The 144179-nt window shown below is 44.9% G+C and overlaps 1 protein-coding gene and 1 long non-coding RNA gene across 2 annotated transcripts; one reads left to right on the forward strand and one right to left on the reverse strand.

Annotated features, from left to right (window-relative positions):
• Positions 1-459: 459 nt before the first annotated feature.
• Positions 460-53490, forward strand: LOC119462328 (uncharacterized). Its single transcript, XM_037723672.1, has 2 exons — positions 460-1869; positions 53422-53490. The coding sequence occupies exons 1-2, from the start codon at positions 460-462 to the stop codon at positions 53488-53490; spliced, it is 1479 nt and encodes a 492-aa protein (XP_037579600.1).
• Positions 53491-97488: 43998 nt separating this feature from the next.
• LOC125939758 (uncharacterized) lies at positions 97489-100611 on the reverse strand. Its single transcript, XR_007463128.1, has 3 exons — positions 100424-100611; positions 98085-98126; positions 97489-97626 (listed from the first exon to the last, which is right to left on the reverse strand). It is a non-coding gene; the product is annotated as an uncharacterized LOC125939758 (long non-coding RNA).
• Positions 100612-144179: the final 43568 nt, after the last annotated feature.

Below are 144179 nucleotides of genomic sequence, written 5' to 3' on the forward strand. Positions count from 1 at the left end.
TGCGTAAGTTGAGGGAAGACTTCGAATTGATTCGGAAAGCACAGAACGGTCATGGCAGCACGTCACCCGCACCCGCACTAAAACCAGTGCTAGGTCAGGCAAAGCGTAAAGCGCCCCCTCCCGAGTCAACTGAAGCTGCGGCGTAGCTGATGGGGGAGGCGCCCGCGTCCGCTTCCACCCCCGCCGCGACCATCGCGAAGGAATCGCTTGCGGAAGTCCTCGATCGATTAGCGGAGGCGATTAGGACACAGTCCGGAGCTATCGAGCAACAATCCGAGACCATCAAGAAACAGTCTGAGGCCATTGCTACCCTCAACCGCAGAATGGGGATAATGGAGGCTAAAGTAGCTGACGTAACCAGACTGAAGGTGGTCGGTAAGATTTAGAAAACACAGCAGAATTCCGAAGCGTTGGGCAAGTGCACCGCGCTCAAGGGGATTCTAAATTAATAAAGTCAAAATGGCGGACAACACAGACAGATTATCTGTGTGGCAATGGAACTGCGCCAGCTTCCAGAGGCGAAAGGCCGCGCTACAGCAGTTTGTGAAAGCACAAGCGGACAAACCGCACGTCCTGCTCCTACAGGAGACCCTTTGTGAGGAGGCGACCTTCTCGGGTTACCGCGTTGTCTCGACGAGAGGAGACCATAGGAGAGGGGTAATTACGATGGTTAAGAAGGCAATTTCTTTCCAGGAGCACGAGATCACAATAGGCAGAGCTGATGTCAGCACTAGATTGGAGGCGCAGCTGGTTGAGATAATCCCTAGTGGCAGGATCAAACAGAGCATATTCGTCCTCAATGTGTACAGCCCTCCGACAGATCAGAGGCAAAGTTTTCGCGGACTCCTAGGCAGAGCAGTCACCATAGCGGGTGACAGCCCTCTGATAGTGGCAGGAGACTTCAATGCCCCCCACATGGCCTGGGGGTATGATATACAAACGGCGAAGGGAGTGAACTTAGTCAGCACAGCAGAAGACTGCGCGTTGACCCTAGTGGCGGACCCCCGCTTTCCGACGAGGATAGGCACCTCGGTCTCGAGGGACACGATGCCAGATTTGGCCTTTGTTAGAAACATTGACGCAGCCTGGACTAACTTGCAGGAAAATCTAGGGAGCGACCATCACATTGTAGCGTTAACAATCAGGATCAGAGCGGCCCCACTTAGGATATCAAAGTACGTTGATTGGGATCTCTTCAGAAAGATATGGGACGAGGATGAGTCGGAGTACAGTGCACTGGAAGATCTACTTGCGCAGCTCAAGAGAGACGTTGAAAGGGCCACCAAGGAAATATCCACGGACCTCGAGACCCCCAGGATGGACGCGCGCTTGGCGCATCTCCTGGGGGCCAAGAGGTCTGTGCTGGAGAGGTGGAAAACGCAAAGGCTAAACCGCAGGCTGAGAAAGAAGATCGCGGAGCTTAATCGCAGCTTAGAGGCACACTGTCTGGAGCTCAACAGACAACAATGGAACGAAGCCTGCTCCGCAGCAGACGGGCGAATGCGCACGGGGGGAAAATGGAACCTACTTAAGCACCTGCTCGATGATAAACAGACCAAGGGTAACCAGAGGCTCGCCGTAGATCGGCTAGTGCATAAGCAAAAAGAGGGGGGTCATTCTGATGCGTCTCTTCTCCGAGATCTGGCACGGAAGTATCTTCCGATAGGGAAGGAGGAATTACAGGAATGCCCTCAATACGTGGGGAAGGACACACCAAAGCTGGATGATCCGTTTTCGGAGGCAGATATCAGGGAGGTCCTCCACAATCTCAATGGCAGGTCGGCCCCTGGGCCGGATGGCATAACCAACCGGGTCTTGAGGAACCTAGACGACCGGTCCATTAGCACCATTGCGAAGGAAATCAACAAGGTATGGGAGGAAGGTAATGTTCCGGACTCGTGGAAGCAGGCGACGGTGGTACTGATTCCTAAGCCTGGAAAGCCCCCAAGCCTGGACAACCTCCGACCCATTTCGCTCACGTCATGTTTAGGTAAAGTTGCCGAGCACGTTATACACAACAGGATCTCACAACACATAGAGCGCGAGGGTTTGTTCCCGTACAATATAGTAGGGTTTAGACCATCACTTTCTACGCAAGACGTCATGCTACTGCTTAAAAGACAGGTTATTGACAACAGGACTAGAGACGTCAGGGGAATTCTCGCACTAGATTTGACCAAAGCCTTCGACACCGTGTCGCACGACTTCATCTTAAATGAGATTTCGGCATTGAACTTGGGCGGTAGATTTTTCGCGTTTGTGGAGTCCTTCCTGAGGGGCAGGACGGCGGTCGTCAAAGTGGGGCAGACCAAATCAGAACCATTCGCGCTAGAAAACAGAGGCGCACCACAAGGGGCGGTGATCTCGCCCCTCCTGTTTAACATTGCAATGCACGGGCTCTCGAAGCGGCTGGCCGCCGTGCCAAATGTGGGACACGCGCTGTACGCCGATGACATTACGATCTGGTGCCCGGGAGGCTCGGAGGTGGCTGTGGAACAGGCGCTCCAGGAGGCCTTGGTTGTGACCGAGTCCTTTCTGGAGGGCACGGGTCAGACCTCATGTTATACAGACCAGCAAGGCAGGGGGTTCGGGGGCTCGTGCCGCTCGAGCTGATCCCCATAGATGTGTACACGCGGGACGGCCAGAAGATCCCCAGGGTGAATTCGATCAGAATTCTAGGATTGTTGCTCGATGCCAGGGGCTGTAATGCCAAAACCATTGCGCATCTGACCGCCAAAACCGAGAATATCCTCAGATTAATCATGAGAGTCTCCAATAAGAAGGGGGGCCTAGGCGAGGACAACCTACTTAGGGCGCATCACGCTTTTCTTATGAGCCACATCAACTATGTGGTTTCGGCCCTGCAGTGGACTAAGACTGAAAGGGACAAGCTTGATACGTTGATGCGGAAAAGCGTCAAGAAGGTACTGGGTATTCCGGTCACGGCGAGCACAGACAGGCTAATGCAGCTCGGCGTTCATAACACCACCCTCGAACTAATAGAGGCGCAACAAGCGGCGCAGATCACGAGGCTTTCGGGCTCCAGCGCGGGTAGGCGCCTCTTGGATGCGGCGGGCTTGCGGCCGCGTTACAGTCACAGTGAGACGGTTTAGCTGGACGAGAGCTCCAGAGGGACCTACATCGTCGGTCCCTTCCCTAGAAACGTTCATCCACAGCATAATGCGGGCAGGCGAGCAGCTCGTGCCAGGACGATTTTAAAGACAACGGTCGGCCTGGAAACCTTCGTGGACGCAGCTCAATATGGGTGCTCCGGTAAATTCGTGGTCACGGCGGTCAGCGAGAAGGGCGAGCTCCTATCGGCGGCCTCGGTAGGCGCTGTCACGGCCGACGTGGCAGCGCAGGTGGCGGTAGCACTGGCGATGCAGGATTTTAAAAGGCCGTATATCTACACTGACTCACGCGCGGCCGTCAGGGCTTTCGCTTCGGGAATGGTTGCGAGACAGGCGGAGGCACTTCTGAAGAGCAAGTCAAGAACTTATTCTGACCCCGTGCATTACATTACGTGGTTCCCCGCTCACATGGGTGACAACGTGCTGCCGGGCCGTCCGAACCCCAATGAGATTGCTCACCGCCGTGCGCGAGAATTCACGCGCCGCGACGGCGGTGAGGCTTCATTGGATCCGGAGGAGCTCGGCCACAGCGACCCCTTATTAACATTTCATGAAATCGTCTCCTACTATAAAGAGGAACGCAGGCGCTTCCCGCCTCCACACCCAAATCTATGTAGAGCTCAATCGATCACGCTTAGGATGCTTCAGACGAGGTCATATCCCTCGCGAGGTTTCCTAAGCAGGATTAATACAGAAATTGACCCACAGTGCCCGGATTGTGGGGAGGAGTTTAGCACTCTAGCACATATGCTCTGGCAGTGTCCTGCGTTACGGGATACGTCACTCACCAGCGAACAGGACTGGGACGAGGCCATCACAAGCACGGAACTCAAGCTCCAGTCCATGGCCGTCCAGAGGGCCCGTGAAAGAGCGGAGAGGCTTGGCCTCCCGATTCCGACATGGGAGCAGCCAGCGGCGAGCCGGGTGCCCCAGCGGGTCTCCGCCAGCTAGTCCCTCAGGACCTCAATAAAAGTTCATTGTCTGTCTGTCTGTCATTATATCATTGTCGTCATGATGCCGTCGTTTGTATACGTCTTTGCGATTTCATCACTATCATTGCTTCTTCATCATTCCATAGTCACGGCGTCGTCGTCATGCCTCCATGCGAAAGAGTGACAATGGCAAGCGACTGTTAGCAAAGTGGGGCGTTATCGCAGTCGCAGTATGTAGCGCATAGCCAAATCAACGAAGGTCTCAGAATTACCGCTACAAATGTTAAATAAACGGTACATCATGATTACGGCCTGCGGCTACATTGCTCGATCGCTATTCGCATAACCATCGACAGTCATCGGCATCGTTCTTTTTTCATCATTTTTAGCCGGCTCAGCGGGTTTTCCTGAACGGCTCTGCGGCGTAAGGGAAACTTCTGTTGCAGTTTTAATAAAGCGGGTCGTTGGATGGACGGCTCCATGTAGTCCTTCTAGGCCACTTTTATTGAAAGTAGCACTGGGTGTTTTCCCTTGTGCGCCCGTGCTATCTTAGACAAGAATATGGAAATGGTGTGCAATGAGCTCCAGTCGCAATGAGCTGCATAAAAATAATATTACGGCTCACGAACGCCTCTCTGGCGCGTTTTTCCCTTGTCTTTGAGTATTAGTCAAATATTTTCACAACAGTGAAAATTAAGGCGCACGGAGGAATTTCGTGAATTTGTAGTTAGTGAAGAGGAAAGAAAAAAATTGTTCATTGAGGACATCACTGGTACTGTCGCGTACTCGCTCAAATAATTTGGTGAGCTAATTTCTTATCTTTTTGGGTGGCCTCCGAGAAGCGGATACTTGTCCGCCATTTGTCTCCTCTGATGGCCATTATCCTACAACATAAGCTTTCTACCCAAGCAAAGTGGTTATGTAGACCTGTAGGCATAATGTCATGACACTGAGATAGCGCAGTTAGAAGATAGGGTTTGGCAAGTTGAAAATGATGGGGTTTTGGCATTGTCTCATTTTGCACTTCCCTAGCATATACTGCAAAAAAATCTGTATCAGAGTGTTTTTTTATGCAACTTGGGCTTTCATGCCATGTTAAAGGTTGTCACCACAAGATGAGTGTTTGCTTTTGTTCATTATTACTGGTACTTACACATAATGCAATTCTTGCCCTTTTTCCATGTGCCCCTGTCAGTCCTTATTTGTTTCGCCTTCCTATGGTGTGTTTAGAATGTATTGATGATAGCAAGTTTGCTTTATGAGTTCCCCATTTCATTCACCCTGAATAAAATTGCCTTTTAGTCTATCATGGCTTAGCAGAACAACGGCGCTACATCGTTGATGCATTTGACTGAAATGCCTAGGAACGGCTTCTGCACACTTAATAATGAGGGCAGTTCTTGTATCAGCCTGAGTATATCTGACACGATCAGTACTACGTTCGTGAAGAAGTTTAATGTGCGCTAAAAAGCGGTCCTTATAATAAATTAATTTGTTAGCGTGCATACGAAAAAAAATTAGAAAGCCAATTTCAAAGGCCTCAGAAGACGGCAACGCTCTTCCAAACTTAATTTCGACAAAAAGGACTGGCACGATTGGAAAGATTGAATGTATACGTTGACAGAGGGCACAAAAGGAAACATAAGAAAGCGATAACATTTCAGTTTTCGTTCCCCCAAATAATATTCCGCGCTTTACTTCAGTGCGAGCAATATAGCTGCAGCTTCGTTCTCTAGCGTTTACTTGAGTCCCGGAAAGCGGAATTTCTCTGCGCCATCTGTGTGCCTGTAATCTAGTCGCAGGACGGCGACAGTTACTACTCAGGAAAAGAACGCAGTAAAAGCTATCTAGACATTCCGCTCGTCGTGAAACTGGATTCCGGTGCGTAATTGCCTGCTCCTTTTGTACGGTCATACAATGCGCAGCCTTTCTCATCAGATAAATTCTTATGTGTTTTCGTTTCTACCCAGAATGCCATAGTAAGCAAGCAGTACCCTATGTGGAAACGATTCCTCGTGCTCGGCCGATGAATTACGCCCTCCGGAGATGAGCCACGTGGCACGGTGCTTTCTAGGTATGAGGCTTTCGGTTTTCCCAACCTCGGGACTGTCGACGATAAAGGAAATGAGTTTGTACAGTGCAATGCTGTCCTTGTTTACGTCATCCGGTGTGCGTTTGACTAAGCGAATTGGAAGCGTCTGATTTCTACGTATGTGTGTGCATGTGCATCTGTGGCAGCGAAGAGAAAGTCACTGCCATCGATTTCAGTCGGGAAAACAGACATTATCAATAGCATTGCAACGAATGGACGAACAGCCGTTGTACATGCAGGTGCTACTTGAAGATCGACCTCATCGCTTGCCGGCCCACAAAGCTGTGAAGGCACTTTTGTCTTTCTTGAGGACGACTAGCCTATGCGAACGCTTTTGAGTTGCTCCGGTCCCCCGTGTGCCTGCGCGAGTTCACCGCGTCTTTCCCCCTCCTCTCTCTATCTCATCTTTCTATTCACTCTTTCCCGTCCCCCAGAGTAGGGTAGCTAACCAGACGCATTGCTGGTTACCATCCCGGCCTTCTCTCTTTCTCTCTTCCTCCTTCTCCTATGCATGTGTATTTATTCGTCTGTGATGTCACGTAGGTGAATCTTTTGTTTACAATTGACTGACACAATTATAATCCAATAGACGTTTACGTTGACGAATACATAGTCTAGACTTATACGATGTTTTCAGCGTGTACGGAGTTCAGTATGGCCTGAGAAAACGTTCCTTCAATTTTTTTTTCTACCTACAAGCATAGCCTGCAACCATAGCCTCCATAGCCTGCATAGCAGGGAACGACGCAGGTGCTTTGTTAAATGAGCGTAACACCTATCAGAGGCTTGAGTAGATTCTTTAAGAATACGCATAGCTTCAGCTGGTACACATAGTAAACGCAACCAAGTAGTCGGAACTTGGCTTCCTGGAAATTTTACACCCACCCGTTCTTTATCGGAGAGGGAGGAGAAGCTCCATTCTCTAAAGGAACAAGGCACGAGAGTCTCCTATAGAACGGTTCCAGCTAGCCCCCGTCCACTTCCTCAATAATTATCACGTGACGCGCAACTCCTTGTTTAAATGACGAAATCTGCTGCAGCATTTACAAAGAACTCATACTTGGGGAAAGCGCAAAGCAAAAAAAAAAAACGACCAAAGGAAACTTGAACGCGCTTTCTTCAGTCGTCTTTGTCCCTTAGCTCTTTTCCAAACTCTGAATCGCAATACGTCACCGTGCGAACCACAATTCAGGTACCGTCAGTAAAACATGACGCACATGGTATACGGGCGCCTGTCCTACCATGAAGGATCTCGTGTGGAATGGCCCCTGTCTGGAGGCTATACGAGGGCACTCAAGTGGTGCTGATGTGTCGTAGTACGAAGAATGGTTTTCTCCATCTCTCCGCAAGCCAACGCTACTCTGGTGCTGCAGCGGCTGCGGCATTTCGTGGGTGTTGCAGGAATCCTCACAACGATATCATTTTAGCATATTTTATTGCGATAGCAATTATATGGACACGCCAAGCGCATTTTTGCCGTCGCCGTCGCCATCGTCGTCGTCGTCGCCGCCGTGAGGTTCCGTATAAAGTCCAACGGCGATAAAATCGTCGCCGCGCGCCGTGTGTACGAGTGCCAGCTTGCGAGGGTGAGCCGGAAACCGCAGCCTTATTTCGCGCACGCGAGAAAGGCGGCCGGAAGCGCGCGCGGTCTTCGCGCGCGAAGCACGGGGAGGAGGCGATGGAGGCGGTGGGGGAAGGGGGGTTGGGAGGATGGCGTTCTGCTTTTGCGGCTGCTTCCATGGAGGAAGAAAAATACTAGCAGAGAGCATCACGTGATCCCGCTAGCCTCCGCAAGCCAACCTCCTCTGAAGCCGCCCCTCCCTCTCTCAGGGGCCCCTTGCGCGGTGCTTTTTGGGTAGAAATAGGCCCACAAGGTTGCCGGAGCATTCGTGATTGTTTGGTACGTGGTAACTTTTAGTGGCACCTGCCGTCACAGGCTTGGAGGTCCGTATGCGGGTGATGCTTTTCTGCTACTGCGCGCGTCGTTCTTCGCTTCAAATGCGATGCCATGAAACGTAGAGCAAGACTAGGGCACCTGACTCACGAAGAAAGAAAATTTTCAAGGCGGCACTTGCGCTTACCACCGCGGTTAGTGGAGTTGCCAGCGCTCGCGGCTCGAAACCAGCCCAAACGCCCGAGTGTGGTCTATTTTCCCACGTACTCCTTAAGTTTCGTAAAATCAGCCATTGTGCACCTTAAGCTGTCGGGCGTATTATCTTGCAAATTTTTATCCTGCTGTCTTACACCTAGGAAGAAACGAGATGTTTTGAGGGGCACTTTTTTGTCGTATTTTCGCTTAATAAAAGGCTCGGGTGTGCGGGTTTTATTTTCAGAGAAATAAATAGCATTATCCTGCATTCTAAACGCCGAAGTCGTCACCGTTTGATTTGCTGTAGTCAAAGGTAGGCCAGCACACTGTTTAGCTGGGTGCTGAACAGAACAATCCTTTAAGCATAATTTGCATCCAGATGATTTAAGCTACAGCATTCAGCAAGACAACAAACTAGTACTTGCACAATTTAGAATAACGTATCGCATTTTCCCTCTATAAAAGTTTGACATCTGCATACAACTCTCTCGAACAATGTAAGCAATTTACAAAGTCACTCAAAAAACAAATGCCTTGACATAAAACCTGGTGGGACAGCCGATGCTGATGGATAAAGGAATTAATTGTGTGGGCCATCATGAACATAATTCACCCACGAGGAAACTTGTGTAGCAATTCTTCCTGTACTGCGAGCCGCAGGCACCCAAGCTCACACACCCTGCCTGGGTCAGCAGAGTAACCATGATCCTGTAAAATTGCTTCCGTGAGTGGTAAACTGGGTGCAGGGCTTCGCTGAGGGGCAGTGCAGTTAATTACATCGATGGAGCATGGTTTTTCAGAGGAGCGTACAAAGATAATTTCGATGCGTCCAATAGAAAGCAATTTCCGCCATCAATGTCCTTGACCTTATTGCGAACTTAGTTCGCAATAAGGTCAAAAATGGTAAAGTACCACCATTCGGCGTCAGATTCACCATCGGATTATTTAACACTCGACGTTGGATTGTAATTTGCATGTACAAGAAAACCTAATTCTGCTACGAGGAAACTCAAACACAAACCACTTTTCCAGCATTTCTACCAGATCTGCGCACGTCGGGGCCATAGCAAATAATTAATAAAGGAATCAAAAAAGGTGCTAGAGCCTTCACATTTATGTTGCCCCTGGAAAAACGTCTTTCCAGCAATGCATGTCAGTTTAAAATTGAAGCCGACTTTTAGGGGATCGGTGTAAGCTTGGTCTTTGTAAGCGGGCGTTCCCACGTTCAGTGTTGCAGTAAATGAAGCCTACTTGCCGTATGCGAACGATGCGATGCGAGCGGGTCCCGATAACGCTATCGCGTTCTACTCTTAAGGGCGAAGCTTAAACGTTCTCCTTTTTTTTGGCAGGTTTAGAGCGCACCCAGCCAACAAGAAATAAGTGTGCAAAGTCTCATTAAACATCTTATAGAAACATTGATATGCTTGTTGGCGTCAGAAAAAAAATCACCGTTGATTACGATATTCTCGAATGCGAAATTCGAGTGCAGCCCTACACGTGTTTGTATTTCGCGATATATTGGCCGGCGCGGACAATCTGTCTCTAGCGGCACGTTGCAAATGGAGCGAGGTGTCTCGCGACTCCCTCGCTAATTGGCAGATCGCGAGAGGCAGCGCGTGCGTGACGCCTGGGCGCGATTCACAGCACCCGACGCACACAGACTTCAGCTAATGCAAAGCTTTGTTGCCATATATGCTATTGTTGGATACGCTCGCCGCATATCATCGGTGAACAGACGACGGCGCTCTACTCTGGCGCCATCTGGTAGCGCTCGTCGGCCGTCTTGTGAGGCACTACGCCTTTCTTCTCACGCTTTCGCCATACCCTCCTCCTCCGCTTTCCTCGTCGCGCTCTCTTCGCCATCTCCGTCTTTCATCGCCCGCTGCGCTCCGCGTTCGCTCTTTCATTCTTGCTGTGCTCGTTCGCTCGGTTACGCCGAGGGACAACGGTAATGCCAACGCTCAACGCAGGAAAGGGCGCCTAAGAGCTGCACTCTCAAGAAATTTGAAAAATGGTTTCTGATAAATTATTAAAAAGAAATGAAACACCTTCAGCGCTCACAATACACATCCGAGAAAGCTCAAGTTCACCATATTCGTACCAAATGGAAGTGGTAGCTTCCGTTTGCAACAATATGAAGTTAGAGGTGTCACCATACTAATAACATACTAATAATTTGTTTAGTATGAAATGTGCTATAAATGTTCTAAATTAAGTCTATTACCTCAGGTGAAGTTCATTTGTTGTTGGAACTTTCTTTTTCATAGTTCGATCTGTGCGGACCCTATTGCAAGAACAATAATGCGAGAAATAGGATACGTGTTTGAGTACACATATTGCTCCTAATTCATAAGAAGACACAGGCTGTGTGAACACGTAATGATTAAACGATAGCACTCTGGATTATCCTACACATTTATAGAAAATAACGGTGGTCATTAGCGAACATGCATTGCCTCACTGTAGACGTGGCTGTCCACGACAGCGAAACAAATTTTTGCTCACTCCTGTGTATCCATGCCCTCCGTCAAATTACACTTATTCCTCGAATTTCACTTATTCAGTTTTCTTTTCTCTTCAATTTAAACCTCTTATTTTCGTGCCTTCAATAACCATGAAGTAGTGGCGTCATGGTAAACTAACTTACGAAAAACGATTTAGTATAAAAATACATTAAAAGGACTGCTTCCAAACAACGTCGACAGAGTACATTTTATAATTCCTTTAGAGCTTCGTGTACATTTCCGTTCGCTGCACTTATTTTACCACTGTGAAACAAGGGTAGCAAGTGACTTTTGACTGCAAGACCGAGTAATTGAGACGTACCGCTGGTGAAACTGCTCGGCAAAAACAAGTGGGAAGCACATTCTCCTAGCGACGTTATTAGTGGCATACCACATAGAAGACGGAAAAGGAGGAAAACGGCTGCAAGTGGCTTACACAAGTGGAAGCTCTGACAGTATACCAAATTGCTTCCCATATGTTTTACATCCTCCTTCTCTCGTCATCGTCACCCATCATGCGCCTCTTTCTCCCCTCTTTCTTTCCCTCTTCCCCTTCCCCTAACGCCGAGTAGCTGGCTAGAGGAATATACCTCCGGCCCACCTCTCTGCATTTCGTATCATTAAACATCTCCCTCTCCCTCTCTCTCTGGCAGTAAAGCGTAACACTCCGTAAGGCGGCAGTAAGAACACGAAATGAAGAGCGGTATTGAAGGCTGTGGATGCGCCAGTTACATAGCCTCTTCCTCCTGGGATCATTCGTTCAAGAGAGACTACTTCTCTCTCGAACTGCATTCAACGTCTTCGACCTGTAATCGGATTTTTTTACTTTTGCAATGTGTTTTGCGCCAGTTAATTTTTTGCCATTTCATTCACTTCTGCTTGCTTTTCATATACAGTATTGGAATGGGGGTCCCAGAAAACGAAGAAATATAATAAATCGACTAGGCAGAATCGGTGGTCATATATATAGGAAGCCAACAAACAGACACCAAGGTCAACATACGGGAAATCACTTGAACTTGCCAATTGAATTAAAGAAATTACAATGTATGCAAAAACAACTGGCCGCAGGTGGAAAACGAACCCTCGTCTTCGCATTACGCGTGCGATTCTTTCGCGGTTGAGCTACCGCGGCGCCGTTTTCCCATCCACTTTCTGTGGTATTTAAGTTTCACTGCTAGAACTAACCCCTGGAGTGTCAGCCAGTGCCACCACTCACAAACCTTGGTGGCGGATGTGGGACATCCTTTCTGCTGCAGGCGTCACATGCACGTGAGCTTTTTGGGTGAAAGCAACTGGTCAATAAACCACAATATATATATATATATACATATATATCTGGCATCCGATGGGGCCTATTCGATCTGTTAGCAAAAGCGGTAATAAAATACGATTACTAGAAGCAATACATAAAGCGCAAAAGTAAAAAAACTGTACACTGTATTTAAATATATAGGTCCACGCCGACAAGAATGCAAAGCTACTGTACAAAACTTCGAGCTCACGTAGCATGCAATGTTCTTTTTTTTTCAAAGTTATTTATTCTACCCTTTTCTATCTGTATTTTTCTCTGTCGTTATTTCGTGGCGTTCATTCTATTTGTGTCTAATTATTATTCTCCTGCACCTATCATAGTCTTGCAGGAAGCAAATTGATATGTGCTTTGGTACACGTCATTTTCACTGCAATAACCAGGTCTAGACATTGGGGTTGTCTATGACAAATTATACCACCGGAATAACCAATCAAGAAAAAATTATATAGCCAGCACCTACTATAACACCAGATCTCAAGAGGGAGGAAAAATTTTAGCTCCAGACGTTGTAGTTGCGTGTGCTGCTGGCGGACGAATGGCAGTACATGGAATAAAAACGGGATCCGCATTGGTACCTCTCAATTTCGGTTCTTGCTTTGCTTTCTAGGTAGTGGCTGTCTGCGCATTTCTTGCACTTGTCTGGTGGTATACGCAATACTAGCAACAATTATTCTCGGCTTCTGGCCCGCCATAAAAATACCTTTACAGGATTGCTTTTCCTTTGCTTACTCCCTGTCACAGTCCATTACGGTGCTGGCGCATGAAGATGTTTCGCTTTTAAAATCAATAAAAAGACTCGCTTGAATCTTAAATACCGGCCTCTTGTCGAAAGTGCTTGTTCCGTGTCGGTCTTCCTTTCTTTCTTCATTTTGCTCTCGCCATTTTTATGTGGCATCTTTGTTTTCCTCTCCAGGGAATCTACTCTAACACCGTTCTGAGTTAACTTATCCTCAGCGCGCAAGTCAATCACCGAACGCTGCTGCGCAACTTTTTCTTTTCGCTTCCTTTCCTTTTTCTACATTCTTTCTTCTTTCTTTCTTTTCTGGGATTAGCTTTTGAGTCTCTCTTTCTGCCCGCACTTGGATTTAGTTCTTATATTGTAAGAAGGATGAGGGGAACGATTGTGCCCTTCCTAGCCACCACTGTCGCGCAATTTTTGTCAGCTGCGCATTATGTGACCATGGGGTAAGTTAAGTAAGCGCATTTATTCTTGTCCGCTTCCCATGGAAGCCTGTTCTTAATTGTGGGCACGCCTCCAAGGGGCAGGTCATTCTACCCGGAGTTCCTTTCACGGTGAAGTAATTAGCCCAGCTTTCGACATTCCGAAGGTTGGAGTCTTTCTGGCTTTTTCAAATGTTTCTAATCCACCATGGCAGGCGCAAGAAAATGCGCTGAAATACCTCTGAAAGCAAAATCCACTCGGAAAGAAAAAATGGTGTGCAGGCAAAGCGTCGAAGCGACTACCAAGCAGCGAACAGATTAAGGATCGCAGTAATTGCTCCTACGTTTGGCGGTTGTCCAGACTTCCCGTTTCGTGCTACTAACAAAGAAATTGTGTTCTGCTTAATCTTTTTTTCTATCTCTTAATTCGCAGATATTATAGGCTATGGCTACACGAACTGCAGTAAAGTAAGTTTAGCCATAAAAACTTGGGGGAAAAACCGTTAAACGAAGTTTGTCCACCGAAACGCGTAGAATGAAAAACATTGGACAAATATCGATCTATTTAGCTGCTTGTCGTTGCTATGAAACGCTGCTAGGTGCGGCATATGGGTACGTATAATCAAACCCACGGCAAACGAACAAATTTGCAATAAAGGTGCCTCTCATTCTTTTTATGCTATAATCATCTTGTTTCAAAACATCTGTTTATTCACCCACGATATTTCCTGAATTCACATGCTGCTCCCTTTATTGCTTCTAAGTTTGTGTCTTTTTTCCTGCGTACATTTTGTCTTTCTCACTTTTAATTTAGAGCAATACTTGACCTCACCAACCTGTGATTACAGTGATTTATCCTCCTTAACACTTCTGCATCCTGCGGTATGCTTGGTCGGCACAGAATACAAAATCTATTTCATTTCCTGTTGCTCCGTTAGGGCTTTTCCATGTCCGTCTATTGTTATTGTGCTTCCAAAAAATTAGGTATTTGCAATCAATCTCGTTGCGCTAACTCCACCGACATATCACCTCTACAATTCCTAGAATCTATGAGATAGTTCCCGGGTATGTTTTTTTTCTATTTTCGCGATGAAATTGCCCATGACAACAGTGTTCACATGTTTTCACTTTTCTCACAGTCAATTCAACGCCCTCTTATGACTGTTCTGCTTTATCATGATTGCATGTTCCACCGTTTAATGTATACGTAGCATACTACGTAGTACGTTTAATGTATACCTTGTATTTACGTTTACTACGAAAGCTGGTACACTTTTATTAATGCTGTAAAATTCCGCAAAGTTAGTTTTTATGTACTAATCTATTAGAAACTGCAACTTCCATTTGATGACATACTAATGGTCTCTACAGCAGATTACGTGGCCAATAGTAAGCACTGCATATGTCTCCCTAATTCTCCTAGCCTCACTAAACCTCATTAGCCTCACTCGTTAGAGCTCACGCGTTGAATGTTGTCAGGTTTCGTCTCCCGCGGCGGCCTGTTCAAGTGTATAAATTCTAAGCACTCTTTGTTATGTCGCAAGTTTGACCTACACTTTAGTCAAGTAATCCGCAGCCACTAAGAACTGGTTATCAGGGATAATTGCAAGATTTATAAGAGAGCCATTGAGCCAAATAGCGCAACTGATATACCACATTCTGTTCTGGCTCGGGATTGTCTTTTTAAAGCGACCCGCCGTGGTTGCTCAGTGGCTATGGTGTTAGGCTGCTGAGCACGAGGTCGCGGGATCGAATCCCGGCCACGGCGGCCGCATTTCGATGGGGGCGAAATGCGAAAACACCCGTGTACTTAGATTTAGGTGCACGTTAAAGAACCCCAGGTGGTCCAAATCTCCGGAGTCACCCACTACAGCGTGCCTCATAATCAGAACTGGTTTTGGCACGTAAAACCATATAATTTAATTTTTAATTTTTCTTTTTAAAGCTCAGTAGACGTTCCTAGTTTGCTTGTACCGGGAATTGTCTAGGCCTACTGGCTCTCCGTGTGTTTTAGTTTGTTTGTTTTTTTTTCATTACCGAGTTTCGGACCTGCCTCTAATCTTAAATATGTATTGGTCTGGACGGGAATTCAAATTAGGGACCTTGAATATAGGAACCCACTGTTTTACCTGCGCTTCATGCCACCGCTTTTTCATAATTTATTTGTGGCAAAATTTTCTTTAACCTTCATTTGATGGTATTATCCCCGCTTATTCCTGCATCAGCAACAGGCGCTGGTGGCGTCGAGCTGTGCATTCTTTATATGTATTTATAATTTATTATAATATCTCTCTCAGAATGTTTACTCTTTATTTCTCAATGAATTTGAATGAAAATCACGGTAACTCAACTCCTCAAGTTGTCAGACACAACCAGTGTAACCGTGTTAACTAAGCGCCCCGTAATATTCTGAGCACCTCACTATCGCGACAACTCTTGTGGCAAAGCCAAAGATCAAAGAACTCACATCATCGCCTAACAAAATTCTGGCAAAACGCCCTCTAAAATTTTATAAGTTTCAGTGTCAGCAGCACATTATTTCCCTTACCTTTGCCAAACACTCCTAGAGCCAGAACTATCTATTCTTAGATCGTATTAGAAGCACAGAACACTGTTCCGTCTGCGGACGTGATGCTTACGAGACGGCAAAGCACTTTTATTAGGCCCTATCTATCCCATACTAGTGCCTTAATAAGGCCAGGCAGGAACCATTTTAGATGGGTACTTTAAAGTGCCGCTCCATGACAGTTCAAATACTGCAGTGGGCGCCACGATACACGCAATTTATGACAATGTGGACAACAGCCCATATCACTTTCCTCGAAAGCCCAAGTAAGTCTGCTTCCCTCCACCGAGTGACTGTCTCAGGCGCCTGGGACGAACCATATCTGGCCACTTACATTGAACCTGCAATATTACGACTGACCATGCATTGATCCTCTGAACAGAGGCTCACTTCAGTCGCTCACCAGCGAAGCGGAAATGTGTGGTCCCGGTGTTTATCACTCAGTTAATCCTGACGGTTAATTAAAGTCTTTGTCAATTATTGGTATGATCTGTCGGTCAACCCTTGGTACTTCATCAACCGAAGTATGCACGGAAGAAGACATCAGGCGGGGAGGCTCCTTGGCAGGTTGTGTGCGCGGAAGCGCAGGCCAGTCTTCCGCGGCGTTAGATTTCTCAGTCTCAGTCCTCTTCGTGCTTGTATGCTTACTTGCACTCGAAGGTAGTGGGTTGGGTACGTTCTGCGTATGTTCCGCACCCCGTCTTGTGCGCTTGCGTCGACGATTACGCCGGCGTCGTACAGTCTCAGCAGCTTCTCTGTGGGATGAGCTGTCTCTGACCATTTGCGTAAGCACGGCAATTTCTCTCCGGATTTGCGGGCAGTCTTTGGATGAGGCATCGTGGGAGCCAACTCACTATCGCGACAACTCTTGTGGCAAAGCCAAAGATCAAACAACTCACATCATCGCCTAACAAAATTCCTGTAAAACGCCCTCTAAAATTTTATAAGTTTCAGTGTCAGCAGCACATTATTTCCCTTACCTTTGCCAAACACATATGACAATGGAAGTGCTGAAAGCACACATCAGGCACATTGCCCGCGCCCCTTTCCATCACCTCGCCACGCTGCCGAAAGACTGACCCAATGCCTCCTTTTGCCAGGTGATATTGACGTACCGTGACTGCCTCCCTCAAAATTATACGCCTGCCGAGAGGCTGCTATCACCTCCTTGGTGTTTGGCTCGCCCACAAGTTCGACTCTCGGTACCAGGGATTCACACGAAAACAGGACTCTCGTCCCCAGCTCTCAAGCAGCTATCTCTACTCATGCTGCACGAGACATACAAGGACCACCTTCACATTTACACTGATGGCTCGACAACTCTTGACGGATCTACAGGAGCTGTGATCTTCCCCGAAAAAGCCGTGACCTATGAGTTTAAAACTTCTCACCGGACAACGTCGACTGCTGTGGCGCTTGCTGCACTTCGCAGCGCCCTTCATATGCTTCATGAAGATTTACCACGAAAATGGAGTATATTTACTGATTCGAGGGCAGCCCTGCAGTGTCTGCTATCCGCTCTACGTCGTGGACCACACGACCAACTTGTGCTTGAAATAAGGCTGATATATCACCAACTAGTAGAAAAAGGACATGACATTACTTTTCAGTGGCTCCCAGGCCACTGCGGCATCATGGGCAACGAACAGGCCGATGAAGCTGCTAGGAGGGCTCACGAAAATGCTGTGAAGGAACCCATTCCACTTTCAAGAGCCGATGCAGCAGCAACGCTTCGTATACTCGCGCGTGATGTCATTCGATCCATGTGGAACACGCCAGATTTCCGGTATACTCGACTGCACCGCTTGGACCCATGCATCCGACTACATATTCCATCTGAACTTTCCCGAATCGAGACAACTGCTCTCTGCCGACTGTGGCTTGGAGTATCTTTTACGAATGTGTTTGCTTGCCACATCGGAATGGCTGACAGTGCTACCTGTAATAGTTGCGACAGCGAGGAAACAATCGAACATATCTTGTGTCATTGTCCCCGCTACAGCTCCCAGAGACAGACGCTCGTGACGACGCTGGCGCGCCTCGACGACCGGCCGCTTTCTGAGCAGACGATCTTACAGTGCCGGCTGACACGGTCTTCACACCAGAAGGCGATGAGCGCACTGCTGAGGCTCCTCCGGACAAGCGACCTGCTTGAACGACTGTGACACTCCTGAGTTCCTTTGTGTGTGTGCGTGTGTTTGTGTTTTCTTTTTCTGATCACCCTCTCTTTCTATGTGTGTGCATTTTTCTTTATATTTCTGTCTCCCCTTACCCCTTCCCCAGTGCAGGGTAGCAAACTGGATACCTACCTTCCGGTTAACCTCCCTGCCTTTCCCATCTCATTTATCTCTCTCTCTCTCTCTCTCTCTTTTTGTCAATTATTGGTTACCTCTATCTCTAACTCCGCCTCATGAGCCGCTGGATCGGCCCAATATTGCCGCTTGCCCTCCGAATTGCGGGCCCGATCTTCTGCCGAGGCGTTGTGTCTCGTACCCACATATCCTGTGCGGGTATGCGACGCACGTGGTTTCTTTCTTTCCGTCTTGTTCCCTTCTTTCTTTTTTTCTTTCTTTCTTTCTTTCTGTCTTCCTTGTCCCAGGCTCATACCCGCATATCCAATGCGGGTATGCACCACGTGTGATCTTATGGTTAATCGTGACGTAACTGACGACCATGTAATTTTATTAATGTCATAACCTATCACTGCATACATTCGTACCCTTCTATGCCAATTATGGTATATGCCAAGTGAACGAGACGCGGGGTTTCGATAGGTTTTCGATAGGTTTATTTCTGCCTGTGTTCTCTGTGATCGGACCCCGAGTGTTTTGCCTAGGCATATACAGCTCCACTGTACTAAGTCTTATCGGCCGTATAAACATTGGATAACTAGCTAAATTAAGAAGCATGGTGTCAAGCGCACACCGGAGAACATGAACACATCACGCTCGATGACCCCGACAACCGGCTATCAGAACGCCGGCGTCTGCAAGAGCGGCCACAGCAGCGAGAGAATCGCTCTTCATGCTGCCTCTCGCTTATTTATTTATTATTTATTTATTAGTTACCTGCGTCGCCCCGTAGGGCATTACAATAGGGAGGTTACAGACTTAACTAAATACATGAACAAATAATTACAATGCGTGGAACAAAGCATCATTTTCTGTGATGTATAAAATGCGCGATGGCAAACTGTTCCAATTTCGAACAGTTCTAACAAAAAAAGAATAACGGAAAACGTCACCCCTACAAGAAAATTCCCTGACCTTCAAACAGTAGTCCAGTCACTTAGATATGTAATGTGGTGCCTGGATATATTGTTCGCGGTTTATGCGTGTTTTAGAATAATAAATATCGTGGAAAAATTTTAATCTGATATGCCTTCTAAGATCCTTCAGCTCTTGTCTTTTAAGTTTATGTTTGCTTTCTGTCATGCTAAGCTGCCGACTATAGTTACCAAGAAAAAATCTAACTGCCCTATTCTAGATTTTTTTCTAATTTATTTATAAGCTCAGATGTCTGTGGGTCCCAAAAAACACATCCATATTCAAGTATTGAATGTACATGACTGAAATACGGCTGCGTTTTTAAGTTACTGGGTAAATGACTAAAATTACGCCGCATGAATCCCAAAACTGATGCTGCCTTATTTCCAATATAGTTAACATGCTTGTTCCATCGTAAATCTGAAGTAAAAAAGACGTCTAGATATTTAAATTCATTGCTTGTGTTTGGAGTAAAATCATGAATTCTATAGATATACGGATGATTAGCTCGTTTTCTTGTGAAGGTGACGTGAACAGTCTTATTTATATTTAATGACATATCCCAACGCACACACCAGTCTGCTATAGTATTTAAGTCAATTTGCAAGAATTGTGAATCGAAAATGGAATCTACGACTCTATAAACAACACAATCATCGGCAAACATTCTGAATGAAGACTGTATACCAATTGAAATATCATTATTATACAACAAAAACAATAGTGGCCCCAGCACCGAGCATTGGGGAACTGCCGACGTAACTGATGCATATTGTGAAGATATACCGTTCAGAACAACAGCCTGTTTCTGTAATGACAAATATTAAGTAATCCACGCTATTATTTGACCATCCAAGTTATAAGCTTTTAATTTTGAGATTAGGAGACTGTGTGCGACTACATCAAATGCTTTACGGAAATCTAAGAAAACGCAGTCCACAACTTGTTGCTTATCAATTGCCGAGGCTAAATTGTGTATAAACTCTATTAACTGTGTATTGCAAGATAAACCACGCCTGAAACCATGTTGGCTGGGGCTTAAGAGATTATGTTTAGTAAAATGGGCCATAACGTACGCAACTGTATATTACGTGCTCCATAATTTTGCAGGTTATACTAGTTAAGGAAACGGGCCTGTAGTACTGAACGGAGTTTCGCACACCACTCTTATGTATGGGCACGACTCGCGCTAATTTCCAATCATCAGGCATGTCTATTTCACTGAGGGACTTCTGGAACAATAGGGTGAAATAAAAGCATAACACGTCCGCACAATTCCTTATGATAGCGGCAGGAATGTCATCAGGGCCGCATGCCTTAGCCTGGTTCACATCTTTTAATAATTTACGGATACCATCGACACAAAAGGTGACTTTTGGCATGCGGTCTATTTCAACAGGTAATTCAAAACAGACAGTACATGAGCTAGACGGCCAAAACACAGATGAAAAATAACGGCTAAAAAATTCAACTTTAGACTCATTATCATGAATAATTGTTTCATCATTTTTTAAAGCAGGTATCGATCTGTTGTCCCTGTCATTACGCTTCACATACCTCCAAAAGTCTTTGGTGTCCCTGACAAGTCTTTCACCTAGATTAAAAAATACAAGTCCTTAGCGATGTCAGACTTTTGTCTAAATTCAATTTTTATTGCTTTCAGCAAGGCCAAACGCTCTGGCGAATTAGACGCCTTGTATCTTTGATAAGTTCGTCACTGTCGTCGAACAAGGGCACGTAACTCTGCGTTAAACCAGGGTTTGTCTCGAGCTCGACTACTTGATATAACTCGTGATGGGACAAAAGCTTCACGTAGTTCAAACATTTTCACTTTGAAAGTATTCCACTGTTGTTCGATATCTAGATCATCTGCGAGTGCATCAAAAGTTGGAAAGAATGATTCGAAAGCAGCGCTAATCGCCTCGTAGTTGGCCCTGCTGTAGGCATAAATCGTTCGACTAGGTGTTTTTGCAACCTTCACATACAGAACTGATAAATCTGCTAGAACAACGTTGTGATCGCTCAAACTTGGCAACACCCGTACATTGTACACAGCATCAGGTACAGTCAACCACAAAAGTTTGCGGACCACGCGAGCGCGTGGCCAAGAGCCTCTTCGCGACACTTCCGCTACGTCACCAGCGATCGACAGCAGCGCTACGTTGAAGACGCATCCCTCCTTAAATCTATGGCCTGTCTATTTTCGCACTGTGCGCAAATATTTTCTACCTATCTCTTTCAACGTGACGCGCTCTTTGTTAGCCAGGGCTACTTGCTTATATTTTGAGAGCAGAATATCAGTACAAGTAATCAGACAGCGTATTCTTCGGCTGTTATCAGTTATATTTTCGCGTAGCCACGCTGTTTTTTTTTTTCGTGAGTGCGTGAGTGAGCGGTGAGGCAGCCATGGGACACAGATGCTTAGTCAGTAGGCAGAAATTTTCCGTTCCTCCCCCATCGCTAAGTGACAGTAGCGGCCGGGATTTGATCGCCTGCGCCCAGGTTTTGCTGCGCAAAGCCCGAACCACCGCGCTGCTATAGTGGTTACATTTAGAAAAATAAGAAATAATCGGGTGCGATGACTCTTTTTATGACCCTTTGCGACACGGCGTCCTCGTTTGGGGACTCGAATTTCGGAGGCGCGTCCCCCGCCACGTGTTTCTTCAAATAACCTAAAACTCAGTGTGCACATTCGTGTCCGCTTCCTGATGGGACAACTAGCGGTCAGTTAACTTCATTGTCCTGCGTATTGCTGCAGATGATCACTTTGCTGGAGACACTACCATGTTAGACAATCGTTCGACGTGCCGCGTTCCAAGACCAACGTCAAGAGTATTTTTTTTTCTCCGGTCGACACGAATACAACCGAAAAAGCAAGTGTGCATGCGTTTCGGGCCTAATAGTTGATTCTTTTTATGCAAGCATTGAAGCTGACGGATTTCAGAATAATTAGATAATGAGTTATACGGTAATTATTTTTTTTTACTGAAACTCGCACAAAACAGCACATTGCTTCGTCTTCTTTCTTGGACTGTAATAGTGAGCGTCTTGAAATGATGCCATGCGCATTTGACGCATTTGCAGACAGTGCATCATAATTCGTGTCTGAAGGGGATGAATTTATTCACAAGACATTTACAGAAGTGTCATGAAACATAGGTCTCTCAATGATCTAGTAGGAAGTGAAATGTCCGCCGTTTTCTAGCACCTTATTCATGCGTGTGGGCATCGACTCGTACAAAGATTCAGTAATCTCCGGTCGACCGCGCAGGCTTTCCCATTCTTGTGCGATCGCTTGCCACAGCGTATCGGCCGTGCGGCCGCGGTTGGCTCGTGTGGACAGCCGTTTCTTTAACATGCCCCAGACATTTTCTATGGGATTCAAGTCGGCGCCACATGGAGGCCACTCAAGCTGGCAAACAGCATGTTCTTCTAGCAATGACTGGACGATACGTGCTTTATGGATCGGGCTGCGGTCGTGTTGAAAAAAATAGCAGCCGTCGCTGAAGGGACCGTCCAGCGCATACGGAACGAGGTGTCTAGTGATGACGTCGCAGTACCGTGACGCAGTGAAGGGCCCTTCCAGACGCACAAGGGGACCAAGGCCATCTTTGCTGATTGCTCCCCACACGCTCACGGAACACCGTCCACTGAATAGAACACTCTGTGTGTAATTAGGCAGATATCTGCAAGAAATAGCATACAATTGGGTTCCAGCGGCGCGTCTAAAAATGTTGTGATTCCTCTTGCGTATTAACTTTATAATGCTGTTATAGAGTTGCAATAGAAAACGTGCAAACATCATTAGATAGTACTCAAAGACCCACTGGCAGCTTTTAATTAGCTTCAGAGTAAGTAGTACTATGAAACAATCGTTAATGTTTTCAACATAATACCACTACAGAAAAATCTCGTAATGTCCAAAAGCTCATTTTACGTGAAACATGTTGTGATGCAGAATTAGCTTCGTGAATTAACTGCCAATACACTGTAAACACACCTGCAGTTTAGTGGACGCCAAACCCGCTTCCGTTGGTCCCAGCGCGTGGAAAAAGTTGACTCGTCGCTAAAGATGACATCGCCCCATTTCTCTGTTGTCCAATCTTTCATTGCTGTAGCGAACATGAGTCGTTCTTGTAGCTGGCTGTCTGAGAGGCAGGGCTTCTGTGCTGCTACGAAAGACTGCAGGCCAAGCTCACTCAGCCTTCTTCTTACAGTCTCAGACGATACCGTGAGCGAGAGCGCTTCTCGGATATCCTCTGCACTTTGAAAAGGATCAGCCACGATGGCGGCCGTAATCAGGCGGTCCTCTTCCTCAGTCATGGCCCTTGGACGCCCACTGCGCTCCATATCTGTGAATCTGTCATCGTCGCGGAAAGCTTGAATAATCCTATTTACGGCAGTCCGGCTCCTGTTGGTTCGGCGGCAGATTTCGCGCTGAGGTATTCCCTCTATAAATAAACGCACAATGTGCCTTTTTTCGTCAAGTGGAACACGCAGCGGCATCTTTCCAAATAGGCAATCACCACGTGGCCTGAAGCAAGTCTACTACGTTTTCAGCGACTGATGCGAAGATGCGCCTATGTGTGAAAGAAAGTTTTATATGCATCCGCTTTTTCTTTATTTTTGATGACAGTGAAACACCTCCCTACCCTTTCTCTCAAGACGCAGAAGCAGCAACACTCATTGGACCAAGATGCTGCCAACCAAAGTGCGCCAGTAAACGTCGCGTAAAAAAATCGTCGCAGCGCTTCGTGAAACTTATCTACCCACTGGCACACCAGTCGACAAAGGTTGCAGTGATTGCTCCGATACTGCTATCAAGCCAGATATGTGGCGGTCTTATCGCAGACAGCGCTCTGCGTCAACACAACGAACTAACAATGTCATGCACGGGAATAAAAAATTAACAGGCAGGCGAGTACCAAGAGGGCTCATATCCGGGAGAGCGCCCCTGTCGCCGCTAGGTGGCGTACCGCTAGGTGGCGCGGATAGGCAGTCTGGCACGCGCTCGCGTGGTCCGCAAATTTTTGTGGTTGACTGTACGTTACAGAGCAAGAGGTCGAGAACGTGACCTGTTCCGTCAGTGCGCGATGGCTCGTGCACATACTGATAGAAAGTGTTCTGATCTACAATATCAAAGAAAATTGACTATAGGCTCCCTCGAGCAGTATCCCTTGGTTCCCCAGCTGACCAGCCAATATCCGGAAGGTTAAAGTCCCCCCCTAGGACAAGGCATTCCTTGTTAATAGATTCGAGAAAATTGGATAAATGAACTAGTGGTTCTACACAAGGACCAGGAGGCCTATTAAATGACCCAAGAACAATTGTTTTCCCATTCATCAGCCTTACTTTACAAAAAATCGATTCAGTTTCATTATCGGGAAATTTCATTTGGACGCTCGGGATACTATTATGGACAAGAATAAACACCGCTCCGCCACGTGCACCGCGGTCTCGACGAAACCACTCGTGCGTGTCAGGGAATACTTCAGTGCTTGCGATAGTCGGGTCAAGCCAAGATTCTGTTCCCAAAACAATGGTCGGTTGGGTGGTACGAAGAAAAAAGTGAAAATCATCAACTTTGTTTTTTACACTGCAGCAGTTGACTAACAGAAGGCTGACGGGGCACATCACAGCACTAACAGTACTTTGTCATTGCTCCCGTACAACGCCGACTTTACTGTCCCATTGAAAGCGCCTGCTCCCCAAGTGAAACGTATCAAACTTCAGAACTGGTTTCAAGCCTCCTTCGCTGTTTTGTTTGGCATACGCCCATAATTTCTTTCGCTTGTCACGGACAGTATGGGAAAAGTCTTCAGATATAGCATCGTTCGATATCCTGCCTTTGCATATCGATGCATTTGATACGATGCCTTTGCAAGCACGGCTTGGCGGTCTTTGAAGGAGTTGAAGCGAACAATGATGGGCCGATTTTTTCCTTCACAGAATTTACCCAGCCTGTGTGCACGTTCAATAGCTAACGAAGATAATCCAAGCTTCGCAGTGCCCTGACTTATGATGAGTTCCTCAGACTGGGCTGCCGTCTCATTGGCATTATGTTCCGCTAGGCCATAAAAAAACAAATTATTGTGCCTCTCACGATTTTCCAAGTCATCCAATTTTTTAATCATGCCTGCCAATGCATCATGATCTTGTTGCTGCTGATCTTCAATGTTAGCCAAGGTTATTTCCATTCTGTCAATCTTTTCTAGCTTAGTTTCTACGGGGAGTAAGCGGCGAGAACAAAGCGCACACGAAGACCGCTCGCGCGCAGACCTTTCTATTATCTGCAGATTACTTTCAATATAGCGCCCGCGCGGCCGGTGCAAAATTAAAACCTCCCTCGCCTCCTGTTGCTTATTAGTACACGATGGAACACGGCACGCTTCCTCTTCACATTCTTCACTTGGGCACGCTAGATCAAGCCACCATCCTTATCCGCTCACCGTTAAACGCCTTAGGGCCTATTTACGCTCGATCCGCATGCCGCACCGCCCGCCTGCCGCACGCGTGCGGTCATGCTAAATACTACATATGTCGCCCACTGGGGCACGAACACACAGTGTAAACCGAAATTTGGGCACAATATTTCGAAATGTGCATGCGGCAAGCGGGCGGGGCGGAGGGCGGCTCGAGCGTAAACCAGACTTAAACACGAACCTACAGCATACGGCGAGCTGCCGCAACCTTACCGTACTTGGACTTTCTACGGTACACCACGGCGATGGCGACGACGATGGTGAAAATTTGAATCGAGCACTCATGCAATTACTATCGTAATAGCAGAAAATGAAGGCCGAACATCCATTTCTTAGTTCGCGCTAATACCTTAACGCTGGGGCGTCAATCTGAAGTAATACATTTTAAGGTATTTCTTTGCTCTTAAGGCAATGTGGCGCTGTAAATGTTCCTAAAGCTTACTAAGTTTCATCTTTCACTGCGTTAAAACAACAAGGTGTCTTTAGAATAGAAGAAAAGATTCACTACGCCCAGTCAAGATTCATACGTTTCGGCGAGCTAGTGCCGAAACGTGATTCATTGATTTTATTTGTTCTTCACATTTACACGTTGTGAAAGGGCCAAAGAGAGAAACCGTTACGTGCAAGGCTCAAATAATTTTTGGTCCCAATTTTGGCACCCGCAGTAAAGCGGTGTCACCCCAGGCTTTCTGCCTTATAAAGCGTTCTCGAACAGTAACGGGGACTTTGAGTTAGCCTTCTTTCGATACTTGACGCACTTTACGGGCGCTATCTATCTATATATCTCCCTATCTATATATCTATTTTTGTGCCTAACCATTTTCCCGCCTACCTATCTCACTGGATAGTCAGTGGTCGAATCGCTAACGCATCGGGCGGCTGTGCTTAGGTAACAGGGTTTGAAACCAACCATCGGATTAATTTGGCTCACTGAGTACGCACCAGTAGGGTTTCTTAAACGAAGCTCTCTCACGCTGACATGGGTGGCGGTAGACGCAGGATTGGCTTGGTACCACTGTTCGATGAGATTATTTTACGCCAACTTCGAGTATTTAGTATGTGGTTGTGTGCCCCTCGGTTTATGCTGGTCTTCAGTGAACCTCTTTGATGCCAACTTCGGTCACTGCGTACGTGCCAGTAGGTGTGTGTGCCTCTCTTCAATGAACGGCTTCGACGGCAAATTGAGTAACCATAAGCATGTGCTACTGGGAATATGCCCTTCTACAATGACAAGAAAGTTCCCTTAAATTTCTCTGATGTTGAGCGGAATCGAACACACGTCACCAGAGTTCCTCAAGGACAGCAATCCTAGGCATCATCAGGCTGCGCTATAAATCCACTGGGCATTTGCCGCTTTTCTATGAACGCATTTCACGCCAACGCTTTTGTGTGTTGCGCAATGAATGAACTTGCTATATGGCGCTCTTCAATGAACGCCTCGCCAAGTTGGGTAACTGAGTATAACTGAGTTGGGTAACTCTAAGCGTTCTCGGGCAGCGGTGCTCTACGACCCTTGTCTCGGAGGCCATGCGGGTATTTCTCGGCAGTTCCGCTAGATGGCGCAACGTGTCCAGAAAGAAACGTAAGAGAGAAGTCCGGTTGCTGCGTGACGCGTTTGTCACCGTTCGCACACAGCGGCGCGCCATGGATTTCGGACGCCTCCGGCAGGCTGATTCGTGCACTGGAATTCATTGATTCTGAAAGACCTAGAAAACGGGCTGTGTTTTCAGACTCAAAACCGGCATTACAGTGCATACAGTCAGTTCCCCGACGCGGCTGTCATGAGCAGTTGACATACGAAACCGTGAAACTTCATCAGCTGCAACAAAAAGGCCACGAGGTTGTCTTTCCAATGGGTACCTGGTCATTTTGGAATCAGTGGCAATGATTCCGCAGATCACGCTGCTCGCACATCGCACCAAGAAGAGATCAGCGTTCCAATTCCACTTTCGAAGACAGACGCCGCAAGGCAGCTTCGACAACTGGCACGCTGTCTCTCACTGACAGAGTGGAACTCGCCAAACTTACGACTTACACGACTACATCAATTAAACCCCTCACTGCAACTCCGACCTCCATTCGGACTTCCTCGACGTGAAGCTTCGCTTCTCTGTCACCTTTGGTTAGGAGTTGCCTTCACAAAGGCATACTGTACATTAATTGGAGTGACGGACAGTGCAGCATGCGAGGTCTGCGGCACCGACGAAACTATCGACCACCTGCTGTGCCACTGTCCACGATATGCCCCAGAAAGACAAGAGCTTGCTAACGCACAAAAAAAAACTGGGTGATCGGTCGCTTTCCGTGCAGGTGCTGCTGGAACACCGCCCCCATCGCTCGTTGGCCCATAAAGCGGTGAAGGCACGTTTGTGCTTCTTGAGGACGACGATCATGTGCCAACGTCTCTATTAGTGCAATAACACACGCGTCAGCGAACTAACTGCTAATTCTCCTTCTTTCCTTCCCTCCTCTCTCTCTCCCTGTCATCTTTGTGTTCCCCTTTGCCATTCCACAGGTGTAGGGTAGCCAACCGGACGTTATTCTGGTTAACCTCCCTGCCTTCTGCCTTTCTCTTTCCTCCTCCTCCTCCGGCAGGCTTCGCGGCGGTGAGTGTTCTCGAGTGTTCATGGCGCCGACTGCTCTTAGGGAAGTGCGAAAGAGCATTCGAGCTGCAGTAAATGCCGCATACATAACTCGTTTCGAGGGTGGCAAGACGTTGTGTCACGATATCGATTGCATGCTGACACATTACCATCCACAGTCTTCGTCAGATAGGTTCTGTCGAAATTTGTTTTGTTTTTTTATTTCAGATCGATTTATAGAGTTTTAGCGTCCTTATAACGCTTGGAAGCCACCTTAGGCGGTTGTCTTCCACGCACTCCCGTAAAGCCAGTTCACTTTCAAAGCACCCATGAGAGAGGCCAGAATCAGAGGTAGTCATTGTTTTATCTGACGGTTCACTGTTTATGAGCAATAGATAAGGCGCGTGCTACGTGTTATCGGTAAAACAACTTCATGCTTCCATTCTACGTAGAGCCCACGATCTTCTAAACGATTCCGCGCTTGCCCAGGGAAAAAAATATTACGGTGACAAGCATAATACCTGTTCAACTTTAAAATTTTATGCACAGGGCAGGGCTTATTTGAGACTGTACTTTGTGACCACTAGTGCTAGATAGAGCACTGTACTATGTGACTACTAGTGAGTATCACAACATTTTCTTAGCAGTTTGGAAAGAAACGCAGGTAAAACATATTACGGAAACGTATAGATTTTTCATCCCGTTGTGTTTATCAGAAACTTTGAAGGTACTATTTCATTTTATTTACCGAACCTTGCTTAGATGTTGAAACTCGATGATCAGAATTCCCCCGGTTAAAACGAATAACACGATGCGCAAATATTCGACGCACATTCATATCACGTTCTTTAAAATGCAGTACTTATAAAAAAATTAAAAGGCCAATATATAGTTTGTATGCAGGAACGAAATAACCGCCGACCTCTGGTTTCATACAAACCAAATTACACAACTGCACATCTTGCCGTAGGCAGTTGTTTGTGCATTTGCATTTGTACGGCAGGGGACTTGCGCCGAAGTGTATTAGCTTCTTGATAAATACTGCACTCGTAAAGCACAGGTTTCTTTCGTGCGGACACTGACCCCTCGTAGCGACTACCATGGGACCTATTCCTGTCACACGACAAGTACACAGCGCTCACGCATACCCCTTGCAGACAGCTAAGAAACTAAACATGTAAAATTCGCGCATTACGCGTGCTGTAGTAAACAACACTTTTGCAGCACGCCGTTGGAAAATGCAAGCCAGGTTATGGCAGCAATAATTCAATGGGTCGTTCATCGCCCAAACGAGGAGGTAGTTGTTTCAAAGTCAATTGATAGCAGCTCCGGGACATTAAACCCGACGTAAAACAGTCTGCGTGGCCGCATCATGTAGCATCCTTCCAGCCATAAACTGCCGCGTCGCGACAGTTTTAAAACTTGACTCACGTCTCTTCCTGCCTCAAGTTCCCTCATCGTAGCCATTAGGTGTTCTTCCCCTTTAGACATCTCGCTGACATGCCACTCCTAATGGCGCAATCTACTCGGGAAAACAAAAACACATGCTTTTTATGTAGTCACACTGTGTAGAAGATGGTAACATTCAGTGTACGCTCTAAGGCATTGTTCATGTAATCTTTCATTGCGGAACGTTTGAGTAAAATATATTGTGGCCTGGTCCACATGGCAGGACAAGACTGCAGCACCAGGAAAAATGAAAAGCACTCGCAGAAGTTGGCCAATTAGGCCCAAGAAAGTAACGTGACCTTTGCATTGGCATGAAAAGATAAAAATCAACTAACTAAAACATACGTAGAAATGGCAAACAATAGATGTTCCTATATATAATGTATACTTTCTTGGGAAGTATATCGCGTTGAGCCTTGCGTTGGGGCTCGCTGAAATGCACATAGGTATTCTTGGGCACGCATCCACTTCCCATCTGTCTTTTTTATTAATTAAACCAGCTTTTAGAAGTGCTTTCGCACTCATGTTTGTGTTTTGGTTGCGTGTCTTGCAAACATTTGCAGCCCTGAATCCCAAAAATTATAATTGTGAAGAAAATGACACGAAATTGACCACATGACAACACTTGCTTAATAAACTAAAAGCGGTTCAAAATCTGAGAACACGATTCTTCACGTCTTTGGCTGACTTCAAGTACCCATCGCACTGTATCACAAATGGTTTACAATAGAGGTGCAAATGAAGTCTCGAAACAAGGGGAACTTTTTGAACGCAAAGGGAATGCGGTAGTCTGAGACATGAACGGGCTGCTTGTACGTCAAAGCAAGGGAGCACTACGCTGCATCTATTTTTGCAGGAATGTTTAAAACTTGGTCGTCAAATATCTCACACAATGTCCCGATTTGAACGTTTTCTGCCGCAGAAAGCTCGGCTGATAACTTCACTACTTCGTGAGATTGTGTCCTTGAGAGTTCATTGAATGGTACAATTCTGTTACTTTCTTCGCCACTTCAAGCAAGCCACAGTTTAGAACATGCCGTTTCGCTCGTAGTCGCTACGGCAACTTCATGCGTAACTTCGGGCTCTCAATGGAGGTATTTCTTCATCACTTCCACGTATGAAGACCGTAGAATGTTTGGCCAAGTCTATCAAGCAGTCGACATCGCTCTTGATTTGGAAATCACTGTATGGTCCTTTCTACTACATTATTAGCTTGTTCTCGTCCGTTGTATGAATAATCAGCACTTTGTCTCCAGCTTTCAACATTTGTTATCAGCACACGGACAAGTATGAAATGACTCGGAATGTTTCATTTGTAGAATAATTGAAACGATGAGAAACTGAAACTCGCTTGTGGCACTTGCTGATAGGTGAACAACAAGCGCGGTAAGTGGCGGTTTCACATATGCGGCTGCTTTAGGCACATTTTCTTGGTCATGAACTTCAATGTCCCGTTGTATATGTCCAAGACCCCATTCGCAATTGCATGGTAAAGCGTCGTTCTTAGGAACTTGACAAACAAGAGACGACCAACTTTTTCCACGAGTTGCGATGTGAAGCTCTTTCCTCGACCAATGATTACATCTCTTTGAATACCAACATGGGAAACAATCTCTGCAAGTAATTCCACAACATGTGCGGTGTCGATCGCAGGCAAGGATTGAGTTGCAAAGTCGACCATTGTCAGTAGGTAGCGATTTTTCTTCTCATACCTCGGTTAAATGGAACCGGCTATGTCAACCGCCACAGGTCCAAACAGAGTGTGAATGACACGCATTCGGCCAAGAGGAGCCATCCAAACGGGTCCTTTACGATTCGTACCTGACAGCGATTTTATAAATCGCTTAACATCGCCATGAAAATCTAGTCTGTAAACTTATTCCAAAATAACTTAGGTTGTTCCCCGAGTACCATGATGACCTCTCATTATGCTCTTGTGTTCCACTTGTAAAATATATATTCGGAATGACTTCGGTACCACAACTTCCTTGTGCTTTCCTCCAGACCCACGGTAATACATGCCTTGGTCACTAACAATGGAATGAATGTGGTTTTTCGCGGACATAAACTTATTCTCTTCTTTAGGAGAATACGTCTTAAACAGTGTTGCCATTTGTGGCCTGCAGTTTTGACATTTTTTTTCCATTAAGCGACTGGCGACGGTTTAGCGACATTCCTGAGTCAGTTGTAACATTTCAGTGACTTCGAAGTTAGGAAATCAGCTTCCAAGTAGCCTTCTGGAACTTAATTTATTATTTAAAAGCTACATTTAAGCACACAAATTTCCTTTAGGCGCGCAGGCTCTGTACCCTTGGTGCAGTAACGGGTGCCTTCACTATTCTAGTCATTTCATTGCGTTTGTGATTCAAGGTCTAGTAGTAATACAGACTTCACTTTGTGTTCAGAAAATTTCTTGCTTTTTATTCTTTAAAAGGCGCCTTCGAATGAATCCCAGCACTGTAGGCTCGGCAGCATAACCAAATTCATTCGGTTGGCGCATGTTCGCTAGCGTAGCAGCAAATTAACATACGAGAACCTACTGCAATAACTTATATTCCGATCTATGTCATAATAAGTGAATAAGATCGACTGCGCAAAAGAGTGAAGATATCGGGGCGGCTGAGTTCGTTCACGTGAATCTGAAGCATCGATTCCGATTCTCACGACCCTTCCGGAGAAATCAATATCTCACGGCGGCTTTCAGGTTATGGCAGAATCACAGTATTGCAATTGTTCAAATTCGCGTAAAGGTCACCACTATGTTAACATGTGTCCAAGCACGTTCCGAGGAATTTAATTCTGATATCACAACTGTCCAAAATTAAAAATTAAATAAAAGGGAAAACGTGCACCATGTGTCTTCTTGTGCTAGAAAAACTCAAATTACTTCTTTTATAAATCGTGCAGTATGTGCGATCTTGCAATTCGAAGGTTTCATTTCAGAATTAAAAAAGAAGTCGCAGTTCCGCCCGAAAGTCGAAACATCGATTGCGATAACAAATTAGTAGATAGCTCTACAAAGTAGACATGTTAGCTTTATCGACCGTATAAACTTGCAAACATTCGCTTACTTACTAAATCAACAAGTGCAGTGTCACGTGCGCACAGATAAACATGAACCCATCTCGCTCGATGACCGCGGAATCTCGCTGTCAAAACGCTGCATTCGGGAAGCGCGGCAGCAGCAGTGAGCGAATTGACCTTCGTGCTGTGTCTCGCTTCAACGCGAACTAAACGTCGAAAGCATAGCGCATACGAAGCTACCGGCACTGATCGTACTCTGTCCACATGGCAGATGGCTTTAAAGAGATGCGGCCCACGCGGGCGTGCACTTTGCCCTCGTTGGAGATCGCTGTCAGGATACGGCGCGCACGTGGCCGCGCCATAAGCAGCAACCGCCGGTGTAGAACCCCTCTCCCTCGCCTCCTCCCGTGCCTCGCACGCGGCAGAAGACGGCGCGCTTCCGCCCTGCCTTTCTCCATCGCGCACGAGATTGAGCCGCGATCGTTCGCATACCATCGCAAGCTTTCACTCTCACATACAGCGTACGGTGCGCGGCGACAATATTATCTTGTTCTGACTTAATACATCATGGTGACGGTGGCGGCATAAATGCGCTTGAAGCGTTCATATTTGCTATCGCCATAAAACTAATAGCGACACAAGGTATTGCCACCACTGAAACGAGTTAAGTATGAGACTTGTACTGCAGTGGGACTTCTCTTTCGCGCGTCCTTAAGAACCATCGGCGCCATATAGCTGCGCAGCCACGAAGCTTGCGCATTGCATCCGAAATGTATGGTACGCCGGTGCGTGCCCTCGCTTGCCCCGCACCCAGTGCCACATACACAATGACCCAAGATGGCAAGAGGTTACTTGAAGAGCGGCACACACCCAGTGAATTCAAGATGCAGCTCGCTAAAGCGTTGGCGTAAAATGCATGCATTCAAAAGTGCCACAAAACCACAGAATTTTTGTCGCAGCCTGATGAAGCGTCGCATTTGCACCATTGAGGAACTCTTGTGACGGTGGTTCAATTCGGCTCAGCATCGGAGAAAATTAGGTGTTCTTTTTTGGCATTATAGAGCGCCTCACACCAACTGGCACATACCCAGTGATTCAAGTTGGCATCAAAGAGGTTCATTGAAGGGTAGATGAGACCGTGTGGCAGATACCCGCTGCTCCAACTTGGAGACAAAGCGCTTGATTGGACAGTGGCATATACTTAGTTTGGCTTCGACAGTGACCCATGCCGGCTTGAAAGAGGTTCGTTGAGGAAGGAGATGGTGTTTCTTGCTGTAGGCGGACCTAGCCTTGCAAAAGTTACCGGCAATTTCGCCGCCTGAACGCCACTTATATGTATGCTGCGGCAGACGGTTTCAAACACTTCTCAGTACAGCTAACAGCACCTGTTAGTTGTTTGCTGTTTCCCTCCAAGTAACATAAGTTTCTAATCAGGACATTGTCGCTCACGAAACAGAAAAGTCAGCCTTTTAGACAGCACTTTGAGGCAATCAAAAGCTCGTACCATTCGTTGATACTTACTTAACATTGCAAGAATCTATGCGATGACATGGCAGAGAGATTAACACAGATTTTAGTGAACCATCGGGCTTCAATCTCGCAACATCGTTGTTGCCAAACTGGATGAAGACTAAACAGCGCGAAACGCGACAATGAACAATTTTTAATAAAGGAATGAAAGGGCAGTTGTTCACCATTAAATTGTCTTTTTATGTAGTCTTTGACGCAACTTAAGGCGAGCTCTAATTGATACAAGTGAATATTCATTTAAATCTACAATACAAAAGACACACATATGCCTCAGAATACAATATCCGCATCATATCTCCTACTCGTGAGAGTACGGTCTCGCACCAATCTTCATTTGAGTTTCTGCAGGCGTTCAGGAGAGTGAAAGATCTAAAATGGGTGCTCCGAAACTATAAGGTACAGTAAAGTCATTCGGGCAAGAAAGAGAAGAAGGGAGGGGGTGCATAGATACAATTAGACAACAATCATCGCAGCTTTGAGAATATTAGGACCTTCAAAAGCTCAACAAGAAAAGCGAGAGAAATATCTCGGGCGTGAAGGCTGTCGCTACATGGGAGAAAACAAAATTCTGGGAAGTGAAGCTTCAGTGAGAAATCTCGCAAGAACAGGATCCTAGCCCGCTTTCGGAGTGCTTTGGCGTTAGGGTTCTTCCGAGAAAATCCTTCGCCAATTTGGGTGAAATGCGTCCCACGCTGGCACTAAACTTGATTATCGCCAAGCATTCTCGAGACGGTGAGAATTTCCTGTCAGCTTGAACGCGCCCGAAATTGGATGACCTCGATATTTGTTTCAAGATGTGGTCCAATTTCCAGCCCTTTTTCTGGAAACTTTCTTCTTTTTTTTCTTTTCCATTGTTTCCAAGCCCGAATCCTCGTCAAAATAACACGCGTATGTTTCATTTTTGTATTCTTTTTCCGATTAGTCGTTCCGCGGAAGCCTCTATCTAGATCTTCGATGCGGGAGATCAAGGAGGAGTCTGAAGATGGTCGACAATTTCTTCCAACGAAGGTGTTTTTCTACGGCTGTCAATTTCCAGGGTAGAAGTTGATGGCCATGTGCCGTTCACGTTCTGTTTCCGGCGAACCACTTTCATTTTCCCTGTCGCAGAGTGAACACAGCAACAACGGAAAAGATTTGGTGCGGCTACAAGCAACCCACTCACTGGTTTCATTATATCGGCGCTTGCTCTCTTCATAGCAAATAAATATTTAAAACATGACCAACTTGGCTACAAGCGATTAGGCGTTCGTGCAAGCTTCATTATTATCATTAATACCTAACTCATACTTGTCTGCCACGTGTCCGCGCACTCGTAATGTTTATCTCCTCATCCATTTCTTTATACTGCAAAGGCAAGGCAACGTCTCAGCCCAACCTGTAAGTGCGAAAAAGGTTGGTAACGTCACCATTAACAAATGCAGTTGGACCTCCCCATAGCCTGCAGATACTGGGGACTTCTGAGAGAGCCAACCTCGGATTCGAATGGACTCTCTCATTTTACTTTGGAAATTTTCATGTCTTCTAGGAGTCGCTTTGCTACTCATGTAAATGTAACTCCTTTCGAGAAAGAAATAAAAAAAAGGATTGTAGTGAACTAACGCAATACAGCAGTGAACACTCAAAATGTGTCGTCCATGTTACACGTGCTGTCTTCGGCTACATAGGCGTAACCATTTCATGGTATATTACGGTTACAGAACGGGCGCCAAGGAAGGGAAAACACGGCCGAGGATAGCAGAAAAATAGGTGGTGTGATGAAATTAGTAAATTCGCAAGTATGTCCGGAGCGAACTGACGCAAGGCGAGGCTAATTGGAGATTGCTGGCAGAGGCCTTAGTGCTGCGGTGGACAGAAATAGGGTCAAAAAGAGACTACTGAAATGACGTATTTATGGAATACGCTACTAATAGGAAGGTATTATGTCGGCATTAAAATATTATATTTCTCATGCACTTGTGATGCGGAACGTTTGCAGTGCAATCGAGTAATGTACTCATCATGTTTCGAAGCCATCAAACTGTGCAAGAAAATTGATTCCCAATGGCACTCGGTTAGTAAACGCGTGTTCTAGCCGGCAATTTTCGGAGGCTTTTTATACGCTTTTTTTTAACCATGTGTAGCAATACAACACAGCAGCCGGCCCTAAATCTTTCTTGTTTGTTGTTGTTTCAGAACTGTTCTGTTTGCCAAATTTCCCTTACGCTGATATAACCATTTTTTATATCTTTTGTTGTGTTTGTTTACGCCAATCTGTGAAAACGAAGTCGTGATATTGCTTTTGTACGCAAATGCATTTGCAAGAATATACCTCAGTATATATTCTGCCACAGCAGGAACGACATTGTTTACAAGCACTGGCAGCGACTACGTGTTTTGACAAACATATCCGTAGTGATCCAATGCACGAGAACAGTGCCGCACATTAACGGAATACGCGAACTAAAATCCACGATACGAGGCTACTGGCACGTGGAGCCCACCATTGGCGGCTCTCTTTACTGCAAACGTCCATCCCTAATCGGATTTAAAAGCGTATGTTTACTGCAAACTGTCCTCTAGCACAACCCTAACCTTAATGTACGGTTTCACATTAACAAATTTCATGGCTGTTTTGTTCGCATCTACTTTGTCTCGTATTCCCTGCAGATTAAAATATGAAAACGTACGTTTACTCGTGATCAAAAGTATATGAGCGAGCGCTCCTGCGAAAAAAAAAAGAAACTAATTACTTCACCATTCAAAAAACACGCAAACCAAAACTGACGCAGGAATCCTCGCTTGCCGCACACTCAGCGGCCCATATTCAATGACTCAAGTTGGTGAGAGGTTCATGGAAAAGCTGCACGTACCCTCTGCATTTATGGCGCAGCTCGCTAAAGCGTTATCCGGAAAGGCGCTCTTCGAATAGCGACACATACTCGTACACGTGTGCCGCAGCCTCCTAATGCGTGGCGCAGCTGACCTTTGAGGAACCGTGGTCAGAGAAATTTCATCGGACAAAAGTAAGGCATATATCTTGTCATTGTGGAGCGAAACATTCCCAGTGGCTAAAGTTGTCATCAAAGAGGTTCAATGAAAACCAGCGTAGAACGAGTGACGTCAAAGAGTTTCTTGAGACAGCGGTACCGTCCCAGTTCCGCATCTTACAGTGGCAAATGGAGGCGTGAAAGAGGTTCGTTAAAGAGCGACCCCTGTGTTGGTCCGATTTTCCGTTTCGAATCCTGTTACCTCAGCCCAGCAGACCATTCGGCCACGGACGACCCGGTTGCCCAGGTGGGCAGAAAAACGGTTATATAGAAACATAGATAGATGGACACATAAATACATAGACCCCATAAAGTGCGTGAAGTGCCATAAGAGTGAAAAACTTCATTGAACTGTCAGCCACACGTGACCGTGAAGGGCCTTAGCGATCTCCCATGCCCCTTTGTCGCTGTTAGACCAAATTACTTGTTTCCGAGAGCTCTGCCGTATACGGGAAATCCTCATGTGGCAGGGCACTTAGAGCCTGACATCCTGTATATATATGAATGGCATCCTGACATCTTCTATACTTTAGTCCAGCAATGGTGGTCATCGGAAAACCATATAAAAATTTTCTTAGTTACATTTTAAAAAGTATTCATGCTAGAAAGGCAGCAATCCCACATGCTTTCTTAATTTTTATTTATTTGTTTAGCACTTACTGCTGTCCGAAGGCAAAGCAGGAGGGGCAAAACATATTCATAGTGAACGAAATTGAACAAGTTTTACAACAAAAATAGTAAGCGTTACTATTCAAAGACAAGTATAGACAAATAAACATGATTAAAAATACCCTAGGGGACAAACATTGCACACATTTGTAAAATCACTTTTGTGCGCACAAACAAAAAGCAAACACAAGTTAGTTCATGAAATGTCAAAATATGAACAAGGTTATGGCGATATCAAGAATGAATATTACATGAAATGATACATGTGCTTTTCGAAGTCACGAAGGCCACGTTCTTACCAAAAAAAACATTTGATGGCAGTGCGTTCCATTCGCTAATGGTTCGCGAAAAAAAACGAATGTTTGAAAAAGCTAGTGCGGGCGAAGTATGGTGTCAGGTCGCGAATGTAACTATGTCTGGTCTGTCCGGAAAAAGTGGGAGACAGATATTTACCAGGATCTATATTAAACTGCCGAGTAAGGAGTAAGAATAGAAACTTGAGCTTAGCGATAGCTCTGCGCTATTCCAAAAGTGGGATGTCGTTACTAGCCATCAGCGATGAAGGCGAATAAGGATTGTGATAGGCGCTATAGATAAATCTCACTGGGCTCCTTTGACCCACTTCTAGCTTATAAATATGCTTTTTTAAAGACGGGTCCCAGGTGACGCATGGATACTCTATATGGGGTCGAATAAAAGTGTTGTACGCAAAAATCTTTATCTGGGATGGCGTGTTCTTTAGTTTGTGTCTGAAAAATTCGAGTTTTCTAGAAGCAGACGAACAAACATCGTCAATATGGCTGCCCCATGACAGTCAATTGGTAATCTTGACTTCTAAGTATTTATAATTGTCGACTTCGATCAAGGGAATTTTATTGCACGTAAACGTATATGTGAACGGAGAATTCTATTTGAGATTAGCATAAAGACTGATTTGCTAATGTTTAATTCTATTGATCAGGTGTTACACCAGTCAGAGAGAGAATAGGTTGTTCTCCAAACATTCTTGGTTCTTTCCACTTTGATTTGGCTTGCAAAGAATGCAGTCATCTGCAAAAAAGGTCTAAGTTTATGGAGGAGGTGTCTCCTGATCAAGCGATGTCATTGATGAAGATAAGAAACAAGGCAGGGCCCAGGACACTACCCTGGGGAACTCCCAAGGTTACAGGCAGAACTTCGAAGCCTTAACCTTCGACCTGGACACACTGTTTCCAGTTGGTGAGGTAGGAGCCGATCCAATTAATTAGATTATTGGGTAGACAAATGCTAGAAAGCTTTATCAGTAGTTTACCATGACCGACACATTCGAAGGCTTTACTAAAATCTAAGAACATAGCAGGAAGATAAATTTGCCTTCCTGTATCAATGACTATTGTGAAGTCATGAATAGTGGTGACGAGTTGGGTGATAGTCGACAGGCCTTTCCTAAAACCATGCTGGAAGGGAGTCAAAATTTTGTTTTCTTCTAGAAAAGACATTATCTAATGCGTAATTATATGCTCTACAAGTTTACAGGTACAGGAAGTTATCGATATAGGCCGGTAGTTTTTAACATTCGGGCTATCGCCTTTCTGGAGGACCGGAATAATGCGCGACGTACGCCAGTCATTAGGAAGAATTGAATCATTTAACGAAAGATGAAAATTATGGGTGAAGGCGTGTGCAATAGCTTCAGCGTCCCGTTGCAGAAATGCGTTAGGTATACCGTCTGGACCTACAGAAGATTTAGTCTTAATATTCAGTAACAAAGAAAAGACACCCTCGACAGTTGTGAAATCGGCAGATACGGTTGGAAGAGAATTATTACTCGTGTCTGTATGGTGGTCCTGAGTGAAAACAGAGTGAAAATAGGAATTGAACTGGTTTGCTATTTCGGTTCCATCATTGACAGTATGGTCGTCCACTGATATATCGGTCAGTTTTTCGTGCGTGTCGCTCAAGTACCTCCAGCATCTATCAGGGTTATTTTTTAAGAACTCAAGGAGTGACTGGTTGAGGTATCTTATCTTGGCTTCGATTAGCCGAGCCGCAAGCTGGCTCTTCGTTGAAATAAATCTACTGTGGGTTTTTTTTTTCTAGGTTGCGGCGCAAACTTATTATGCCTCTAGTAACCCATGGGTTATTTCTGTTCCTCCTAACACGTTTCCTCGGCACAAACTTATTCAGTAATGCATGGCAGTTTTTACTTCATTCCAAAAGGTCGACACATTATCAGGAAGATTATCACATAAAAGCCACAGATGTTCCAAAATGGCCTGGTCGCAAGCTTTTGAATAATCCTTAACAATGTGTCTGGTTCCCTGTCTGTGCACTTTTTTTCATGAATACGGAAGAATAAAAACACTGCTTTATGATCGAAGATGCCATCTTCAACGGAGACTGTGTAACTATATAAAATAGAATTTAAAAAGACTAGGTCGAGTGTAGAACGCGCGTTGCCAACCTCTCTGGTGTACTCGGCAACAATCAGTACAAGACCACTCGTCAAAGCAGTGTCAGCAAGCGGGTTCAGGGTTACGTCAGAGCCAGAATCGAGAACGCACAAGTCAACACGGGGCAAGTTAAAATCGCCTGCAAGAGCCTACCGATCACTTTTGAACAGGTACATGTGATCATGTAACTTAGTCAGATATTGGTGCGTTGATAAAGGTGATCTGTAGACGGCACACACGGTGAAAAAATGGCCCCGGCAGCCTCTTTTAAGAAATAAGCTTTCGTGGTCATGAATTTGTTCTAGGAGCAGAGCGCTAATGCCATATTTAAGAACGATTGCTAGACCACCTCGTCGGGTAGGCCGGTCACATTTGAAGATTTGGTATGTTGGAGGCCTTAGAACTGAATCATTTATACCTTCGTGAAGCCACTTTCCTGTAATTACTGTGATGTGAGGGTCGTAAGTGAGTAGGAGGTATTCGAGCTTGTTTTTTATTAGACAAACTTTGCGCGTTTACTTTAGGCACTCACAATTCTTTGGAAGCAGTTTGCCGAGAGCGTTCTGCTGACTGTAGCTTGCGGATGAAGGGCTACACGTGCATTTTTTGCATCATCCCGGAAAAATGTTTGCCAACAATTTTGATCTTGTCGTGGATAAGAGTGACCCGTTTCTTGAAGTTGCGTTCGGTTTTTACACTTTCCAAAGGTAGGCGGCGCTTGCGCAGGGGCATTGAGTGTAATCATTTTGTACAAAAATATTGGAGCCCTTCAGTTTACTTGAATTTCGTAAGACCTCTTGTTTCTCTTGGTAATCTTGAAAGTAGGCCATGACAGGTCTACGGCTACCATGGCGGCCAAGACGGTGAATTCGGGCAATAAACTTGCATTTCACGTCCAATTTTTTTTCGAATATGTAGTTTACAACAACAGTTCGATGAGAGTTGTCACTTTCATTTGTGTTTTCAAGAACACCATGCACGAAATTGTTGGCCCGACGACTACGGTCTTCAAGATCAGTTAACATGGAGCTCTGTCACGTCAGCACAGATTTGAAATAAGCTGCTGTAGATTCAAGAACTGCAATTTGCCCTAGTTTAACTTATAGGTTCCTGTACTTTGTCTTCCATTGCCTGAAATCATAAGTCCATATCGCGCATAATTTGTTTGTTCATTGGCTTTAATTGCAGTATTTCGGCTTTCATATCAGCTTGTCCCTGAAGAACACTGTGCAGCAAATCAGCGTTCGTGGGACCTGGGTTTGTCTCAATGTCACCGCCAAATAACATTTTACACACATAATAGCAGTCTTATAACAAGTGCTTGGGCACGGAACAACTACTCACATGACTTCATCACCAGGTGTTATGCTGGAAACGGGATAGCTAACCTGTACAGCCAAGAACTTCGTGGTTAGCGACATGGTCGCCCTCGTTTCGCCGTGCCCACTGTCGAAGTGCTGCAGGGGATGTTGCATAGTCTCGGTCACTGATATCACGGACATGCGCAACTGTACATGCGTCGGAGAGTCCATACTGACGGTCGGCATCGGCGTTCACGCATGCAGATCTGCCTAGGGAAAGTATTTGATGTCAACCAGCTGCAGGCACGTGTTGTCCTTGCTTGGTGATCCATCCATTATCAGCAGCGAAACCTGTACAACCAAGAACTTCGTGGTTAGCGACATGGTCGTGCTCGTCTCGACGTTCCCTTCTGTGGAATTACGGTATTCTCTGACCGAGCACATTACAAGATTCGAGGTACCTGGTTTTGTTTAACTATTCTGTGGTGGGTCTTACTGCAGCGCTAATTCAACTGTCACCTGCCATTGTCTTCAGCGTTCATCCAATTAGCGTACTTTTCTACACACCCCACCACACGGCAATGGGAAGCAGCGCTGTCCAGCTCCGTCTCGATGGACCAGCTCAACCTGGTCACCCGAGCGAGAAGGGCAGCTAAGGCCGCTGGATTCCTGGACTGAGGGGACCACCCACTGCAAAGCGGAGCAGCTACCTACGCTCGCGCGCTCTTTTGATGAAAGTTTATTCTTTCTCTCTCCCCAAGTTTGCTTTTCTATTTCTGACACCTCGTGGGGGCTTCCTTGCCTTTTGAACTTAGCTTTTTTATCCACTTGGCAAGTGATTGTGCTGACGCTGTCCATCTACAGCACCTTCTTATTTTGTTCTTAAAAACATTATAAAAATAATTACTCGAGCGAATTTTCCTTGAAAGAAATAGGTACACAGTGTTAACACGCTCTCAAAGTGAAGAGGTGCGTAAAAGTTATCTTCAAAAAGCTGAAAAAAGTATGTCCGCGATAAAAATTCGCATCTAATGCAACATGACGCACAGCGCAACGTGCGTCCGCTCACGATCAGATAAAGGCATACCCTATTTCTTTATCTTGCATTCCGAAGCATTGCGCCAATAAGTTTGCAAGTACGGGTGGGTCCACTGGAGTTTGGTCACCGTTATTCGCAGTTGCATGTCAGCGCGACGAGCTGTCCTTGTGGCGACACAACAATGTGCCCCTTTCTCGCAGGCTTTGTGACCGAACGAAATAACGGTGCAGAAGCTCAATGGAATAGGTTGTATGGGAACGGCGTGCAACATTTGGGGAAAAAACACAGGCGCCGAGCTTTACTTTCCTTCTTGAGTTCTGTTCCTGTTCTGGCATGTGTAGTTGTTAGGCTTGCAGATCTGCTGCTTCCGTGGTTTTGTTTGCTTTATTCCGCATATTGTGAAGCCAGTCCCTCCACCATTTCATTTGTAAGTCTTTGGAGGCCTTACGTAGCCTCACCGAATCCATGCCCAAAGTATATAGACAAAATACCGGTGAGACCCTATAATGTAATAGAGACGGCTACCGAACAGACCAAAATACAGCATCATACAGAGAGCAAGCGGCTAGTATCAGTTCTGTGTCTAGCAGTGTGACCAGATGTCTTTTTTTTTTGTCTATGATTGCGCTTGCACTGTGCATTAGTCAAGAACAGATATCAGTTTGGATAAGGCCGAGCCTTACTGGGCGCTTTATGAAATTACGGCTTTCTCTTACCGAGCACATTCCAAGGTCCGAGCTATCGGGTTTTTCTTAACTATTTTGTGCTGTCTCGCAGCAGCGCGAGTTCAACTGTCTGCTGCCATTGTCTTCAGCGTTCATTCAGTTTGCATACTTCTCTTCCGCAAGTTCGTTTTCTATTCCTAACACCTCGTTGGGGCTTCTTTGCCTTTCGAGCTTAGCCCTTTTATTTGTGCTGTAAGTGGTTGGGCTGACCCTATCTACCTACAGCAACATTCCACGCAGCAGAATTACCCCCCCCCCCCCGCCGGCGCTGCAGAGGAAGGTAACTGGCACCAAAAAAAGTATAAAAACAGGCGCTAATTATTGCACATTTCCATACTTTTTTTATTATTCTGTAACAGCAGTAACAACCTGTTTCTCTATTGAGTTCTGCCAATTCCAAGATGAAGTTTTGTCTGAAACAATGTTGAAAGCAGCAACTATTAGGATCAACGCTTTCAATTGGTTTATTTTTTTTGCCCATGTGTAAGCTCCATCTGAATAATCAGCAGACGGAGAAAGCTGTTTTAATCTGCGCAGCAAGAAAGCCTACCCTCCGCTGTGGCTTAGAGGCTATAACATTTTTCAACGAAACGCCAGGTCATAGATTCGGTGACTGCCCATGGCGGCTGTCTTCACATGGAAAGGTAGTATGAAAAGCGCCCATTGTGAAACGTTGCAAAGGCAATAAGCCGCAGATGGGGAAATTGAATCCGTGGTCCATCTTTAGATCATCTAAGCCGCTGTACGGTTCGCGACGTAAAACACTATCCGTAAATCAATAAGGTAGCAATCAATTCAGTTGAGCCACGCTTAGCCATAGGCATAGTATATACAAGGACCTGTTTTTTTTTCTTCAGAAGCCTTTTACAAACTATTTCCGCTTACTGCTTCTTTCTTATTGCTCAATAATGTAAAGCTATCAGTCTTCTTAGTCTACGTTCTTAACGCAGTCCTTGCTCTGCGGTAATCTGGGTATTAAGCATGAAATGTTTTAGCTCCCGTTGTCGATGACCTTCAAGTGACCTTGAGCTACAGCGTTGCATGTAGACTCTTGAGCCAAAAGCCAGAGCTGTTATTTAGGCACTCAAACGTGATCATCCGAGCACTGAAACGAGAACAGCCGGGCACCGTTGCAAGAACAAAGCGAGATCATCCGGGAAACCAGTCAAATGTTAAGCAAATGCGGTCTCTGGCCCCCGATCTTTGTACAGGACCACATTACATACGCTAGTTACTACCCAAACAAGCTACAAAAAGCTACTGCCTCACTTACCAAGATTTCCTTGCTGCTCTTGCCTTATCAATTCGCGAAAAACACCGCTACTTCTCCCCAGGTCTGCCTTATGGATTTGCAATGTCTATTGAGGATGTTGTTTATTTTTACAGAAAATATTTTCTTCTGCGCAACAAAGGACAATGCAGTAGCATTCTCATTCCCAGTGCACTCTGTTATACATTTCGCCCTTTTGTTCAGACCTTAGCTTTTATGTCACGTTCTTGCCACAATTTTCGGCGGAGCCTTTCCTAACCTGATCACAAGGCGGCCCTATAGCATTTCCATTAGTGATGTTTATGTTTAGTTGTACTGCAGCCGTCTTTTGTTGAGCCAGGCTCGCCGCACGGACAAAGCCCAAACCCGATTACTGAACCCATTCGGCAATAGCGCGCAAACACAAAACATTGTCACATACCAATGCCCTTGCTGCGCTGCAAATAAGGCCATCTGCAACTGTTCCCGTTTCGGCAAACGACGTCAGACACTTTAGTGTGTCTTAAGTAGACTGCGTCATTGGTCTTTTACCAAAGAAGAGGTCCTGGTAGCCTGTCTTTACAGGATCATAAGCCGAAAGAGCCACATGAGCTCTTATACAGTGTAAGTATGAATGCGACAGATTTGAGGGCCCGATTGCGGATGCTCAACGCCTCGTATAGTGAGTGTGATTGATCGTCCCTCCTCTCTCTATCCCTCCTCCGTCCCCTCCTCTCGTGTTGGGTACCAAACTGGACAAAGTCTAATTGACTTTGTCTCTTTCTCACAAATAAAGCAAGTACTCTTACGTTTGTGCACGTCTATGGTATTCCATTCGAGTCTCACGATGTGCAGTCTCCGACATATCCGTCCTGTATACTTCATAAAAAACGTTATTGGTGAACTCGCTTCGTATACCCTATAATTCCACTGCCTGCGCTTTATTCACCGAGAGCAGGCAAGTGTTAGAAAAGAATTTGAGTCCATCCTTCTTCACATTGCAAACGTACTCTGAGAACAAAAATAGGTCAATATTATGCTATCTGTCATGCACCAAGATTTTAAAATATGCAAATTCCACGTAGCTGGACAGCACCAAGGTAATGTTGTTTGCCGTCGCTTGCAGATACTCGGATTATCTTTTTTTCATTCCGCCTAATTAGACAATTAGTCTTATTTCAATAATCAACTTCTCAAGTATCTTCGCGGATCTTTGTGATTGTGCGACTGTTTCTGTTTCTTCCGGCTACAGAGCTCAAGAGCTCAACACCGCAGCACGGGATCCTGAAGTGGCATGATTGAGCGATTCATTGCTTTCCATTTCTTTTTTATTACCATCAGTGTTTTCTTTGTTCTTTTCTTTTTTTTTTTCGCGTCCGCGACTTCTGTCATTCTTCTTTTTTCAATTTTTTTGCGTGTTCACCCAAGTTTTGTCGTCTAGCCGACTAGAGCCCTTATTCTTTGTACTTTGCATTGAATGCTTTTTTGTGAAGCTTTTCTTCGACTTCGAATTGAAACGCTGGTGGCTATTGTCCCCGCCGTTTCGTCACCGTGGTTCTTTCGGTTGACGCACAGGCTTGGAAACTCAGTCCTACAATGAACAGAAAGCAAGGAAGAAAGGCCATCATTGTGCCTCGTATGTGGAATTGCTGCGAATCTCTATGGAGAGAATGGGTCAAGCGGTCAACGCACGATGGCGTCGGGCTCTCACTACAGTACACATGCGTAGCATGTTTCTGGTGCTATGAGATGAGTTTCTCTCAACTGCAGCAACACTGCTCTCGGTGAACGGTCGTATTTTCTTTCTTTTGAGGTCAGAGACCAGGCGTTATTATATCGAGTGTGGTGGTGAGCGAACTTTCTTGTACGCGAACTCCGCTTTGCACCGATGTCTGGACGCCACTGATATTCTTATGAAACAGTGGGAGTAATGGTTGCAGAAGTGCCCTGAATTGCATTGAGACAGAATGGCTGAATCTCTGGGACGCAAGTGCGAGCTGTTCTTAAATTTCATTGTTATTGCATAGCATTGTAAACATATTAGAGAAACTATCAGGCGTCCTTTGTTTACAAAAAGAAACGCGTTGTCGCCTTTATTAAGCTTGAATCATTGTGCACCTTTACCATTATAGGGAGAGTGCTACAATAAAGTCGTCTATCTGCTGGTTTCACCGTCACTCATCAGCGTACGCACTCATTCGCGCAGAATTGCACTTACTAACACGTTCACATTACAGCGTATACATATAACATTGACCAGACCTCTGAATACAATGTCGACAGAGAGAGAGAGAGAAAGGTCAGGGTGATTACCCAGACTGAAATCTCCCCTGCTCCGAGGTTTGGGAAAAGGAGGTTATAAAGAAGGAAGAGAGAGATGATCACAAAAAAAAACATGGCCGTAAAAGAAAAAAATTACAGCCCTTGCCCTGTCGACAAAATGGGGGTAAGCGAAGCTTGGGTGGCCAGACAACGCTGCCGCAGGCGTTCCGCTTCGTTTGCCCTAAACTCAGGGTCGGCGGCTCTTCGCTGACGTTTGGCCTCGACATCGCGCTCAAGCAACTCGGTGTCCGCGGCTCTTCGCTGACGTTTCGCCGGGGCTTCGCATGCCCTCACTCTAGAATCGGACGACCAAGCTTCTCTTACCCCCATTTTCTCTGCAGGGGAAGGGCTGGTGATTTTCTCTTTTTGGGTACCACGTGTGACAAGGGTAGTTCAAGGGCGCTTTGCAGGTCCCCGAGCCCACAGGGGTATGCGGCATTGAGCTTGGACCCTGTCTGCAATATCACAAGGATCGGTCCACTTTTTAGCATCACACCACCGCCACCACCGCCGACACTTGTGAGCTTATATAGGTTCGCTTAAAAGCAGAGTTTGGGGCTTCCCGGGCACTCCCAGTTGCACGAAACTATGGCTGAGCATTGGCCATAATTTCAGGCTGAAAATTTTAAGGTAATTTGAAGCTATGAAAAAAATTTCGTCCCTTGAAGTGAAAGGCTCAACTACGCTCTACTTGCTCGCATGCTGCAATAAAATTACATAATAATAGAAAAAGGTGGACTTTAGAAACAAAACCATCGAGTCATTATTTATCCTTCAAGTCACGAATATTTGTTTTAATTCTGATTGCACTCAAGCGGCAACACAATGATCCGCGTACCCGTGCAAAAGACAGGTGGGCATTACCTTACGAACGCGTGAACTACTTGACACTGACGTGTCAAATTCCTTCACTTTTGGGTATGTACAAAGTGAAAAATAGTGACGTCACTGCCTTCACCGGGAGACAAATGCGGCAGCATTTCTTGAACATGAATAAGAGGTAATTTCATTTTCATTGTGTTCAGGTAAAAGAAAACAGCTTGGTTTATTTAGAACCTGTGTACGTGTGTAGTATTGTGAAGATTGTAAACTCTACTCTCCAATCCGCATTCTATATTTTATATTTCATATTTCAATTTTCGTTTCATATTTCTTTTATGAACAGGCAACAGCCATAATTTTATCTCCTTCGTGCTCAGGAAAAGAAAGCATCTTGTTGTTTTATTTAGAACGTGTGTGCCTATTGATTATTTGGTGTTCTTCCAGTATTACAAAGATTGTGTGCACTACTGTGCCAATTCTGTTTCACATTTTACGACTTTGATGTAGCTGATGCCTATTGTGTGGGTATTTATATGTAAATTGTGTGATTGTCAGCAACTTTACGCGCGTTTTACATAATTAAAAGCTGCTGCGCTTCATTACTGGGCCTTCAAGCACACTAAATCTGTTTTATGTAGTTTCTCGCCTCGAGGACTCGCAACTGATGTTGGAAAATAAACATATACTGCTCTGTTCTATCTACTTGGAAGGGGACAATAAAAGTTGAAAGCATGACAGACTGACTAGTGGAAAGAAATTTCAATAAATTACGCGAGTTCCTGACACATTTTATCTTATTTTGCTTGGGTTGAAATTGATATGGTTACTGCACCGTCAAAATGTTATTCATAGTCATCGTTGAAATTATTCATTCGCGCGTATTCTTCGTACAAACGTGAAAAACGCTTTTTTTTAAATCTGCGACTATGATATTTTATGTCGAGGTGTGTATAAATGGCACTAGCAGTTATTCAAAAATAGGTAGCTGGTTAGTAGGACCAGACCCTCCAGAGTTTGTCACTCAGATTTACAATTGTCAATTGCAGCCATGATGCTTTCCTTGGTGTACACAGCAATCAGAAAATTGTAGCAGACAAGGACGCAGTCAACGAGACCTGAAAAGGCTGACAAACGACTGACTTCCAGTGATAATAATTCTTGCATTCCGAACTATTCGGCATCTGCGCTTTCATGTCGAGTTTTCGCCAAATCAGTCCCGCCGGGCCTCACGACGGGATAGAGTACTGTTTGCTGCGAAAAATTAGTTGGTACGCTTAGTACCCTGACCAGCGGGAGAAAAAAACGGCCTCTACCAAATGCTTTATTCTTCGCGCGAACCGAGCAATCCTACTCGGCGAACGAGTCTTGCTGCAAATTTCCTGATCCAAGCCCGATGTGTGACATTTGTCGACTCGTTAACTGCCCAGAATAGCAGCCAATATTACGCGGGCCCATTGCAAGCTCGTAAAACTGCCTGCCCGGGGCGCCGTCTCGCTCCGTCGCCTGTGCTGCGGTGCCCGCCCTTCAATAAGGCTGCTTAATTCTCTCGCGAGGCCCGCAGCTATGGTAACTGAGTTAGGCTTCACTGCATGAAACGAATGTCATTTGCCAGCAGTTCTCCGCCCCTTGAGGAATGTCAATTACGCACACCATTGCAGGCGATATCAAGCGACGCAGCACGAAGTTGGCAACACTGACGCTACACGGAACGCTATTGAAACCACTGGGCTTCCTCTGCATGTGACTGTACTGGCAGTCTTATTCAGGAATTTGATGAGGGCCCTAATTGCCAGTGCTGGAACACTCTGGCCGAAGGCTTAAAACATCTACGATGAAAGAAAAAGAGGATGATGTCATTGGCAGAATGATATCGACACTATACGTAAATGCATATACGCTTCCTCTACATACGCTTATTAATGCCTTATTTATTAGAAAGAAAATGAAACAGAAATGCCGCTGATGTTAACCAGAAAAATGTCTGGTTGGCTAAGCTAAGCAGATGGAAGGGACAAGGGGAATATAAAGACGGGAGAGAGAGGAATACGTGAATGCGTATGTGGTTCTGCAGTAAGTTACAATGGATGAACTCGGTGTGTACTTTTGTTACTGAAAGGCAGTTGTATTGCTTTTGTTGAGCTCCATGCAACATCCCCAATACAAAGAAAACACTGAGGTGTGGTTACTGAATCGAAAAGTTTCCGCTGCTTTATTTGTATTCAAGAATTCACTATTCGTATAGTTGTCAAATATTTGTTTCTCTTGGATATCAAAGAGAGGTGAAAAATGTTATTGGGGAATCTGGAGGTAGAGAAACGATAGATATGCGGACTATTTCAAATGATTCCGCTGTAAGATAGCTGCGGTTTTTGAGTGAGCGCACAGGGCAGATACCTTACTCAATATTGTACAGTGCTATATTTACAGTGCGAATGGTAACTTTGAGTCATCCCATACACGATTTTCTTGCGATATAGTATTTGGCCAGTTTCACCATGTTTGCATTCCTTTAAAACAATTTGTGGTACTTTAGTGTCAACCTTTCCTTCTTCACCAAACGCAACATTGCACGTTGACCTCGTAAATGTTGTTCCTTTGTTTCATTACTGAAGTGCCATGGTGCCTCGCCGAACTTGAAACCAGTTGTGTATTATTTACGAGCTCCTCCGTTGTCCAAACGTCTTTTCAAGAACGGCATTACTTGCATGTGTTAATGTATATATATCTGATCGCTATTTATTTTTATTTCTTACCAAGTGGACTTCGTGCAAACTTCACGTTCCCCTTGCTGCATTAAAAATGAAAAAAAAAAGAAATATTCCTTATTCTGTGCTCGCGTATTTTTTTTCTCGGATATTCGTATGCGACTCTATTCGAAAATTTCCCTATTGGAACATCCCCAGGAATCATAAACACATCATACAGCAAACGAAATGAACATGGATACTGTCTGCGGTTATATTCTAAGTATATAACCGCACTTCTCACTTGCAAAAGAAAACAAGAACAAAACATAAGAATAATTTTTACTGCTGGTGCTGCGGAAACACAAGTGGCTTTTGAATGGGGCGTAAATCACAGCTTCATGCTCAGATTGGCAGTCAGTTGCAAAGCAAGAAAATGAAAACCTACAACCGAGGCCAAGTCAGAAAATAGTCAGAGCAACGTTCGGCTCAGTATTGCGTGGTTGTTTCGAAAGCTTGCGAGTGACAAATGCGTGTGCAGTGACACGAGTGCAATTTTGATGTAATTTAGGAAGAAGAAGTGGCATTGAGACTGCGCACGGAGCAAGAATTTATTTTTTGCTTTTCAATGGTTCAGCCGAAATATTCACTTCAAAAAGACAGGGAGCTGTCTTTTTGAAAAAAAAAAACGTGCTGAAGATGCATGATGACCTCAAAAGGCCAGCGTGGAGGCATTGCGACTTAGAATCAAATAATGCGTTGGAGGCACATTTCTGGAGGGACATGGGAGCAATGCTTCATCAAAAGGGAGGCAAGTTTTTCAGCAGCAAGAAGACAAAATGAAGAAGGGAACAGAAAAAAAATGTAGGGGAGCAGTGAAAGCGTAGCTTCCGGAGCTCGAACTTAAATCTCAAAGTTAAAACTTCGAGTAACATATTTTTTTTCTCGCGAGTTTTTCTTTTCGGTGAATTTTTTGTTGCGATCGTAGCTCCCAGAGACCTACTGTTTTTTAGCGTTTTGTGTTTGAACAGCTCGGTGTAAATCGATGCCTATGGAATGGCGAGAATGTGGTGAAGGCGGGCACATATTGGTCCGTGCATGGAAGAATGTAAGGCAGGAAGAGACCTTGTGTAGTACAGCTAGTGTCGATTCTATATAACTTTACGCTGTCATTGCTGTAATTGCGCTACTCGTGGTGTCAGCGAATGCAGTTTTTATGGGCAGCAGCCATGTGCTTTTATTACACGGTGTTGCTTGGCTTCCGCGCGCACGTGTATATCTGAAGCGAAATTGGTGTACAGCCAAACCCACACACGCACGTGTGCCTGTGCATTTGTGTGCTTTTGATGAAGAATTTTTGCTGGGAACTCCGCTAGGGGCGCCGACGAATGTACGCGCACTCACATGGAGCTCCGCAATTTTCCGTGTTTTCGGCAAGTTTATCCCGTGTGCGGCGAAAGTTTTACAGCGGAGCTGTTAAAGTCGACCTTGGGCTTTGCCCAGTGATGTTCCCAGCATAGCCAGTCGGGAGATGGGCACGTGTACAGCGAGAGGGAAAGCTCTCGAGAGGGAAGAGAGTGTGGCGAGGGGGGAGGAATGAGGGGAGAGGAGGATCGGCGGCACAGGTTGCAGGGTGGAGTTGAGTGGGAGCGGAGCCAATGCACAGCCACACAGAGCGCCCGCGGTATGATGTTAGTTTTGACGTCAGAACGCCCTAGTAACATGCGCGCTCTCACACCGGCGGGCCTCTTTCTCGCCCTGGAATTTCTAAGCGTACCGCAATAGTGAAGCCGACCGCTAGAACTCCCGAACAAGAAGATGCTCGATTGGAACGCCGCAGAGAAGCGGCTCGTGAGCGTGCTGGAAAATGGATAGCTGATCCCGATCAACGGCAAGGGAAGTTGAAGCCAATCGTCGCCGAACTTTGCTGAGGCTTCCCCTCAGCTCCATTGGTCATTGGTGTTTGCGATAGCAAAACCACGCATAAGCTTTTAAAAGTGGAGCTGTTTAAGCTCCCGGTTGCGCCGCGTAGTGCGAACAAAAGCAGCTCCTGGTGATGACATCTCCGCGCGTTGCCTAGCAACCACCTCGCGGAGTGGCGTGTGCTTCGCCTCCTCTCCGTGCCGTGCACATGTTGCCTTGACATGGGACGTTGGGGAGAGGGAAGGAGAGCATGCGCGCGAGAGAGAAAGAGAAAATGTGAGCGAGAGAGAGAGATATAGAAATTGTAGCAGCACCAACAAGGCAACGCGCAGAGCTGTTGCCGGCGCCGTCCACGTTTCCCCGCGTTTGCGCCGAACGCGCGTGGTGTCCGTGACTGCAGCAGGCGCCTCTAGCGGCGGCTCGGCCGGTTTTGACCAGCCACGCCCCGGCAAGTGTGGAGGCGCAACTTGGCCGTGATGTCACAGAGAAGATGAAGCTCGGAGCCACTGCGCCGGCGGCAGAACTCTCGTTGACTCTGGGGCGAGTACATGTGGCCTTGACATGGGACGACCAAAGGAGATCTCGACACCCGAAGAAGAAGCCGCTTATCTTAAAGCACGTCGTACGGCGAAGCGAGAATCTGGGCGTTGGCGGCGAGCCGAATCGGAATTCCGTGCGTAGCAAAACTTAGCATTTGCTTGCAAAACTTAGCCAAGCCTAGTAAAACCTGAAAGAAGCTAGGTCGATCACCAGCTGCGCTGTTTACTCCAACCTTGCATCACTAGTGCAAGCTGCCAACACTTTTTTTTTACTGTAACCTGATCCGCGAACATCTCCGGCATCTTTGGATACCAATCTTGCGTATGAGAACCGATAATTCTGTCTTTTGCGGGCCTGGACGTGCCCGCCCACATCCTAAGCCTAACGTCGAGTAGGCAGCTGCGGCGGAGCCTGCGCTTGGTTGGTGCACGAGTGGAGGATGGCCACCTTTTCCCGTGCGGCTGCTCGAGGAGCTCTCCTCTCCTCGCCCCGCTGAAGAATCCCACCGCGACGCCGATGGCATGGACTGCTGAGAGACAGACGTGCACGATCTCACGATTTCGCAGGGCCAGAGTGCCATGGCGCCGACACCACCCAGCAACGGCAGCTGGATGGGGATTGGCAGACAGTGCTGACATTATGCCAACAAAAGGCTTAGACGCGAGAACGCAAGACGACGACGGTGGATCCTCACGGAGCCCCTAACCAAACAACATACTCATGGGTGGGGGGGGGGGGGGGGGGAGCACCCTCGAAGAAAGTCAAAGTATCGCAGACTTCCGCCTCTACCCAGACTTGAAGGTCATAGTGAGGTCACACCAGGGCCTTCCCATCAAAATTTTGACGAGGCCTACGCTCACCGACGCTGTGATAGCGGCATGTGGTGGTTTGATCAACGGTGTGCAGCTTTTGCTCCGCATTAAGCCTGGCTCGAACATTTTTGTAGGCTCCACATTGCACCACGAGGTTGCAGAGAAAGTCAGTCGCATTGCGAGTCTCACGCTGAACGGACGGCCACTCGCGGTCAACGCCTATGAAGTGACTGGCTAGGGGGCCATCCGAGGCGTGACATATGGACTCATACCACACACCCTCTCCCAAGAGATCAAGGCATATCTCAGGGTGCGTACCCAAGGAGTTGAAGTTCCACAGGCACGCATGCTCGGTGACATCAAAACAGCGGTAATCACCTTTTACGGCGGACTCGTAACACGCTGCGTCTACTACCGTGGCGGCGAACTCGCTTGCTACCCCTACAAGAATAACAGGCAAATGTGCAAAATGTGCTACCACATCGGCCAAATATCTGACGTGTGCCCTCAGCCACACACTCCAGTCTCCCGAACCTGTGGCATTCGGAACTCCGTGCCCAGTTACGACTGCGCCCCCAAGCTCACGGGACATCGCAGTTTCAAGAAGAAGCTCAGACCTTTGCGACACACTAATCACAAAACTTCAAACGGCCACATCTCACGCCAAACACGAGGGAATACTACGATGCGACAGAGAAGCGCCTGCGACGGTTGAGCTCAGACAAAGAAGATTTTGAACAGGACTAGCCTAGCCTGCAACTTGTTTCCAACGGGATCCGTTCCTGACGCCAGTCGACATCGCGATCTAGGACAAGATCCCGGGCAGGATCCCGGTCTAGGTCCCGGTCCACGTCCCCGTTAGGTCCTGGTCCCGAACAATATCTTCTTGCAAACTCCAACAATCCTCCCTTTCCCACTCCTGCAAAACCCACAAGCCATGGCTTCAGGTCGCTCGACATCAGCCGAGCCAAGAGAAGGTAAGCTGGGCACGAGTCGTGTCTCCCCCTGCTCCTATCACTAATAACCGAGAATGCCAACGAATTCTAGCAGAAAACAAGCACTGTCATAGAGAGTCAGGCTGAAATAAAGAAAGTTGGCTTCCGTCAAGGCTCCCCACAAAGCAACCCCTAAGAAGTCGTCGCAACAATCAGGCGGCAACACTTCCTCCCAAAACACCACGCCTTCAGGGCCTATTGAATACCCCTCCCACAAATAATGCAGCAGCTCCAAGGCATGCAGGCTTTCCAGCAGCAAATATATTCAGAATTTCAGAGTCTGAAAACTTATTGTGACGAGGATAAATATAGGCAAACACAAAAGAGAAAGTGTATTCACGGAATATATACAGATCGAAGCCGAGATGGCGGAACAACAACCACACAAGCGCTTATTCCGTCGTCGTCTTCGTCCACTTGCTGGCGCCTTCGCCAATGTACGGAAATGGCTTCGAACATGTGACCGCCCGCCGGTGGGAGCGCCGTCTCGGCGCTTAGGAAAGGGAAGGGTCGTTGTCGGAGAAGTCGGGATTCAGACGAGTGACACGAACGATATCACTAGGAGGTACGAGCGACGACGAGCTACCATCCACCGGAGCGATCTCGTAGGTGACTTCACTGAGCTGGCGGAGAAACTTGCAGGGTACAGATTAGCGAGACAGAAGCTTCGAAGACAGGCCCACGTGCCGGAACGGCGTTCAAAGAAAAACCAAAGAGCCTGGAGAGAAGTGAACGCTGGTGGTGGCGGTCATAGCGGGCCTTTCGGGATATCTACAAGGCAGAGACACGATCGCGTGCAATCTGGCGAGTGGTGTGAGCCCTAGCCGCGGCATCACGGGCGTACTCTGTAGGAGCGTCAGCACCTGATGGCAGGAGAGTCTCAAAGGGCAGCGTTTGGTGGTGGCCAAGCAACAGGTAGAACGGAGAAAAGCCGGGGTTTCGTGGTGGGACGAGTTGCAAGCGAATGTCACATATTGCAAAGTGATGTTCCAGTCATGATGATCAATGGAAACGTGCATCGAGAGCATCGTGGTCAGCGTGTGATTAAGACTCTCGGTAAGTCCATTTGTTTGCGGATGTTAGTGCTGTGGTGAGCTTGTGACGCGTGGAACATGAACGAAGGATGTCGTCAACGACTTTTGAAACAACAAATGAACGACCGCGATCGGTCAGCAGTTGTCGGGGCGCGCCGTGGTGGAGGATGACATCGTGAAGGAGAAAGTCTGCGACGTCAGCGGCACAGCTTGTTAGCGGTGTCCGGGTGATGGCATCCCATGTGGTGTAGTCAGTAGCCACGGCAATCCACTTGTTACCCATAAAAGAAGTCGGTAATGGTCCAACAAGATCGATGCCCACGTGGTAGAACGGGACAGTTAGAATGTTGGTAGGCTGGGCCGGTATTTTGTAGCGATGCCTTTCCGGTGCTAATGCCTTTTCGCGCTTATCGCGCTTTGTCAGTGGTCAGAGCGACGGTCCGCTCGCGTTATCAACGGGACCAGCTGGCCGTGAGTGGTGGATGATAAGACTAGTATAGAATAAGTCATAAGGCATCAATACAAAATACCGGCCCTGAAGTGGACCCGCGGGCCATAAGGATGGGTGCTTGCAGTGCGGGCAGTACTCACAAGCTGCAACATACCTGCATACAGAACGGTAAACGTCTGGCCAGAAGAATTGACGCCGCACGCGGTCGTATGTACGGGACACTCCGAGCTGTCCGGCTGTTGTCGCATCGTGGAACTGGTGGAGGAGCGTAGAACCGTGGGTCGTAGGTATGACGACCAGAAGCTCGGAACCGTCGGGGTTGGTATGGCGGCGATAGAGCATGTGATCACTGAGCATGAGCAGGTGGAGGGATGGGTCGGAGTGAGTAGCGCGTAGACGATCGATGATGGACCGCAAGTTTGCATCGCTGAGCTGTTGATTGCGTATGTCACTGAAGTCGGAGATGGCGAGGACGCAGGCGCCGGAATTGTGGGCTGTGGAGTCGGAAGGGTCGACGGGAAGACGTGAAATACAATCGGCGTCCTGATGCATGACGCCTGACTTGTAAAGAACATTAAAGCTGTGCTCTTTAAGCTTCAGCACCCAGCGACCAAGTCGTCCAGTCGGGTCCGTTAGGGGACGAGAGCCAGCACAGCGCATGGTAGTCCGTGATGACCGAAAAAGTGCGGCCAAACAAGAACACTCGAAATTTTGTGACTGCCCAAACTAGAGCAAGGCATTCACGTTCAGTGATCGAGAACTTGCGTTCGGAAGGGGAGAGCAGGCGACTGGCGTAAGCGATGACACGGTCTTGGCCTTGTTGCCGCTCAGCGAGAACAGCGCCGATGCTGTGTCCACTGGCACTGGTTCCAACTTCTCTAGGCGATGTGGGGTCAAAATGCGCCAAGATGGGAGGAATGGCCACCAATCTGGTGAGCGTGCGGAATGCATCGGCTTGTTGAGGGCCCCGTGAAAATGTGATGTCCTTTTGCAGGAGCTGTGTTAGCGGACGGGCAATGTCGGCAAAGTTCTTGACTAAACGCCGGAAATAAGAACACAAGCTGACAAAGCTCCAGACGTCTTTGGCCGAACGCGGAACAGGGACATTTTTCACGACACGAATTTTGTCAGGATCAGGTTGCACGACACGAGAACTCACACGGTGGCCTATTACAGTAATTTAACGACGGCCGAAGCTGCACTTCGAAAAGTTCCACTGAAGGCCAGCTCGTCGGAAAACGCCAAGCACGGCCAATAGGCGAGTCAGGTGGCTCTCAGATGCTGGCGACAAACAATGACATCATCGAGATAGCAGAGGCAAGTCGACCATTTGTAGCCACGAAGTAGAGAGTCCATCATTCTTTAAAACGTGGCGGGGGCATTACATAAACCAAAAGGCATAACTTTAACCCTTTCAGCACTTGCGTCCAATAAAAAGGACACGAAAAGAAATTGTTCTAAATCATGACGCAAACGGTTATAAAACTCAAAAAAGAATTTCAGCAAGTTTCCACACACCTCCGCCAGCATACGCGACACTTTCTTCATCCTTGTCTTCCTCAGAAAGCCCTAGAGGGGAAATCAAAATGGAGGAAGGCAAGAAACACGACTGCAGCAGTATCCATGTCTTTTGATAATGTTTTACTCAATGCCTATTGCCTCGGCAGAGATCATAATTTTGTATGTTGTTTCTGATATGCTTAGGGGTGTATTTATATCGGGAAGGTTTGCCCGTTATTTGCGCATAGCCCACAGCAAGCCATGATCTGCGTGTCCTAAATATAGGACACCAGGGGTCAGTGGTTGTCAAGGGCACTGCATGATTTGAATGCACGATGAGGACGCTGTTGCTTGTAACAGCTTCCTATTTCTTGTGTTGTTATTCCAGAGGCGGTAAGTCAGCCTGATGTGCTGTATTAAGGGGTAAGGGGACTTCTATAGCAAAGAGTCTCTGTATTAATGACCCAAATATGTTTGCTCCACTATAGGAAGTGTGTGCGTTGGAAGTAGAAGACGATGACGATGAAAATCAGGATATACAGTTTGCTTTTGCAGGCTAGGGGAGCAGTAATTGCTGCACAGTAGATGAAGTAGACGAAGAATTCGCCGTCTATGGTGAAAATATAATAATTTGGAATATTCCAACCATTTGTTGGCTAATTCCCAACCGTGGGTAGGAGCCACAGACGTGATAGGGAACAACAACGACAACAACATCCGACAAAGCGACTAACAAGTAGATGGAGGCCATGCAAGTGCAACGATGAAGGAAGTGTGCTTGTTGGAGGTAGAAGACAGTGACGATGAAAATCAGGATGCACATGGCTGGAACCAAGGGGTCGCAGCGGAGTGCCAGAACAAGAGGACCAGTGCGGCAGGCTTTTAGAACGGACTAGCGCGTGCCATGCTTACGCATCGAGCACGCGCCGCCCAACTTTAGTTTCGTCGTCTTTCGCAACCGGCACCAAGGCGCCGGCCGAAAGCGCCGACCTAGGCATCGCCGCGTTGCGACATCGGTGGGCGCTACACACAATGAGCTTTTGTAGACTTGGGGAGCAGTAACTGCTGCACAATAGACGAATATTTGGCCATCTATGACAAAAATACGTCCGATAAAGCGAGTATCACGTAGAGAGAGGCCATTTAACTGCAATGATGAAGGAAGTCTGCGTGTTGTAGATAGAAGACGATGAAGATTAAAAGCGGGATATAGTTTGCTCTTGCAGGCTTGAGGAGCAGTAATTTCTGTATAGTAGAGGAACAATTGGCCTATGACGAAAATATGTATGACAAAGTGAGTATCAAGTAGATTGAGGCCATTCAAGTGTAGTGGTGAGCCTTGTATAACAAGCAAGAAGAATATTTTTAGGCCTATGACGCACAAGAACCACTGTCAAATTGGAGTCATGCAAGTTTTTGTACGTTTAAAGGTGTGAGACAGCTGAGAATAATATGCAACTTCGAAATACTTCGAATTGCTTTCTTCAGCCACTAAGCTCTGGTGTCCTATATATAGGACATGGCGCCATATCTCATACTAATGGGGTACTCCGAATATAATAAATATTCTTGGGTTTATTAGGCAATATCAAATCATTACAAAACGATGAAAAAAAGTTCTGCACGTTAAAAATAATTCGGGGCTGAAAGGGTTAAATTGGAAAACAGCGTCGGGTGTAACAAATGCGGTGTTTTCGCGATCCAGGTCGTCAACAGAAATCTGCCAATATCACGAGCGGAGGTCGATGGATAAGAAGTATGTAGACCCTTGAAGACAGTCGAGGGCATCATTAATCCGCGGCAGTGGGTCGACGTCCTTACGCGTAACTTTGTTAAAGTGACAGTAGTCGACTCAGAAGCGCCAGCTGCCGTATTTCTTCTTTACTAGGACGATAGGTGATGCCCAGGGACTACAGGACATTTCAATGATGTTTTTGGCGACTGTCTTGTCGACTTCGCGTGGAATCACTTGCCGTTCAGCATGGGACACGCCGTAAGGACGTCGTTGGATGGGTCTGGCATCTCCAGTATGAATACGATGCGTTAAAACGGATGTCTTGCCTAAATGGCCGTCATCAAAGATGTCGCGATAGCACAGCAACAGGTACCAGAGCTCGGCAGTGTGTGCTGGGACGAGGTCAGTCGCTATCGTTTTGTCAAAGCTGACATCAGGTAAACTGGACAGGTGGTGGCCGCAGAGGAAGGCGAAAAATCGCCAGCAGCGAATGCAGAAATGGCATGCTCGTCGACAGCAGAGAGGTTAGCAAGAGCTATGCCTACCGGAACAATTTGCGTGCACCAGCTAAAGTTCAAGATGGGCAGTGACAGTGTGTTCCTACTAGCGGTAACAAGGGTGTTACGAACATCAATATTTCGGGCCAATAAAATTTCGGATATTGGAGTCAGCAAGTAATCGCCATCAGAAATTGGAGGCCGGGACGTCAAGTTCATGTACATAACAGCTTGAGGTGGCAATGAAACTTGATCGACAGAGCACAAACCAGGGTTGGCGTGTTGGCGGAGCATCAGAGTGAAGAGGCAGATCTAGCTGGAGCACAGCCCTGCCACAATAAAACAGGGCGGAATGGGCTAATAGGAATACCATGCCGAGGATGAATTCATGGGAGCACTGCTCGAGCACACCTGGGAGCACAGTCGTGGAGCGGTCGGCGACACTTATGCGTGCTGAGCAGATCCCAAGAACAGGAAGGGTTCCACCATCGGCGACACGGTTGGTTGATAACGTGGGCGGTGTGAGGACGTTCTTCAACCGATGACGAAGCACTTAACACATCACAGATATCAGCGCGCCCGTGTCAACGCGAGCAGCGACGAGCACACCATCCACTGGAAAGTCAATTAAGTTGCGCCTAGTTGGGAAAGTGGTCAAAGAATTTTGCGGGCAAGTCATCAATGCAGCTTCACTTACGGGAGCTGCAGCGTCTAGTTTTCCGGAGGCAGGCATGCAGTCGGCGATTGAGGAGGGCGGAATTGTGGGGAGCGAGACGATGGGCCACGAGACAACAGGGAACGGGACTGGTGACCACGCGGAAATGGTGAACGATGGTACGACATGGTTGGAGCGTCATCACCGTTGTCCTTAAGGGACTCGCGGTAAGGCTGGAAGTGATCAGGATCGGTCTGAGGGCGAAGGTTATGACCAGAGGGCGCATGAGGCCAATACCACCGCTTATTGCAATAGCGCGTGACATGACCAATCCGACGGCAATTAAAGCAAATGGGCCGGTCATCACCAGTCCTCCACTCGGCTGGATTGCGGGGATGCAGTCTCTGGCATTGGGCGTAAAGACTGTGAAACAATCAGTTTGGCGGGAGGAAGCGACGGCCCAAACCGAGTCAAGGCCATCATTGGATAGGTTCTGACGAACGATGGCTTGGAGAAGGGGTACCATGGTAGAGCTGGACTCACAAGCACGGAAGCACGGGGAAGCAGGTGACATAACCTCAAGATCGTATGATCTTCGTCACGTGTTCCGCGGTTAACGGAAGCTGTATCGGAGGTACGACTGCGCACGACGTTGTTGCTGCCGTGTGGGGAAATCGAGCGAACTGATGGGCAATCCGTCTACTCTTGGCGTTTTCAAAACGCTTGCACTCCTTTGTGATGGCACCTACTGTGTCACAAACCTTGCAGATTGGCAGATTGAACGCATCATCTGCTATCCGTTTTTCCGACTCTGCCATACCGTCATCCGCTTTGCGGCAAAGGACAGCGCATCTTGTATGTAAGACAGGTAGGATTCTGTTGATGTTTGGGCATGCAATGCTAGCTCCTTCTTCGCCGCGATCTTTCGACCGTAGGTCTTGCCGAAAAGAGTACGCATCTTTTCCTTGCAGGTATATCCCAACTTCCAATTTCCTCTTCGGGATTCTGGAACCACACCCTTGCTGTCCCTTGAAGAAAAAATAGGATGTTGGCCAATGTGACCGTATTATCACATCGGTTGTTCTTACTTGCACGCTTGTAGATCGCCCACCACTCGTCGAAGTCGAAATCATCAGTCCCACAAAACGTGCCCGGGTTACTTGGCTGAGCAACGACAACGGTTGACGTTCCCACAGTTTTGGTAGGAACCATCTCTTCTGTCATTGTGGAAAGAGCCAGGCACCGGCCACTGCGGAGCTCCGTTGTCTCGAGTTGGTACTCCGCAGCTCCAGCAAAATGTGACGGGTATAAGAATAGGGAAAACAAAAGAGAAATTGTATTCACGGAATATATACAGAGCGATGCCGATATGGCGGAACAACAACCACATGAGCGCTTCTTCGGTTGTTGTCTTTCTCCAGTTGCTGGCGCCTTCTCTAATGTACGGGAATGGCTTGTGATATTATGTAGACGAATCTGTCTCCAACATAAGCATCAACCATAGGAAACGAACTAATACCAGCCCGGGTGCATCGGCAAGCAGGGGGCCGAAACATATATCCACCTCAGACAGCGACTGTACCCTTCATGGTTAAGATGGCTAGTAATATCCGATCACACATAGACCATCTTGATATCTGGCATTGGAACTGCCGCACCTTCCATAGGCATGCAGTGGCGCTACACCAGTTCATACAAACAACACCAGTAAAACCAGACATTATTTGTCGGCAGGAAACAGGCATCAAGTCAATCACGCTTCGGGGTTATTATACTATATCCAATCCTGGCTATGCGAAAATTGCGACACTGATGTCTAAAGATATCTCATCAAATATCTCACATTAAACGCCGAACTATTAGGATTTACGTACATAAGCGGGACAAGGCAAGCATCCTCATCGTGAACGTCTATAGCCCGCCCAAAGACAAAAAGGCAGTGTCCGCTCTGCGGCGTCCGCACCCATACTGCGCATGCGCAACTCTTTCTCATTCTCCTCTCCTACGCAGGTGTGCACTCTCCTCCTCCCCTCTCCCCCTCTCCGCCACAGGGGCGGCGCAGCAAATCATTGCATATAACTCTCTCACTCTCACCCTCTCTCTCTAAGGGTACGTCGGTAGGCGGCGCAAGTATCGCGGCGCAGTATAAAGCACGCGTTGGCTGTGCTTCCGTCATTCTCTCTCTCTGCAACCATGTGCGAAACGCCATGAACAACGTCAACGTCGGCGCTAGTGGCAGCGGCAGCGCCACCGCCGCGGAGCAGAGGAAGGCTCGGGAAGCCGAACGTAAGCGTCAGCGTCGCCAAGCGGACCCCGAACTTCGGGATCGTCTTCAAGACACCGCGCGCACCGACGCTAGGAATCACGTACAATGTCTAAATAAAGACGCAACAACCCCGTACAAAACGTCTCCTCTCTTCTCAATACATTCTCTCACTCTAACTTTCATTGGGTTTTGTTGCCAAGTAAAACGAAACGGAAACTCGATGCGCACCTCCCGCGATCCTTTCGCATGTGAGCCCACCATGGTTGCCCGTAGGGTGAGATGATGTGATTTTTTAAATCTTATACGCCAGCTTGCGTAAGGCAGTGACTTCACCTTTTCATCGTTCAAAATAATTTTGCCGGTCCACCTCCTGATTCTTTAGAGCCGTCTCCGATTAATAGCCCACGTCCCGCCTATCTGGCGTTTGCCATTGTTTAACAAATGAACCGTCCCTAAAAATAGTGATGAATACGGAATAGGGCCTAAGTGAACGCGAGAAAATTCCCGTGAAGAAAAAGTATTGAAGAAACCACTTTCACGGCTACTTTATGTGACCTATGCCGGAATAATGTACCCTATTCTAATTATTCCATTCCACTTTTAGTCAGTGGTCCGAGAGGCACTCGGCCTGCAATTTCCCCAGGAGGGCATGGTCATGAGCGGCGGAAAAAAACGTATAGAATCAAGCGAGATGAATCGCTACATTATACCGGCCCTGTGCGCCAGCCCATGGCATGGTATATGCCATCACAGTTCAGCGCGCGCCAAGGGTCGACAATTGCTCTAGGCGCGTTACGTCACGCTGCGTTGACTGGCATGATTTTCTCCTACATGGGCTGAAAGTGCCTGGTTTGTGCTGGTCAGAACGGACCGAGAGCAATGGCGTAATCAATCTCGCTAACGTAAACGCGGCACGTTTTAATTTATCTTGCAGGCTTTGTTAGCTGGACGCTAGAGTAGGCTTGTCCTTTTACAGGGGGTCCCAACTATCACGCACATACGAGGTATTTGCAAATATGCAAATGCCTCGTAGCTGAACAGAGCCAAGGTAATGTTGTTTGCATCACTTGGAGAGACTGAGATTGTTCTTGCATTCCGCCTAATTGCATAATTAGTCCTAATAATTAACCAACTGCTATATTACTATAATTAAATGAAAAGTGTGGATGAGAAAATTGTACAGCAACGTGAAAAACTCCCGATACAGCTTTCTGTTTCTCAGTACGTGCGACATAAAAGTGTTTTTCCAAGCGTGAAAGAAGCCCGCGAATATACGCGACATTACAGCGTGACTGTCCGCTCGAGGCACTTTGCGCGTATTCGCTGGTTTGAAATATTTGAAATATTCGAAAAGTATTCGAAAAATATTCGCATTTACGAACAGTGACTAGTCGAAGTCTGAATTGAACAGAACACTCTTCGATTCGTTATTCAAAAGTTTTGAACATTCCCACACCCCTAAAAAATAATCATGCGGCATCATTATCGCGATCAATTTGATCCTATTTAGGTGCACTGCTTTTTCCAGCCATCCATCGTCAGCCACCCATGTTCTGTGGACCATTCGTCTAATTTCCGCTGCTTACTCATATTATTTTTAGAAGTAACCTACGTACGTCATAGCTCAGGTTGGAATAACTGCCCAACTTCCCGAAACTTCAAGTCGTTTCGAATTATTTTTGTCTGTCTGTAGCCATTGTTACGCTTTCATAAGACAAACTGGAGAAACGAAAACGGTGCATTATTTCTCCTGAAGATATAAGAATTTCTCTTGCTGGATTCTACTGCTTTGTTATCGTGTGTCGTTTACGGCTGGCTGATCACAGTTATAGAACATGCCGAAAATGACAGAAAAGTAATGAAATTCGAACAGAATGATTGAATTATGAATGCTATATGATATGCACAACAGCGCCGTGCTCAGGCTAGGCAGGACGCAGCTGTTCCTGCCCAAAGCAAGCCAGGCACAGTTAGGACACCTGAAGAGCAGCCCGAATACGATGAGCAGTGAAAGGAACAGCAACGTCAATATGCACAATCGCGTCGTGGTCAGGCTCGGCAGGACCCAGTTGAAGGCTACGTCACATTGGCGTATCGGATAAGGTGATACCACATTCACGGCGTCCATTGGAGCCCAATTGGTTTATATTGCTGCGGGAACTCGCGCATTCATTAAGCTCAGAATGTGAAGGCTGCTAAAACTCCAAGAAAGGAAAGCAAGAAGGCGAAGGCCCGCAGTCAAATGGAGTTGAATTAAATCAACATGTTTAAGTTGAAACATTGACTTGGCTGGTAGAGCACGAGTTATTGCTTAACTTTTAAAGTGGCGTAATAATAATAATTGAATTACCCACCACCCGCCGTGGTTGCTCAGTGGCTATGGTGTGCTGGGCTGCTGAGCACGAGGTCGCCGGCCACGGCGGCCGCATTTCGATGGGGGCGGAATGCGAAAACACCCGTGTACTTAGATTTAGGTGCACGTTAAAAAACCTCAGGTAGTCGAAATATCCGGAGTCCCCCACTACGGCGTGCCTCATAATCAGATCGTGGTTCTGGCCCGTAATACCCCATAATTTAATTTTAAGTTTTGAATTACCCACCAATAAAAAGGCGGCGTCCTTGAGGCAGTTGCAGTGCAGGTTGGCATTGTATAAAGTCGGAAAGAACCAGCGCCATGTGATGTCATTTTGCAGGTTGTACGCCCGTTCCCTTTGTAGTTTTATTTTGTCGGTAATCAGAATTTTATAACCCATTGCCACATGCAGCCGTGTTGGCTACTGTATTCAATAGATCACCAAAGAGTTAAGGGATTCTTTTTGATGTGCATCAGCTGTTCTTAAAATTTACACACCATGTGCCTTTGAAGACATTACTATGTTGTTTTTTTGAGTGAGTCATTGCCAGACAATTAGCATTGCAATATCAAACGTATTTATTGATCGGATCCCGAAACACAATACGAGGATATATAAATTAAAACTGATCCCTGTGTTTTTCATTTTCATACGAAGACTAGCCTTCTGAAAGAAAAAAAAAAGGCTTTAGGGGCAAGGAATGCAGGATGGAGAAGGGACGTACACCTTCACATTAACGTTTCTTTCCGAGATCTTTACCGAGTGAGGAATGAAAAAAAATAAGTGCGTAAATTAGCAGTGGCACGCAATGCGCTCTTTCAGATGTTCGTGAATATGCAATGATAAAAAGGCAGTAAAATAGCAAATTAAACTTCTCTTCCAGCATTCAAATTTACTTCCTAAATTATTTGGGCCTTTACACTGAGGCAATGTTAGGAACTTTCAGCGAAGTGAACACCTAATTGCACTGCTTTACGCTATCACAAAGCCAGGGCAATGAAACAGAAATGCAAGACATACAGAAGGAAGCACATGAACGACAGAATGAATTTGGTTGTCTGGATATTTGCAATAACTATGCACACAAAAGGCACAAAAAGTCAGAATTCGACGTCCCATCTGTGAGGATAATATCTACAAGGCAACAAACTGTGCCAATGATTGCTCCCTAATTTCTATACTTCATTCTTCACTGAGATTAAGCCAGCAGCGCTTCTCCACTCCAATTCTTATGATTCCTTGCATCAGCCGAATATTTGCTCTAGGGAACTCCTTCGTTAGCTGTTCTTGCCTTGGGCAAGAACGTCCAGAACTATTCAATTTTAACGTCCAGAACTATTCTAACATGCTTTCCTCTGATTTCGTGCCGAGCACATTTTTGTACCAAAATTGAAAGCTAAATAAATAAACATAACGCAAACATTCATAAAGATTAAAAGGATAACGAGCAAGACCAGTGAATAACACGCGCTGCCCGTTCATGTTAAGCGAACTACAGCACACAGATATATGCAATAAAAAAAGCCAAATTGACCACAATTTGACCTGGCTGCAAGCAATCACCAGCCAAAAGAGACGTGCACATAAAGCGAACACCGAGCTACGAAGCATGCGCGAACTCTCGAAATTGATGTCTGCCGTCGGCACGTGTTTAATCACTATTAACGTAGTCGTTAGGGGGACAAAGTCTTCGGCTAACAATAAAACAAGAACAAAATGAAGGTCGTCTATCTCGAGAAAGTCTGGCCATCTTTTCTGGTGAAGAAAGATTTCAGGCGCTGTCGTCTTCTTCGTGCTTACTTCTTCCACGCAAATATTGCTATCGCAGATGTTCCCAGTTCTATCACTTTTATTATATCCGTGTTTTCTGCTCTCCTTGTTTTCTTTTCTCCTTGTATTCTTCTCCATCGTCTGACACTCTCGTTGCTGACAAAGGCAGAGAAGAGTTCCCCTTAAACTGCGCGGTCGATCATACGTTAGCGCCCGAAGCATACAGGGCAAGAAGACACAGATAGTTCGATGCCTGTCACTAGCTCTCTTATCGGGTCATCAACTCTCCCTTGCAAATCTCGCCCTGATGCTCCATCTTCTAACGGCTGATCCCAAATTCTAACCCCACTTTACCAACCTAATGTCCCCATAGATCATGCTAGCTCCTCGCCCGATGCTGCTTACAAAGGGGACATGCATAGTCATCGAAGAATGCTTTAACCTTGGTGGAATCACTCATAAGGAGGAGGCGGGGAAACTATGATGTCAAAATTACTTAGTGACAGATGTGTACGACACTGAGCAGCCGGGAGATACGAAGGACGTTAAAACATTCTGGAACAAGGGCTGGTTTAATATAAGAATTTCTCTTGCTCGATTCTGCTGCTTTGTTATCGTGTGTCGTTTACGGCTGGCTGATCACGGTTATGAAACATGCCGAATATGACAGAAAAGTAATGTAATTTGAGCAGAATGATTGCATTATGAATGCAATATGATTGATTAGCAATATGCTTGTATGTAATGTAGAGAGAACAAAAGCGGGAGAGGGAAGGCTCTGGGACTGGTTTTTAAATGGCGTCAAACTAATATACGTATGAAAGCTGCGCCGAAATTCGTAATAAGGAGCAATCATAGCACACATGGGACGTTATGGTCATGTGGTCAAGGTTCATAACCAAGTCTTTGATGCGAACGTAATAAATAAGTTTTTAAAAGCAGCTCCACCATCGAGGACAACCTCAAATTAGGCTTAGACGTTGACGTTGTTGTCAGCGACATGAAAATGTTCCTGTCACAGCCTGCGGTATCTGTACAGTCGCAGCATAAAAAAACGAAACACGGCGAATACTAACACACATCAAAAATTACCAGAAGTTAACGTTGCACACTGACGCTGTACAATTTTCATGTATTTGTTAGCAGCCTAACCAGTATTGCTACTGACCTTTTAGTCTCCTTCTCCCTGTGTATTTCTGCTTTTGTTCACCATTATCGTAGGCACTTTACTGCGCTGAAAAATATGGCAGTCGGTAAAGTATCTCCAAAACCTTTTTCACGACCAGATTGAGTAAAAGTCGTCTTATAACTACAACACTACGCCCCCTGAAGACTTCGAGTCATTTATGTCGATGATTGCTAAAACCTATAGCATCACTCTCTGAGCTGATTGCGCATTAGTAAAGTGAACAGTACCTCTTTCCTAAAGAGGAACTGATGGCAACGATATTATGGAAATTGCTCTCCGTGGTCAGAATAGTGAATATGTGCCTGCATATATATATATATATATATATTAATGCGTAAGCATTCTTAGGCGACTCATCCAGACAATACGTCAGTCGTTCTTGTCTATCCAGCCGTAACGCATAACACGGTGCACTCTATAACAGAAACAGAACATATTCGAAAAGAACAACGTTGGCCGGAGTGAGTTTGGAACCTACGATCCCATGCTCAGAAGCCGAGTGTCGTACCCACAAGGCTAAACACCCACGCTTGCAGTATAGTGAATATACCTGAACCACATGAATATGTCGTACGGGCGGTACAAAACAAATGTCAAAGGAGAACAGCTTCTATGAAAGCTTTGTCGAAAGATTTCGTGATGGCGGAATAAAATCCATTTCTAGGACCACATGTAGAGCTGACTTATAGGCTTTTAGATATCAGGAAAATTCCGGTTTTGCCAGTTTCATGCCAAGCACACCATATCCCCGATGTGATTCGATGGTCACGGCGTGTTCCTTCCGCTGGGGTGTTCCTTGACCGACTGAAAGGGCACCGATCTCTAGGGGCTCACGCTCTTCGGCTCACGCAACACAGACAGATAAACCATCAATGAGTTGATAACGGTGATAAGGAGTGATGAGCGGTTATATGGGTCTCATCACAGTTGATAAAGGTTCGACGCGGATGGAAAAGGTGCTAAAGAGCGATGGTCGGATCAATTCGGATCAGTTCTGATAAGGACCGATAAGGGTTGATAAGGGTCGGATCACATCTGATGAAGTTGATAATGTCAGATAAAAATAAGGGTTGATAAGGATCCAATTCATTGCAATAAGGTTGATAATGACCGATAAGGGTCGGATCGAGTTTGATAAGGTTTAGAATGACCGATAAGGCTTGATAAATGCTTATACTGGCCGGATCAAGTTTGATAAGATTCCCAATGGCACCCGGCTGCGTAGAGTTGAACAACTGGCACAATGCTTACGCATACTTGGACAACTCCAGTGGAGTTTCTGAATAATTTTAGCATGCTATTGGGCTAGGCTAAGTACTACCAAGTCATCCCTAGCATTTTCCGGCATTTAATTAATATTGATCGATTATTGATTAGCTATTTATTGGCTATCGCAAGGTATTGGCAACGTATTTGGGCTAGGCGAAGCACTACGAAATCATCCCCAGCATTTGCCAGAATTTATTGATTATTTATCGATTATTGATTAGCTATTTATTGACTATCGCAAGGTATTAGCTGCGTATTTGGGCTAGGCTAAGCACTACCAAGTCATCCCCAGCATTTCCCGAAACTTATTGACTATTGATCGGTTATAGACTAGTTATTGATTGGCTATCAATTGGCTATTGATGACTGACTAAGCTTAAGTAGTCCCAACCATGCTTAGTTAGACTTATCCAGGCTCAGCTTCGCTAGTTCACAGGGGTATGTGCCCTTGCGTTTGGACCCTTTCTGCACTACCGCCAGGATCAGCCTACATTTTTGTGGACGGCTAACAGAATAACGGCTGGCTTAAACAGCTCCGATGTTAAAATTTATAAATTATTGATCGATTATCGATTAGCTATTGATTGGCCATTGAGTGGATATTAATGACTGACTAAGCTAAAGTAGTCCAAACCATGCTTAGTTACATTTACATAGTCTCAGCTTCGCTAGTTCACAAGGGTATGTGCCATTGCCCTTGCACCCTTTCTGCACGACCGCCAGGATTGGTCCACATTTTTTGAGGTAGGGATGGTCGATTAAATGTTTTAATCGATTAACGATTAATCGTTCGTCGCTTTAGCGTATAATCGAATAATCGATTTCGATGCGGGGTTTTTCGTCGATTAATCGATTAATCGACATTTTTTTCGGGCGCTTTAAAAAGGCTGAAACACAGTTATCTATTCACGTAAGTACCTATTTTAACGCTTGATAGGTGGAACCAGGATAAGACATACAAGCGTATAAATTTTGATAAAGAGTAATGTTTAATTTGTTAGAGGTCAACTATAATTGCCACTAGTGACTAGTGAAGGAATAAGCAATATACAATGTTCATATTGACACGTGTACTTGTTTATCTTTCCCCGGTGACCGCTTTTCACCGGCTAACAAATGTTAAGGTGGTGGTCCGGCGCCACCAGCCCCCTGTTTCGAGTACTTTTGGAGCAACCGTGGTGACTCTTTACTTAGGATATAAAGTTGTATATGCCATAAAAAAGCATAATTCTTGTAAATTCCAACTATTTATATTACAAAGAAATTGAATAATATGATTTAGAATCAAATGTTCAAGATCAAGCTTGATATACATGGTTTTTGCGAAATGTGTCTCAGTTGTGACCATATTTAGAAGAAACTACCGCATTTACTGCATTGCGGCTTGCTCTGTAGCTTTAGGACATATTTATCTATTTCCTAGACGCAGCAAAATAATGTTGAATTTTTACTTTTTAGATAATTTGCTTTTGAAGATTGCCAAATATCGCAACTTCTGTTGTAAACAGCCCGGCCACTACATGCTCTAGAAAGCTAAATTTTGGACAATTAGAGTTCAAGGAATTTCCATGTAGGACGCTAAATTTCATTCATGTACCTTTATTAGTTTTACACCGCACCTTCGTAGCTTTAGTACCTTCCCGCAAAAATGGGGAAAAGTAGGACCAGAATTCTAAATATTGCTTAATTTCGGTCGCATTATTAGGAAAGCCAAGAAAGGTACATAAATGAAATTTTGCATCCCAATTGGAAATTGCTTGATCTCTAATTTGTCCAAAATTTAGCTTCCTTGAGCATGTAGTTGCCGGGCTGTTTACAACAGAAGTTGCGATATTTTGGCAAACTTCAAAAGCAAATTATCCAAAAAGTAAGAATTTAACATTGTTTTGCTACGTCTAGGAAATAAATATGTCCTAAAGCTACAGAGCAGGCCGCAATGCAGTAAATGCGGTAATTTCTTCTAAATATGGTCACAACTGAGACACAGTTCGCAAAAACCAGGCATCTCATGCTTGTTCTTGAACATTTATTTCTATATCACATTAATCAATTTCTTAATATTATCTATAGTTAGAATATACAAGAATTAAGCTTTTTTATGGTATATACCACAACTTTATATCCTAAGTAGCAGAGCCACCGCGTCAGCTCCAAAGGTACTCAAGGGGCTGGTGCTGCCGGACCGCCACCTTAAACGTTATCGCTCGGCGCAGGAAGCGCCTGCATGTAGTATCGGAATTTTCTCGAACTTTATCGATGCTTCTATCCGTTGTCAGTTGTCACCGACGCTTATGTAATCTGATTGTATGAGCGACGCCAATTGTCTAGTACCTTCTGGAAGACACGCGAGTGCCAGGGATTACTCTGGAACCTTCGATGACTCATGTATAAAAGCCGACGCGCTTCGCCGCTGATCAGATTTCGACGATCGCCGATTGTGTTCGCCGCTATCATTGTGCTTCGAGTGAAACTTGCTTTTGTGGGCACAGGCTCGCCCAATAAAAAGTCCGTTTCGTCATTCACAGTTTTGCGACTGTTTTCTTCATTGTAACTACTACGTGACAACTACTACGGAATTTTTAAAAATCGCCTGTGGCAGGTAGCATAATTCTTATCGTTGAGCGGTGGACATTAGTAGCACGAGCAATCGAAAGACATATTCAATCAATTAACAAAAATTTACTAATGAACTTCTTGGTTAATTACTTTATGACACATATCGCAATTTACGAATTGTAGCCGGTGAGTTTGCAAGACGCATCTACTTGAAATTAATTTCCAGGATGACACCAGTTTCGAGATACTATTTCTCAAAGTGTGGGACGAAATACATGGACGTTACAGTTACTTTTGTGCTTCAATGCATTTTGGTAAAAAATTAAGTGGAACAACAGTGCATTTTTACGGCGAGTATGATGGCGCATATCTCCAAACTGGTGACATTCTGGAAATTCATTGCAAATGGATACGCCTGACAAGATCACCGGCTACAATTCGTAAATTGTTATATGTGTCGTAAAGTAATTAACTAAGAAGTTAATAAGTGATTTTTTGTTAATTAGTTGAATATGTGTTTCGATTTCTCGTGCGAATTTGCGCCTCATCGAATAATCCAGCTCAATGACAAAATTATGCTACCTGCCACAGGCGATTTCTAAAAATTCCGTAAAACTTAAAAATGAACACCCTGTATGTTAAAAATGGCGCTTACTGAGGAGGGTGGGCATGGAGGAAGGAATAATTAGAAGAGAACATCGCAGCACGACTGACATCAAGAAGTAATGGCGCAACACGTGATCGCCACATCAGAGCGCGCGGTAGGTTTAATGCTGCCGGGAGCAGGGCAGCAGCGCAGCTGAACGGGTGCCCACTGATTTGAAACAGCTGCGAACCAAACATTATCGGCCAATACGTTGTCACTCAGGGTCCCGTGTTGACCCTACTGCGAAGTAAAAAGCGAAGGAAATCGCTTGACGGTGAGTTCGCTTGCCAAGACTAGCTGCCTCACGTAATGCTCTCGCCTAGTTTATTTCTTCCTCCACGGGGGCGACCTCTCTCCGGGCCCCAGGCAGCCTGTGTGACGTGCGCGTAAAGCGGGGAAGCGCTTGGCCAGCTCGACATGACTCGGGAAAACAGTCGGCAGTCGCTCTCGGTCTTCGCAGCCGCGCGGTCGTTGCTCGTACTCCGCATTCTACAGTACGATTTCAAAATTTTCACGCCACTTTAGTCACTGTCTGGAAAACGATTATTCGAACTGCTTTAATCGATTAAACCGATTAAATTAAAGGTACACATCGATGACGATTAATCGTTTTGCGGCGTACTTTAATCGATTAATCGTTCATCGATATTACCATCCCTATTTTGAGGACGACTAACGAAATAACGGCCGCCTTAAGCAGCTCCGCTGTTAAAAGTATGAAACAGAAACTCCACAGGAAGATTTTTAGTCATTTGCTGCCAATTCCCTCATTGGTTACCCACGGAAAGCTAGAGATCATGCGCTACGCGGAAGTATTAGTAGGACTGGTCGGGACCTTTAATGGGGGACGTTCGAGCATTCACAAAAATGTGCCGATACAAGACAACAATAAAATTTCCGCAAGCCTGGAATAAACACAACAAATGTTCTTCATCTTGCCAAGAGGTGTTTCATAGCTATTACACGGAATTAGCTATATTACTGTTTACATATATATATATATATATATATATATATATATATATATATATATATATATATATATATATAAGTGATGATGATGATGATGATGATATAAGGTCCATGCCTCGAGTCATGTTACGTTTCCAGCTGTTGATTCAAGAGAACTCCAGTAATAGGATAAACAGTCGATAAACAGATAAACAGATACAAAGCGATGCAAAGACAACGTCGTCGAATCACTTTCACTTGTTTGTTTATGTACACTTAGCAGAGAATTCAGTGACATGTTTTTTTTTATATGTGTCAGCTCTAAAGCAGTGTAGACTACGAATGCAGAACGTGTGCGAAATATTTCAGCCGCTTGGTTTGTACCATTTTATATTATAGTTTTCTTTATCCAGTCTCCGCGCATATTTCAGCACCGTTAGTTGACTGCTGTATTTCTGTTTTTGACGTAGCTTAATTCTCTTAATCGATGACACTATAGCAGTTTCATAATTGCTTTAGTTCTTATTTGTGGTGATTGCATTTAATTTCAGTGACATAAGTGTTCAAAAAGTATCCTAGTCAGTACCATTGATGATGTTTTTATATGACAGTTGCCTGGACGTTTCGCGGGCATTCTTCCAAGTGTGCCCCCTTTGCAAAAAAAATTGCCTGGTCACCAATGCAGGGCAGCTTCGCTCTTCACTCATCTGATTGACTACGGTGAGAAATCATGACATCGGGGAAGTAGAATGAGCCCACCAATGGAAGCATGCTTCCTTGAAATGTTCATTTTATTTGCACGCTTGTAGACGCAGCGCATTTTTGATAAGGCTCTTCAATTACTGTGTTGCGTGGTACGCTTATAATAAACCTGAATTTCACCCGCATGGCACACCGCAACGTCGCTATTGTGAACAATGAGGCGGACTTGCTTTCTTAAAGACATATGCTGCCTTGTACTTTTCATTATGTCCAACGTTAACCTCTTACCTAGTCCTTAAACCAGGAAAGAGCTCGCGTGTGTTATCGTAACTGAAGTGTAGCCTTTGCGGTCACCTTTTGACCTATTAGCATATCTTCCAACCAGTCGCTCGACTGGGCTCCCTTCAAGGGTTACAAAACGTTCGATGAGACAAACTTCACAGCGTTTGCAGTTAGAATCAACAGGTCTCGCTTCGATATTAGATACGAAATCAAAAGGCATGCAGAAGCATAAGGATTGCTGGTAGCAGTTCTTCATGCCATTCTTTATGAGACGCACCATCCGAAGTATTAAAGACGCTTCTTGACACCTTTGTCTGTTCCAACGCACATAAGTAACCGAACGATCATCTTCATCATCAGAACGATCAGAACGATCATCAGAACCATCGAGGACTTGTAGTAAAACTATCAAGAAAGACAGAGCTGTATCCGCTTGCAATAAAATACTTATTTCCATCGCGCGCAGGACAGTAGCAGGTAAGCTCGGTTGAAGAAATCCGCTGAAAATTGGCTTAGAACACGTTTTTGTTTTAGTGGAAGAGACAACATAAAGTGGTCATCGAATAGAATGGCTGGTTCGATGAGCAGCGTACTCGACGTTCAGGGAACTATGCGGGATGTTGGGGCGCGCCACGGAAGCGTTCATTCCTAACAGGAGGGGTAGTATCAATTTTCGACAAATCTATAAAAACAATTCCAATACTAGTGTGTGTGTGTGAGTGCGTATATGTGCGTGCATGTGTCACACACACACAAACGACCGCAGCGGCCACATTTCGATGGGGGCATAATGCAAGAACACCTGTGCATTGGGTACACGTCAAAAAATCCCCGCTGGTGAAAATTATATGGCATCCCCCACTACGGCGTGCCTGATAATCAGATCGTGGTTTTGGCACGTAAAACCCCAGATTGTTTTTTTAATGCAGGTTTCCTGCAGTGGTCTTTTATAAGCCTTTTATTTCGATATGGCATCTAGATATGCATTGGGGTGGCACTCCTTTTTCTGTGACAGACAGGAATAGTCAAGCAAATACACTTCAAGGTTACTGTATCCTTTTCTTCGCATAAATGCCTAATTGAAAAAAAACACTAAGAACTATTGTTAGTTTTGCATTTCATTCTATAATTTAGAAAATAATGAATCACACAGCCATATCTCCAAAACCTGTATTCCGTCTTTGAGCACAGAAAAGAAATAACGTGTTCGTTCTACTACGCGTATATTTCAAAGTCACTGGTTATTGTGATCCGAAATAGCACTAAAAAGACAAGCACGGAAAAAAGAATGGCAAGTTACGGCACTAACATTCCACTCTTTATTTCTGGAAGCGCGCATATTTTTTACACCGATTGCTTGCGCACGTCAGCTGCTAATGAAGCAGTGCTCACACACATATGTTTCTATGTTTTCAATGTGCACAGCTTGTATTAACTAACGTGTCAGCTGTTATCTGGCTTATACGGGCGTTACTCAAGTCCGCACGCGAGTAGTTGACCTTTCTCTGGGTCGGATGGCGCCAGCGGAGCAGCAGTCGCTCGTTAGCACTTTTGCAGCAGCCCTAATAATCAGCTCTGCGACCATGTCTGCGACCCCTATCCAGCGGTTCGCAGTGAGCTGCGACTACGGAGGGCTCAGGCCAGGGGAACAGAGCGAGTCATTAACTTAAGCCGTTTGCCTTAGTTTTATACACAAGCAACGGCAAGAACAGCAGACACAAACAAAGCCACAGCGGCGGAGCGTTCGGCATGGCTGAGGCGAAAACCACAAAAATGGGGAAAATATACAAGATGCTGATAATGGCTCAGCCCACGCAGCGTTGGTCCGCGCTCGAGCACTGGGTCTATCAGTCGCTCGCAAAGGCCGCGTGCTGCCAGGGACCGGTGGGAGGCTGAGTTGAGTTGCGGCCAGTCGCAAGCTCGTCAGCCGAAAACCAAAACGCATCGTGAGAACTCCGCTTCTCCCTATCGGTGGGGAGGAAGTCTCCCCGGTTCAAAGATTTACTGTATTTACTTACTCTAGGCAGTCATACTATCAGTACCGATGCTTCTGTTACAAGGAAAGACTGTTCAAATGTATTAACATTATTATCTTCTATGTTATCTAGTCAATTCGTTTATGTTTATAAGACCAGCGATATGTATTCTACTTGCAATTTTCTGCGTGCTAAATGTTAAGTCAAATCGACAGCGGTGGGATTTATGTCTTCCTGCCCCTGCAGACGTTTATTTCATCTTATATAGCGAAAAGTGCAGCGAGCCTCATTTTTAGCTTTTAATGCTACCTACAATCGTATACCCTGTGATTTCTCGCTCACTCAGCCAACCGTACAGGTATTTGCACCAGGCTACGGGAAAAGCGGGACAATATTTAATGGAACTTGTACAAATGACGATGTTAACGTTTGCAGCCAAAGCCTGAATACATCAAGAATCATTGCTTCGAATGTTGGTATTTGATGCTGAAATACGCCCTACTCTTGAATAGGTGGGCTATTTCTTATAGAACTCAATACTTGATAAAGATGAAGAAAGGCAGCTTTTTTATTACCTAGTGTTCAGTTGCGCCAAGCGAGAAAATAATCATTGCTTTTAACAACTTCTTCGCAGCTCGAGCAACAGGCCAACATAGGAAACCACTTGCTTTATTACGAGTATCCCAAAGAAAGGTATATAAAGTTTGATGACTTACAAAAAACAAGAAAGACCATATTCCCGGTTTTACAACATCTTAAATAGGCAGGAAAAAGTGCGAACTCCTAATTCATTCATAGTATAGGAGAGAATATTAGAGGCAGCTCAACCCTGAAAATTCAACAACTTCAAGTGCGTATATAGAAAGCGGATAAGCATTCAACGCTGCAGAAAGGGAGCTGCAATGTTTTCTTTTGTTCTTGTTTTTCTCGTTTTGCTTTAAGGCCACCTGACACCGAGAAAGGGAGCATTGTTGAGATAGCTTTGCATAACAAAATTTCCGTTAATGCGCCCTAAATTAAAGCCATTCACAGCAATAGCAATATCGGAACATTGGAGAACTACCACATGTGATTCTTCTCCCTTTTACGTTTTAGTTCGAGCCTTCAGGGGTCAATATGCAGGTAAGTAGCATTTCAACGCTTAACCATATTAGTATGTTCTGGCATTCATCCTCAGTAGGATTTGCATGAGGGTGCAGTTTTCTTTTTCCAGTTTGTCTTAAAATGCCGTGCATAGTTGGGCGAGTGTGCTGAGATCCGTTATAACGGGAAGGCAAAGGAGACGGTGACCCACGCAAAAAGTGTTGCGCAGGACAAGGCGATGAACAGTATTTGCGAAATTGCCAGCGTATTTCTTTGCGTGTGTCGCCATCTTCCTTGCGCCAAGGTCATCATGGACATCAGCCAGCTAGCACTGAACAAGATAAGCGCCTTGAACTATGCATTTTTTTGTATGTCGCCACCTTCCTTGCATAACGGTCGTAGTTTTCTCTAATTCGTCGTCTATATCTGAGTCAATGAGAATCAGACAATGGCAAGCCCAACTTTCTTCATAGATCAATGCGAGCTCATGGAGTAAATGTTCCTATGGTTCACGTTCCTTAACACACAGATAAGTTCACAATACGCGCTATCAAAGTGAATCACACAATTGTTTTTCACAGTTGCCACATTGAGAAACTTATAAAACTGCCGAGTGCGTCGTTTTATCTGAAGTACTTTAAAAAGCTGTCATACTTAAGAACTGCTATTCTCACAGATAGGCGACGTCGAAAAGCGGATATTAGCAGCAAGAAAATTGTCCATGCTATAGTTCCGCATATAAATAAAACATTATATTGTTATTTTTTATAATAGCTGGGGCACAACTTGCAATGTCAACATAGCAGCCCAGGAGTATTGCGGTCATGCGTGCTTGACAGGATCCTAAGACTCACCACGATTGACACACCATCCCCAAAACCTGCTACAAAATGCCTCGGCGTCCCAGTTTCGATCAACCCGAACTGTTAGATGCACACTTTTGGGAAACCTAAATAGAACGCCAATGTATTTTGTAGTATATTTTTGGTCGCATGTCTCTTAAGTGTTGCTAGTCAGACAGTATCATTTCTGCTAAGCAGACGTGGCTTCACTACTCCTTGAGTTCAATTTCACACTTACATGTGCCGTGAAGTTACTAATAAAAATGTAGCTTAGCATGTGTTACTGATGCAGCAAAATTATCGTTCGAAATCTTATTGCTTTCAATCTCCGCCTAGCCACGTAATCTATCTGCACAAACAGCAGGGGCCAAAATATGTTTGTTTAAGTGTTACACATAAAACAAAGTTATTGTTGAAAACTTCAAAAAAAACTGTAAAACAGTTGTTTTGAAGTACCAAAATTTGCTCATTAGAACACTTCTATGTGGCTAGATAAGCAAGTGTTCGAGTAATTCATTCGGAGGTGCCCAGTCCGACACAATTAGGCTGCCGGGTCTTTAGAGTACCGTGCTTGGGGTCAAGTGCTCTGCAAACAGCTTAAGTGTAAAGAATGTCTTGGGGGTCAATGGGGAAAACATTCCGTGGCACAATTTGCGCTGTTCATCGGTCAGAAACTGGCGAGCAGAAATTAATGACGAGCTGGCAGGTTAATTAAGTGAGGCGGCGAGACGGAACGAGGACTGTTCAAGGAGCACGACAGGAACTCTGTTCTCAAACTTGGCTGTAACTGTGTTTTTTTGGGATGCTCACATCGCATCCACGGTTAGCTGTGCCTGCTTCTTGTCAGTCGGCACTAAATTCTTCAGAATGAAAATTCGAAAACAGTAAAAAAACACAACTGTTATGTTGCTAATGAATGAAGGTAACAATTATTCTCGACGCAGAGTAAATGTTAAACTTTTTTACCACAATAACAGTCACCAATAAAGTGTTTTTCGAATTGCTGCTGTGGGGACATTTGTATTGTTGTATAAAACAAACGGCCCCATCGCGTTTTCTTTTTCTTTGTAATAACCGATGTGGACACAGCAGCAGCTTTTGCAAGATTCGTTTATTGCACGAAAAACAAGGGTTTATGTAGGCACGGTCCATCGCTTATCGGCACACGTGCTATGGGTTTCAACACGGAAGACATGTGCACCAGATAGCCAATTCAGGCACATCACTCTGTTATCACACTCTTTTGTTCCTCTTTTACGGTTAGAAGCTGAAAGCGATAGTCCTGTCAACACTGAAGTCAGAAAATAGCTACACGGAACCCACCAATTTTTGAGTGCAATGTAATGTTTGTGACCAACGACAGCACACACAGGCTCGTAGGTAATGACTAGAAAACACGGCCTTAAACCAAATTATGAAAGAAAGCGCGGATTATTAGCCTAATTTGCCATGCAATGAAAGCCAGTGGTTCGCTATTCGAACCGCTGCAAGGTTTCGCACGTAAATGCAACAAAAATCAGTTCGTTTTCTCTCTTCAAATATATGCAACTCAGTCTTTGCTGTTGTACATAGTCAAAGAAAGAACCGAGAACCCTTTCTCAATAAAACAGTCACATTTTATTTCAGACCAGAAATGTATATGGGTGGTGTCTCTGAAATGTACGTACTTTATCACTGTATAATTTTTTTCCACCAGCTCTCTCTTGTATACAGAGACGGTGAGCTCTGGTCCATCGACTAACTGCTACTGAAGGTGGCGACAATTGGTTTGCCGCCAAATAGTCACGGCCGTGAAGCAGCACTACAACTCTTCCATATAACAAGTAATTCGGTTTACAGGGATGAATTATACAAGACATCAAATTTTCAGTAGAACGCGAATGCGAACGATCCATCTAACTAGAGCTTCCCGTCAGAAGTCGAGTAGACCCAGCCCGACCCAACCGCGTTTACATGAAGGTTTCCAAGCAGGTCGGTCGAGTCAGCCCATCTCCTGCCATTGGGTTGACTAATCTCGCTTCCGCGCTCGCTCAGCCCGATCACCGTTTACGTGAACTCAGTGACCAGTTTTTGCCTGACAAGCCGACTCCACCCAAGTTAGTCGTGTTCATGCAAACATAGCAGAGCTTGGAGGCCTAGGATCCCGCTTTTCGCTGGCACTCAAGTTTGAGGTATCTAACAGTTTGAGGCACCCACATTTGAGGTATCTAACAGAAAGCTCGAGGTGTGTTGAGCACGCGCGCGAGCATCACAGTGTGCACGGAAGCGCAAGCTTTTAATTGATGCAAGGTATAGAAACCTCATGTTGATAAATGAGAGTGTGCAAAGCCGTCCACGGTGCATGCGCGCGCAAATTTCGAGACGTCCCCATCATCGCAACGTTGGTATGCTACCACATACTTAGAGTTAGCAATGGTAAGTCCTGTCCGAGATTTTTTTTTCTTCCGAGACGCAACAACTCGACGTCCCCACGTGGGAGGCCTAGGCCCACTCACTACCTCTTATTCAGTCAGTCAGACGTAATTGTGGTGCGCTCAATCCCAAGTCTGCTGACACGTCCGGCAATCCCTCCTTCTCAGCGAAGTACGTTAGCGTGCGGCCACATTACAGGCCAGGTTCAAAAAAGCTCCTGGAAAGGTGTTTAACCGAGATAACATTCCACGCCTGAGAGCAAGGGATTTCGCCACTTCGTACCTAGCCAGCACGGAGCGCAAAGAGCCAGAGCGTCTTGAAATTTGTTTGCTGCAATCGTTCGGGGGTCATTTCCTAGGACAGCGTATCGCCATTTGCCAGGCAATTGCGCCACGTGGACGTACCACACTCACGTGTTCTCTCCGCGTCACGAGCTATACACCCAAAATTCGTAAGCAGTTTTAAGAAAAAGATGTTTGTTGTTTGGTATTTCCTTTACTGCGAACAGGATAAAACACAGCGGGCCGGGAAAATAGCTCCATTTTACTCCGTGCCGCTGATGCAGAACTCGACATGCTAGCTCCCATACCTTCAAGCCTACTAAGGAAGTTTGGCTACGTCAGCGGCGTAAGCGAAAATATTCACACGGTCACTACGTGCTTAATGTGAAGCCTGCCTTTATTACGCAAGTGGTCCACATTTTCGGACTTCTGCTTTTCATCTTGACGCCGCTAAAGATTATTCTGCCATGGATGCATTTTTCATGAGATCGCACGTTTAGATGACCCATGCGATCTCTTCCTGACTCGTTGTTTCTTCGAAAGCCGCCACAAAAGAAACAAGAAAGTATTCCAGAATCCTGTACGAACGGTGGATCATAGAATCGACGAATAACACGAGACGAAATTGTTCGAATATGCAAAGCCTCCTAGTTCGTAAATGTAAGAAATCAACAAAATGGCAAAACGAAACGACCCCGTGTGTGCAATCATTATGCGCAGCCTCATAAATACTGTTCCGACCATAGACCCGCTGCAGTCTGTTCAGTTCAAGATATTGGGTGCGTTTTCTCTAGCTGTGTTAAAGTAACATATATATTCGCAGCGGTTTCATTGTGCGGCGATCAATATCAAACATTTTATACTCACCCTGCGTATGTGCCGTATTTACTCGAATATATACTGTAGCTTTTTCAATGTCAGGACGTTGTTTCGTCGTAACTTTCATTATATCTATTAAAAAAGTTGTCCTACTCGAGCGTACCGCCACAGCCTTGTGCTTACGGGCAATCAATCAAATTGGCAAACCAACGCGCACGGGTAACAGCGTCAGCAGAGACACGGCGCCCGACCGTGCATATACAATTAATCTCAGAGACGTACAATGGGTTTCCCTCAACGAAAACCTGGGAAGCGATCATGACATAATCAGAATAGCGCTCTCCACAACCAACATACGGAGAACAATAGGAACCACCAAGTTAACCGATTGGCCTCGTTATAGAAAACTCCAGAGGGCACAGGAGGATTCAGATACCACCCTGACCAACATGCGGGAATGGACTAAATTCCTTCAACAAGTGCACGGGGACAGCACCAAAGCCATAGAGCGCACAGCGGAGGCGCCGGTGATAGACTCTCACCTAGTCAGCTTATGGGAAGAGAGGCGGAAACTCGGGAAGAGGTGGAAAAGACAGCGCCTAAACAAACACCTAAGACAACGCATCGCTCTATTGGCAGAGCAAGCCCAAGGCCACGCCAACGAGCTAACTAAAAACGAGTGGGCAACCTTCTGCGGAAACCTATCAGGGACACTGGGAACGACCAGTACGTGGCGAATACTCCGGACTATGCTAGACCCAATGAGCACACGTACTGAGAATAACAAGAAGCTCCAAATTATAGCACACAATTTCCAGGGTACAGACCAAGAACTAGTCGACGTCCTTCAGAACAAATACATAGGACCCTCACCCGCGGCGGGATCACCCTACACGGCGAGACCATACGCGGGAGAGGCCAGCCCTAAATTAGACGAAGAAATAACGTACGCGGAAGTGTACGAAGTGGCACAAGCCGCAGTTAAAAACTCGGCACCGGGCCCAGACACGATCACAAATTTAATGATTCGAAACATGGATTCGGTGGCCCTAGCGAAAATAACAAAGACTTTCAATAGCGAGTACTGGGCCAAGGGAGATTTGCCCCAAGAATGGAAATTGGTTAATATAATCATGATCCCCAAATCCCTCGATCGATACACTCCGGCCGGTATCGCTCACGTCCTGCCTCGGTAATCTCTATGAGAGGGTGATCCACAGCAGACTACAGCGATTCCTGGAAGAGCGGAGCTGGTTCCCAGACTCCATGATAGGATTTCGCACAAGTTTATCGTGTCAAGACGCGTTCCTCCTACTAAGGTACGAAATTCTAACCAATATGCCGTACGGTGACGAGAGACTAGTCCTAGCACTAGACCTCAAAGGGGCCTTCGACAATGTCTCTCACGGCGCAATACTCGAGGAACTCGAACGCTCGGGTTGTGGTGAGCGCACCTACAATTACATAAGGGCGTTTCTTTCCAACCGCGAGGCCAGCATCAATATTGGCCAAATCACATCGCAGATATTTAAAATGCCGAGCAAAGGAACCCCTCAAGGAGCGATAATATCTCCTCTGCTCTTCAACATGGCGATGTGTCGCCTTGCGCGCGATCTCGATCGGATACCCGACCTAGGTTACACGCTTTACGCTGACGATATCACGCTTTGGGCGAGCAGAGGTTCCCTAGGGGATAAAGAATACATGTTCCAAACCGCGGTATTAGCGGTGGAGAAATTTTTTTCACACGAGCGGGCTGAAGTGCGCGCCCGAAAAATCCGAGGTCATCCGGATACACGCGAAACGCTACAAATCCAGAGGGTCGATTAACATTGTGTTTGAGGGCCAAATGGTCCGAGAGGTACCTACGATGCGAGTCCTGGGTTTGTGGCTTCAGAGTGACGGGAGAGCAGCACAGACGATCAAAACCATCAAATCCGCAACCCACAACATAGCCCAAATGATACGTTGAGTGACGTATAGAAAGGCGGGAATGCGAGAAATCGATAACCTAAGGCTCGTACAGGCCTTAGTGATTAGTCGAATCACATATGGCTTGCCCTAGCAAATCCTGAACAGGGAAGAGGAGAGGCAGGCCAACACGATAATTCGAACAGCTTTCAAGGCGGTTCTAGGCCTGCCTAAATCGACCTCCACGGAGCGCATGCTAGCTTTGGGAGTACACAATACTTTCGACGAACTGAGGCAGGCCACTCTGATGTGACAGAGGGAGCGCCTCAGCTTCACAAAAACTGGTAGGGCAATATTGGCAAGACTTAATATCCCAGCATACCCGATTTATCTCACCGAAGAGGGCGTACCTCTCCCTCCTTCGTTGAGATCCAAAATTACAGTAGCTCCAATTCCCAAGAATATGCATCCCGAGTACAACAAGGAAAGGCGCAAAGCTCGCGCACAACATATTCAATCGATGTACTCCAATAACGCTAGGTAGAATACGTACTACACGGAGGCAGCTGCGTATGCAGAGGCTACCGGGCAGTGCTACCAAAGGAGGTACGCCCTGGCAGTCGTGAACGCGATCAGCCAGCAGCAAATTGCCGCGTCGACCACGGCGGGCTCCCCCACCTCGGCCGAAATGTTAGCAGTGGCGATCGCACTTGCTCACGTGGAGCGTTCTCAAAAGCACTCGGTCGTGGTCACTGACTCCCGGGAGACATGTTGCATGTTTCTTAAGGGACACGTGACTGCGACTAGCCTCGCGATAATCCCCAAATTGTTCAACCACCGCCATCGCCTACTCTGGTGCCCGGGACATGCGGGGCTACAGGGGAACGACCAGGCTAACGCTTTAGCTCGAGCGTCTACTAACCGAGCGATGGCGTCCTCTTCGAACCCCAACCCCTCACACTATCCCTCACAAAATCCCATCAATTTAAATGTAAAAGACATCCTTGCTCATCAGCGTGGAGTCCGCAGAAAATACCCGCCGCCTCACCCACAACTCAGCGGGGAAGATGCCGCCGATTGGCGCAAAATACAGACCGGGGTATTTCCACATCTAAAACTGCTAAATGCCATGTATCCCACCCGCTATAGGGCCACGTGCCCTTGGTGCGGTGGCATACCTACACTAATACATGTGACCTGGGAGTGTACTAAGCACCCTCATAGGCCAACTAATAATATCTCAATGGAGCAGTGGGAGGCACAGCTCGCCCGTTCCGACTTGGCAGGACAAAAGTCCTTAATTAGCCAGGTCAGGCAGGCGGCAGAGGCCAGTGGGGCCCTGGACTGAGGGGCTCCGACCACCGCTATACTTAAAATATTTTCCAGCCAAATAAAGTTTCTCTCTCGCTCTCTCTCTCTCTATATATATATATATATATATATATATATATATATATATATATATATATACTGTACCGAAGGATGCGAAAGCCATATTGGGTCATGCTCTCCAGTCCTTTCTGGTGGTGGGTCGATCCCTCCTGCGCTTTCCTCGGCAAACGCTGCTCGTGCTGAGAGCTCAAACCCTGAAACAACGGTCTGCCCAAACGGCTGGTGTCTAATAAATGCCTTTACATAACTAATACATGATAATGAGCAGCTGTCGCCGTCATAGAGCCAAAACATATTTTCGTTATATTAACTTCAATAACAAAAGGAAGAAATGCGAGGCAGAGATAGGGATAGAAAATTTGTCAGTCTATGAAATCGGCATGTTACTAAAATGCCATGCTGGGTCGGAACAAAAAAAAAGAGCTAGGGCATAAGAAAGGCACGTGATCCGACTTTCCATTGTGTAAATTAAACGTGTGCATTAATAAACGTTGAGTTTATGTTAAGTTGCGCCACTGCGCAGTGTCAGTTGAGAAAAGCCTTCTTTCCAGTATCACTAACGAGAACAGAACATTCTTTTAAGATAAAGCTCTTTTAAAGGGCACCTGGCTGAAATTTGAAAGCTTCAATAGTAATTAGAACAAGTCACGAGCTGAAAAACAAAGCGCGCGTGATGATCAACTTCAGGAAGCCGAAACTGTGTTGCACAACTACCCCCAGTTGTTTACGAAATTGAGGTTTCCACTCGCTTCCTGAAGTTTAACGGTTCCATTAGTCATGGAAAGTTAGCAAACCCTAGTAAGTGGGGCAGCCATAGGAACACACGCACACCCAGGAAAAAATCATTTGCCTAACCCTCTCAAGCAATCAAATCGTAATGAGGCTAACGTGTACGGTACATCCACAAACGACCGCTGCTTAGCGAAGACCTTCCTGCATTCTGTACGAAAGTCCACCCACCCGCCTTTTCGCCGCTAAATGGTTGCGAGGCAGAGAGTCTTTCTAAAGTACACGTTAATTACGTTCCAGGTCCAACAACCAGTGAGTGACGTATTCATGAGTGCGTTCACAATTGCTACTGACTGGTTGGATTGCCCAATGAGCTTGGTCTCAGCATTCACGAACTAGTGTGGATGACGCAACAGACTTTAGATGTGGACAGGTAACCTCTAAGTCTGATGTACGTTCTAGAAAGTCACCAGATTTGAAGAGTTGCCAGTGTATCTCGCCTGCTCAGTCATCAAGCAAGTAAAGCTTTAAAAATATTAACAGCTTTATGACCACTCAGGCCCTAACAGGGTCGAAGTAGCCTTGTACATGCAATTTCTGTTCATAAAATACAGTTTCATAACTACTTATTGCCTAAAGTTGGAAGCAAGTGTTTTAGACATATCGCCTTGTATCAATGGTAATGTCAAAGGCAAGTGAGCCTCAGCAAGCATTGCAAGGTATTAGTTCTTTATCTTTCACTTAGTCGACTACAAAAACACAAGTAGGCACTTTGATTTGAACAAAGTCCAGAGAAAGCGAACAACATTGGCTGCTCTCTCCCTCCCGTTGTCACAAATTTTGCCAACTGCCACATTGTGACGTTGCAGCAACTGAACCGAACGCGAAGCAAACAAATCTCTCCTATCACGCCCCAGCAGTCTTTTGTTAAAGTCTTGTGTCTCAGTTACACTAACAACTGAAGCTACACGATACAGGAGGGTACGCTCTTGAAATTAAGTCTGGTACACTAACAGCAAGAAAGGAAACACAGAGGCCTAAAACAACCATACCTTGTGATCTCAGAGCACTCAGGCTCACTTCCGTTCAGCGGTCCCGAACTCGGTAAATACAACAGCAGATATCACAGATTCTTTCGAAATTGTGCACGCCGTGAAGTTGTTATGGGCGCCGGAAAGCATGCTTTGCGGAGCTGAAAGTGATGATGAAGATTCCTCGCACGCACACTCTCAATACCTATTCCACTCAGTGCGGATATTCACTAAGCACTGTTCTGATGACGCACAGATTATTTATTTATTTATTTATTTATTTATTTATTTATTTATTTATTTATTTATTTATTTATTTATTTATTTATTTATTTATTTATTTATTTATTTATTTATTTATTTATTTATTATGAAATCACTGCCATTCTAAATGCCAGATTTGAGCAGCAATGGGTGATCAACTAGAGGTAGCACAATACAGAAATTCTAACTGTATAAGAGAAACAATGTGAAATGTAGAACTAGCAAAGTGAAGTGGAAAAGGATTTGTCTTTCAGAACAACAGCCTGAATAACATATCGAAAAAAAAGTAATATAGTACTACATCTTATATGGTATAGTGAGTAGGGAGGAAGCAGATACATGTACCACGGGGAAACATAATATTCATTACTAAGGAAAACAACTGCATCAGATAATGCTGAGAAACAAAACCGGCGGCAAATACCACCTAAAACTATAATATTTACTTTGTGTACGGGGTGAGAACAAAGAACGATATAAAATAAAACAAGTGTCACAAAGACAGTGCAAGCAACGCATGAAGGAACCAATTCAAATCAGCGGTCTCTACTCCTTCTGATGGCAGATTGTTCAAGCCGTTACTCGTACGAGAAAAAAAGGAATACCTGTATACATTAGTATGGCAGAGACTTCCCAAAAGAGGCGCAACCCTTTTTTTCTAGGCTTTGGCTGGGCTTTGTGTTTACCAATTCCTACGCATTACGCATAGAGATGGCCGACGCAGCTGCTTGAGAGCAATTCGGCGATGAGAAAACTATAAGTTATGTTATGTGGCAATAGCCACAGTACAGTGTCAAGAAAGAAATTGTGATCCACCTGAATTTAGCTTCGTGCTAAATTCGGTTCGATGACAGTTTTTTTTTTTCTTTTTCGTGATATTTCCTCCACCTTGTGGGATTCCACAGAACTGATTTCCCAGTGTACAGAGACAATCGCTCGCCGTCGTGCTCAACCAGTGGGACGACCAGCTTTTGCCGGAATAAAGAGTTCTACAGGATCGACTGGACATATCCTCACCACTGTTGCAGGCCAGTGGTGGGTATCTGGAAACTGAAGTTGCAAGCCGAAGAGATGAAATCGTGGTCATCACAAGAGACAGAGCTACGGTTTGTAGGAGCCTAAACTTTTGCATGACTGGGTGAAGTGTGGTTGTAAACAAAAGAGACAAAAGCGTTGAAGCGGTGAAGCGTGAAGGGAGACGCGATGACCTGATATTTTCCGCAGCTTCCAAGTCAGGACCTAAACTGTTTAGAGGGCTATGCTACGTAGCTTCCCCTCGGTGATTAGGTTACCGTTAGCACACGAGACGCCAGAAAACCTAGTTAGTCTAGCCGATCGTTTGCCTTCCTTCGCTGTAGTTATGCCGTTGGTGCGCCACAGAATAATCGCAGTGCGCCTTTGTAAGGCTGACTACTCAGGACTCCTTAGGTGAAAGAGAGCTAGGTAAGGCAAAGTAATGCTTGAGTGCTAGCAAGGACGGGCGTTTTACCAGGATAGCATGGTGATGAGGAAGACACAGAAGAAAAGGGTTGATGTCGTTGACAGCAATATAGCGTTAAAAAAAGAACAAAGAACGCAAGACATCTAAAATGGCCTAACAAACGTGTTTTTGCCAACCAGCACTTTGAGAAAGAGTTACTGCTGCACCAGTAAGAGGTACACATTTCCAACCCAAGTTGACTTTCTTTTGCAGAGACACAGAAGCTCTTGTTGCCCTCCCTAAGCGCACGCACATGTCATCGTCATATTTTGTAGGGTACCCAAAGTTCTTTATTTATTACGATGAAAGTTCGGTCATTCTTGCATGTGGAAACACCCAGGGCCTCAAACGCGGGAAATGGAAGCATCAGAACACCTTAGAAATGACAACTGCTATTCGCCATCGTTGTTTGTTCATCAGCGCTGTGAGAAGTTGCTCAGACGCCTTTTCTATAGCTAACAGCAGAATGCTGAAAGCGCCTCATGAGGCATATTTGAGAAGCCACCAAAGACGTGACTAAAGTGCACAGGCAGCTTATAGAGACATATGGGGACGCACGTAGCACTGCGTGTATCCGCGTCTCTCACTTTCTGGTCCATGTTTATCGTGCGCGGCATGTTTGAAGTCAGGATGAATCCTTCAGTTTAAAGAAAGCGCCCTCGCAGACAGCTAGAAGTCGAGACGGTGCTCCAAATGCCAGAACAATTAAGGTACGCGGCTTCCTTTTTATCTAAGGCGAGAGAAGGAACGGAAAACTGTTCTGTCAGACAACCGACGATATAATCAAAATGACGAATATACTATACGATGGCACATTCAATTTCAACACTTCCATTCTGTCGCTGCTCGTGTTTCTTTCCTTTGTCACTGGAATACACTACCGTGTGCAGATATCCACCTTACAGGTCTGAACTTGAACGCAAGAAGTAAAAGACCTAGAAAAAACCGGAAAGATACAGAAACAATTTCCTTGATATCCTTGTGACTAATTATAGTGTTCATGTGGTCGCATAATAGTGTGAAATCTACTACACAGGGAAAGTTGCCTATAGCGAACATAATCAAGTTATCCGCCACATAGTTTCAGATAATGCATTTCTTCACTGCCTCAGGTCAAATGCTTAACCATAAATGAAATATTTTGCTACTTTCTTTCTGCTCAAATTACTTCCATGAAGAGAAAGCAACAGCTCTAAGTCAAGATGAAGCCGGTAACGTTTATAAGAGCGTGCTGAACATCTACACTTTTCATAAAGATAAAAGTTTCGCAGATCCAATGCACACGTTGTAATCTATGTGAACAAAAGCTTTTGTGAAGCGTGTAATCAAACGCTATAAGTTTGCCCCCTTCACTCCTGCGTCTCTGACGCAGACGAAACTGGGGCATGCGTATGTGCCCTCGCGAAGCCCAGATACGCAATGACATGCGTCCATCATCTCAGAGCTAGTGGGCGTTGGTACGGTAGATGTATACGTGCGATTGTGGTTACAACATTTGGCTGCTGCGCTGAGAGATAGAGATTAGGTTCCACTATAGAGCAACGAAGTTCTTTTCTTCCTTCTTTTTTTTCAATTTGTGAGCTATTTTGTAAGCCAGCTGCAGCACCCGGCAGACACGCCGGGAAAGTTCGGGAGGGTTCGCGAAGAAACCTTCGCTCTAAAGAAATCGTGCTAATTACACTACGTATGCACTTTACTTAGGGCCCTGTACGGCTTGCACACAGTTGTTTTGAACGATTGTTGACCCTAGATTTTCTTTGGAAGTGTCTGGTCTCGATATCAACACCACACATTCGATACAAATAGGCGTGAATAAAAATACAAACAGAAATAACACATCACCATTTTGCGCTTAAGCTGAGCCCAATGTTGTGGTACCATCGAATTTCACCTCGCATTTCCTCTGCCAATGTAGATAGCAGCACTGTCACTCGCTATGGGAGCTCATGTTAAGGAAAGCAGGTGTGCTAACACGGACGCATGTATGAACAAAAAGGACGACGTGATTAAACAGTTGAACGCCAGCTATCAACGGAAACGTCGCGCAGTGGTGGATATAGGGGGAGGCACAAACCTTACTTGCGCTTTTCAAAGGGATGCAACACCAGCCCATCAACTTAAACTCGTACTGGCACTCGCTAAAGATAATTGCTTAGGTATTACCGCTCCTCTTTGTGCAAGATAATTGAGGGCAGCACACGTGCTGCCTCAATCATTGATATGCAATGCCTCGGCCATAGGGCACAATTCTTGGTTCTTTTGTACAACAAGCTGTATGCAAATTTTGGAGTGTATTTGCAATCGCGGTCGTCTAATGAAAAGTTGAGTGGTGTTCCACCTACCCACGTCTGTGTATAGCACGTCTACCTTTCAGACCCATACATTTCTACCAACTTGCTCAGCTTTCTGCCCTTCTAAGCTTTGGCAGCTGTTTCTGATGGATGAGCATGCAATATATGCTCATGTGAACTAGAAAGAAGACAATCACCGTCCCAGTGGAATTACGAAAGCCTCAAAAGTGATATCCTCAGGACGGAAATTTTACCGTTTTCTTATTATGGACTGTATGTCTTCGATGCGTTTGGGAAAAACATGAATTGCACCGTGTAGATGGCATTGGTTTTGTATGAGGATGTTCAAATGCGAGATTTCCGAACCAAATAGATTGCGAATTCATAATTGACTTTGAGCGCAAAACAATAAGAACACAAGAAGGAAGACCAGACAGGAGGAGCCATACTTCAAACTAAAGATTATTCTCTGAAAAGCCCACCTCGATTACGAATATTCGATAAAAACAAACTTCGAATATCAACTCGTATAAGAATATTTTCTTATTTCTTAACAAAGTGATCATAGAGATATTACAGAGTGTTGGTGAAAAAGAAAGAAAGAAGGTGAAGGAGACTTACTCAAATAATTTGAAACATATGACACCCAGAGGTTCGCTTATATTATTTCAATAAATTTTGGGGCCTTACATGCCAGAACCACGATCTCATTTAGAGGCACACCATAGTGGCGGACTTGGGAATATATTGACCACCTTGGGCTCTTAAACGTGCATTCAGTGCATCCTATGCTAGCGCATTTGCATATCACCACCCGTCGAAATTCGGATGCTCAAAACCGCCCGTGCGACTCCAAAAGTGTCATCAGCAAGAACTTGTCTTCGTTGTCGTAAACTATCGGAGCATAATACATAAAAAAAGGATGCATCTTTGGACTTCGTGGCTACTACTAATGTCGATATCGTTTTAGCCACTTAGTCGTGGCTTGACGACAGCACTTACAATGCACACTTATTTCCATCTCATGTTAACGCCTATATTGCGAGGATCGCGATGCATATGGCGGGAATGTGTACATTCTCGATGATAAAAGCTTGGAGAATGCTTAAGCATCGCATTTAAGAGTGGAACGCGATAACATTCAAAAATCCCTGACTGCTTCTCACGCTTCCCGGCAACTGCAGTTTATGTAACCGTAATGTTTACGGCGAAACGCTAGCGGCGAACCATATGTACAACAGCGAGCTTTCTGATAGAAACGCAGCCTCTTGCGTGGGCCGTTGCCGGCGGTAGTGCAAAGCCACGCCAAAAAACAATATACATCACTTTGAAGTTTCTGTTATTGTTTAGCACTTTTAATATTAAAGTCTGAAAAGATTTAACACAAAGGACATGCGCTATTGGTGATTCATTACCTTTGTTTGTGGGCTGTCATTCTCGAAATTCCGAGGAATAACTGTGTCAAGAACTTAAGACAAGGTATGAGAAACTTTAGTGATATAATGGTGTGGCAATATAACCCGCATTTACCGGATGTTATATAGCAAGGCGTGGCATATACATATACCTAAATATATACGTCTAACCGTATTTTCTGCGACACGGGGCCTTTAACGCTAACGCTTGAATAGTTTTCAATGTGTCTCAGTATCCTTTGACAACCTTCAGTGCGAAGCTGTGTGGCGCAAAGTTGAGCTCTCTGATGCATAACACGTTGAAGCGGGTTGTTTTTATCGTCCTCCTAACAGTGACATTGTGCAACCATTTGAATATCTTTCTGAAGCATTTCCTACTTCAGGTGCTGAGCACGCCCTTACAAAAAAAATTGTTGAAAAGTTGTTGAAAAGTCGTTGGTCAATGTCAACAAAAGGGCATTGAAATCACATTGAGGCTTTGTTGAAACATTATTGAGAAAATTGTTGACAGGTGTTGAAAATTGGCCCGCGACATTTTGTTGAAACATCATTGGGTCGTTTCAATTTGAGAAGTCATTGATGGATTGTTGAAACCATGTTGAATTCCAATGTTGAAAGCCCATTGAAGAACTGTTGAAGATGTGTTGAATGTCAATATTGAAAACCTGTTGAGACATTGTTGAAATATGTTGAATGCCAATATTGAAACCCCATTGACATAATGTTGGAACTGTGTTGAATGTCAATGTTGAAACCCCATTGAAATATTATTGGAGCAGTATTGAACATCAATATTGAAACCCCATTGAGATATTATTGAAGCATTGTTGAACCTCAATATTGAAACACTATTGAAGTATTATTGGATGAGCATTAAATGTCAATATTGCTTGATGGAGTCAAATGGTGCTACATATCAGAAACAGGACACAAGAGGAAGAACACAGGCAACACACACGTTAGGCGCCAAACGTGTGTGTTCTCTGTGTTCTTCCTCTTGTGTCCTGTTTCTGATGCACTAGGCCTTTTGCCTCCATTATATTATACCAACAAGCCCAACGTGCAATGTTAGTCAATAGTGCAACACCATTTAAATATTATTGGAGCAGTGTTGAACGTCACTATTGAAATCACTTGAGAGCCCACTGAAATATGCTGTTTCGTGAGTAGTGTTGAAAAGTGCACTAGACTTTTCTTTAATTACCGCTGAGCTACGTTGAGTCTCATAGCATTACCATTGATGCCATATTGATGTGGTCCCTGCATACTAGAGCATCGGGGCAAACTAAAATGCAGGCACTTCTGTATTGCAGACCTGGGTGACCCAGTGATCAAAACCACTTTTAGATATAGCCTGTAATAAAACATATTATAGAGCTGCTAGCAGAACCATTATGCCAGTTTTTGAATTCCCTTAACACACAAAATCAATACTCCTTCAAGAAATCAACAGCTCAAAATTGATGTGGACAAAAAGCATTTTTTTCTAGATGAATTGTTTATTGAAGCCAAACATTTGTTAACTGTACAGCCAATGGTGCCTGAAGATCAAAAAATTCCTAACGCAATCTACAAACTGCCAGCAGCTTGATACAATAACGAAATTGAATATTGAGAGATGTAAAGTTTGCGTGGCCCTAAAGTAAAACATTTCTCAAAATTGAAATAAATAGAAAATAAATGTTATACAAGCATTACAGTAAATACAATGTAAAATGTACTTGTTTTCTCTTTGGTAGCCAGTAACTTAATAATCATGGCACAATTTGCATGAGCCCACTGACTCTTATTTATTGGTGAAATGGTGTGTGCCCATTTTACTAAACGTTATCTACCTCTGAAACGACATGGTAATTACAATAAGTTGTGCCATGGCAGCAGTTTATTGTGCTGCATTGCTTGTGGCACGATCCAGTTGCATTTTCTGCCATAATTACTAGGTTCCTGGGCAGGTCATTACATACCAAGCGATTTATTCACTTTGACTAGTTTAGATTTTTATCTGATAGACAGTGGCCATTAGTTACCTGCTGGAAGACTTAAATGGAACAGGCATGAGGAAATTTTTTTTTAATTTTTGAGTGCCGCAAAACAAGTTAATGAAAGAATTTGCAGGAAATCAGATTTCATGCGTACATGAAAGAAAGCACATCGCTGCCTCGCCCGAGAACTGTTGTAGCACTCTGAATTTAAGCAAACTTTTGCCACTTAATTCTTACTGTTTTGAAATAGCAAAATAAACCATTACTACAAACATATGTTAATATGTAGTTTTTCTTAAAGAGAACCACTGACAATAAATAGCACAGATTCCACTTTCTGGTATACGTACGAAACCTAATTTTCTGTAATCACTGTGCCTACTTTTACTTTATCAAACAAACTTGAAATGGTGTGCCGTCATGGAACAGTCTTGGTATGAAATGACCCGAGATACCTATGAAATAAAATACTCAAGAAACACTATCTTTTGTAGAAATATATTAAAAATTTACGTAAAAATGTACTAAAATACAAAGCGCCACACTTGTGCAATTAATTATTAATCACAACACAGTACTTGTGTCTGAACCATCCAACCTGGGCTTTTCAGGTGATTAGAAACATCATAATAATAAAAAAATGGTGAGGGCTGCAAGTGCACAACACTTGAACTGTCCACAGACTTGAGCTCTTCTGGACACTTCAGGTGCCTTGCGAGAAGTGAGGCCAGAGTGTTCTTAATGTAGGCCATGTTTGTCCCAGGAAACTTGTGACAGGTAAAGCCTGTAAAAAAAGGAAAAACAGCATGAGGTTTAAGATCAATGTTCCACATGCAAAAGTGCAACATACAGTACGCCCTGTTATAATGAAACTATTTCATTTGTTTTGTTTATTCAAAGTTTTCACGAGTTCAATTCTAGAGAATGACCAGCTTTTAAAGTGGAGTGGCGCCGGAGGACTCCACTTAGTACAATATGCAGAAGGCAAACACGAAAAGCCCACTAGGGCAGAATAACTTCATGAATATCCTTGGTGTGAAAATGTGAACGTTGCTTGCTTAGGAACAAAATGGTGGAAAAAAGACTTCATACTGTTGGTGAAAAAACTTAAAGGTAGACTACTGGCAACTAAAATTAGTTCTCTCAACAATCATAATCAAAATGTGCAGCCCTTTATTGCACTTTTCCTTGCAGGAGTTGCTCCAAATACGGTTATGCGGCCAGAATTGAGTATGGTATATCTGAATTTGTTTTACGAGCTCATATGCTACTGAAGTGCACTTCTCGCATCGTGATGGCCATTCTTGTACCTCTCTACTTAAAACAAAATACTGCTTATAACGAGGATTTACTGCAGTTGCACGCCAACCTGGTTACACTAACACAAATAAATGCGAAGAAGAAATACGAAGAAATGCTCAGTCTTACAAGAGAAATATGCAAGTGGACTGGCTCTGCTAATCCTTTGAGGGTCACTGCCGTGCATGTAGAGTGGCGGAAACAAAACGTGTGGTCACGACCATAACTATGAGGCGGCGAAAGAACATATAAATAAGCATACCTTTTAAGAATGAAGTGTCCCCAAGCATCACATTACAGATTCTGTAACCTTCTGCGGCTTCTACAAAAATCCTGATTGTGCTGTTGCCCCTTGGCTTGTTCCAAAACTGATCTTTCTCTTTACTCTATGGTGCCCATCACTGCAGTAGTTTGGGAGTATTCACCTAGTTTAATGTTTTGTGAGTGTCATTACATTTAAAAAATGTGATTATGCTAGTTTGCCCTGCATGCTACAATAAACATGATGTAAAACAGCGGACACTAAGAAACCGTTGTCACTTTGTGACCTAAAAAATTATTTACCCATTTTTTTTCTCGAAAGGTCATTCTGAAGAACAATCCAGAATAAAAATATAACGCTTAAATTGGGGGACGTATTTCCAGAAAATATGTGATCCTCAAAGGGTTAAACATGAACACCTACAAAGCTCATTCAATCTTTGATAAATCTAAACCCATAGTACTTGAGCACTGGTTTATAATAATGCTGAAAACAGGCAAGTGCGTCTTTGAAGTAAGAAAGCAGGAGACATTTCCAACAATTTCAGAGTGGGAGCTGTGGACATGCCTCATGTTCTGTAAGAAGCTTTATATAGTAGCTGCCAAGGGCCTATTGAGTACTGATCATTTTATGGGAACGTGAGGAAAAGTCAAATAAATACCTTTGTTTTTTTCCACATCCTAGAATACAATGTGATAAATTGGATCTTAATAGGTTGAGTGCCTAGAATGAGTGGACATTGCTAAACATAGCAATGTTGACAACGAAGTTGGCAACTGTTCCTATTGTTGCTTTGATCGAAACAACCAAACAATTATGCCCCGTAACTTAAGCTCCCTCTGTTGAAAGGCTACTGTCTGCCACCACATGGACCTCCTTCAAGACAGGAGCAACTTTAATTCAATGTGGTCTGTTGAAATAGGTGAAACCACTATGTTTTGCGTTACAGAATTTGGAGGGCCAATTTGATTGCTGAAATTTTGTGGAAGTGCTGTCCCTCGAGTTGAGCAGTAACTGCCCTTGAGCATAGCTTCTCCACAATTCCTATATTATAACAACACATTCAGGCTACTTAAGCACACCCGCTATACCACCAGATTGGTAGCATGCTTCACAGATTGGTGCTACAGATTGGTAGTTGCTTCATTGCAACTATTCATTGCAATGACAATCAAGTAGTGCAACTAATGTGCAAATACACCTAACTTTGTCAGTTGGAGCCACCAATCACTTCTGGCAGTTAAGGCTGCTTTTAAAATTTATCAATTTAGTATGGAGGCATTGAGACTTGAGATCAAATGAACATTCATTCCAAATAGTAAGCTATTGTAGCACGTAGTTGCAGACACAGGCTACTTGAAAGTCATTTGTTGTGCTAATAGCAAGCTGGTAATTCCAAGTACAAAATGTGAATGCAAAAATGCTATGGGAAAAAGGATGTACGGTACTTGCCTATAACAGCGTTGACCCTGATAAGGCCAAGAGCCTCTTTTTGCCTATTGGTGGTGTTGTTTCCGAGAAGTGAGTGGCCCATGAGGTTCTTCTCCGTGACCACATGGTGAATCAAGGCCCTTGCAAACTTGCCTGGTCCACCATGGCAAGCTGTGCCAGGATCATCTGAATGAGCACTTCTCCAACCTATGTGAAACGGAACGTTTAGGTAAATATTAGTGAGGTAGTTTAAGGATTTTAAGCACATTTACACAACAACAACACTCCGAATAAATCACAGAAATACTGCCTGCTCTAGACATAAATTGTCAACTAATGTCACTAATAAAAACAACTAAAACTAATGTCATAGCTTGTTATGCTGTTAGGATGCCATGTGCTTCAGAAAAACAAGGATTCACCCAGTACAAAATAAAATAGTAAGTAAACCAAAGCATCGAAAACTTTAATGCAAGTATCATTTTTAGGATACTTCACATACTTTCGGGTGAATCGACTCGCAAATCAAAGGCTATGCAAGATCGCAAAGGAGACAATGCTACCATTTTTACTAAATCTTAAGAATACCTCCCGGCAATACATTCTCCTGGCAACAGTGCATTTGATCATGGTGACGCTAGACGATGAATGGCCAAAGAATTCACCTTTCGCATTCCGGCAGTGGCGTCTCCAGGCTCATTTTGATTCTGAAAACAGATGTCAGTATTAAAATATGACGCCACGATAACTCAAAAGCAACAATCAAAACATCTACAAGGACGATTAGGCCGACATAAATGGATGGATATAAATGACTGATTGAAAACATTAAAGCATGGCTGCTCTTGCCACTGGCAGTGTGAGGTGGGCAAATAATTTGTTTTTAATTTCTCTCCTAAATTTTAAAATTATTTTTGCTCATCTACTGAACTGTTGCGGCCACATCTTAAAGGTAGCTCGTTCATATAAAACCAGTGTTGCATTTTTTACTCTCCGTCTAACTGCTGCTACTGCAGTATTCCACAGAACTGCTCCACCAACAAACCATAGTTCCAAGCTTATGGCAAAGCGTCATTTAGATCACAAGGATACGCTCCCCTTTAACTCTCTCTCCTCTTTAGTGTGCGACTTCAAAGCAAGAATAACTTACTGACATAGCTGTCTACTTCTATCTCATAAAAAAAAAGCCTTGCTAATTTTTTGACATTTGTCGATAACGCCTATATGCCACTGGAAGCACAGTGGGACGACACGGCAAATATGCCCAAGCATCTTGTTCCTTTACTGATTTTCGAACTTAGTTAAATCAATCAGTTACTGAAGGGTCAAAGGCTGAAAGTTCACACGTTGACATTATTTTGAATGTTTCATCCCACTAAAGCAGAACATAGAATCCCACAGAATCTGCCTTTTCCGTGAATATAGAGCGCCTACGCGAAGGCGTTAGCGCGAAGTACTCGATGGCGTCGAAGGGAGATAATGGTTAAAAAAAAAAAAAGCTTCACCGCGCGCGTACCGGCGGAAAACAAACCACACATAACCTGATGATTTCACAGCATTCGCTGGCATCAGCCCTTTTTTTATCTCACCTATCACATAGAATCACATATACGTCCTTGCAATTCTTTATTATTATCGCGCCACAGCGCGTGTCTACCGCACGGCGTGTCAGCGGGCTCTGGGCACTCGATCCTGAAGCGAACAGCGCAGCAGAATACATTAGAACGGCAAAACGCCCCGCGCATATTTTCGCCGATCCCGACACGCCATGTAGTAGATGCACATCAACGGACTGCGTTGCGCGAACGAAATATACTTGATTACAGTACAGTTCGGATTATTTCACGTCGAATTGTTTCCACGAAAACGGCAAAGCACCGAGCGCTCATTAATAAGGCTAATTTCAATCGGTGCTGGAACACCGTACCAAACATCGTGGCGCGCACAACATGCCCTGTTTTAGCTGGCTCCACATAGCTGCCCACCAAAACGGCAGAGCACGAGCGCTCATTAATACGGCTAATTTCAATCGGTGCTGGAACACCGTACCAAACATCGTGGCGCGCACAACATGCCCTGTTTTAGCTGGCTCCACATAGCTGCCCACCAAAACGGCAAAGCACGAGCGCTCATTAATAAGGCTAATTTCAATCGGTGCTGGAACACCGTACCAAACATCGTGGCGCGCACAACATGCCCTGTTTTAGCTGGCTCCACATAGCTGCCCACCAAAACGGCAAAGCACCGAGCGCTCATTAATAAGGCTAATTTCAATCGGTGCTGGAACACCGTACCAAACATCGTGGCGCGCACAACATGCCCTGTTTTAGCTGGCTCCACATAGCTGCCCACCAAAACGGCAGAGCACGAGCGCTCATTAATAAGGCTAATTTCAATCGGTGCTGGAACACCGTACCAAACATCGTGGCGCGCACAACATGCCCTGTTTTAGCTGGCTCCACATAGCTGCCCACCAAAACGGCAAAGCACGAGCGCTCATTAATAAGGCTAATTTCAATCGGTGCTGCAACACCGTACCAAACATCGTGGCGCGCACAACATGCCCTGTTTGGCTGGCTCCACATAGCTGCCCACCAAAACGGCAGAGCACGAGCGCTCATTAATAAGGCTAATTTCAATCGGTGCTGGAACACCGTACCAAAAATCGTGGCGCGCACAACCACGGCCGGGGTCGACTGGCGCGCGCGTTCGCAAGAAGCGAGCGCGCGCGACAGTCGAGCCCGGCCGTGACACAACATGCCCTGTTTTAGCTGGCTCCACATAGCTGCTTTACGTCGCCGCAAGCGCGCTGTGAAGTTAAATCAGGACAAAACTTCATGCTCAATATCACAAATCTAGTGCTGCACAACCAATTCTCACAACGGAAGGATAGTACTAGTAATGAAAACGAGCACAGAGGCGCGTGGAAGACACGCACGGGCTCTGTACGCACTTTTGCTGAAAGCGTCGCAACGAACGAGCAAGTGGAATTCGAAACACTCACCTTCGATGTGGCTGAGTCGGAGGCGATCATGGTGATCTTCGAGGCAACGTGTAGCCCATAAAGAGCGAGCAACAAGTTGGAATACCAAAGATGTCACAGCGAGGCAAATGGCACAGAAAACAAACGCAGCAAACTCATCACGCAACCCGCACACATACGCCGCACGCACAAAGTTCCGGAATGCGCCAAAGAGTCAAGAGCGCAAGCGCGCATTCACACAAAAACGCGCATACAAATCCACGCTTTTATAGACATGAATTGCAATATTTATTAACAAATATTGTAATATAATGGTATTTCTTAACAATTTTTGTGGTTTTCAAGAGTATGAAAGTTTTCTGCTTAGGTTCCTTGAGGAACTATTTTCTTTATCGCGGTAACGCAGTGCGCCGGCCGGTCACGTACGGAGCGCGCGGGAAATAGTGCAAAATTCAAACGGCGCAAATGTCGCGCCCTGTGTGCGCGCACAGTTTTAAGCGTTTGTATTAAAAAGAACTATTTATTTTAATACGTGAAGCAACCGGCGCGAAATGAACTACGGATCAGCAACGTACACAATTGTCGCTTTTCGTGCTTGTTAGTTTGACATTATGACAAACGGTAGACAGCATGCCGTCCCATTGATTAAACATTTGTACCTGTGCTTCTGCGCTACGATTTGTCACCGGCAAAGTATAACAGCGTAGATTGTGCGTGGTGGCCAAGCAGTTTCCCAGCACACTGGCCAGCACCCAGTCTCTACGTGTTACAGAATAGACCTAGGCTTTCATGTAAAATATGGACACCACGTCGCAGAGATCACCCAAACTTGTTTCATTCTATTGTTCGCTAAGGGCTAACAACTAAACGAAACGCACTCTTTAAAAAAACATATTTATTTATTATGCTTACATACTACTTTTCCCACCATCTTGCCCATATTTAACATGGAGGCAATTCCGTTTTCTGACACAGACAGGGCACTGGCCACTTAGAATAGAAGCCGATGGGAATCCAGGAGGTGCCCAATCATCGGTCATTGGTCACTGCTTGTTGGGACATTTGCCTTGTGCTCCAATTGTGACTGTAGATATATATATATATACAGGGTGGTCATTTTTAAGTCTTACGGAATTTTTAGAAATCGCCTGTGGCAGGTAGCATTATTCTTATCATTGAGCTGGGTTGATCGATGAGGCGGACATTTGTAGCACGAGCAATCGAAACATCGATTCAACTAATTAACAAGAAATCACTAATTACCTTCTTATTTTATTACTTTACGACACATATTGCGATTTACGAATTTGAGCCGGTGAGCTTGTCAGGCGTATCCACTTGGAATGAATTTCCAGAATGACACCAGTTTGGAGATATGCGCCATGAAACTCGCCGTAAGAATGCACTGTTGTTACACTTACTTTGTTACCAAAATGCTGTTTTATACATTGAAGCACAAAAGTAACTAAAACGCCCAGGTATTTCGTCCCACACTTTCAGCAATAATATCTCGAAACTGGTGTTATCCTGGAAATTCATTTTAGGCGGATGCGTCTTGCAAACTCACCGGCTACAATTCATATATTGCAATATGTGTCGTAAAATAATTAACTAAGAAGTTCATTAGTCACTTTTTTTGTTAACTATTAGAATATTAGTTGCAATTTCTTGTGTTACTAATGTCCGTTTCTTCGAACAACCAAGCTAAGCGATAAGAATTATGCTACCTGCTACAAGCGATTTTTTAAAATTTTCGTAATGCCTATAATTTTGAACACCCAGTATACAGGGTGTCCCAACTTTCTTGCACCGACACTTAAATATATGCAAATGTCACGTAGCTGGACAGAACCAAAGTAATGTTGTTTGCCGTCGCTTACAGATACTCAATTTTTTGCATTGGATAAATTATTAGATAATCATTATAATTATTCATTATTAATCAATTAATAACAAATAATTAGCTTCTCAGATATTATGTTTGCATGAAAAGTGTCAATCAGAAAATTATGGAGCAACAGGAAAAACTCCCGATACAGCTTTCTGTTGCCCAATACGTGGTACATAAAAGTGTTTTTCCGAGCGTGAAAGAAGTCCGCGGATACACGCATAGTGCCTCGAGCGGCTAGTTGTGCGGCAATTTTGCGTGTATTCGCGGGCTTCTTTCACGCTCTGAAAAAAAGAAAAGGAAAAAAAAAAACACTTTTATGTTGCACGTATTGAGCAATAGAAAGCTGTATCGGGAGTTTTTAGTGGCAGGAGCGTCGAGTGCCATTTGTTCTTTGGACTGTACTTCCGGTTCACCTCCTGAGATGATCAGGAGGTGAAAATAAATCGAAAAAAATAGGACAGTACAAAATTCACGACTTTCATTATAGGTATGATATCGGAGCATAGGCTATAGCTATAAGTTGAGTTACTGAAGTGTCTGGAATAATTAGAATTAATTAGCTGAGACGACCGGGGACGCAATCCAAGTAAATCAGAAAAATAGGGAAAAAATGGTTCAATTCAGAATTCATGACTTTCATTATAGATATGATATCAAAGCATAAGTTTTGTTGCAAGCTGACTTGCTGAAGTGTCTGGGATAATTATAACTAATTAGCTGGGACCAGATTAAAAATAAATAAGGAAAAAAAGAAAAAAAAGTATTACAGTGCAAAATCCATCGGTTTCTTTATAGACATGATATCAAAGCATAAGCTTAGTTCAAGTTGAGTTGCTGAAGTGTCTGGAATAATTATGATTGATCAGAAATCACTTATTACTGCTTGCCAAAGCACAGAACACCAACGCCGGGATGCGAGTGCCAAAAAGAAACACCTAAGTCAAAGTTTAAGGTTGCCTACTATTTTAAGCATGAAATGCTTTTAGCTCCCGTTGTCGGCGATCTTCAAGTGACCTTGAGCCAAAAGCCAAAGCTGTTATCCGGGCACTCAAAACGAGAACATGCCGGCAAGTTGAAAATGAAATTTAGTCACCCGTAGGCACGAGTACAACTGTGGTATGGACGTAGAGTGTAATATAGCGTACCGTACATGCAATACATTGTTCTTAATATAAACAAAACATATGAGCAAACAAAATAGTAAATGGTGTCTGCTTGACACTGGCTTTGCCACACATCAAAAACCACTATGACAAGTTGCGAGAACAAAACGAGATCATACGAGCGACAAGTCAAACTTGAAAAAATGCGGTCTCTGGCACCAACCCTTTACTACGCATGCTAGTTACTCTCCAAACAAATAAAAAAATATTGCTTGCGAGTTCTTCCCAATGTTTCTCGACAATATCACTCAAGCTGTAACTTCTATTACGCTCAAGTTTTATTTGTCATATCCAATAGCGACGTTCAAAAGGCAGATAGATACAGGGGCAGATAAAGTGGGCCGATCCTGGAGGCAGTGCAGAAAGGGTCCAAGATCAATGGCACCTCTTTCATGTGGGCCGATCCTGGAGGCAGTGCAGAAAGGGTCCAAGTTCAATGGCACATACCCCCTGTGGGCACGGGGACCTGTAACGCTACCTTGAACTGCCCTTGTCATACGTGGGACCCAAAGAGACAAAATCAACAGCCCTTCCTCTGTCGAGAAAATGGAGTACTCACTATTGATATGCTGTTGGCATATTGTTGAGGAATTGTTGACACAATATCCTTTCAATAATGCCTCAATAGTTATTGAACGTACACAACAATACCTCAACAATAATGTTGTTGAGCGCTTCACAACAGTAAAGTCATTGACCAATTGTTGTTGACATATTGTTGAATAATGTTGAGTATTATTGAGAAGTGTTGAGCAATATTGCCATTAAATATATATCTGAAAGCAAAGCTTGTCGCCGTAAGCATCTTACGTAAGCAAAGGCATATCTTACGTAAGCAAAGCTTGTCGTCCGATTCTAGTAAGCGAAACTTGTCGTTCGATCCTAGCATGCTGATTCTAGCGTGACGGCTTCCGAAGCCCAGGCGAAACGTCAGCGAAGAGCCGCCGACCCTGAATTTAGGGCAAACGAAGCGGAACGCCTGCGGCAGCGTCGTCTTGCCACAAGCTCCCCCAGCTACGACTCGAGTGATAGGCCTTTGGTTGAAGTTATGTGACACTCTATATATTTAGTGGTAATTAAGTGAACAATAGAACAATATATATGTGTAAAACACATACACGTCTACATGTGTGTGTTTCAGATATATATTCAATGTTAATATTGCTCAACAATTCTCAATAGTACTCAACATTATTCAACAATATGTCAACAATATGTCAACAACAATTAGTCAATGACTTAGCTGTTGTGAAGCGCTCAACAACTTTATTGTTGAGGTATTGTTGTGTACGTTCAATAACTATTGAGACATTATTGAAAGGATATTGTGTCAACAATTCCTCAACAATATGCCAACAACATTTCAATAGTCATTTTTATAAGGGCGTTCCTTTGGGAGGCGACTTCAGCCTTCCAGATATTGACTGGATAAGCTACTCTCCCGTCTTGCGCTCGCAGTCAGGCCCGTACTTGGCACTTGAACTTATTAACGAGCATGCATTACATCAGTTCGTTAATTCTATTACTATGTACAGTGGGTGATGTGCTAACATACTACATCTCATTTTATTGCGATGGCAATTTAATTGCGACGTCCCTTTTAAGCACTTGGACGCAACAATATGTACACTCCAAGCGTGTTTCTGCCGTCGTCGTCGCCGTGCGGTTCCGTATAAAGTCCAAGGGCTATAAAATCGCCACCGCGCGCCGTATAATGTATGTGCGACTGAAAGCGTGCGAGGGCGAGCCGGCGATCGCGGCTTAATCTTGCGCACGGAAGGCATGGAAGCAAGAAGGAAGCGGGCGGGCGCGCGCGTGCTACGTCGCGCGCGCCCGCCCGGACCACTGTACCTTAACAGCCTTATGCGGCGGGGACAGAGTCCGTCCTGCGTTGTGTTTTCGCAGCTTAGTTCGTGTTGATGCGAGCGGCGGCACGAAGGTCAATTCGCTCACTGCTGCACCAACGCTTACTCACTCCAGCGTTTTGACAGCAACTTACCACGGTCTCGATCGAGCGAGATGCGGTCATCTTTACTTGTGTGCATGGCAACATGCTTGTTAATTTAGTTAGTGCGCCTATGTTTATAAGTTTATACTGCCTATAAAGCTACTCTCCTTACTTCGTATAGGCTGTCCACTAATTTGCTATCGCAGTCGAAGCTTCGCCTTTCGGGCAAAACTGAGACTTTTATTGCGACAGCAATTATATGGAAACTTCAAGCGCATTTCTGCCGTCGCCGTCGCCGTGAGGTTCTGTATACAGTCCAAAGTGATAAAATCGTCGCCGCGCGCTGTATGTGCGAGTGAAAGCGCTCGGGGCACGCGCGCTGTCACGGAGAGCGAACGCAAGGCGGTGAGCAAACGCGACTTCCGTCGCGCGAAAGGTCGTGGGGGTATGGGACGGAGGGGGGCGACGCTGTGCTGCGGCACCAAATGCGTATCTTTCAACCGGGCGCAAGGGGAACTGGCCACTCAATCTCCCACGCGAAAGGAGGAAAGCGGGAAGACAGTGCGGGAGGGAGGGGGGGGCAGCTTCTACTCTGCCAACAACTGCGCTTGTACTTTGCGCCGGTGTGGGCTGTTGCGCACACCGTATCTTGAAAGCGATCTCCACTCGGCTGTGACCTTTGTATGCGCTGTGCATTCGCCGCTCAGTTTCCGTTGAAACGATAGGCCGCGCGAACCTTCGCTCGCTGCGGCAGCTGCTGCTTGAGGCCAGCGTTTTGACAATGGTTGTCTGCGGTCATCGAGTGTGATCTATTCATTTTTGCTTGTGCGCGCTGACGCCACGTTTGTTAATTCAGTTAGTAAGCGAATGTGTCCAAGTTTATGTAGCCGATAAAACTACTATCCCTACTCCGAATAGCTCTCTACTAATTTGCTATCGCCATTGATTTTCGCCTTTCGGACAAAACTGCGACATTTTTGTAACCAGATCCCTTTCATACAGTTAGTTACAACGATGACGGCGATTAGTGACCATGATGCAGTTGTCAATAGTATCGTTATGTAACTATACGGTTTCAAAAGCTGCATTCACAAAAGACATACTTTTATGAGAGCCATAACTATGACATTGTATCGTCCAATCTTTAATCCTTTGAACCAAATTTGATGAGTGCATTTTCGGCATGAGCACTGTCAGTCATTGGGATCGTTTTTGAGCTGAGCTCGCTAGTGTTGTCAGTTGTCATGTTCCTTCCAAAGTTAACACAGGGAAGCCTGCGTCTGATAAGCCCTGTATTACTAGAAACTTAAGAAAGTTAATTAACAAAAAGAACCGCCTATTCAAGCGCTTCCGGCTAACAAAGACTGTGCATGTTGAGGAAAAACTTGATGAACTAGGCAGAGGGCTAAAAAATGAATTAGGAGAAACTAAATACAACTTTCTGGGTTCCTTAGAGATAAAGCTTATTACTAATCAGAAGGAGGTATCGAAATATGTGAAATCGAATAAGATGGACTCAGTTGGTATCCCGGACATATTGATGACCAAACAAATTTATCGGAAGACTCAGACAAGGCAGCCGGCTTTAGGAGATATTTTCAATCGGTGTTTTCTGAAGCATTTCAAGGTAAAATGTCGTTTAGGCGCCACATTTTTGAACCTACGGGTAACATTGTTGTCTCTACAAATCTTGGGTGCACTCTTCTCGAATGCCCTAATTCAATCTCAACAACAGGGCCTAACGCTATTTCTAATCACATATTGAGCAAATGTGCAAGAGCCGTGTCACCTTTCTTGCTATTTTGTTTTCTAAAGCACAAGAAGATCAGGAAATCCTGTTTAAGTTGAAGTTTGCGAATATTGTGCCATTACTTAAGTCCGGTAACAAAAATAGCGTGGCTAACTACAGAATGATTTCATTTGACAAGCGTCGGCTGTAAAACCCTTAAGCACGTAATATATGGCAGTAGTATACAACATTTAGAATCCAATCATTTCTTTTATTCAGTTCAACATGCCTTTAGGAACGGTTTATCGTGTGTTACAGAATTGTCTGAATTTTCCCCTGACGTTTTAAATGTTTATGATAAGAGGCTACACGTTGATTCGGTATTCCTAGGTTTCGATAGCCTTGAAAAAGACAAGTCCCCTTGTTGAAACGTTGGCTTCTGCTTTCACCTTGTTCTGGCTTTGCTCATGGTCTTGAATTTCACTCTCCCGCCTTCCCCGTGTCTTCCCTAGATTTTTATAAGGCATTCAATACTGTTCCACATGCGTTTATAACATCAATTGTGATTTTCAGGCCTGCCTGCTTCTGGTCTCTGTTGTTTGATGAATTATCCATCTTGAAAAAAGCAGTCTGTTGTCGTAAGTGGTTCTCCTTCTTCGTGTGTTTATGCGATTTCCGGGTTGCCACAGTGTTCAGTGTTAGGACCGCTACTTCTTTAGCTTATATTATTCATTTTTCCGAGCCCTTGATTTCATATGTTAGGGTGTACTCGGATGATTCCGTATTATGTAAATCCATATTGCTGTTTTAGAACGCGATCTTGACTCTGTGGTGTCGTGGTGCAAAAAAAATTGAAGATGCCTTTGAGTGTAAATGACTGTTGTTTTATTAGTTCTACTAGGAAACGTAAACCAGTCGCATTTTTGTTATAATCTGTCTAGTGCCACACTCGGCCGCGCTAAACATTTTAAATAGCATGGGGTATATTTCTCTTGTGATCTATATTGGATAAACATACCGGTTATATACCTGGTATAGAGCCCATGGTTTATTGAATTTTATTAAACGTGATTTCAAATCTGCCCCGGAAAGCCTTAAAAAAGCTGTGTGTGCCACCAATGTGCAACCAATCCTTGAATATTCCTCATGGCCAAACGCTCATTTATAAGCATGAACGCGTGTAAAACCATGCTGCACTCTTTGTCAATTGTAATTATAACCTAAATTCTAGTATAACAGACATTATTAATGAACGAGGTTGGAAACCTCTTGAGCAGCGAAGAAAACTTCTGCAATAATTTTTTCCAGTCCATTTTCCTTCATTAAAGCGGTATTCATAAAACATTGTATATGGTGAGCCCATACTTCATATCGAAAATAAATAAGCAAGCTAAAAAGGTTCGAGAAGGAAGCTGTCGTATGGACGTATCTGCGCATTCTTTTTTTCTTTTCACAATTCGCGGGTGAGACCAGTTAGATGCGAGCGGTTGTGAATGTTCCAACGAATATGTTTTCCGTATCCTTGCAAGATGTACGCTTCAGTTGAATGTTGCTAGTGACCGTTGTGCCTTTCTGCTTGCCTATTCTTATTCTGGTTATTGTGTCAACCCCCCTACAAAACTGCGCAACTGGGCGACGTATAGGTTACGGAGTAAATAAATAAACAATAATAAATAAACATAGTGAGGTTGCATCTACTAACACGTTGCTTTGTCTAAATCACGAAAAAACTGATTCTTCGGCTGCCTAAAAGAGAGATATCGTCATTGATTGTCTGGAAATTATTCAGGGAAAAATTTCATACTTCATTCCTTTGCTTATTCATTGCGCTTCAGTCCAGCAACAGTGACTTTGCTGCAGCCAAATTATTTGGAAGAGTGACCACTTACATCTGTTTTTCTTCCGGTACACTCAAACGAATGTGGTTATCAGTTGTAGTTGAGAAGTAACGAATATTCCACGTCTTCGAATAGCTAGGTTTGAAATTAAATATGAATTGAATTCGTGTTCAAAATTTCTCATGATCGCCCACCTCTACATTTAAATTTCAACGTCGGCGGCGTGTTCGCGCGGATGATAAACGCGTGCGTTGGCCCTCTGTCTTTGTCACAGCTAATAAATGCAGCGGCACTCCACTTTCGGGAATAATTATTGTGTCCTCTATCTTTTATTGGCTACTTTTTCATAGAAGTTTCACACTTTATTTGATTGGAAGCAGTCAAAGAGCTAGAGTAAGTGCTGGCGTCTTGAGCAATGGAAACAGAATCCCCATATGCACTTTGGTGGAGGTGCATTCCTATTCATACCAGACTATAGGGACGACGCCTACACATGAGCAATCTTTACCTATGTACATTTGCCGTTTATGGGGAAACACCGCGTTTCTAAGTTTTTGCAAATACAAAATGCCGCTAAAACTAGTAGTAATGAGAAAAAAGGTAGAATACAACAACGCTGTTATAGCAGCACGAAAGCATTAAAAAATACGCGATAACGCGAATGTGGGTTACCCCATATTCGCAGCGTAAAAAACAGTGCCATCATCACAAACTTTATTAATAGATGAAACTAGATCTACGAGTTCACCTTGAAGAAATAACATTTTAACTGGATTTTTTTCTTGATCTTTGACTTTTCTTTTATATCATCTGCACATGAAGTCAGCCATAGCAGCTAGCCCTATACTTCCCACGACTTCAACAAAAGGATAAGTCAGCATATACAATATCTGTTCATATATATACCACCCACCTATCCTACCATGCAGTAAAATCAAGAATTCTTCTTAGTGAACATTGATGAGCCAAGTAAATGAATTGGTCACTTCCTACGTTATATTGAAAGAAATCGCCCCATCCCAAGCCATGATGGCAATTGGTTATAAGCAACGGTTTCTGTGGTATTTATCAAATGTCTTCACTTCTATGTACCTCATTTCACTTCGCTCAACGAACGTGCCAATGTCCCATTCTGTTCATTTATTTCTCCCCACTCAGAGGCTTCCGTTGCTTACGTCTTCAATTGTGTGCATTCGACTTCTTCAATTTTATGTTGGCGACTTCTTAACTTGCATATTGCGCTGCTGGTCTGTTTGCCACACACCCAGTGGTACACATAAGGATTCCGGAGGATTGGCCAAGCATGTCCATTTCACCAGTGTTTAATGCCCACTTACACATATGCAGTGACCCAAGTTGCTGCCTACTTGGCAGGACAGCAGCAGGAAACAGCCAGCATCCGCAAAGTGCGAGGAAGACGGAATGCAAGCTTCGTTAGAAAGAGTGTGCTCATCAACAAAATGTGACACTATGAAAAAAAAGTTGGTGCAATTTTTTTTTTTTTTTTGGGGGGGGGGGGGGGGGGCTGCTTAACGGGAGGTGGCAGCGTGGCCTTATACATGAGAAAACGTTGCACCAGGAGCTAACATATAGGCTCCCTCACCGTCTCGTCTGGCGAGATAAACAGCCAATTTATACACAAGATAGTTCTAGCGAATTCGTTAACAGACGTCTTTGCCGCATAATATTGCGATGCAAAAGCATGACATAGCCTGAGCGGTTGGAAAATATATGGTAGTCCACCCTAATCTGACACCATGCTGACAAACCGTCAGCCATAAGCTTGTGAATGCCACCGGCTACGGATTTCACTCGCTCCATTTTGCGGCCACCAGCCTCCGAGGAACTTAATGCCCTGCTCTATATGGACTAATTAGCCAGCTCTGACGCAGGCAGCAGAGCGTTCATCCGGTCATGAAAACAGGTGGCACTTCGTGCGGGCGCATGAAGAGCTTTAGCGAAAGAAATACTTATAGAGATCCCCCCATACGCACCGAATCTCTGCTGAAATCTGTCTCCTGTCAGCCTGACGTTGCGCTGGGACAGTTCTCAGAACTGTGGCTATAGATTCAGTTAGGCTTGCTTGCTGCACTTGAAATAAATAAGCTCGTCGTAGAAATGCGGCAGCGGTAAATAATCAATAAAGAAAATTTCTCACTACGCGCGTATAATATTGCACAGGCAGCCGAACGTGTTTTATTAAGCAATAGAAACACGGTCTGAGGCCGTGAGGAATAATGGTGAAGGAAGAGACCTCGAAGGCGGGTATGTTTTACTCGGTATCTGAACGTGTTTGATTAAGGAATAGAAACAAGGGCTGGGGCCATGCGGAATAATGGTGAAGGAAGAGACCTCGAAGGAAGGTGTGTTTTACTCTGTATATATGGTCTGTAATTCAAAAATAAATAAGGACGCGCTCGGAAGGGTGCTAATCTAGAACAACTCAACTGAACAATTTGAACTGATAACTAGTACTACAGACAAATATATAGTTTACTAAGAAATAAATGTTACAAATTCTTTATTATTGCGGCTTTTTAGGCGCAAGTTGGAATCAGCTGGCGCAAGACAGGGGTAATTGGAGATCACAGATCACAGAGATCGTCCTGCAGTGGACATAAATATAGGCTGATGATGATTTCTAAACGCTGTAGCATTGACAGCGTTTGCTCGTCTAGATTTACAGGCGTGTTTGCCTTCATGTAAGCGTTCACTGTTGCGTCAATGCCGTCTGCTTGTGGTATGTTTGTGCATAGGGATACTATATCCATGTAACCAGGAAGCTCTCTTTGGGGATCTCGAGTCCAGTTACTGTGTCAAGAAATTGGTTGGTGTCCTGAATGTAAGATGGAATGGTCGGAACTATGTCCTTAATTATGAAGTCCAAGGCACTTGAAATTCTTTCTGTTACCGTGCAGTTGCTTGAGATAACAGGGCGACCGGGGTGGTTAGTTTTGTGGATTTTAGGAAGCAAATAAAAACGACTAGGAGCTGGCTGGATCGGCAGCATTGCTTTAAGCATATCTCTAGATATTCCCCCCTCCTTATACAGTGAGTTTAATTCGCGGAATATTTCTGATTCGAACAATTTAGTGGGGTCCTCTGCGAGTTCCGAATAGAAGTCCTTATTTTCTATTTTTCGATATCCTTCTTTCAGGTAGTCGATCTTATCTAATATTACTATTGCGCCACCCTTATCCGCAGGTTTAATTACCACATCTTATCGGCGGCTCAGCGACTGCAACGACTTGCGCCCTTCGTACGACAAGTTTTGTCGAAAGGGTTTCAATTTTGAGCATGCCGTCATGATATCTTTTTGGACGGTGGATATATACATTTCCAAATATCAGTCCCTGTGATCAGGTGGCGACATAATTTTTTCCTGATGCTCCGCGGAATGCCGTTCGGCTGGGTTTATCATCAAAATATCCCCGTAAGCGAAGATTTCTGGCAAAATTATGCCATTCCTGATAAAATTGAAATTCATTAAATTTACTGCTTGCCGGACAAGATGTAAGGCCTTTAGCAAGAAGGCTAATTTCGGAGGCTGATAACCGGGCCGACGAAAGGTTAACCGCCGTTGTTTCTACGCCATTGTTAATACTTGTGATGGTCGCCGGTACATTCGCGCTGATGGAAATCGTCTGAGGCACCCCATCCTGCTCTAATTTCCGACGCTTACGTTCTTTTGTCTCCCTTATTTTTTTTTTATTTTCATACTCAACTAGCTCGTTACCCTCTATTTAACTGAGATCTGACTGGCATTTTAGTGAGTGTTCAGCTTGTTTCTAGTTGGTTAAATTTGCATTCACTGTGGTCAACAAGCATTTTCATGGGATTAAGCGACGCTTCATGAAGCGTTTTGTCCCACTGTACCTGTTCATCCTGATCTAGTGCTGTCATTGCAGGATTTAGCTTGAGGCACAAGCATCTTGGTACCAAATTAGAAGCTGCATATGACTTAAGCATCGTGCATGCTGTGAAGATTGTACTTTACGCGTTTCTCAATCGTTTTCCTGATTTGCTGAAATGTGCGTGACCGCCAATTGGGGGAGCGGACTGTACCTGAACCCTGCAATTGACAGTTCTGCCGTGGCTGCTTCGGCTGCCGAGTGACCCCAGCCAGTCGCCATGGCGACCACCGCTGGTTCCGGCACTCCACAGCATGCCGCGAATGCCGACTCGTCGCGCATGCCACCACACCAGGCCCAAAAATCCACCACCCCTCCAGGACCGATCAGATGGGCTACAACCTGCGCACCTTTGCGGACGTCACTCGGCGACCACGGGAGAACTGACAATTGTAGGATTAAAGTACGGTCCGCTCCCTCAATTCACGGTCACGCGCATTTCAGCAAATCAGGAAAACGATTGAGAAACGCATAAAGTACAAGCTTCACTCAATCGTATGCAGCCTCTAATTTGGTACCAAAAGGCTTGTGCCTCAAGCTAAATCCGGCAATGGCAACACTAGATCAGGATGAACAGGTACGGTGGACAAAACACTTCATGAAGCGTCGCTAAATTTAATGAATATCATTATTGACAACAGTGAACGCAAATGTCACGACCTAGAATAAGCTGAACACTCACTAAAATGCCGGTCAGATCTCAGTGAAACAGAGGGGTAACGACCTAGTTGAGTATGAAAATAAAAAAATAAGGGAGACAAAAGAGCGTAAGCGTCGCAAATTAGAGCGGGATGGCGTACCTCAGATGACTTCCATCAGCGCGAATGTACCTGTGACCATCAGCAAGTATTAACAATGATGTAGAAACAACGGTGGTTAACCTTTCGTCAGCCCGGATATTGGCCTTCTTGCTAAAGGCCTTACATTCAGTCCGGCAAGCGGTTAACTTACCGAATTTCAATTTTATCAGGATTTGGATAACTTTGCCAGAAATATTCGCTTGCGGGGAATGTTTTCATGATAAACCCAGCCGAACAGCATTCCCCGGAGCATCAGGAAAAAAATTGGTCACCACCTGATCAGAGGGCAGATATTTGGAAATGTATATATCCGCCGTCCAAAAAGATATCATGACGGCCTGCCTACAATCGAAACCCTTTCGACAAAACTTGTCGTACGAAGAGCGCAAGTCGTTAGAGTCGCTGAGCCGCCGATAAGATAGGGTAATTAAACATGCGGATAAGAGTGGCGCAATAGTAACGTTGGATGATGTCGACTACCTGAAATAAGGATATCGACAATTAGAAAAAAAGGACTTCTATACGGAACTCGCAGAGGACCCCACCAAATTCTTCGAATCAGAAATATGGAATTAAACTCACTCTAAAAAGAGGGGGAAATATCTAGAGATATGCTTAAAGCAATGCTGCCTAACCCGCCAGCTCCTGGTCGTTTTTATTTGCTTCCTAAAATCCACAAAACTAACCACCCCGGTCCCCCTGTTGTCTCAAGCAATGGCACGGTAACCGAAAGAATTTCAAGTGCCTTGAACTTCATAATTAAGGACATAGTTCCGACCATTCCATCTTACATTCAGGACACCAACCAATTTCTTCGCACAATAAATGGACTCGAGATCCCAAAAGAAAGCTTCCTGGTGACAATGGATGTAGTATCCCTATACACAAACATACCACTAGCAGATGGCATTGACGCGACAGTCAACGCTTACATGTAGGCAAGCACGCCTGTAAGTCTAGACGATGACACGCTGTCAATGCTACTGCGGTTAGTACTAGGGTACAATAACTTCGAATTTGACGAGAAACACTTATTCCAGATAAGCGGAACGGAAATGGGCACGAAGATGGCTCCTAATTATGCGAATATTTTTATGGCATCACTTGAAGAACCCTTTCTTGCAGCCAGACCTTTGAAGCCGCTCATCTACAAAAGGTGCTTAGACGATATATTCTTTATTTGGCACCACGACGAAGAAAGTCTCCTTAAATTTGTAACATACTTTAATTCGGTTCACCCGTCAATCTCTTTCACATACAGCTATTCTAAATCGCCTGTAAACTTTCTTGATGTCACGGTACAAATTAAAGATAATCGCGTATTCACAAGCTTATATAAGAAGCCAACAGACCACCACCAATATCTTCATTTCAAAAGTAGCCATCCACAACATTGCAAGAAAGCCATCCAGGATTGATAGGACCACCGATACCGCCACATCTGCTCTGACGAGACAGACTTCCAATGTCACGCAAAGGACCTCAGAACGGCCCTGTTGGCGACTACCCGGAAAGTATTGTTGATGATGCTATAAACCGAGCATAAGCCTTAGACAGAAATGAAATTTTGACGGGCTCAAAGCCCCGCCATCCTACAAACGAAACCAACCTTGTCCTCACTTACTAGTCTACATTATCGCACGTGAACAACCTAGCCAAACACTTTAATATTATTCAGAGCACATATTTGTCTTCAATTTTCATAGAACCACCCCGAGTTGTCTATCGCCGTGGAAGGAATCTAAGAGATATTTTGGTCAGAGCTAGAACAACCATGGTTCAAAACCTAGAATCAGGCTGCAAACCTTGTGGCAAACCACGCTGCAAGGTCTGCACGCACATGACTTCAACCTTCCGTGCTAAGGCTACTTCCTCTGATTTTACATTCAAAATTAAGGAACCTCTAAATTGTGATAGTAGCAATGTGGTCGACATGCTCCATTGTGACGTCTGCGACCAACAGTATATAGGCCAGACTGGAACCGCGTTCAGACTCCCTCTAAATAACCACCGAGATCACACCCGCGCACTACCACATCTCCCATTTTCAAAGCATATCAGTCTCCAAGAGCATTCATTTGACAAAATACGAGTCACCCTTCGCCTGTAAGGCTTCCGCTCTTCTCGTGAACGGAAAAAAAGAGTCATAATTTATCGAGAAATTTAGAACAATCACTCACGTCGTGAATGAACTCATGGTAAACCTCTCGTTTTTTTTTTTGTCCGTAAGTTAGAGTAGCTAAATAACAATTAAATCTCCGCGTAGGCAAGCCGAATACGTGTGTGATGTTCAAAGAATGCCAACTACGCCACTGGCGGACCGACCCACCCACATTACTGTCTCTTGTTTTTCTATTTCATGCTCATTTCGCCACGCTAATAATATTATATTTGCAGTTTATTCCTTCTTCTTTCGACACTGCTTTTACTGGCGTGTTTTTCTCTTTTCTTTGTCTGGCACAACCAGGTCTTCGTGCCTTTTATTCTTCTCCTTCTTTTATTTTTTTTTGGTTTTAAGTTTCTTCTCCACGTTCAGCTCAAAATGGCAAGGGTGCTCGTCAATCATGTATGTCAAAGCACGCGTAACAGTGACCGTGCCAATGACACGTCCACTGCCACTGTTGACGGGAATGCGCCGCGAATTGTCGTCGATCACGTAAAAGCGCGTGCAACGGGGACCGTGTCACAGACCTGTCCACTGCCAACGATGACAGGAACGCGTCGTGAAGAACCCCGTTACCAACAAGTAATCTCTCTGGCCATCGGCTCTCTCCCTCGTGGTCTTTTTCTTCCCTCTTTTTTTCTTTTTTTCTTTCTCTGTCTATTTCTCTCTCTTTTTTTGCGTGTTCCTTCTCTACCTGAAGATATAAAGTGACTGTTTTGAGAATTTTCTGTATCCCTTGAAAAAGGTTGGTCCACAGACCGATACTGTTGGGTAAATAAACCTAAGATAACCACGAAGTTGTGCTTCTCATTTATAGAAATTATTGGGCTCCATATTTTTACACTGTACAACCTTCGGTATCGTCCACATTTTTAGGCTTCACATCCTAGTGGCCCGTAAACTGCACTACCTTCGGGATCGGCCCGGATCTTTAGACCAACTATCTTCGAGATCAGCCCACGAAAAGGGCCAGAGCTTTCGGTATCTCTCAGAGATTTCCGGTTTGACGAACAACTGAGAAAAAGAACATTCTTGCTCAAATAATAGAAACCTTAAAAAAAGTGTTGCCACATTCTCTGGGGACGCTCGCGGATATTAACAATATCAATTCATAGTATCATATTAATGCAGCTGTATTTGACGAGGAATAATTTTTTTTATACTTAAAGTCAGAACCTAATCACAAGAAGTTTCTGAAACTCTCACAGATTCTGCATTCTGCGACGTTGTTCTGTCCCTCATATCGCCTTCTTGTGAATGAAAATTATTATACTTCATCCTGAAGTATAACTTGTGATTGCCAAGTGTTCTAGAGAACAAGCAGGCGTAGTAATGCATATTCAAAAACTTATTGCCTGCATTTCTCGTGATTTTTTAGTACGAATCCTTTTTCAAATCACTGTACGCAACAGGTTTTTTTTATGTAGTAAGGTGTATCCGTAATTGTTTTCGTCCATAGTATTTAGCTATATCCAATACAAAAGGGCGCCGACGGCCTTTAATATTTTCTTCTACACGCGTCATTATTTTCGTGGCAGTCCAGATGTGTAGCCCAAAATCGCCAGTGACACTGACATTGTGTCTGTATTCCTGCTCTGTCTGGCTTCACTTCTGTAGCTGCGACTTGTATGATGCCGTTACTAAGCTATTTGAAAGGACGACTTATATGCTGCAGTACTAAAATAAAGATGTAATTTGTGCGCGGTATTGTTAGATGGTTACGTAAATTGTGTCCGGCTTTATCTGGATATCATCATCAGCCTATACTTATGTCCACTGCAAAGGACGAAGGCCTCCCCGTGCGATCTCCAATAACCCCTGTCTTGCGCTAGCGTTTTCCAACTTGCGTCTGAAAATTTCCTTACTTCATCCCACCTAGTTTTCTGCCGTCCTCGACTGCGCTTTCCTTCTCTTGGTATCCGTTCTGTAAAGCTAATGGTCCACCGGTTATCCAACCTATACGCATTACATGGCCTATCCAGCTCCACTTTTTTCTGCTAATGTCAATTAGAATATCGGCTATCCCCGTTTGCTTTCTGATCCACAGCACTCTCTTCCTGCCTCTTAACGCTAGGACCAAGATGTTTCGTTTCATTTCTCTTTGGGCGGTCCTTAATTTGTTCTCGAGCTTCTTTGTTAACCTCCAAGTTTCTGCCCCATATATTAGCACCGGTAGAATGCAATGATTGTATACTTTTTTTCAACGACAGTGGTAAGCTCCTAGTCAGTATTTGGTGATGCCTGCCGTATGAACTCCAACCCAATATTATTCTGTAAGTTTCCTTCTCATGATCAGGCGCCCCTGTGAGTAATTGACTTAGATAAACGTACTCCTTTACAGACTCTAGAGGCTGCCTGGCGATCCTAAATTCTTGTTCCCTTGCCAGGCTATTGATCATTATATTTGTCTTCTGCATAATAATCTTCAACCCCACTCTTACACTTCCTCGGTTAATGTCCTTAATCATTTGTTGTAATTCGTCCCCATTGTTGCTGATTGGACAATGTCATCTGCCAACCGGAGGTTGCTGAGATATTAGCCGTTGATCCTCACTTCTACGCCTTCCCAGCCTAATCGCTTGAATACTTATAAGCATGCAATGAATAGCATTGGATAGATTGTGTCTCCTTACCTGGATATCTGGATACAATCACTTTTAAGTAACGTAACTGCTTTATCCGCCACACACTATTTTCAACACTATAATGTAGATTCAATACAAAAAACACGGTGCACACAGCCTTGCGTCCACGAAACGAAGCCAACCCGCGCATATTGAACATTTCATTGAACAAATTCGCCCAAAAATGAATGTTCTTGAAAGCTTTAGATGTGAAAGCAAGCAAAATAAAAACACCGAATAACGCACATTTTAATCTAGAGAATATGCAGGGAAGGAAGAATGCAACGAGAAAGAAAATGCTCGCTCAGCAGCAGCGGAGGACTGACACGGCACTTCGCTGGTGTATCACTCAGCATATTCGTGTGCGCGGAGGCAGACACAGCAAGTAGCAGCTGCGAATAGGTAATCTTGCGACCCGCCTAAGCTGCGAATGACAAGTAGCGCAATTCCTTCTCTTCTCAGCATTTCGTCATTCCTGCATCAGCGTCTGCAGACGGACCCACGTGGTTATTTACCCCTTGCGAAAACCTCTTGCTTACGGAGAGAGCAAGGAGCTTTACGACTAGCATCTCTGCGAGCAGTTTCCTCATCCAAAAGACAAGACACCATCGAAGGCTACAACGAACAAATAGTTCGCACGCAAATGAACAAGCGGAGAGTGTAGGAATGATTCTACCAAAAAGTGCGCACCTGAGGCACAGGGAAGACACCTTTGTTGGGATAGCTTGCGAAATGACAAGACGATGTCAGAATCTCTTTTGACGCACTTGTGGCTGGCCGAAATAACAATGAAGGAGACGGTACGGGCGGTAGTGCTAGCTATTACCTGTATGCAATAGGAACGTGTGCTTATTTCCTTCTGCAACGCCCTTCGATCGCTACCTGCTTTATTGTTGAACAAAATAAAGCTGTTCGCCATGTTATGGTTTTGTCTTCTCCTGAAAATATTGCATTTGCACATGCCTGGCATTTATGACGCACATTCCCTGACGATTGCAAATGTTGCCATCTGACCCAGTACACAAACAATCATCACCATTATCTCGCTGAAATTGCCAATTTTACCATTGTCACGCGTTTACAGCATTTTTCACAGTAATGCACAGGAAATAGAAACAAGAATAAAAATACCACCAGTATAGCGCAGCTTCTAAACAAAAGGCTACACTCTCAATGTCAGCAATAAAGCAGCGACGAGCGTGTTTTACATTGACTTCCTATATCTGTAGGAAAAGATTGTACAAAAAATCAACCTATTAATGGTCTATATATCGTGCCCAGCGCAGTGCATGCTGTAAAGTTATATTCAGTGAGCGAAGCAGCATTAGCGCGTTTTCTTTTTTTTTTTTTTCATTGATTAGTATCGGCCTCTCTTTGTCTAGGGTTGATGAATCTGCTATTGGTGTCTGCGGTTTCCTTCACCACTTTGCCGTCTTGAACATGCATTCAGAAGTGACAGCTCATCTTCAGAAGCATTTGTGCAGGCAGTTTTGACAGCTATGCTATAAAGCATACACCAGCAGCAGTAGCCACGTGTGCATATCATGCCATATGTACCGGTCTTTTTGGCGCAGCGTGCGCAAACCTCGCTCAGCGCTGAGCACTCACGGCAATTCAGGTATCGCATATTCGCTAAATAAATCAGAGACAGCGAGGTAGGATGTCCCCAACTGTATTCAAACAAGAGAATTCTACACACACATGGCAGTACCGAAGCGACTGCGTGAGCAAAATATAGCCGCAGGCAAGTGAAAACCACAAAGATCCAGTCTGTGGCGCTTGTTCAAAGAAGAGCCACTCTATGTTGTTAAGTTCATTTTACGGTGAACACATAGGTTGAGCTGTGTTATCAGCGAAGATATGTCAGTTGTGTCTGTAATTAGAGAGGGCCCAGCACGGTTCCTACGTCGTTTATTTAAAATACTTGGCAATTACGCATCGTGGAGTAGACGTGATTATAGGGGAGGCATTTGTGCCTAAATTGTGTCGCAAAATACGTACCAAGTTCTTGACCACAATTTGATTTAGTGCCTTTCACTATCTTATCAATATTGAAGAAGGAATAGAAAGTATTGTCATGGCAAAAATAATCTTGAAGTGATAAATAATACTAAGAATAACAGGCCACCCCTGTTGGGTTGCTTGCAGCGCAGACATTCGTGACTCTGCCAGATCTCTCTCCTGTATGCTGAAGAGGAGGGAATCATTCCAATTACCTCTCGCTGCCTTTAACGAAGATGCACAAATACTTAGCATCAGCTTTGAAAACCACAACTTACTCGTATGCTCGTTCTGCCATTGCCACGACAGACGCAATAAATCCAATTACGCCCAGCGACGGCCATAATCACTGTACCCTGCTTGTTCCCGTAGCAGTATACCAGTACTGGAAATGCGATAGATAACTGGGTGAGTGGGTTGGGATGCACAATTGTAAATGGAGCCAGTAACACGGAACAACAACCGCTCTACGGATCAGGTTGCCAAATAAGATACGAAAGACTTCTCTTGGATTACCTGAACAGCCGATCTGCGCAACGGAGAGACGATCGAGAAGGCGACTGGTGGAGCTTCCCCGGCACTCATAGTGGCCAGCAGAGCCGACGTACTGCTGCTCATCTTGGACAGGTATTTAGGCCTGTACTATTGTTTCAGATGTTTTACACGCCTAAGACAATCGTTGCAAGTTTAGTGCAATGCTTTTGTTTATTGCCTTAATATTCTTAATTAATTCGCGCATTTTCCGGGGGCTATGCATCTCTGTAACTAAGCAGCTATGTACGTTTCTATATTGCATGTTTGTATCTAACCGTTTTCCCGCCTACGGTGGTTCCCTGGGTAGTTCGTGGTCGAAGTAGGTAGCGCATCGGGCTGATGTGCTGATGGTAACAGGGTTCGAAACCAACCATCTGACCAACTTGGATTACTGATGTGCTAATGTGTACGTATGTACCGCTCTTCAACGAACATCTTCCACGCAGACATGGGTCACTGTAACTGCGGATAGGCACTGCCTTTCAAAGAAATTTCTTCTAGCCGAACAGGAGCACAGGGTAGGTTCTCCTCGGTCTGTGCTACTCCTCAGTGAACCTCTTCGATGCCAACTTGGATAACTAGGTATGTGCCACTTGGACTGTAACGTCTCTACAATGAAAAAAAAAAGATCCCTCAAGTTTCTCTGATGCTTAACGGAATCGAACCCCACGTCCCAAAGGTTCCTCAAGGACAGCCACTCGACGCATGTGCAGGCTGCGCCACAAATGCACTGTGCGGGTGCCGCTTTCAATAAACGTCTTTCACGCCAAAGCTTTAGCGAGCTGCGCCATGAAGGCACAACGTATGCGCCGCCCTTCAATGAGCCTCTCGCCAACTTTGTGGTCAACGAGTATGTGCCACTGAGTGTGCGGCAACCGAGGCAACAATTCCCAGCGCTCGCAGGCACCGGTGCGCCGCGCTTCTCGCCTCGGAGCCCACGCACAGAATTCACGGGAGTTCCAATAGACGGCGCAGCGATTTCAGAAAGTGCGAGAGAGGAGCTCGGTTACCGCAAGATGCTTTTCTGAGTCTTCGCATGCACCGACGTGCCATGCATTTGGGATGGCACCCCAAGCTTCGCGGCGGTGGCGCTAGATGGCGCCATGTGTTCTTAGAGTAGGGCGATAGAGGAGTCCCGCTGCAGTGCACCACCTCATGCATAACTCATTGCGACGGTGGCAATACGTTGTCTCATTATATTGATTGAATGCTAACTAATTAACGTCGGAAGTCATCGTAAGATGGGTTCTGTCAATTTTTTCTTCTCGTCAAAACTTTTCTCTGCGGATTCTTGCTTGCTATACCGTTGCACTACTTCTTAACAAGTTCTTCTATTTTAAAAAATGATGCAAGAGTACACGCTGAACTGCTGGTGCAAAACTTTCAAAGCACCACTCGTTTACAAACAGGGCCTCGATAACAGACCCCTTTCAATTCTTATGCCTTGCATCACCCATTGGAGAGCGGCCGTCCCGTTCCAGCAAGGAAGTTAACGGAATGCTTTATCTTCCATCACTTTTGTCCTCCTGTCTTAGATAGCCAACCACGCTCAGTCTTGGTTAACCTTTTTGCCTTACATTTATTTCACTCTCTTTCCACCCTACTCCATGGCGAAGTTATAACGCATAGAATCTTTGATTGCAACACATTGTGCGCCATCAAGCAGCTTCTGAGACACGTACATTGCTCTGGCTACATCGACCTTAGGAGGAACGGGCCCAGCATAGGTATACCTTCGATTGTGTAAGAACAAATGTAGCCCGCGTCCACTGCGTGGGAGCCGAATACTCTATCACTGAGCCACGCAAGGGCTTGCTATCGGGCAGCGGAAAATGCCCTATAATGCTCCTTAGGCAGGCCGAGCAAGCACAGACGACCCAAGCCTCCACCAGTAGGGTAGCGCCATCTATGTAAGGCGCCTGCAAACGCAGCGTACGCAGGCGCAAACGACGAGATGCGATTCAGACGAGGCACGCAATCAACGCCATTCCGATGTGAGATGTGCGCCACGTATTCTGGATACTTCTTCGGTACAGGTTATGGCGTCTCCTCGCAAGGTACGAACCGCCGCTGAAGAAGCGAATCGTAGAGCTACGTGCGCGGCTACAACCAGGCATCGTCGGGCTCAGCAGACTGCTGTGCAGAGAGCATTACAAGCCGCAGCTCGCCGTCGATGCCGGGCGGACAGTTTAGATCGTTCTCGTCAAAACGAGGCGAAGAGACTTTGTCGCGAAGGACCCTGGTGTGCTTGGTGCCGAAATTGCAGCTACTCTTGAGCCGCTCCACCAGCTTGCGCGGTGACTCTGCTGCGCGTGCCGCGCCGCACTGTGTTTCTTTTTTTTTTGTTGTTTACTGAATTTTATAGCTAACCTCAGATTGATACTTTCAGCCGAACGACCGAATTAAGGGCCACAGACCGCGAGGGAGTTCTAAATTTCTGTAACTTGAAGATATTTTTTGAGCTCATTCTAACTTAGTCCCCTCCAGCAGTTTATGACGCCGTTTAAGTACAAGGATTATTGATGTCGGTACATACACAGCATGCATGGTTTCATTTCTTAAACATGCACTTTATGTCCCAGAGCGCATGCACTCAGTGAGTGCATTAGCAAATAATGGCTTCATCGTCTACGGCCAAAAGATATGTCGTGCACATTTCGCGCGTACAAACCGAGAATAAATAAAGTCATTGGTGGGGATTATTCTCAGAGTCGCAGTCTAATTTCTCTGACAGAATGAACAGCAGCACTTCGAAACAATGCGTTTAAAGAAAGTTTCTCGGCAAAGTGATGACAGCTCTGACCCGTAAGTTGACTTGAACTTGCCGTGAACTATTCAGAAATTAAAGTGCGCATTTGTTTGAAGGCGTTCATCATTTACATTCGTAGGCAAAATAATCCATCATTTCATATGGCGGCCTCACATGTATTTGTAGGTGTCAAAATGCACTGAAAACACCATCAAGCACGAGCGCAGCCAAAGCGGTGAGAAAACCTGTCGTAAACCTAAATTGCCTAAGCGCAACACGTCATTGTAATGATCAGTTTTAAGCAAGGAGGTTATAAAAAGAAAAACCCCTTGGTCTAAAGTGAGTGAAGATAAATTACATAAGTGCAAAAAAGGTAATGAGAACAAAGGCAGGATGCCATAATTACACAACATTATTGAATAATGTGAAATTGTGTTCCGGGAAAATGAACCATAATAAAACAACGCCAATCTTCTTGTATATATATATCAAAAACACAGACGCGAAAAACTAACTATTATGGAGTCTGTATTTGGATGCACCATAGAAATTGAGTAGACTTCATAGATAACGTGTAGACAAAACAGGAAACAAAATAGTAAAGTTATGCCTGTTCGACGTCTCTTTTCAATTCATTGCACTGAATTCAACATGCACCAGCTGTTCCAGTAGGTTGCACAACTTGTTCGCTATTATTCGCTCACTGAAAATTCAGCGAGAATAAGAGTACGAGTTTCAAGTTACAACATATTTAGATGAATTTCAACGCTACGGTGTGTCTCCCCAAAAAACACTTTATTCTGCTCCCTCATTCTAGCAGTAACTGTATTGTAATCAATACGTTTTCGATTGTTACGTTACGGACTGTGCGTCTATGCGAAACCGACAGTTTTCTTTTCTGGCGTATTCACGACAGGGCAAGCTTTCAGAAATGCCCATTGTGGGTTATATGAAGTGGAATGAAACCTAATATAGTACAGCTTGTCATCGGAGTTCAAGTTAAGCTTATCTATCAGTAAAAAGAAGTTCCGCTAGCTAAATAGTTAGAAAGCAGTTGCAACTGTGCGTTCGTGTTATTCATGTGTATCGGTGTTTAGTTGTTTTCACGCTAATTAACATGAGCGTAACGTGGCGGCTGTTACGGCTCATGGTGCAATCAACCTTACTCCTCTATTACAATGCTATATATTCTATGGCAACAATGTTCAACTTAAAATGCAGGATTGCGCTTTGCAAAGCTCAAAAGACAACTGGGCTTGCTGGAACTAAACAGACGAGGTTGCACATACAGGGTGTCCCAACCATCATGCACCAAGATTGAAAAATACGCAAATGCCACGCAGCTGGACAGAACCAAGGTAATGTTGTTTGCCGTCACTTTGAGATACTCTGGTTATTTTTGCATTCCGCTTAATTACATAATTAGTACTAATTCTTTATCAACTTCTCTAATATTATAATTAGATGAAAAGTGTCAATGATAAAATTGTAGAGCAACATGAAAAACTGCCGATACAGCTTTCTCTTGTTCAATACGTGCTACATAAAAGTGTGTTTTTCCGAGCGTGAAAGAAGCCGTGAGGCATCGCCAAGGAACTACGTATGACGCTGTAGAAATAGAAATTCACGTCTCTCCGGCTGAGACAGGAATGGATGCCAGTGTGCCACGGGACGCGAAATTTCCTTCAAGCGTGCAAAAAAAGAAAAAAAAAACGTTTTGCACACGTCATATTGCTTGTAATCCGGGCTCTCCTGAATAGGAGCATATATACTTATTCCTGTTTACAGGATGCCTTTCTTTGGTTTCCTCACTTCTTTTATATCTCCCATTCCAGCCTCGTTTCATTGCGCTGTCTTTCGTTTCTGCTATTAGGTACGTCCTCTTTTTTTCAGTCTATTCCTGTCCACAGTTTTCTGTGGACAGGAATGATGCGTTAAAACTCCTGGTCAATTGTGGCCCAGTTTAGCGCCTCTGCTGATATTAGCGATTCTTCGTTGACTACTGAAGCTATCGAGCACAACGACCGACATGCTCTCGGAGAAGCCGTAGCCATTTCACCGTCGTGTCCTCAAATCTGCCTTGCGAATTGTTCACCCCATTATCTTGAAGCGGCTACAAGCCTTTTCCTCTTCTTCTTTTCCCATCTTCTTAATTTGCTGCGTGGGAAAGCAATTGTAGAGCTTGGAAAAGGACTTCATTTTTCTGAGCTAGAAGTTAAAGAAGAGGATACCAGACAAGCTTCTCAAGAAATATTGCGCATACTTCTTGCAAATGACGTGATTAGACAATGAGGTCCGGAAAAGGAGGAGTGATATTGAAACTAGGACGTGAGAAGTGCGGTACAAACGAAATACTTTATTCCCATCAACGACTCGGCAAAATAAAAACGTCATAATAGTTATATTGGTCATAGTTTGGGTAACATGAAAAAGAAGGAAATTCACCTTCACTAAAGATTAGGGTACTCCCTAATGCGAAATTTGAGCGCAGCTTCATACGTGCTTCCACTTCGCGATATATTGGTTGGCGCGCACAATCTGTCTCGTGTGGCACGTTGCAAATGAAGCGAAGTGTGGTGCCGACTGCCTCACTAATCTGTAAAGCTAATAGGAGATCGCGAAAGCCAGCGCGTGGGTGATGCGTGGGCGCGTTCACAGCAGCCTACCGACAGACCTACCAGACGACGCGCGCTACTCTGGCGCCATCTCGTAGCTGTTGTCGCACCACTACACTTTTCTTCTCTCGTTTTCGCCATACCCTGCTCCGCTTTCCGCCTTCCTCCTCACGTCTTTCATCCCCCGCTGCGCTCCGCGGTCACTTTCATCTTTCGCTGTGCTCGTTCGCTCGGTTACGCCGACACCGACGCTCGACGAAGGAACGGGCGCCTAAGAGCTGTGCTCTAAAATTGTAAAGGATTCATGCTAGCTTTTTAATGCTGACTGTAGGTTTCATGCAACCGTAACTTTATCCTCAATTAGTCGGAACGAAAAATGGGGACGTGCAGCGTCAAATGTCATCTTTTAGGCGAATGAGGCACTTTCTTTTCTTTTTTTCTCTTTGACAACTAGAACATCTGCAGAAACACCTGCGCAATAGGTTGGAAACGCAAATTTCCATAGAGGTATTTTGCTTCTGAGACTCCACACTTTTGCCAAGGTTACTCAGGGAACAAGCGTACAAAGAAGCGTGCTGTTGAGCTTGTGCCGAGATAACTGCATATCTGAACTAGCGCGAATAACATTGTACGCTAAAGAATTTGGGATAGAATTAGCATTTTATGTCGGCGTTCTTGCTATCATCAGCAACAGCGACACGTTTATTTTCACTACAGACAGCCTGTGGTTCTCCTCGTGACCTCCAGTGGACATTTCACGAAAGGTATAGGAAGAATATAATCTTTTAAGGATACCTCACGCATAGCGCTCGTGTGTGTCTTTCTTAGACCACGTCTACTTTACCTCTGTTACGTCAAATATGTACCCTAACATCAACTCACCGTGATTATTCCTTCAAGTTTCTTAATTATCTCCACCCCATTTATTTTTGAAACGACCTCAACTGCGTTTGTGTTCGTTTATTTTCACGCCCATCTTTGTACTCGATGGTATACACCCTTATAATATGTAGCTTAATGAGAAAAGCTGGAAACTAGGTGTACTACTACGTATTCGGAAACTAGTAGATGGGTGCAAGAAACTAAGTATAGTGAAAGTCTCCCTGTGCGGCGCTACTAGGTTCCCAGTTCTACTCGTTTTATTACTTACTAAGCTGCACATCTTTCTCTTATTCTGGACACGTGCAAAAACCACCGATGTTCGCTTTATACTGTATAGACCACCTTCGTGTTATCTGCTTATGTTACGCTTATCAGTTTTCCTTCCATCTCTTTTCGCGTGTTCATTTGACTCCCTTGAAGTTGATTGATTCGGTGCGAGTGTGTCCAATACTTTGCGTGCACCGTGCGCGGCCACTACGCGACACGACCTTATTGCATTTCTGGAATGGTGAAACCGCATATCCACAACACAGCAGCGCAATCATGCTGTGTTTTATCCACGTTCCAAAGGACGTTTTCACATGCCCCGCAGTGCATTTGCAGCTACCTTCGCTGTAAGAAAACCTTCCCATTGTAGAGTTGTCTTATCCACGTGATTTATGCACTCTAACGTAATCTCTCAAATGGGGAAATAAAAAGAACAAATTTGAAAATAAAAGAATGGCCACACACACGTCAACACATCATCTTCAAATTTCGCGAAGGAATCCCACAACGATAACTAAGTGCGCACTTTGTTTACAAACTTGCTAATGCGAAAGAAGATGCTCCAAGAAAAATTATAGCGCAAATTAGCACAATATGCAATTAATCAAAATATTAAGGTTCAAACTTAACAAGGTTAACTTTGTTTATTCGTTTTTCTATATCAAACTACATCAGGGTGCAATTATCATATAGTGTTCAAATGTGAAGCGCTCACGTGTTTGGAATATTGCAATTTATTAATCTAGGAGAAACAAATTGTACATAAGTTGTGGATTGACGACAATCTGATGATGCAATGCAGAAAGTGAAGCTTTAGCAAACAAACATGTGGCTGTAACGATGAAACGGATATGCTGCATGAGTACGATGAGGGAAGGAAACAGGCAGTGAGATTGCGTAAGAACTGTAGCAGTGCAAAAACTGAGTAAATACTTTCGTAGTAAACCGCCGGCTGCGAAAATGAAACAAGAAAAAATATATAAACAGACTCAACCCCAGTTGGCATCCATGAAATGCAATGAACTCACGCTTTTGTAGAGAGTGGTTTTTGAAGCGATGCTTTCTATTTCTCACTTATTTGTCCGTGAGCGCCGAAAAATCACTGCAGAAAAGCCAACTTACACAATGAAACTATCTGCGCATGTGCGCACACGATCGTAGAACACTACAGTTAACATTCGCAGTTGTACCGATAAGAACAATGGGAACTGCTACGCCACGCTACCCAGACGAACTGCATATATCTGCATTGCATTACGCGCGTCACGCAATGCATTCCCGGCCGTCACCATGGGTAGGCCGCGGGTACAGCGCACGGCAGCAGAACAGGCTGCCGTACGCGAACGTAAGCGCGAGCGCGATCATGCCCGTAAGGCGGATCCCGTGTATCGACCACGCCATTCAGTCCGTGAAAGTGTAAGTTTCTGCGTGTGCGTGTAATGTACGGCTACACGATCTAAAATAAAGGCCATGCAACTTAACTAAATGTGTCTTCATTCAACTTCAACGTTCGAAAAATATGATCCTAGACGAGCCATTGAATCACACATGCATCGCATCGGGTCGCTCAGCATTTCTTGGGTTCTTTGCGTGGTCGTTGCCTTTGGACTATGAGTTTCATTCAGTTTGCATGGGAGAAAGCTTCGCGTTCAGCCACCTTTATTTAAGAAAGGGGCTGTGATTTTGTCAATCAATAAATGTTCTGCAGCAAATGCTAAACACCTTTCCGGTGTATTGCGAATTGATGTATAGTGCAGCGCATGGTGTTGCTTGTTGTGAAAACCAGTGACCCTAATTGACGTCATGGAAGTTCATTGAAGAGGCACATACCCAGTGACACATGCCCACGGGAACGGCCCATGAAAATGGTCAGATGCCAATTAGAGAAAAATGTGTTTAACTCGTCAAGAATGCTTTATATTGAAAAGATTGGGAGAATTTAAGAGTGGAACGCGATTGCATTCAAATATCTCTGACTGCTACTCATGCTTCCCGACACCTGCAGCTCATGCAACCGTAATGGTTACTGGCAAACACTGGCGGCGAACCCTATGCACGTAGGCGAGCTTTCTGGTGGAAACGCGGCCTCTTGCGTGCGCCGATCCCGGAGATCGTGCACAACCGTGCCAAAGCAATTACATAATTTTCAGGTTTCCGTATTTGCTTCGCACCTTTAATATTTTAGTCTGAGAAGATTTAACATAAAAGGCATGCGCTGTGGGTGTTTTGTTTCATGATGTTTGTTTGTGGATTGCCATTCTCGAAATTCCGAGGAATAGCTTTGCCAAGAATGCAAGACAAGGTATGAGCAACAATAATGGTAGAATGGTGTGGCATACCTAAACGTGGTTGGGGGGATTTTCTCGGCCGCGGGCGCCAATGCCGACGTCGACACCAACGACGGATTTTCTGTGACAGGGGGCCCTAAACGCTATCGCGTTAATAAATGTCGTAAGTCTGCGTGCACAATAATGTTGAATTTCTGCGACACCATCCACTATACACCACCTTCATTATATTTACCCTGGTGCTTTGAACAAGATGTCTTTTCTCCACGGTAAATAATACGCTGGGTGTTCCTGCTAGAACTGCATTTTTTAATCATCTTTTGCAGATAGAAAAATCTAATACTTGAGCTAGATTAATCAAATAGGTGGACATTATTTGAACGAAAAATCAAAATGCATAGTTTACTAACTACTAACGTTCACTAATTATACTAGTACCTTGTTATCTAACGGCACATAATAAATTTACAAATTATAGCTGCCGAGATTTCAAAGCATATCCACTGGACAGTAATTCTGTGGATAAAAATATTTTCGAGACGTGCACCATGAAACGTGCAAAATGCACTGTCGCTCCACTTGTTTCTTAAAAGGCCGGTTTATGCATTCAAGCACAAATATAAGATTTCTTCACAAATATTTGGAATTGTTATCTTGAAACTAGGTGTGGTCAATAGAATTCATTCCGAGTAAATCAGCCGGCGAACGCAGCGGCTACACTCTGCAAATTGCAATATCTGCTTTACGGCAAATATTCCAAAAACAGTATCAGTGATGTTTAGTATAAATCAATTATGCGTTTCAATGTCTCTTGAAAATACAGTCCAACTGTTCGAGTAATCTAGCTCAATGACTAGAATCGTGCTATCGCCCATAGGCGACCCTTAAAAATATTGGCAGTCTTCGCAGAAACACCGAGTAAATCCGTAGTTGACTCCAAATGTCAGCAAACATTCATGTTACCAAACAGACACAATAATACAAAAAAAATCAATTTGAACGCCCAAAGTGGGCACGATTGGTTTGAAATGTTCATAGCATGTTATTTTTGTTCGTTTGTTTTGTTTACAGTGACTATCTGATGGGAATCTTACGTATATTAAATATATATATATATGTAGTCAATACTGAGAAAGTAGCTTCAAGCAACTTGAAAAAGAAAAAAATGAGAGTTTAAAAAGAGCAGGGACGAACAGAAATAACAAAATGAGCAGCTCTGAGCGGTGCCACTGTTCGCTCCTGGAGCGCAACGCAGCTGCTTCCCGACAGCACGGATGTGCAAGTCTGCATACAAACTTAAGGCGCTTGTAGGATGTGTGCGGGGTTGTTCCCACCACCTTCTCTTGCTGCGTTCATTTTTCACTGTCGCCTTCTATATCGCTGCTGCAGAGCACGTCTGGGAATTCAACGTGAGTGATAGAGACGCAGCCGCCTGAAGCCTCTGTGCCTGTTCCTCTCGTCCGCTCTGTACAAAAGGGCGTGTGTATAGCGGATAGCGCGATCCCTTGAGGATGTGCATGTAAACAGAGACGTGTGACGAACCAGAAAAGGAAGCAGAGGGAAAAAGTTCGTTCGAGACGCACCTGCTGCACTTGTTATCTACCGCGGTTGTTGTAGCACCAGACGACACCTAATATATTTGTCTGCTTGTATGCTAAAACATTGCGCTTTTCATAAAGGACTGCCTCATCTCGTGTACGTCACACAGCGTTCTGTGACACATTATAACTGCCATCATATATTTGCACTATCTCACTTCTTCAGCCTCTGGTATCGGTGCTCACTTGTGATGTGTGTTATGTTGCAAGTTCGACGAGAAAGACTGCTAGCTCTCCCACTATAGCGTCAGCATTCTATAAAAGTCAGTATTATGCCATCAGCCATAATCTCACTATTCCAGTAGTTACGCGATTGATTTCGAAGTGCGTTAGGATAAGTTAGGCATAATTGCTGTTATCATATACGAATATGTATCATGTGAACAGTAAATGTCATTTACTGCACATCGGAGCACGCAAATATAGACAGAACCAAAACTGCAGTCGCCCTTTGGCAGTGGGCGGGGCCACCCGAAAACAGTTGCATCACAGCTATCTCTTCTTCTTTATCTCACGCTGTCATCTTTGCAATATCCACGCTAAACAAACTTCTCCCTCCGAATTAATATACGCCTCGCAGATACCACAACATCCTGCTTTCAGAATCGCTCAATTCCTCATCAATCGTACGTGAACACAACAGAGGTGAGCCCTCTTACATTCAACATGTGAGAGCCGTAACACTTTCTTTGAAATATCTAGCAGTAATTTCGGAAACCCTTCGCTATGAGCAGCTTTCTGATGTCCCAGACGCCTTTCACTCCAGACAACCTTTCAACGGACTATTTCAGAGTCAAAAATACCGGTAGCATGGCCACGTCCATTGTTGGCTGCATTGGTGCAGTTCACTGAAGTGTACCAGGCTGAATGACCGTTTATAGATCGTATCCTCTTGCGTGCAAGTAGTCACTCTCTCCTATTTTTTTTATCTTCCTACTCCCCCTTTTCTTTACCCTCAGTGTGTAGGGAAGTCAGACACTCATCCGGTTGACCTCCCTGCATTTCGACTCTTTGCTCTCTCTCTCTCTCTCTCTCTATTTCCCTCGCCTTTGCATGACCAGATGTGTTTTGTGTCTCTAGGATCATCTGTCGGTGCACGGGCGAATTTACATGGATTCTTTTTCAATGTGATTGATCGAAGGATATTTAGGTACGGGTCAAATGAAATAAAATCACAGCGCAAAAGCACATCAGGTAAAGCTCACATTCGCAGTCGGTGAAATCGATGAGTTAAAAGCGCAATAATATATTTCTATGAACCGTCGGTTGCTTAGTAACACAATCGCTTTTCAAGATGGCTTTTATTACGGACTAATATTTTATGAAAGTTAAAAATCCTTAATTTTTAAATGCCACTGTTATACGCGCACATTCTGAAACAAAGACCTCCGCGAACTCGCACGAAGTAACAGGCTGCTTATATGTGTTATAATGAACACCACTTTACAGACAAAAACTACGTAATATTGTCTGAGAAGTTATCATGTTGATGCTTCATGCTGAATTTCTATATCATTTCCCGCTATTAGAAACGCATTGGACGGGTACTTTCTGTCGCATTTGACAACACAGCAGTACAGATAGAATCAGTGTCAACTTTTTCGGAAGATGACGGCAAGAATGAGTTGAAGCCACTGGCAACCAGATCCATGTGCATCGGATTTCATATCCTCTATTATAGATTTGCGTATGCGCTTCCGAGATAACTCTGAAAAACACCAGCAGAAATGTCCAATATAATGCACACGCATTTTCAGAAGGATATACAGGCGGGCCACAATATTTCTGTTGTCCTATCATCATTGCAGAATGCAGATGGAACAAAATATGGACAAGTTTTGAGAACCAAGGGAATGTAATAGGAGACTAATAAATAGTTCTAGTTATACAATTTCAGAAAAGCAATCACATTGAGGAGAACTTGTCAGTTCATTCTCGTGGTACTACTGCAGAATGGCCCACTATTTTATAGTAGCACATCTTCAAAACGGCCTAGGAGTAAAACAAAAGCAACACTTCGGGTATGGTGTGGCGGTGATATCTTCCAGTGCAGTCTTATATCCGTGCACATCTGTATATTTCGGAAGAAACAAGAAACTGTCCTAGTGGCACTTTTACTCACGACAACCTACAGATCATATAAAAAAGGTAGTCATATAAAACAACATTTATGACCACACGCCTACGCAATAATAATGCGCATGTTTGACGCTCCATAATACAGTCCTATCAAACCTAAATAGTTGCCTTGGCCCAGTTGGATGTTGTCTTTTCTGACACACATAGGCCTGGAAAAAAAACTTGTTTCACGACTTTTGATGGCTTCTTTGCGCAGATAAATCAGGTTTGCGCGGTATTTGGTAGAAGTTTCTCAAGAAGTGAAATTGTTATTTGGCGCGCGTCCTTTTGGTGCACAGAACGGGACATAAGTAGTTTGCCTGTTCTAAAGTGAAAGACAGCGCTCTAAGGGGGCTGGAGAATCTTCGTAAAAAAATAGGGCATAGCTGTTATTCCCAGAAATCTTCTTGGCCGTTCATCGTCCACTGAGGCCTCATGGCCTTTTATTGGACTGATGCGAAAAGCTTGTTTGGCAAGACCAGATGTTCTCTCTCTCTCTCTCTCTCTCCTTTCTTTTAGCTTCTTATGTTGAAGTTCTCATTTTCTGACGGCACGTGTTGAAGTTGTAGCAATGCCCCGAAGATACTAATGGATGCTGCTAACGCCGTACTTCGCGTGTCTTTTCTTTTTGTTTTCTGTCAATGGCATTCTCTCCACCCAGCTTCGACAGTTTTCCTTGAGGCATTTTGGCTTGATATAGTTTACCGGAAACTCCGAAAAGCGTTGTGTCCCATTCAGGTTCATTGTCGTGGTGCGCTCGATTGCATTAATTCACTTGAGATCAATAAAGGGTGGCGTATACATGATTGGAAGTGTAAGAAAATTTTGAAGTGAATCATTGTCAGAACAGCAAAATAACTCACCCAGAAACTCCTCTGGGAGATGTCTAAGAATGCGCAAGCATTGTGCCACTTGCTCGTCTCCACGCAGCCCCGTGTCATTATCAGTGTTATGATACTTGATCCGGCCAGTATAAACGAGAGCGCTGCGGCGACACGAACTAGTGTGGACGGCGGCGCAAGGGTCAATGATCACAAAAGCAAACTACTGCAGGTGGCGGCACATGGTGCACTGATGACGTTCCGATCATCATAAGCCGTTATAGCTCTTTAGCGCCTTGTCCATCCCTGTCGACCCATTGTGAACCGCGATCAAAGGACTCCGGCGGCGGCACGAACCGGTGAAACGTACTCTGGCACGTCCGCGAGGAACGTATCTTCAAAGCGATCTGCGAAGCGGACAGAGAGTGCCGACTACTAATAGATCAGCGCGCTGTGTTTAAGCCGCTCCGCGTGGAAATCGCGGACCCACATTGCGAAAGCGATCATCTTATGGGACGGATGGACGCGCGGACAGTTTTCTCGTTGGGTAATCAAAGAAATGCTTACACATTAGAAAAACTTACAGCGTGTATATGTATTGTCTGGCGAGATGTCCAAGCTTTCCGCAATGTACGTTGGTTTGCATTGAACGATTTCCATCTCTTATGATTAGCCGAAGAGAAATAAAGCATCTAATATTTCTCAAAAATGGGCAGGAAACGAACGAAGCTGATAATCAACGTAACCGAATAACTTTGCGAGTCCACATATTTATCTGTGAAAATCGTTAGCGTAATCTTTGTTTGCGTGCCTCTGAGGTTATGGCAGCCTTCGGTTTGCGCCAAGCCCCACGTAGTGTTTACAACTATTGCTCATTTGCTGCCAAAGTTATCGCAGTGACACTCTGGGCCACCATTTCACCGACCCAAAAGGCGACATCAACCTTTTGCGTGTCATCAGCTCCTCTCCTACGAGACAGCGAGGTTGGGAGTCACCAGTGTCTTTCCCTCTCCCACGGAGTCGTCCTTTCTCTTCTCTAGCTCCGCCTCTGGCTGCCCTTTTGTCTTCTCTACGGTGCTATTCTATCCTCATTCTATTAGCGGATAACTTCCGACCACCCACCACCAAAACGGGGAAAGACCCATAAGAAGCTAAGGCAAGAAAACAGTACCTCCCCAAGAACGTTTTGGCGGGGCGAAAAAATTTTGTCATGAATGCAGCGACCACTGCTGCTGTACACGCAAAACGGTGGCCACTTTTGCTACACGTAGGCACGTGGGCATATGGGCCAGCTTCATCAACTGACCATAATGCTTGTACTGCATGCCACGTTGGAGGGCCGGTGCAGTAATATTTTAGTTTTTTGTTTATACCATAAGCACGGCCCTAACTTTCTCATAATTGGCTTACAAAACGAATGCTGCCACTGCCGTTCTCGGCCGGATTCGCCCACCAAATGAAAACGTTACCTTCATTTTTGGCTCTGCGATACTTGCGATGGACGGCGCGCTATTATAATATCATGTAAAACTGGCGCTGCGTCCCCAAATCACCCAAGGAATGTGCACTGAGGGCAGCTGTGACAAATATTAGGTTCTTAATTTAACGCAAAGTGTACTATTTCAGATTCTTGAAGTCGGTCGCGATTAACGAGCACGTGGAACTAATTTTTCATCGAAAGGCACAACCTGCAGGGTTCTCTTGTGGCTCGTAGGGCGTGCTTTAATAATTTTAGAGGCACACATTCAAGTGCCAGGGTCCCGGAGCTGCCTTAATGACGCTCTAATTATTTCAGCTTCCCATTCTTGGCAGCACATATGTATTTATTTGCTTTTTTTAATTTTATATCTTGCACATAGAACTGTCAAATTGCAACGACAGAAAATTTCCTTAATTATATCGACAACACGAGAACTACTTGAAGAGCGGCCAGAAGCTATAACGGGCCAAATCTGTGGATGTTGTCGAGCGGGCGAGGCAATTGATAGCGTAGCTTCCCTGTTCTTACGCACTTTTTATTTAGAATGAAGCTTGCGCTTGAAAATTTGCTACTTTTTCGATAAAACACTTTTTCCTATCAATCAGATTTCTGATGTTGATTAAAACTGCATGGCTCTGCTACCATAATGAGTTCACGAATTGCATGCAGTGTTGCAACTGCAATCTTGTCTTTGGAAAAAAAACAATGAAAGCAGGTGACTAACGCTATGTTTTCTGACTTTGTAAGTGTAAGTCGTACTATGGCCGAAGGATCTTTCAGAATCAAATTTCTTTTTCTCCTGATGGTAAATATTTAACTGTATGTGAAACAGTAAATTAACATTTCATACTATTACGTGTATTCATGTTGTCATTTTATTGCGATAGCAATTATATGGACACTCAAAAGCAGATTTCTGCCGTCGGCGTCGCCGTCGCCGTCGCCGTAGCCGTCGCCGTCGCCGTCGCCGTCGCCGTCGCCGTGAGGTTCCGTATGACGTCATTTGGAGAAGAAATCGTCGCCGCGCGCCGAACGCTGTATGTGCGAGTGAAAGGGCGCGAGGGGCGCGTCTTTCACGGGGAGTGAACGCACGGCGGAGAACAAACGCGCGTTCTGCGCCGTGCTCGCTTAAGGGCTGCAGAAGTAGGCGTCTCTGTTCTCCTTCACAATCACCATGTATGTAGAGCAAACGCGCCTTCTTCCAACGAGCGAGAGGCCGTGGGGGAGGGGGAGGGAAGGGAGGCGACGTTTAGCTGCGGCAACCTTTCCCTTTCCCTCAAGAACCACTTATCAGTGCCTATTTATATCAGAGCCTCCGGCAACAGTCACCAACGCCGCACGCATTTTGAGCGAACGCGGACAAAACGCCGATGGCGTCGACAACAGTTCTGCGTGTTGTCGATGCTGCTGCATGTCCAAGTTTATACAGCTTATAAAGCTATAAAATCATTACTCCGTATAGCTCTCTACAAGTTTGCTATCGCAATTGATGCTTCGCCTTTCAGGTGAAACTGCGACAACTTTTTTCTTATCCATGCGATATTAGGTGCTGGGTGAATCTTTGACTTTTCCTATTTTCTTCTTATACAAAGTGTCTTTTTTTTTACTGCACAAGCACTTCTATGGTTTACCCAAAGAGAAAACTGTCCGAGCATTCGTCCATCCTTCGCGTAAGGCGATCGCTTTTCGCCAGGTGTGGAAGAAGACAACGACGAACGCGCGAGCAGTGGCACGAGCGCGTCCCTGTGACGACGTGACGTGTGCAATCAGGCACGCACTCGGCACTCCTTTAGTAGAGTGTACTAGAGTGGGGGAGTAGGTCCAGTGGACGCCTTGACAAGCGCCGAGGGTGAAGCAAAAAGCATGGAAAATGTGGCGGCGCTGCCGTCGCCGTCTTCTGAATCTATGGCCAACAAACTATGGCTCCGGCTGTTTCGGCAGCGCTCATTGGCTGAGGTGAGCTCATGGGCTGAGTAGCTGTCGTCTGCTCGACGCACCACAGTTGGTGCGTCGTTTGCGTTCTTTCCGCCGCTCTTTTTTCATTTTATTTACAATAGATCGGTGGGGAGTGAATTTTGATATTCTTCCTTGGGAGATACTTCAACACAATTGGGCGCTCATGTGAAACAAAGCGACTAGCTGAAGGCTCTTGATTTGCTTTATGATTCACTGTTTATTATGTTTCACTTAATAATTCTCCAAAGGAAACAACGAATTCAGTAAACTAGGTTTGCAGCAATACCATTCGCCGAACTCGTTCGCAACTAAATGATTATTTAGGCGGAATACTGCGACACAGATGCTCTCGTCGAGCTCACTTCATCTGCCTTCACGCCGCCTTTCACGTCGGCAGCCAGCCGTTAACTCGGGAAAACAAAATGAAAAGTTTTGCTGGCTACACCGTAATCGAAAGTAGATGTAAACATGAAATGGCTACCATATGGCGTCTTTTGCTCGCTGTGGTGCTGCCACCTTCAACCGTTTTTTTTTTTCTTTCAACAGTGCAGCACGCTCAGCGTCTGTCGCTACTTTTTCTTCTTGTCGCGTCGTAGTGGTCGACAGCAAATGTGCGGCAACTCACGGACCGCTGGCGTTGAAAGAGCACAGACAACGCGGTCTCAGCGCCGAAAGATGATAATCAAGTGTACGTTGCCCTGCATCTGCCTTTTGAACGACGTTATTGGAAAAGACAGAACTTCAGCGTACTAAAAGTTACAGCTTGAGTGATATTGTGAACAAACATGAGGAAGAAATTGGAAGCAATATTTTTGTAACTTCTTGGGCAGTAACTAGCGTATGTAATGCGGTCTCGTGAAAAGGGTTGGGGGCCAGAGATCGCATTTTCTTAAGTTTTGACTGGTCGCCCGGATGATCTCCTTTTCTTCTCACAACAATGCCCGGATGTTCTCGTTTGAATTCCCGGATAACGGCTCTGTCTTTTGGCTCAAGGTCACTTGAAGGTCGCTGACAACGGGAGCTAAAAACATGCCATGCTTGAAAATTTGCTTATAAGTAGGCAGCATTTCTTGTTTGGGTAAATCGCAAGGAACGTACTCGCCATTCTCCGCATGGTGTGCCCGACACTACGAGCCGTTGAACAAGCCCGCAGTAAATGCGTGATAACATTGAGAAGACGTCAATAGCTCGAAGCAGAGAAAGAAGAGAAATGGTTCTCAGACGTGGTCTCGGAAGTGACGAGGCAGGAAGAGGAAGACGAATTCATATCGACTGGAGAAGCTGCCGATTCACCAAGAACCCAACGATAACGACTGAAGCCGGGAGTGAAACGGCCAGAGCTCTCGCGAATGTTCGCACGGACCCGGTTTAAAGCCGTGAGGGCAACACGAGGGTTTTACAGCACTTGTGTTGCCTCGCGTCGCTTCCATGCGCTTCTATAGGTTCTGTTTTTTTTTGGTTTTTTTTGTTTTTGTTTTTTTCCTGCTCCAGTACTTCGCAGGGAACATTTCTCCAAGCGTGCTTTGGTGTTCTTCCTCCCTCTCCCTCTTGTTCGCTTTCTGCTGACGAGGCACGCGAGGTTGGCGTCTTCCGGGACGGCGCAGCTGCCGTAAACGTAACGGTACTACTACACCTCAGTCGGCCTATTTAAGTGCAGCAAGAACGAAGGCTGCGTTGTTATGCTGAAGAAGGATAGCTGGAGAGAAAGGAACTTCGTTTAATGTCATGTTACTGGAAGAAAGCTTTCATAATATCTTATATCTGCAGCTTGTTTCGTGTGAGCTGTTTCGCCTATGTGGGATGCATGGCTTTAACGTGCACTTTGTGTCCTGAATAGTAAAAACCAGTCAAAAGACGAAGGACAGAGAAGAGACGTGGCACACACGACCTCTCTGTCCTTCGTCTTTTGACTGGTTTTTACTATTCAGTATGTACCAACTGACCCAGACTGCTACTCTACTACTTTGTGTCCTCTTTGGAGGTCTAGCATGTACGGGAGTGCTCCAGAGAGATTGAAGAACGATGCCAAAAGGGGTGCAGTGGCACCGGTTATTCTCGATGGTCTTTCCAAGTTCGCAGTAGTCGCATACAGGGAAGGCAGCCGTTACATTGATGAAAGAGCACATGATTGAGAAGGCTACCTTCATCATGTCGGCCAACTGGGACAACTGGACGGCCAACCCTATACGTAGGCAAACCTCCTGAGTGCATGGACCCACCAATCATGAGCCCAGAAGGCTATGCCCACTCTAATGACTTTCATTAAATAAAATGACCTGAGAAGACACTTACAGACAACCTATGTCTACTACTGTGCTCGTGAGCTCTCTCTCACTTTGCCTTCGCCTACTTCTGCGCAGGGTAGCCAAGTGGACGACCATCTGATTAACCTCCCTGCCTTACCTTTTTTTCTTGTCTCTCGCCCTCTCTTCCGTGCTACAGAACTACAGTTCCGTAGCACGACGCTCACGACGCACGACGAATGCACGACGCTCTACTTCTTATAAGAAGTAGAGCGTCGTGCATTCGTTGATGTATGTCAGCACGCCTTTCATACTACGGATTATTTCTTCTTTTTTTTCGTAGATTGGCCAGCCCGGTTATTCTCATTTCTTCCTTACTGTCAGGAATTGACGAATGCCTTGAGCCCAATTCAACAATTTCAGCTGGATTGCTTCAGGACTTTATATATAATGTATAATTGAGTAGTTGTCGAATTTTAAGAGACGCCCTAAAATAATTATTTTAGGGCTTATATACAAAACTGCGAGACTTCGAAGTTATTGAAATAATCATGACACACCCCTGAGACTGGCAGAGGTTTCGAGATATTCCGCGATAGAAGGTGTGAAGGAGTACATTTGCGCATTAAACATTTTGTACACGCGAAACAACAGGAACACTATATCAATAATCGATACGTTCATCGACGAATTACTTTGGTCCATATTTTGTGACGCGTGGCGTCAAACCTTCTGTCGGTGTCAGCATTACAAGTAAATGAGAATGCTTTGGCAATACTATTGCAAGTACAGATCCGTTAATGTCCACCGCGCAGTTAGTTTCTTTACTCTACAAACTGAGTCACGCGTAATTGAAGCTAACTAATTACTTATCTAATTGCAATATTACAATGACGTCCTAATACTGTACTTTCACTTGTTCACGGAACTGCGAGTGTCTCTGCGTGTCCAATTACTAGATTTTCAGCTTTTTTTTTTCCTCGTATACGGAACCCCACAGAAGGTTATGTTTGACTGTCCTGAGTGTTTTTCAGTGTTTTTCGTCGTTTTAGTTTTGTTATACCTTAGACAATATGGTCGCTTAGCGCAAATAATGAAGGAGGGATGAGGTCGGGCTCCCCGTAACGCCGTCTCTCCTTCATTATTTGCGCTAAGCGACCATATTGTCTAAGGTATAACATAAACCGACAAGCCCGGCAACTAGCTTTATTAGAATTAGGTTTGTTTGCCCTTGAAATAGGAGTAGCCGGTGACACTACAGGTGCCGTCCTGCACTGTAAATTTAATTCTTCTTTCTTCTTCTTTCTGGGGTTTCACGTGCCAAAACCAGTTTTGATTATGAGGCTCGCCGTATTGGAGGGCTCCGGAATAATTTTGACCACCTCGGGTTCTTTAACGTGCACTACAACGCAAGCACACGGGCGTTTTTTTTTTTGTACTTTAAATTTATATCAACAAAAATCGCGGTCCTCCTGTGCAAATGAATAGTATAACTAAAGGAACGCCAAAGAGAAAAATAAATTGGGCTGTATTGGCAAATTACCCTTTACAATATCGAAAGACCACTCTTGCTGTGAGAAGGGGCTCAGTAAGCTGAAAGGAAATTGCTAAAAGCGAAAGAGGATTGGAAACGCCGCTATGAAATTCCCGCGCCAGCTCACAGTGATGTTATTAGTTTGGACAGCGTCCCCTCAGGTGGGGAGAAGGGGAGGGGGGAGTGTGCTTTTTCAGTGGTAAAGATAGGCTACATTTTATTTTATGAAAGCCAAACGGCATAACATAACGTCTTTCAAGAACATTGATTGCGCCACAACGGCTAAAAATATAGAAGATACCTGTATGGTGTTGGGCTCCCAAGCAAGAGGTCGCGGGATTGAATCCCGGCCTCGGCGGCCGCATTTCACTGGCGGCGCAATGTGAAAACACCCGTGTACTTAGATTTTGGTGCACGTTAAAGAACCCTAGGTGGCCCAAATTTCCGGGTCCTCCACTACGGCGTACCTCATAATCAGATCGCGGTTTTGGCACGTAAAACCCCATAATTTAATAAACGATACCTAGACATTCATGATGTCACGCTGACGTAGCGGCATCGCCGCCTCCACTGGGGGGTTTAGGCCCGAATTTCGACAAATGGAATGTCGACCTTGAATTTCTTTTGTAATGTACAGCTGAGTATTGTGCTCATAACGAAAATAGAGTTTTCAGCATATAGTAAATCAGTTGAAACCGGTTTTGCGTTTCCCTTAGTTTCCTTTTTAGCAACGGAGCTTCATTCCTTGTCGGCGACTTGATCGCTGATCTTTGTTAGTAGAACCACCATGATCTTCCTTACCCAAAATTAGCCAACCACACGCGCATAGCGCAACTACTGTCACTACAGCTTTTTTCTTCATTCTTTGCTTGAAACATTTTTGAGCACATCTATGAAATAATAAAAGCGGAGTAGCCGGCGCCGTCTAACAGGCACCCGCCGTGTCTCTTTGAATGCGTGCAAAAAATAAAAAGATAAGACAACCACTGTTGCAACTCATTCAATGTAGCTGCATTTCATATACAGGGTGTTTCAGCGAACATTTTCAAAAATTCTTAAAGGTTGCTTGTGGGAGGTAGCACAATTCTAGTTCATGAGCTGGTCTACTCGAAGAGGCGGACATTACTTGCAAAAGAAATTGAAATGCATAATCAAATAATTAACAAAAATTCACTAAATTAGTTTTTAACTAATTACCTGATGGCCCATATTGCAATTTACAAATCCTAGCTGTAAAGTTCGCAAGACGGATCCACTTGGAACGAATTCTCGGGATGACACCAGTTTCGAGATATTAATTCCCGAACTTTGCGGAGAAATTCATTGGCGTTCCATTAATTTCTTAACAAAACGTCGCTTGATGCATTGAAGCACCAAATTTCATGAGTGCCACTGGTCAGATACAAATGTGTTTACAGAAGATAATTAGTAAATCATTACAAAAAAAATGTGGTTGATCCCTCTTATATAGGAATCGGTATAGAACACGAAAGTGAAACGTGTCTTCACAGAAGTAGTGTAATGTTTATTGCACATTGATATATAATGTCTATTGGTGTTTTGTGGCTAAAGCGCCCTTAGGCGTTGATGCACCCACGCTGACGCCTGGTGGCACGTCTCCTCCATCACGACTACCAACGTCGATGACCATGAGCAACCGTCGTGCATATGGAAGCTGCACTACGCTGCACACGCTAGCACAACGCGAAAGACGAAGCACGTAACTGACACACTAATACAACGCGCAAGACAAAGCACGTAACTGAATCGTCACCGAGTCAAATCAGCGCGTACAGCGCGTCGTAATTGCAGCCTCCGCGATCAACCTCAGAAACATTTTCAGAGCTAATTGCGGAGGCCACGCTCCGCTGTTCTGAGTACGGTGAACGCCACCTAGGTGGCGTTGGTAGTGCTTCTTGATGCCAGCGTCCCTTCGAATGCTGGCATCGAGGCGTCGTAGTGCTGAGACCACCGAAGCGTTCACTGTCGGTGCGCGTTAGTGTCATAATGCAGTACTTCTCTTTTCTGCTCGTAGGCGGCGGCACCGCCCCGAGCAAGAGCGCGGGTACACGGAGGAGTGTTAGATATATAAGGCGCGTCTGTGTAGCTCTCTGCAAATGCGTTTGTGGCGCAATGGGTTAAACGCTCGGCGATCTATCGTCGCGGACCGAGAGGTCGTGGGTTCGATTTGCATGTTTGTGGAACTTTTTCTTCTGGTTTCTTTCTTTGTATTATGTTCGTGTACATTGTAAGAACGTCATTCCGTATTTCCGTATGACGTATTTCCGTGACGGAAATACGTCAGTGAAGTCTTGGTGGACCCCGGCATAAAACACTTTCGTGTTAAAAGATCCTCTACTCGATCAACATTCTTAAAGCAAGGTTTCAAAATCTAAAAGCACTAGAAGTACTGAATGCTGGGCGAGTCAGTATTTCATACTGACTACGCTCGTATCGTGTTTTTTTCTCATCCATTGTTTCATCGCACTATTTTTTGTCAGTTAAAGGCACTGCACATTTAGAACGACATGAAAAGCAGAAATAACAGCGAGTGGAAACATTTGTAGAGTGTTTTAGAATATGGGTTGTCAAAGGCTTGCGTTCTGCCTGCGTACGCAAGCCA

Source organism: Dermacentor silvarum, chromosome 8 (assembly GCF_013339745.2).
Source record: "Dermacentor silvarum isolate Dsil-2018 chromosome 8, BIME_Dsil_1.4, whole genome shotgun sequence".
Taxonomy (NCBI): Eukaryota; Metazoa; Arthropoda; class Arachnida; order Ixodida; family Ixodidae; genus Dermacentor; species Dermacentor silvarum.

What these genes read in the sequence shown, in the direction of transcription:
- LOC119462328 (XM_037723672.1), top strand. Translation starts at nt 460, where the DNA reads ATGGCGGACAACACAGACAGATTATCTGTGTGGCAATGGAACTGCGCC. An exon ending in TTGCGAAGGAAATCAACAAG is followed by an intron (nt 1,870 to 53,421) that starts GTATGGGAGGAA and finishes ACGATTTCGCAG; the next exon opens with GGCCAGAGTGCCATGGCGCC.